At 41.0% G+C, this 144,179-nt stretch overlaps 1 protein-coding gene across 1 annotated transcript; it reads right to left on the bottom strand.

Annotated features, from left to right (window-relative positions):
• Positions 1-39,344: 39,344 nt before the first annotated feature.
• On the bottom strand, positions 39,345-126,954 carry LOC122796868 (receptor-type tyrosine-protein phosphatase N2-like). Its single transcript, XM_044065614.1, has 2 exons — positions 126,566-126,954; positions 39,345-40,122 (listed from the first exon to the last, which is right to left on the bottom strand). The coding sequence occupies exons 1-2, from the start codon at positions 126,952-126,954 to the stop codon at positions 39,477-39,479; spliced, it is 1,035 nt and encodes a 344-aa protein (XP_043921549.1). The 3' UTR covers positions 39,345-39,476.
• Positions 126,955-144,179: the final 17,225 nt, after the last annotated feature.

Genomic DNA, 144,179 nt, shown 5'->3' with positions numbered 1-144,179 from the left:
ACATCACAAGGCATACGAATACATTCTGTGTTTTACGACGTCTAGGTTATAATACCAGAGGGGGGACCTCATCAGGTATGCTGTAGAATGTGGATTTAGATGGATTATTAGGTGGAGGGTTGGCCACACACCAGGGCTGACCGATGGAACACTGATGAGGCCTCTTTTGAGAAGCAGGTGGATTAAACCCCCGTAACAGGAATGTAGTTTAGGTACAGATGTAGAGTTAACACACATTTGTCCACTCTTTCAGTTCTGTACCACTGTATTACAGTGATATGATATGCATATCTTCTATATATATTGTTATATCTTTGATTGATGTGTATTCGGCATAGTACAATATCATGTAATACATGTGTTAATAGAGATGTTAATATATGTGTGTGTAGTTGACATTGCGTCTGTGCTTTCTATGCTGTGGTTACATGTTCATTGTTTGCTGAGAAAGTAACAAATGGAAGTGTAAGGGGGGATATTTAAAGCCTGGATGCTTCTATGTTATGTGTAAGTCTCACGGAGCCTACGGGTGACAGCGCTTACATGTGTATGACGTAACCTTCGTATACCATATGTGACCTGTCGTGGACAATGTCTACGTTGACTGTTTCATCTACCTATGTGTGACTTGGTTTGTGTGCCATAAGGTGGCAGCGGGTCCTTGATGTTGATTAGGTGTATTCCATGGTCAGTTGACATTTATCCTATTAATTCACTGAAGGATGTTCTTCATAGGTGGGAATGCCATAGTTTGACCATCGTATGACTTTCCTAGCTGACGTTGATATTGTGCCATTGGTATGTGTTCCACAGGTCACCCATTTGTTCCACGGTATGGAAGCATATGATCCCCATTTTGGTGCTGGTAGATTGAGTGCTGTGTACGCCGGTATTCGCACAGTGGTCTGGCTTTGTATGGGGAGTATCTACTGTAGTCCCTATCTGTATTTCCTGTGTTATGCCTCACTGCAGCTGTGTGATTCCACCAGGTTTGCAGTTATGGGTGCCATCTTGGTCCTACGCTTGTCCATCCCTAGCGATTGCCTACTGGACACTGGTATGGAGCAGTACACATGTCACACCTGCATTTAGCATTAGCCGGTGGATGCTTTGCACAATTAGTGGGGAGTAAGGCACGTGCTACTCCCACATCACTCCCACGGTGCGGGACAACATATTATCTGCCAAACAACACCGAGCCCCGTTTCTGCATACCCAGGATCCCATGGCTGCAACCCTCGATGGTACCCATTACACATCCGTCATGAGTGCGGGAATGGGATGTGGACGCACCTCTATGGACTCTACAATCTGGGAATGTCTGTTCATATGTCCTGCATTCCGTGGACAGTTGTCATCAACCTTTAACACGCTGGGGGTGCATATGTCTGCTGTACCGTAGTCACGGCTGTCAGTTCTTCTGGGTCTCTCGATCGCAGCTGGTTGACATTGCGTACGGATGAATCTTTGGGGTCCTACTATGAACACCATTGTGCATATGTACAGTGTAGACCTTGTTGGAGTGTGTCCATCTGGCCAGTGGGTTTGACTGCTGCTGTATGTTCCCCAATCGCGGATGTCTGCTTGCTACCCATATTATGTAGTGCTACGTTAACCAGGTTATTCTAAACTGAAACCGGATGGTGTAAACCCAATGATGCAGGCTAGGAAATGCTTTAACTAATCCTCAGATGTCCCATTAGGAAATTTCTGCCACTGTATTGTCAAAATGACACAGCCAAAACATGTAGATCCTATTAATTCATTGAAGGATGTTCTTTATATGCGTGAACGCCATAGTTTAAGGATCCTATTACTTTCCTAGTTGACGTTGTTGGTGTGCCATTCGTATGTGTTCCGCAGGTCGCCCATGTGTTCCGCAGTATGGTAGCGAGTGATCCCCATTTTCTTGCTGGCAGACTGAGTGCTGTGTACGCCGGTATTCGCACGGCGGTCTGTCTTTGTATGTGGAGTCTCTACTGTAGTCCCTATCTGTATTCCCTGTGTTATGCCTTACTACAGCTGTGTAATTCCACCAGGTTTGCAGTTATGGGTGCTATCTTGGTCGTACGTTTGTCCATCCTTGGGAAATGCCTACTGGACACTGGTATAGGACTGTACCCATTTCACAGCTACATTTAGCAATTTGCGGTGGATGATTTTCATCATTGGTGGGGGGTAAGGCATGTGCTATACCCACATCCCTCCCACGGGGCGGGACAACGGATTATCTGCCAAACAACACCGAGCCCCATTTCTGCATACCCACAATCCCATGGCTGCAGCCCTCGACGGTACCCATTATACATTCTTAATGTGTGTGGGACTGAGATGTGGACGCACTTCCATGGATTCGGCCATATGGGTATTTCTGCTCATATGTCCTGCATTTCATGGACACCTGTCAACAACCTTAAACACACTGGTGGTGCATATGTCTAACTGTGCCATAGTCACGGCTGTTACGCCTTCAGCGTCGCTTCCTCCATCACGTTTATATTGCATAGGGTTAAATTTTTGGGTCCTACAATGGACACCGATGTGCATATGTAAAGTGTAGACCTTGTTGGACTGTGTCCATCTGGCCAGTGGGTTTAACTGCTGCTGTATGTTCCCCAATCGCGGATGTGTGTTTGACTACACATATTATGTAGTGCTACGACATCCAGGTCTTTCAAACCTGGAACCGAATGGTGTACATCCACAGATGCAGGTTAGCAACTGCTTTACATAATCCTCAGAAGTCACAATAGGAAATATCCGCCACTGTATTGTCATAATAACACCACCATAACATGTGGATCCTATTAATTCATTGAAGGATGTTCTTTATATGTGGGTACGCCATAGCTTAACCATCCCATAACCTTCCTAGTTGACGTTGTTGGTGTGCCATTACTATGTGTTGCGCAGATCGCCCATTTGTTCCGCAGTATGGAAGTGAGTGATCCCCATTTTCTTGCTGGCAGATTGAGTGCTGTCTACGCCGGTATTCGCACGCCGGTCTGGCTTTGTATGGGTGGTGTGTACTGTGGTCCCTATCTGTATTTTCTGTGTTATGCCTTACTGCAGCTGTGGAATTACAACGGGTTTGCAGTTATGGGTGACCATCTTGGACGTACGTTTGTCCGTCCATGGGAATTGCCTACTGGACACTGGTATAGGGCTGTACACATTTCACAGCTGCATTTAGCATTCTCCGGTGGATGATTAGCATTATTAGTGGGGAGTAACGCATGTGCTATACCCACATCCCTCCCACGGGGCGGGACGACGGATTATCTGCCAATCAACACCGAGCCCCATTTCTGCATACACACGATCCCATGTCTGCAACCCTCGACGGTACCCATTGCACATCCTTCATGTGTGCGGGAATGGGATGTGGACGCACGTCTATGGACTCGGCAATCTGGGGAGTCCTATTCATATGTCCTGCATTTCATGGACACGTGTCATCAACCTTGAACACGCTGGTGGTGCACATATCTAGCTGTGCCGTAGTCACGGCTGTCAGTTCTTCTGGGTCTCGATCGCAGCCGGTTCACATTGCATACGGATTAATTTTTAGGGTCCTACAATGGACACCAATGTGCATATGTAAAGTGTAGAACTTATTGGACTGTGTCCATCTGGCCAGTGGGCTTGACTGCTGCTGTCTGTTCGGCAATCACGGATGTCTGTTTGAGTACACATATTATGTAGTGCTACGTAAACCGGGTTTTTCTACACTGAACCCAAATGGTGTTATTCCAATGATGCAGGCTAACAATTGCTTCAACTAATCCACAGATATCCCATTAGGACATTCCCTCCTCTGTATTGTCAAATTAACATGACCAAAACATGTAGATCCTATTGATTCATTGAGGGATGTTCTTTATATGTGGGTACGCCATAGCTTAACCTTCCTATAACCTTCCTAGTTGACGTTGTTGGTGTGCCATTAGTATGTGTTCCGCAGGTCGCCCATTAGTTCCGCGTTATGGAAGCGAGTGATCCCCATTCTCTTGCTGGCAGAGTGAGTGCTGTGTACACTGGTATTCGCACGGCGGTCTGACTTTGTATGTGGAGTCTCTACTGTAGTCCCTATCTCTATTCCCTGTGTTATGCCTTACTACAGCTGTGTGATTCCACCAGGTTTGCAGTTATGGGTGCCATCTTGGCCGTACGTTTGTCCATCCATGGGAACTGCCTAATGGACACTGTTATAGGGCTGGACATATTTCACAGCTGCATTTTGCATTCTCCGGTGGATGATTTGCATTATTAGTGCGGAGTAACGCATATGCTATACCCACATCCCTCACACGGGGCGGGACAACGGATCATCTGCCAATCAACACCGAGACCCATTTCTGCATACCCACGATCCCATGGCTGCAACCCTCGACGGTCCCCATTGCACATCCTCCATGTGTGCAGGAATGGGATGTGGACGCACTTCTATGGACTCGACAATCTGGGGATTTCTGTTCATATGTCCTGCATTTCATGGACAGCTGTCATCAACCTTGGACACGCTGGTGGTGCATATATGTAGCTGTGCCGTAGTCACGGCTGTCACTTCATCTGGGTCTCCTGATCGCATCAGGTTGACAGTGCGTATGGATACATTTTTGGGTCCTAAAATGGACACCAATGTGCATATGTAAAGTGTAGAACTTGTTGGACTGTGTCCATCTGGCCAGTGGGTTTGACTGCTGCTGTATGTTCAGCAATCACGGATGTCTGTTTGAGTACCCATATTATGTAGTGCTACGTAAACCGGGTTTTTCTACACTGAACCCAAATGGTGTAATTCCAATGATGCAGGCTGACATTTGCTTTAACTACTCCGCAGATGTCCCATTAGGACATTCCCGCCTCTGTATTGTCAAATTAACACGACCAAAACATGCAGGTCCTATTAATTCATTGAAGGATGTTCTTTATATGTGGGTACGCCATAGCTTAACCATCCTATAACCTTCCTAGTTGGCATTGTTGGTGTGCCATTAGTATGTGTTCCGCAGGTCGCCCATTTGTTTCGCGGTATGGAAGCGAGTGATCCCCATTCTCTTTCTGGCAGATTGAGTGCTGTGTACGCCGGTATTCGCACGGCGGTCTGTCTTTGTATGTGGAGTCTCTACTGTAGTCCCTATCTGTATTCCCTGTGTTATGCCTTACTACAGCTGTGTGATTCCACCAGGTTTGCAGTTATGGGTGCCATCTTGGCCGTACGTTTGTCCATCCATGGGAACTGCCTAATGGACACTGGTATAGGGCTGTACATATTTCACAGCTGCATTTTGCATTCTCCGGTGGATGATTTGCATTATTAGTGCGGAGTAACGCCTATGCTATACCCACATCCCTCACACGGGGCGGGACAATGGATCATCTGCCAATCAACACCGAGAACCATTTCTGCATACCCACGATCCCATGGCTGCAACCCTCGACGGTACCCATTGCACATCCTCCATGTGTGTGGGAATGGGATGTGGACGCACTTCTATGGACTCGACAATCTGGGGATATCTGTTCATATGTCCTGCATTTCATGGACAGTTGACATCAACCATGAACACGCTGGTGGTGCATATATGTAGCTGTGCCGTAGTCACGGCTGTCACTTCATCTGGGTCTCCCGATCGCAGCCGGTTGACATTGCGTACGGATAAATTTTTGGGTCCTACAATGGACACAAATGTGCATATGTAAAGTGTAGAACATGTTGGACTGTGTCCATCTGGCCAGTGGTTTTGACTGCTGCTGTATGTTCCCCAATCGCGGATGTGTGTTTGACTACCCATATTATGTCGTGCTACGAACCCATGTTTTACTACGATTAACCCAAATGGTGTTAATCTAATGCTGCAGGTTGGCAACTGCTTTAAGTAATCCTCAGAAGTCCCAGTAGGACATATACGCCACTGTATTGTCAATATAACACAGCCAGAGCATGTAGAACCTATTAATTCATTGAAGGATGTTCTTTATAAGCAGGAACGCCAGTGTTTCAACATCCTATGACCTTCCTAGTTGACGTTGTTGGTGTGCCATTAGTGTGTGTTCCACAGGTCACCCATTTGTTCCGCAGTATGGCAGCGAGTAATCCCCATGTTGTTGCCGGCAGATTGAGTGCTGTGTACGCCGGTATTCGCACGGCGGTCTGGATTTCTCTGGGGAGTGTCTACTGTAGTTGCCATCTGCATCTCCTGTGTTATGCCTTACTGCAGCTGTGTAATTCCACCGGGCTCGCAGGTATGGGTGCCATCCTGGTCGTAGGCTTGTCCATCCATGGGAATTGCCTACTGGACACTGTTATGGCCTGTACACATTCGACACCTGCATTTAGCATTATCCGGTGGATGCTTTGCATTATTAGTGGGGAGTAGGTCATGTGCTACACCCACATCCCTCACTGGGTGGGACAACGGATTATCTGCCAAACAACACCGAGCCCCATTTCTGCATACCCAAGATCCCATGGCTGCAACCCTCGACAGTACCCATTACACATTCTTCATGTGCGGGACTGGGATGTGGATGCACATGTATGGACTTGTCGATCTGGGGATTTCTGTTAATATGTCCTGCATTTCATGGACACTTGTCATCAACCTTAAACATGCTGGTGGTGCATATGTCTAACTGTGCCGTAGCCACGGCTATCGCGTCATCTGGTGGTCGGTAACGGCTGGATGGAATTCTGTTAAGATGAATTTTTGGGTCCTACAATGGACACTAATGTGCATATGTAAAGTTAGATGTTGCTGGACTGTGTCCAACTGGCCAGTGGTTTGGACTGCTGCTGTATGTTCCCCAATCGCGGATGTCTGTTTGACTACCCATACTACGTGGTGCTACGTAAACCAGGTGTTTTAGAACTGGGAACAAATGGTGTACATCCAAAGATGCAGGTTAGCAACTGCTTTAAATTAACCTCAGGCGTCCCAATAGGAAATATCCGTCACTGTATTTTCAACATAACACCACCAGAACATGTTGATCCCCTATGTATTCATTGAAGCATGTTTTCTTTATAGGTGGGAACGCCATAGTTTACATATCCTAGTTGATGTTGTTGGTGTGCCATTAGTATGTGTTCCACAGGTCGCCCTTCTGTTCCGCAGTATGGTAGCGAGTGATCCCCATTTTGTTGCTGGCAGATTGAGTGCTGTGTACGCCGGTGTTGGCACGGCGGTCCAACTTTGTATGGGGAATGTCAACTGTAGTCCCTATGTGTATTTCCTGTGTTATGCCTTACTGCGGCTGTGTAATTCCACCTGGTTTGCAGTTATGGGTGCCATCTTAGTCGTACGCTTGTCCATCCATGGGAATTGCCTACTTGCCACTGGTATAGGGCTGTACACATTTCACACCTGCATTTAGCATTCTCCGGTGGATGCTTTGCATTATTAGTGGGGGGTAAGGCAGGTGCTACGCCCACATCCCTTTCACGGGGCGGGACGACGGATTACCTGCCAAACAACACCGAGCCCTGTTTCTACATACCCAGGATCCCTTGGCTGCAACACTCGACACTACCCATTACACATCCTTCATGTGTGCGGGACTGGGATGTGGACGCACTTCTATGGACTCAGAACTCTGGGGATTTCTGTGCATATGTCCTGCATTTCATGGACACCTGTCATCAACCGTAATAATGATGGTGGTGCATATGTCTAGCCGTGCCATAGTTATGGGTGTCGCTTCTTCTGGTTGAACGATAATGTCTACATGCTGTTCCATAGGTATCAATGTTTGGGTCCTACAATGGACACCAATGTGCATATGTAAAGTGTAGAACTTGTTGGACTGTGTCCATCTGGTGGGTGGTTTTGACTGAACTTCCTAGTTGACGTTGTTGGTGTGCCATTAGTATGTGTTCCACAGGTCGCCCATTTGTTCCGCAGCATGGCAGCGAGTAATCCCCATTTTGGTGCTGGCAGATTGAGTGTTGCGACGCCGGTATTCGGCGGTCCGACTTTGTATGGGTAGTGTCCACTGTGTTTCCCACCTGTATTTCCTGTGTTATGCATTCCTGCAGATGTGTAATTCCACCGGGTTTGCAGTTATGGGTGCCATCTTGGCCATACGTTTGTCCGTCCATGGGTAATGCCTACTGGACACTGGTATAGGGCTGTACACATTTCACAGCTGCATTTAGCAATCTCCGTGGATGTTTTGCATTATTAGTGGGGAATAACGATGCTATACCCACATCCCTCCCACGGGGCGGGACGACGGATTATCTGCCAAACAACACCGAGCCTCGTTTCTGCATACCCAGGATCCCATGGCTGCAACAGTCGTCAGTACCCATTACAAATCCTTCATGTGTGCATGACTGGGATGTGGACGAGCTTCTATGGACTCGGCAGTCTGGGATTTTCTGTTCATATGTCCTGCATTTCATGGACACTTCTCATCAACATTAAACACGCTGGTGGTGCATATGTCTAGCTGTGCCGTGGTCACGACTGTCGCTTCTCCTGGTTGGACGATGAAGGCTGGCAGGTATTCCGTACAGGACAATTTTTGGGTCCTACAATGGACACCAATGTGCATATGTAAAGTGTAGAGCTTGTCGGACTGTGTCCATGTGGCCGGTGGTTTTGACTGCTGCTGTAAGTTCCCCAATCGGATGTCTGCTTGACTAACCATAGTGTGTAGTGCTACGGAAACCAGGTTTTCCAAAGCCGGAACCAAATGGTGTACATCCAATGATGCAGGTTAACAACCGCTTTAAATAATCCCCAGAGGTCCCAGTAGGGAAGTATCGCCACTTTATTGTCGGAATGACACCACCATAACAGGTAAATCACGAGCACTTTGGCCCGGTCTTACCGGCCATTTGCAAGTGTAATTAGCAGACACATATCAATAAATGTATAATAATACATATTGTAATACTGATGGTAATCTATGTTATTTGGACAATGGATTCCGCTATTGACATACGATGCTGTGGGTGTTGCCGGTTACCATACACATGGCTTTCTCGGAGGCCGAATTCACAATTCTGAACACTACTGTGGTCTCCTTTGAGGACCCTGAGCCAGTGGTCAACATTACTCAAGCCACTGCATCACTTACATATGCCTTCTACCGGCACCTACAGGACTGCATGGATCAGGCATTCCCTTACCCAACTGTGGTTCATTGTGCCAATGCCAAGCATCCAGTGTGGTGTACCCCAGCCATACACAAGCTGTACAATGAGAGGAGGTGCCTACTACAAGGCAGAGCAGACACCTTGTGAGGTATGACACCCTTGCTCATTATATGTGAAGAGCTACAGGCTGACATGACAAAGTCCGGGGCAGGTTCCACAGATATATCTCCAGGGACTCGACAGACAATCATACGGCCTTCATTTGCTATGCTGGACACCTGGGAGGTAACTCCCAGATATGCTCTGACTGGGTTCACAATGATGTGGAGTTTACTGAACATACACACATTGCCAACATACGGGCTGACAGGTTCGGTGAAGACATCTCCACCCCCCCCCCCACATGGAGAGATGTCTGTGCCAGCGGTTTGTGGTCCCCGAATGTTCTGTAACGCACGGGTGGGACATGCTCTGTCCAAGGTAGTGAACACAGCATCCATGGGACCAGCTGGTGTCCCGACTATGTACTCCGCGATCTCATTGAGGAATTAGACCCACAGTTGGGACAGCTGTTTATTCTTCGCCTCACCTCGGTAACGCATCCAAGTTGTGGCGCACGACTGTTGTCCCACTTCACAGGGCCAGTGCCTCCACTGACCCTGGTTATTACCGTCCATTACCATGAGAAGACTTATCTGCAACGACATGGGGAAGGATCATACTGCCGCCCGTAAATGACGACATAGGGGACCTGCATACTTTGCATCCAACCCAGTTTTGCTTGGTCAGGGGCGGTTCATGCGTTTAAATCCTGGTTGAAGTTTTAGGGACAGTCACCGAGGCCATTGTTGAGGGTCATGCAGTCCATACAGCCTACCTCGACCTGGCAAAGGACTTCAACACAATACCCCCCTGAGGTATCATTGATAAACCCATCGGCTTGGGTGTGAACACGCACCTCGCAGGATGGGTTGCAAACTGGCTAGGTGACACAACCCACGCGGTCACAGTTGCTGGCAGCATGTCGGACTTACTGCCTGTCACAGGCGGTGTCCCACGGGGCTCTGCCCTGGGTCCACTCTTTTCTACATCTACATTTCCACAGTACAAGCACACACAGGGGTGTTATGGCTGACATTGTTTGTAGATGACTGCGAACAGGGTGCCATAGTGGGACGGACATCTGACACAGATATCCTTCGAAGGGGCCTCCCAGATATGGATATCTGCTGTCAGGGACATGGCCTACAGCTACATGCCAGGTGATGCATAGTCATACCCATCGGGAAGAACGAGGTCACCCTGTCCGGCATATGGGTGGCAGTCCACTGAGCATGGGGGAATTACCAGGAACTGTGGACCCAGGTTGTCAGTCACCATTCGCTCGACGCACGTTGCTACCGTGGTTCGTAGAACTTCTACATTGCCCGCCTGATCGTGCAGGGATTCACATCTAGATCGGGTAGGTCATCGCCTCCTTGTACTCATTACTGCTACACCTATGATTGTGTACATTGCCCCATTCGGAAGGTATCTGACCCGACACCTACAGCGGCTGGGAAGGCCCCATAGGATAATCATCAGACAGATGCAGGGTGTCAGGGATTTGTGTTATGCCGCCCCACTGTAAGGACTCCTGCTCCATTCAGTCACATACCTCTTGTTCAGTGTTGACCTGTGCCTGACATACGAGGCCATGTCGACCCATATTTGATGACTATGCTTCACCTACTGGATCTACATCCCTCAGAACCACACGGGCAGGTGACATGAACCTTGACACGGTCATTAATAGAATGTGTTGGTATGACACATACATCACCCAGACACTCACTATGCTGTGGATCTACATCACAGTACATGTGAGGCAGAGAACCTTGCTAGCCTTGTTCGAGGGGGATCTTGTCCGTTGGATGGGGGATTGCAGATATACCCTAGGGATTACATCATTGTCACTGATTGACAGTGGTACAGCAATATAATAGGCATTTATCTCCAGACCGGAGGGTTGGCAAAGGAAACCTAGCTATGGCATAGGGTTATGGCTGCCCTTGGGTAGATAGCCTACTCTGTACCTATGGACCTATGAACCTATGTTCATAGTTTGTCCCATTCACACTTGTCTATCCCCTATCCTCTTTCTCATGTGTATATTTCTGTGGCACGTGATTGAACTCTGTATTACCTGCAGGTATGCTGTCTACAGTGCACATACGTCACGGTTGATTACAGTGTATCTGTGTACCTACCTCTGTGATACTGAGGACTACCACACATCCTTCACAGCATTACATGCATATGTCCATTCTATTGTTCTTTGGCCTAAGGGGGGGTGTTAAGGCAACGGTTGCACGTGTCCCTGTTTGTCTGGCGCTGGTCATGGTGGTCTTTGACCAGCCTCCGTTGCTGTCGTGGGATGGACGGTGGTGTTGGGGTGTGTTTGGCATGTGTTTTCACTGCCGTACATCTGTGGGAGGTGGGGTTGGCACATGTTCCTCTTTGCAGGGGCCCCATCCTGGACTTTTGTGTCATGCATCTACACTTGGCACGTGCCATATGTCCTGTGCTATTCCCACAGTCGTATGCCTTCATGCATTACTACTGCGTGTTACTGGCTGTTTGTATGTGGTACACATGGCTATTATGGTGGATGGCTTGTCCTATTCCCATGCTATGACATACCCATCCATCCAGGCATATGCATGTTATTCCGTCCTTTGCGTTGGCCGTGGGTGTTTGGCGTCCGGCAATGCTACTCTCAACATGTGATGTCCCACATTCACCATCTGTGCCTGTGGCACCCTGTTAGGGCGTCCTGTTTGGTAGGCAGATGTTCCGCTATATGTGTTGTGTTTGACATGTCTGCATAGCTAATCATCGGTGAGGTGGCTGAACATACTGCCTTGTTCAGATGTGTGCAGTTATGGGCACCGTGGTGTGTACTGCGCCTATGGGGTTTCGACAGGTCCATACCACATTCGGGATGTACACATTCTGCCAACACATTCACATGCAGCCATTTGGATATCTGTACCTGAGGCGGGTTGTTAACATGTGGGGTACATATTTGCCCGCGTGGCACTGCCTAGGACAATACTTCTTACCACTTTTCAGGTATGCCCATCGTGTGTAGCTGTGTAGCTGCAAGGCTGCTAGCTGGGTTGGGTGCACGGTCGCGTGGGTGCGGGTTACATGCTATGACGGGCTGTTGTGTATTACATTTGCATGCATGAGTTCTGCTTCTGGATATTACGCTTAGACATCGCCGTCCTATGTGTATGCGACGGGCACGTTGCTGGGTGTGGTACATGTTGCTATGCACATGTTTGCCTGTGTTTAGGGTATCTTGTTTCCTTCTTGTTGTTATATCGACACGGCTACCCGGCTGTGTACTCTCACTACTGCTGGTGACCATGCCCATGTCACTACTTCTATGTCGGTGCTGCGCTGACATGCTGCGTACACCTTCACTGGGTATGCCCACTGACAGTGCATTGCGGGATGGACACGGTATTACGCGTATCCTTTGTTCCTTGGACGGGTACACTTAGGACTTCGTGGGTTAATGTTTGGTTCTCCATTTTGTTGGAACGGGTACTATGTTGCATAGTCTGCGTACGTTTCATTCTCCGCGGGCCCTGGCTGGTGCGGTTACTATTACAGGTGGACTGTGGAAGTCAGCACTTTAGGTTGCTCATCGCCTGCCGGCTTGGCCACGCCTCCGGACGCATCCTACTTGCGCTCGCTCACGTGCACTACGCACGTGTCTGTGGTTGTGACGCACTCATTACTATGCATATGGCATTGCTACGCCGACTATTCACTGCACCGCCGGCGCAAGCCTTACACCGGCCTTGCGCCGAGCTTCATGAATCCCGGGGTATGTGTTTTTGGTAAAATGAGTTTTTGTATGTCAGGTAGACTTAGTATCTTGGTTTTGTTGCAGTGATGCTTATTAGCGTGCATTGCCTCTTTAACTCATAAGTAACAGACCTCTGAGCTTCTCAGTAAGTTTCATAGGAAGAGCACTGAGCAAACTGATCTGTGATATTTAACATTAGGTATTCTGTTTTTTTTTTTTTTTGCTTATTTTTACGAGTTATTTATAGCACTTTTATTGCCTGCATATACTTTTCTAGCTAGTTTCACTGTGTGTGAGGTATTAACTAGAAATTTTTTGCAATTGTTTAGCATCTGGTTGCGTTTGTTCTGATTTCCTGTCAAGGAGTGTATCATATAACTTGTTTGCAGTTAAAAGCATTCTCTAGAGTCTCCTTGCTCCTTTATCTGTTTAAATTGCACATTTGTCACGCATGTTCAATTCTCCTTGAATTAGACCAAACCTTAATTCATAAGTAACATACCCCTGAACTTGTCAGTACCTTTGAGTGTTCAAGAGTGCCTGTATCACTGATTGTTTTTGTTGGTGTCTTCTGCTCCTTCCTCCTTCTCAGCTTAGATTATACATTTTACTTTTCTCATGAAGCAACTAGGTGGCGATATATTCCCACTGATTGTATTAGATAACATTCAATACTTTTTCCCTGCTCCCTGCAGCTGTATGGCTTGTTGTCCTTTCCAATTGTTTTTTGCACATTTGTCACACCTGGTCAATTCTCCTTGAATTAGGTCAAACCTTAACTCATAAGTAACATATCTCTGAGCTAGCCAGTAACTTTGAGTGCTCAAGCGTGCCTGTATCACTGATTGTTTTTGTTGGTCTCTTCTGCTCCTTCCTCCTTCTCAGCTTAGATTCTAGATATTACTTTTCTTAGGAATGTCACTAGGTGGTGATATATTCCCACTAATTGTATTAGGTAACTTTCAATACTTTTTCCCCTGCTCCCTGCAGCTGTAAGGCCTGTTGAGGTTTCCAATTGTTTTTTGCACATTTGTCACACCTGTTCAATTCTCCTTGAATTAGACCAAACCTTAACTCATAAGTAACATACCTCTGGGCTTGTCAGTACCATTGAGTGCTCAAGAGTTCCTGTATCACTGATGGTTTTTGTTGGTCTCTTCTGCTCCTTTCTCCTTCGCAGCTTAATTCTCCATTTTACTTTTCTCATGAATGCTACTAGGTGACGGTATATTCCCACTCATTGCATTAGGTAACTTTCAGTACTTTTTCCCTGCTCCCTGCAGGTTTAAGGCCGGTTGCCTTTTAGAATTGTTTTTTGCACATTTGCCACACCTCTTCAATTCTCCTTGAATTAGAGCAAACCTTAACTCATATGTAACACACCTCTGAGCTTGTCAGTACCTTTCAGTGCTCAAGAATGCCTGTATCACTGATTGTTTTTGTTGGTCTCTTCTGTTCCTTCCTCCTTCTCAGCTTAGATTCTACATTTTACTTTTCTCAGGAACTCTACTAGGTGTCAATATACTCCCACTCATTGTATTAGGTAACTTTCAATACTTTTTCCCTGCTCCCTGTAGATGCAAGGCCTGTTGTCCTTGCCCATTTTTTTATTTCTCAAACCTATTAAATTCTTATTGAATTAGACCAAACCTTAACTCATAAGTAACATACCTCTGAGCTTGTCAGTACCTTTGAGTGCTCAAGACTGCCTGCATCACTGATTGTTTTTATTGGTCTGGTCTGCTCTTTCCTCATTCTCAGCTTAGATTCTACATTTTACTTTTCTCAGGAACGCCACTCGGTGGTGATATATTCCACTCATTGTATTAGGCAACTTTTAATACTTTTCCCCTGCTCCCTGCAGCTGTAAAGTCTGTTGTCCTTTCCCATTGTTTTGCAGATTTGTCACACCTGTAAAATTCTCCTTGTATTAGACCAAACCTTAACTCATATCAAGGGGGAATGGGATGTGGACGCACCTCTATGGACTCTACAATCTGGGAATGTCTGTTCATATGTCCTGCATTCCGTGGACAGTTGTCATCAACCTTTAACACGCTGGGGGTGCATATGTCTGCTGTACCGTAGTCACGGCTGTCAGTTCTTCTGGGTCTCGATCGCAGCTGGTTGACATTGCACGGATGAATCTTTGGGGTCCTACTATGAACACCATTGTGCATATGTACAGTGTAGACCTTGTTGGAGTGTGTCCATCTGGCCAAGTGGGTTTGACTGCTGCTGTATGTTCCCCAATCGCGGATGTCTGCTTGCTACCCATATTATGTAGTGCTACGTTAACCAGGTTATTCTAAACTGAAACCGGATGGTGTAAACCCAATGATGCAGGCTAGGAAATGCTTTAACTAATCCTCAGATGTCCCATTAGGAAATTTCTGCCACTGTATTGTCAAAATGACACAGCCAAAACATGTAGATCCTATTAATTCATTGAAGGATGTTCTTTATATGCGTGAAACGCCATAGTTTAAGATCCTATTACTTTCCTAGTTGGCGTTGTTGGTGTGCCATTCGTATGTGTTCCAGGTCGCCCATGTGTTCCGCAGTATGGTAGCGAGTGATCCCCATTTTCTTGCTGGCAGACTGAGTGCTGTGTATGCCGGTATTCGCACGGCGGTCTGTCTTTGTATGTGGAGTCTCTACTGTAGTCCTATCTGTATTCCCTGTGTTATGCCTTACTACAGCTGTGTAATTCCACCAGGTTTGCAGTTATGGGTGCTATCTTGGTCGTCACGTTTGTCCATCCTTGGGAAATGCCTACTGGACACTGGTATAGGACTGTACCCATTTCACAGCTACATTTAGCAATTTGCGGTGGATGATTTTCATCATTGGTGGGGGGTAAGGCATGTGCTATACCCACATCCTCCCACGGGCGGGACAACGGATTATCTGCCAAACAACACCGAGCCCCATTTCTGCATACCCACAATCCCATGGCTGCAGCCCTCGACGGTACCCATTATACATTCTTAATGTGTGTGGGACTGAGATGTGGTCGCACTTCCATGGATTCGGCCATATGGGTATTTCTGCTCATATGTCCTGCATTTCATGGACACCTGTCAACAACCTTAAACACACTGGTGGTGCATATGTCTAACTGTGCCATAGTCACGGCTGTTACGCCTTCAGCGTCGCTTCCTCCATCACGTTTATATTGCATAGGGTTAAATTTTTGGGTCCTACAATGGACACCGATGTGCATATGTAAAGTGTAGACCTTGTTGGACTGTGTCCATCTGGCCAGTGGGTTTAACTGCTGCTGTATGTTCCCCAATCGCGGATGTGTGTTTGACTACACATATTATGTAGTGCTACGACATCCAGGTCTTTCAAACCTGGAACCGAATGGTGTACATCCACAGATGCAGGTTAGCAACTGCTTTACATAATCCTCAGAAGTCACAATAGGAAATATCCGCCACTGTATTGTCATAATAACACCACCATAACATGTGGATCCTATTAATTCATTGAAGGATGTTCTTTATATGTGGGCGCCATAGCTTAACCATCCCATAACCTTCCTAGTTGGCGTTGTTGGTGTGCCATTACTATGTGTTGCGCAGATCGCCCATTTGTTCCGCAGTATGGAAGTAGTGATCCCCATTTTCTTGCTGGCAGATTGAGTGCTGTCTACGGTATTCGCCCCGGTCTGGCTTTGTATGGGTGGTGTGTACTGTGGTCCCTATCTGTATTTTCTGTGTTATGCCTTACTGCAGCTGTGGAATTACAACGGGTTTGCAGTTATGGGTGACCATCTTGGGCGTCGTTTGTCCGTCCATGGGAATTACCTACTGGACACTGGTATAGGGCTGTACACATTTCACAGCTGCATTTAGCATTCTCCGGTGGATGATTAGCATTATTAGTGGGGAGTAGCGCATGTGCTATACCCACATCCCTCCCAGGCGGGACGATGGATTATCTGCCAATCAACACCGAGCCCCATTTCTGCATACACACGATCCCATGTCTGCAACCTCGACGGTACCCATTGCACCCTTCATGTGTGCGGGAATGGGATGGGGTTGCGCGTCTATGGACTCGGCAATCTGGGGAGTCCTATTCATATGTCCTGCATTTCATGGACACGTGTCATCAACCTTGAACACGCTGGTGGTGCACATATCTAGCTGTGCCGTAGTCACGGCTGTCAGTTCTTCTGGGTCTCGATCGCAGCTGGTTCACATTGCATACGGATTAATTTTTAGGGTCCTACAATGGACACCAATGTGCATATGTAAAGTGTAGAACTTATTGGACTGTGTCCATCTGGCCAGTGGGCTTGACTGCTGCTGTCTGTTCGGCAATCACGGATGTCTGTTTGAGTACACATATTATGTAGTGCTACGTAAACCGGGTTTTTCTACACTGAACCCAAATGGTGTTATTCCAATGATGCAGGCTAACAATTGCTTCAACTAATCCACAGATATCCCATTAGGACATTCCCTCCTCTGTATTGTCAAATTAACATGACCAAAACATGTAGATCCTATTGATTCATTGAGGATGTTCTTTATATGTGGGCACGCCATAGCTTAACCTTCCTATAACCTTCCTAGTTGGCGTTGTTGGTGTGCCATTAGTATGTGTTCCGTGGGTCGCCCATTAGTTCAGCGTTATGGGCAGTGATCCCCATTCTCTTGCTGGCAGAGTGAGTGCTGTGTACACTGGTATTATGCGGCGGTCTGACTTTGTATGGAGTCTCTACTGTAGTCCCTATCTCTATTCCCTGTGTTATGCCTTACTACAGCTGTGTGATTCCACCAGGTTTGCAGTTATGGGTGCCATCTTGTACGTCGTTTGTCCATCCATGGGAACTGCCTAATGGACACTGTTATAGGGCTGGACATATTTCACAGCTGCATTTTGCATTCTCCGATTGGATGATTTGCATTATTAGTGCGGAGTAACGATATGCTATACCCACATCCCTCACAGGCGGGACAACGGATCATCTGCCATTCAACACCGTGACCCATTTCTGCATACCCACGATCCCATGGCTGCAACCCTCGGCGGTACCCATTGCACATCCTCCATGTGTGCAGGAATGGGATGTGGACGCACTTCTATGGACTCGACAATCTGGGGATTTCTGTTCATATGTCCTGCATTTCATGGACAGCTGTCATCAACCTTGGACACGCTGGTGGTGCATATATGTAGCTGTGCCGTAGTCACGGCTGTCACTTCATCTGGGTCTCCTGATCGCATCAGGTTGACAGTGCGTATGGATACATTTTTGGGTCCTAAAATGGACACCAATGTGCATATGTAAAGTGTAGAACTTGTTGGACTGTGTCCATCTGGCCAGTGGGTTTGACTGCTGCTGTATGTTCAGCAATCACGGATGTCTGTTTGAGTACCCATATTATGTAGTGCTACGTAAACCGGGTTTTTCTACACTGAACCCAAATGGTGTAATTCCAATGATGCAGGCTGACATTTGCTTTAACTACTCCGCAGATGTCCCATTAGGACATTCCCGCCTCTGTATTGTCAAATTAACACGACCAAAACATGCAGGTCCTATTAATTCATTGAAGGATGTTCTTTATATGTGGAGTGCATAGCTTAACCATCCTATAACCTTCCTAGTTGGCATTGTTGGTGTGCCATTAGTATGTGTTCCGCAGGTCGCCCATTTGTTTCGCGGTATGGAAGCGAGTGATCCCCATTCTCTTTCTGGCAGATTGAGTGCTGTGTACGCCGGTATTCGCACGGCGGTCTGTCTTTGTATGTGGAGTCTCTACTGTAGTCCCTATCTGTATTCCCTGTGTTATGCCTTACTACAGCTGTGTGATTCCACCAGGTTTGCAGTTATGGGTGCCATCTTGGCGTCGTTTGTCCATCCATGGGAACTGCCTAATGGACACTGGAATAGGGCTGTACACATTTCACAGCTGCATTTTGCATTCTCCGGTGGATGATTTGCATTATTAGTGCGAGTAACGCCTATGCTATACCCACATCCCTCACACGGGGCGGGACAATGGATCATCTGCCAATCAACACCGAGAACCATTTCTGCATACCCACGATCCCATGGCTGCAACCCTCGACGGTACCCATTGCACATCCTCCATGTGTGTGGGAATGGGATGTGGACGCACTTCTATGGACTCGACAATCTGGGGATATCTGTTCATATGTCCTGCATTTCATGGACAGTTGACATCAACCATGAACACGCTGGTGGTGCATATATGTAGCTGTGCCGTAGTCACAGCTGTCACTTCATCTGGGTCTCCCGATCGCAGCCGGTTGACATTGCGTACGGATAAATTTTTGGGTCCTACAATGGACACAAATGTGCATATGTAAAGTGTAGAACATGTTGGACTGTGTCCATCTGGCCAGTAGTTTTGACTGCTGCTGTATGTTCCCCAATCGCGGATGTGTGTTTGACTACCCATATTATGTCGTGCTACGAACCCATGTTTTACTACGATTAACCCAAATGGTGTTAATCTAATGCTGCAGGTTGGCAACTGCTTTAAGTAATCCTCAGAAGTCCCAGTAGGACATATACGCCACTGTATTGTCAATATAACACAGCCAGAGCATGTAGAACCTATTAATTCATTGAAGGATGTTCTTTATAAGCAGGAACGCCAGTGTTTCAACATCCTATGACCTTCCTAGTTGACGTTGTTGGTGTGCCATTAGTGTGTGTTCCACAGGTCACCCATTTGTTCCGCAGTATGGCAGCGAGTAATCCCCATGTTGTTGCCGGCAGATTGAGTGCTGTGTACGCCGGTATTCGCACGGCGGTCTGGATTTCTCTGGGGAGTGTCTACTGTAGTTGCCATCTGCATCTCCTGTGTTATGCCTTACTGCAGCTGTGTAATTCCACCGGGCTCGCAGGTATGGGTGCCATCCTGGTCGTAGGCTTGTCCATCCATGGGAATTGCCTACTGGCCACTGTTATGGCCTGTACACATTCGACACCTGCATTTAGCATTATCCGGTGGATGCTTTGCATTATTAGTGGGGAGTAGGTCATGTGCTACACCCACATCCCTCCCACTGGGTGGGACAACGGATTATCTGCCAAACAACACCGAGCCCCATTTCTGCATACCCAAGATCCCATGGCTGCAACCCTCGACAGTACCCATTACACATTCTTCATGTGTGCGGGACTGGGATGTGGATGCACATGTATGGACTTGTCGATCTGGGGATTTCTGTTAATATGTCCTGCATTTCATGGACACTTGTCATCAACCTTAAACACGCAGGTGGTGCATATGTCTAACTGTGCCGTAGTCATGGCTATCGCGTCATCTGGTGGTCGGTAACGGCTGGATGGAATTCTGTTAAGATGAATTTCTGGGTCCTACAATGGACACTAATGTGCATATGTAAAGTTAGATGTTGCTGGACTGTGTCCAACTGGCCAGTGGTTTGGACTGCTGCTGTATGTTCCCCAATCGCGGATGTCTGTTTGACTACCCATACTACGTGGTGCTACGTAAACCAGGTGTTTTAGAACTGGGAACAAATGGTGTACATCCAAAGATGCAGGTTAGCAACTGCTTTAAATTAACCTCAGGCGTCCCAATAGGAAATATCCGTCACTGTATTTTCAACATAACACCACCAGAACATGTTGATCCCCTATGTATTCATTGAAGCATGTTTTCTTTATAGGTGGGAACGCCATAGTTTACATATCCTAGTTGATGTTGTTGGTGTGCCATTAGTATGTGTTCCACAGGTCGCCCTTCTGTTCCGCAGTATGGTAGCGAGTGATCCCCATTTTGTTGCTGGCAGATTGAGTGCTGTATGCGCCGGTGTTGGCACGGCAGTCCAACTTTGTATGGGAATGTCAACTGTAGTCCCTATGTGTATTTCCTGTGTTATGCCTTACTGCGGCTGTGTAATTCCACCTGGTTTGCAGTTATGGGTGCCATCTTAGTCGTACGCTTGTCCATCCATGGGAATTGCCTACTTGCCACTGGTATAGGGCTGTACACATTTCACACCTGCATTTAGCATTCTCCGGTGGATGCTTTGCATTATTAGTGGGGGGTAAGGCAGGTGCTACGCCCACATCCCTTTCACGGGGCGGGACGACGGATTACCTGCCAAACAACACCGAGCCCTGTTTCTACATACCCAGGATCCCTTGGCTGCAACACTCGACACTACCCATTACACATCCTTCATGTGTGCGGGACTGGGATGTGGACGCACTTCTATGGACTCGGAACTCTGGGGATTTCTGTGCATATGTCCTGCATTTCATGGACACCTGTCATCAACCGTAATAATGATGGTGGTGCATATGTCTAGCCGTGCCATAGTTATGGGTGTCGCTTCTTCTGGTTGAACGATAATGTCTACATGCTGTTCCATAGGTATCAATGTTTGGGTCCTACAATGGACACCAATGTGCATATGTAAAGTGTAGAACTTGTTGGACTGTGTCCATCTGGTGGGTGGTTTTGACTGAACTTCCTAGTTGACGTTGTTGGTGTGCCATTAGTATGTGTTCCACAGGTCGCCCATTTGTTCCGCAGCATGGCAGCGAGTAATCCCCATTTTGGTGCTGGCAGATTGAGTGTTGCGTACGCCGGTATTCGCACGGCGGTCCGACTTTGTATGGGTAGTGTCCACTGTGTTTCCCACCTGTATTTCCTGTGTTATGCATTCCTGCAGATGTGTAATTCCACCGGGTTTGCAGTTATGGGTGCCATCTTGGCCATACGTTTGTCCGTCCATGGGTAATGCCTACTGGACACTGGTATAGGGCTGTACACATTTCACAGCTGCATTTAGCAATCTCCGGTGGATGTTTTGCATTATTAGTGGGGAATAACGCATCTGCTATACCCACATCCCTCCCACGGGGCGGGACGACGGATTATCTGCCAAACAACACCGAGCCTCGTTTCTGCATACCCAGGATCCCATGGCTGCAACAGTCGTCAGTACCCATTACAAATCCTTCATGTGTGCATGACTGGGATGTGGACGAGCTTCTATGGACTCGGCAGTCTGGGATTTTCTGTTCATATGTCCTGCATTTCATGGACACTTCTCATCAACATTAAACACGCTGGTGGTGCATATGTCTAGCTGTGCCGTGGTCACGACTGTCGCTTCTCCTGGTTGGACGATGAAGGCTGGCAGGTATTCCGTACAGGACAATTTTTGGGTCCTACAATGGACACCAATGTGCATATGTAAAGTGTAGAGCTTGTCGGACTGTGTCCATGTGGCCGGTGGTTTTGACTGCTGCTGTAAGTTCCCCAATCGCGGATGTCTGCTTGACTAACCATAGTGTGTAGTGCTACGGAAACCAGGTTTTCCAAAGCCGGAACCAAATGGTGTACATCCAATGATGCAGGTTAACAACCGCTTTAAATAATCCCCAGAGGTCCCAGTAGGGAAGTATCGCCACTTTATTGTCGGAATGACACCACCATAACAGGTAAATCACGAGCACTTTGGCCCGGTCTTACCGGCCATTTGCAAGTGTAATTAGCAGACACACATCAATAAATGTATAATAATACATATTGTAATACTGACGGTAATCTATGTTATTTGGACAATGGATTCCGCTATTGACATACGATGCTGTGGTTGTTGCCGGTTACCATACACATGGCTTTCTCGGAGGCCGAATTCACAATTCTGAACACTACTGTGGTCTCCTTTGAGGACCCTGAGCCAGTGGTCAACATTACTCAAGCCACTGCATCACTTACATATGCCTTCTACCGGCACCTACAGGACTGCATGGATCAGGCATTCCCTTACCCAACTGTGGTTCATTGTGCCAATGCCAAGCATCCAGTGTGGTGTACCCCAGCCATACACAAGCTGTACAATGAGAGGAGGTGCCTACTACAAGGCAGAGCAGACACCTTGTGAGGTATGACACCCTTGCTCATTATATGTGAAGAGCTACAGGCTGACATGACAAAGTCCGGGGCAGGTTCCACAGATATATCTCCAGGGACTCGACAGACAATCATACGGCCTTCATTTGCTATGCTGGACACCTGGGAGGTAACTCCCAGATATGCTCTGACTGGGTTCACAATGATGTGGAGTTTACTGAACATACACACATTGCCAACATACGGGCTGACAGGTTCGGTGAAGACATCTCCACCCCCCCCCACATGGAGAGATGTCTGTGCCAGCGGTTTGTGGTCCCCGAATGTTCTGTAACGCACGGGTGGGACATGCTCTGTCCAAGGTAGTGAACACAGCATCCATGGGACCAGCTGGTGTCCCGACTATGTACTCCGCGATCTCATTGAGGAATTAGACCCACAGTTGGGACAGCTGTTTATTCTTCGCCTCACCTCGGGTAACGTACCCAAGTTGTGGCGCACGGCGACTGTTGTCCCACTTCACAGGGCCAGTGCCTCCACTGACCCTGGTTATTACCGTCCCATTACCATGAGAAGACTTATCTGCAAAGACATGGGGAAGGATCATACTGCGGCCCGTAAATGACGACATAGGGGACCTGCATACTTTGCATCCAACCCAGTTTTGCTTGGTCAGGGGCGGTTCATGCGTTTAAATCCTGGTTGAAGTTTTAGGGACAGTCACCGAGGCCATTGTTGAGGGTCATGCAGTCCATACAGCCTACCTCGACCTGGCAAAGGACTTCAACACAATACCCCCCTGAGGTATCATTGATAAACCCATCGGCTTGGATGTGAACACGTACATCACAGGATGGGTTGCAAACTGGCTAGGTGACACAACCCACGCGGTCACAGTTGCTGGCAGCATGTCGGACTTACTGCCTGTCACAGGCGGTGTCCCACGGGGCTCTGCCCTGGGTCCACTCTTTTTCTACATCTACATTTCCACAGTACAAGCACACACAGGGGTGTTATGGCTGACATTGTTTGTAGATGACTGCGAACAGGGTGCCATAGTGGGACGGACATCTGACACAGATATCCTTCGAAGGGGCCTCCCAGATATGGATATCTGCTGTCAGGGACATGGCCTACAGCTACATGCCAGGTGATGCATAGTCATACCCATCGGGAAGAACGAGGTCACCCCTGTCCGGCATATGGGTGGCAGTCCACTGAGCATGGGGGGAATTACCAGGGAACTGTGGACCCAGGTTGTCAGTCACCATTCGTTCGACGCACACGTTGCTACCGTGGTTCGGTAGAACTTCTACATTGCCCGCCTGATCGTGCAGGGATTCACATCTAGATCGGGGTAGGTCATCGTCTCCTTGTACTCATTACTCGTTACACCTATGATTGTGTACATTGCCCCATTCGGAAGGTATCTGACCCGACACCTACAGCGGCTGGGAAGGCCCCATAGGATAATCATCAGACAGATGCAGGGTGTCAGGGATTTGTGTTATGCCGCCCCACTGTAAGGACTCCTGCTCCATTCAGTCACATACCTCTTGTTCAGTGTTGACCTGTGCCTGACATACGAGGCCATGTCGACCCATATTTGATGACTATGCTTCACCTACTGGATCTACATCCCTCAGAACCACACGGGCAGGTGACATGAACCTTGACACGGTCATTAATAGAATGTGTTGGTATGACACATACATCACCCAGACACTCACTATGCTGTGGATCTACATCACAGTACATGTGAGGCAGAGAACCTTGCTAGCCTTGTTCGAGGGGATCTTGTCCGTTGGATGGGGATTGCAGATATACCCTAGGGATTACATCATTGTCACTGATTGACAGTGGTACAGCAATATAATAGGCATTTATCTCCAGACCGGAGGGTTGGCAAAGGAAACCTAGCTATGGCATAGGGTTATGGCTGCCCTTGGGTAGATAGCCTACTCTGTACCTATGGACCTATGAACCTATGTTCATAGTTTGTCCCATTCACACTTGTCTATCCCCTATCCTCTTTCTCATGTGTATATTTCTGTGGCACGTGATTGAACTCTGTATTACCTGCAGGTATGCTGTCTACAGTGCACATACGTCACGGTTGATTACAGTGTATCTGTGTACCTACCTCTGTGATACTGAGGACTACCACACATCCTTCACAGCATTACATGCATATGTCCATTCTATTGTTCTTTGGCCTAAGGGGGGGTGTTAAGGCAACGGTTGCACGTGTCCCTGTTTGTGCGCGTGTCATGGTGGTCTTTGACCAGCCTCCGTTGCTGTCGTGGGATGGACGGTGGTGTTGGGGTGTGTTTGGCATGTGTTTTCACTGCCGGTACATCTGTGGGAGGTGGGGTTGGCACATGTTCCTCTTTGCAGGGGGCCCCATCCTGGACTTTTGTGTCATGCATCTACACTTGGCACGTGCCATATGTCCTGTGCTATTCCCACAGTCGTGTATGCCTTCATGCATTACTACTGCGTGTTACTGGCTGTTTGTATGTGGTACACATGGCTATTATGGTGGATGGCTTGTCCTATTCCCATGCTATGACATACCCATCCATCCAGGCATATGCATGTTATTCCGTCCTTTGCGTTGGCCGTGGGTGTTTGGCCGTCCGGCAATGCTACTCTCAACATGTGATGTCCCACATTCACCATCTGTGCCTGTGGCACCCTGTTAGGGCGTCCTGTTTGGTAGGCAGATGTTCCGCTATATGTGTTGTGTTTGACATGTCTGCATAGCTAATCATCGGTACGGTGGCTGAACATACTGCCTTGTCCAGATGTGTGCAGTTATGGGCACCGTGGTGTGTGCACGCCTATGGGGTTTCGACAGGTCCATACCACATTCGGGATGTACACATTCTGCCAACACATTCACATGCAGCCATTTGGATATCTGTACCTGAGGCGGGTTGTTAACATGTGGGGTACATATTTGCCCGCGTGGCACTGCCTAGGACAATACTTCTTACCACTTTTCAGGTATGCCCATCGTGTGTAGCTGTGTAGCTGCGCAAGGCTGCTAGCTGGGTTGGGTGCACGGTCGTACGTGGGTGCGGGTTACATGCTATGACGGGGCTGTTGTGTATTACATTTGCATGCATGAGTTCTGCTTCTGGATATTACGCTTAGACATACGCCGTCCTATGTGTATGCGACGGGCACGTTGCTGGGTGTGGTACATGTTGCTATGCACATGTTTGCCTGTGTTTAGGGTATCTTGTTTCCTTCTTGTTGTTATATCGACACGGCTACCCGGCTGTGTACTCTCACTACTGCTGGTGACCATGCCCATGTCACTACTTCTATGTCGGTGCTGCGCGCTGACATGCTGCGGTACACCTTCACTGGGTATGCCCACTGACAGTGCATTGCGGGATGGACACGGTATTACGCGTATCCTTTGTTCCTTGGACGGGTACACTTAGGACTTCGTGGGTTAATGTTTGGTTCTCCATTTTGTTGGAACGGGTACTATGTTGCATAGTCTGCGTACGTTTCATTCTCCGCGGGCCCTGGCTGGTGCGGTTACTATTACAGGTGGACTGTGGAAGTCAGCACTTTAGGTTGCTCATCGCCTGCCGGCTTGGCCACGCCTCCGGACGCATCCTACTTGCGCTCGCTCACGTGCACTACGCACGTGTCTGTGGTTGTGACGCGCACTCATTACTATGCATATGGCATTGCTACGCCGACTATTCACTGCACCGCCGGCGCAAGCCTTACACCGGCCTTGCGCCGAGCTTCATGAATCCCGGGGTATGTGTTTTTGGTAAAATGAGTTTTTGTATGTCAGGTAGACTTAGTATCTTGGTTTTGTTGCAGTGATGCTTATTAGCGTGCATTGCCTCTTTAACTCATAAGTAACAGACCTCTGAGCTTCTCAGTAAGTTTCATAGGAAGAGCACTGAGCAAACTGATCTGTGATATTTAACATTAGGTATTCTGTTTTTTTTTTTTTTTGCTTATTTTTACGAGTTATTTATAGCACTTTTTATTGCCTGCATATACTTTTCTAGCTAGTTTCACTGTGTGTGAGGTATTAACTAGAAATTTTTTGCAATTGTTTAGCATCTGGTTGCGTTTGTTCTGATTTCCTGTCAAGGAGTGTATCATATAACTTGTTTGCAGTTAAAAGCATTCTCTAGAGTCTCCTTGCTCCTTTATCTGTTTAAATTGCACATTTGTCACGCATGTTCAATTCTCCTTGAATTAGACCAAACCTTAATTCATAAGTAACATACCCCTGAACTTGTCAGTACCTTTGAGTGTTCAAGAGTGCCTGTATCACTGATTGTTTTTGTTGGTCTCTTCTGCTCCTTCCTCCTTCTCAGCTTAGATTATACATTTTACTTTTCTCATGAAGCAACTAGGTGGCGATATATTCCCACTGATTGTATTAGATAACATTCAATACTTTTTCCCTGCTCCCTGCAGCTGTATGGCTTGTTGTCCTTTCCAATTGTTTTTTGCACATTTGTCACACCTGGTCAATTCTCCTTGAATTAGGTCAAACCTTAACTCATAAGTAACATATCTCTGAGCTAGCCAGTAACTTTGAGTGCTCAAGCGTGCCTGTATCACTGATTGTTTTTGTTGGTCTCTTCTGCTCCTTCCTCCTTCTCAGCTTAGATTCTAGATATTACTTTTCTTAGGAATGTCACTAGGTGGTGATATATTCCCACTAATTGTATTAGGTAACTTTCAATACTTTTTCCCCTGCTCCCTGCAGCTGTAAGGCCTGTTGAGGTTTCCAATTGTTTTTTGCACATTTGTCACACCTGTTCAATTCTCCTTGAATTAGACCAAACCTTAACTCATAAGTAACATACCTCTGGGCTTGTCAGTACCATTGAGTGCTCAAGAGTTCCTGTATCACTGATGGTTTTTGTTGGTCTCTTCTGCTCCTTTCTCCTTCGCAGCTTAATTCTCCATTTTACTTTTCTCATGAATGCTACTAGGTGACGGTATATTCCCACTCATTGCATTAGGTAACTTTCAGTACTTTTTCCCTGCTCCCTGCAGGTTTAAGGCCGGTTGCCTTTTAGAATTGTTTTTTGCACATTTGCCACACCTCTTCAATTCTCCTTGAATTAGAGCAAACCTTAACTCATATGTAACACACCTCTGAGCTTGTCAGTACCTTTCAGTGCTCAAGAATGCCTGTATCACTGATTGTTTTTGTTGGTCTCTTCTGTTCCTTCCTCCTTCTCAGCTTAGATTCTACATTTTACTTTTCTCAGGAACTCCACTAGGTGGCAATATATTCCCACTCATTGTATTAGGTAACTTTCAATACTTTTTCCCTGCTCCCTGCAGGTGTAAGGCCTGTTGTCCTTTCCCATTGTTTTTTGCACATTTGTGAAATTTGTTCAATTCTTCTTGAATTAGACCAAACCTTAACTCATAAGTAACAGACCTCTTAGCTTGTCAGTACCTTTGAGTGCTCAAGACTGCCTGCATCACTGATTGTTTTTATTGGTCTGGTCTGCTCTTTCCTCATTCTCAGCTTAGATTCTACATTTTACTTTTCTCAGGAACGCCACTCGGTGGCGATATATTCCCACTCATTGTATTAGGCAACTTTTAATACTTTTCCCCTGCTCCCTGCAGCTGTAAAGTCTGTTGTCCTTTCCCATTGTTTTTTGCAGATTTGTCACACCTGTAAAATTCTCCTTGTATTAGACCAAACCTTAACTCATATGTAACATATGGCTGAGCTTGTCAGTACCTTTGAGTGCTCAAGAGTGCCTGTATCACTGATCGTCTGCTCCTTCCTCCTTCTGAGCTTAGATTCTACATTTTTTTTTCAAGAATGCCACTAGGTGGTGATTTATTCCCTCTCAATGTATTAGGTAACTTTCAACACTTTTACTCTGCTCCCTGCAGCTGCAAGGCCTGTTGTCCTTTCCCATTTTTTTTACATTTGTCACACCTGTTCAATTCTCCTTGAATTAGACCAAACCTTAACTCATAAGTAACATACCTCTGAGCTTGTCAGTACCTTTGAGTGCTCAAGAGTGCCTGTATCACTGATTGTTTTTGTTGGTCTCTTCTGCTTTTTCCTCCTTCTCAGCTTTACCTGCTCCATCCACACTTCAGGCTCACTCCACTCAGCTACCCTGCCCCAATTCCCACCCACCTGCAGTGCCTCTACACCTATAGCCCCCCAAAACCACATCCCCTCTACCTTTCAACCTATCTGAACAATCTCCACCCACCTCCTTATCCACCAACCACTCCTGTTTCCACTACTCAGTATCCTCCCTTTACCTATTCTTGCCTTCCCCATTCTTACTACCAAAGACCACACAGCAATTTGTCTTCTGTTTATTCCTTCTCCTCTCTGCACATCCTCCCTGCATAATATAACCTTACACTACTATGCAAATCAAATGTGCACATGTCTACCTTTCCTCCTCTACTGCCTACTCTATCTTACCAGAATAATTTTTTACTCCCCTCTCTATCATGCAACTTCAATACATGCCTGAAAAGAATCTCACCTCTCAACTTATATCTCTCCTCACCTCTATTACTGTAATGACTCTCTCCTTTTTACTAGAAAGATTCTTCCTGATATCTGTAATGCTATCCAAATCCCTCACAATCCATACCTCTCCAGCTACCATGCTCTCAACTCTAACTCAAAAGAATCTAAAGATTTTGCCTCCCTCCTACTCTAACTAATCACTATCCTCATCTCTGGCGACATACATCCTAACCCTGGACCTGTAGTCAACCATGCTTCTAACCCAAGTTGTCTTCCTTACTCTCTCACCATAAATCTCTCCTTTTTGCTACTATTAACACCCAAGGTTTATGCAATAAACTTCCTACCCTTCATGCCTGGCTATCCCATTACCACTCTTACATTCTCTGCATCACCAAAACATGGCTAAAACCTCACATAAAAGATTCTGAAATTACCCCTCTCAACTACAAGATCATAAGAAATGACAAAACTCTAAAGAAAGGTGGTGGAGTAGCCCTACTTTTCTCCTCCTCCCCCTAACAGTGACACCCTTTACCAAGCCTATACCCCAGTTCGCAAAAGCTGAACTAACCCTGGCCCTCCTGAAAATTAATAACCAGAAAAACATATGTATAGCTGTTCTTTATATTCCACCAAAAATAACATTCCCATTCTTGAAAATATCCTCTCTTGGTTCTCATCCATCATAAGCAATGAAACTATACTCCTAGGTGATGTAAATATAAACTGGACTTCTATTCAATCACCTACAGCTCCTCAGAATATAAACCTATACAACTAGACCCAATTAGTTACCTCTCCTATGATATTTAATAAAGATAACTCCAATAGCATTCTGGACTGGATATTAGTTTCTCACCCCAACTCCATTTCTGACAATGGCACCCTACCCAACTCCCGCAGTGATCATCTCCCTGCCTTTGCTCATCACTCACCATCCTCCCACCATCTTCACCACAACCACATCACAACTCGTACCCTAAAAAACTTCAACCCTCTAGTATTCTCTAACTCACTAAAACATATGAACTGGAACCCTGTAAAAATCCTCCCTCTTGACGATGCTGTCACGTACTTCTATACTACATTCAGTAACCCACTAGATAGCTTTGCTCCACCCAGAACTAAAGAATTAAAACCAAATCCACCCCTTGGCTAACTAAAGCAACTATTACACTCATGCATCTTTGAGATAAGCCTTGGAAGCATTACCATAAATCTAAAACACCTAACACCCTTATTGAGTATAAGCAACTCCATAATAAATTGAAAAAAAAAAAACAAATTGCTTTAGACCAAAAGTCCTACTACTCCAAGCTTCAAAACAATCATAGAGCCAACCCCCCCAAAAGTTTTTAATACTATATCTGCTCTCCTCTCTCCTGGCAAAAAGGACAATCCCTGCCCTGACCCTAACTCTCCAGATCACACCTTAGCTACCCAATTCAACTCTTTCTTAATTGATTCAATAGCCGAGCACACTACATCATTCTCCAATAACACTTCTACTCCACCCTCATCCCACACCCTCAACTCTAGTTCCACTGACATCAACTCTATTCATCTCCCCTCTTTACCATACAACCCGTCTCTCTGCACACCAAAAAAAAAAAACTTCTACTTAAATTAAAACCTTGCTCTCATGCCCCAGACAACCTTCCATCTAACTGTCTCAAGCTAGCTGCCGATGGCATAGCCCATCCCATCACCATACTTATCAAACCTTCAGTCCAAGAATCCTATGTACCCCTCCTTGGAAGAAAGCATTCATCATTCCCCTCCACAAAGGAGGCAACAATACTGAAATTTCCATCTGTCCTATAGCCATCCTGTCCCCTATCTCAAAAGTCCTTGAAAAATGCATACACTTGCAAGTCCTTCTCGACCTCCTAGACAATCAACTTCTTTCTCCAGCTCAACATGGATTTAGACCTGGACATAGTACTACCACTGCCCTTCTCTCCTTCCTTGACATCATCAACCATGCCTGAGACTCTGGCAACATTGTATCTGCCCTTCTCCTAGACTTATCAAAGGCCTTTGATACTGTTTCCCACAACCTTCTCTTGTCCAAACTCTCTCTTCTCACTCTCTCCCCCTCCTCTATTAACTGGTTTTCCAGTTACCTTTCTAATAGAAAGAAAGCTGTCAAGTGGAACAATAGTACCTCTTCCTTCCTTCACACTCCAACAGGAGTTCCACAAGGCTCAGTACTGGGTCCCTTACTTTTTAACATCTTCATTAATAATTTTCATCAGTGCATTCCTAATACCAAACTTGTTCAATATGTGGACGATTCCAACATAATTTGCTATGCTCAATCTCACCCAAAATTCATGGAACTAACACAAGATGCCTTCTCTTGTCTTGGATGCTGAAATATCACCTTGCTCTCAATGCATCCAAAACCAAAATCATGATCTTTACCCCATCTAAAAACACCTCTAGTGATAAAAAATCCTTCTCCATAGTCAGTCAGAATGATTCCCATTGAAATAGTCTCCCATACAAAACTTCTAGGTGTTATCACTGATGAAGATTTAAAGTTTGATATTCATATACAAACCAGTATTAAGAAAACACACCAAAAGCTCGGAATGCTGTATCATCACAGTCGTTATCTCACTCCCTCTTCCAAACATATACTGTGTTCCATTCTCACAGCACTGTGCGGGGCATAGTACATCTAAATGGACAGCTTAACACTTTAAGAAAATCCAATCAGCGAAAGAATCAGGGTTTCTTGTAGCTTTACTGAGATTTCTTAACTTTAATACTTTTTTGTAAAACTGCAACACAATACAAATAGGAACATATCAGAATATATACAATATACAGCACTTCTAAATACAAAGAATTACAACATACAAATTACTTACAGGAGATGTGAATGCCAGGGCCTGGGAAAAGATGATCATGACTGCACTTCATGAGGGCTAGAAAGAAATCTGCTTCCTGACCGAGTTACATCACTTCCTGAGGCTTGCTATAATGCTGAAAACAAGTTAATCTAACTGTTATAAATAAAAGGCCACTAGATGTCAGCAACAGATCAAAAATGCTCAAAATGTACAACTATGATATAAACTTCCTGAATTGCTATGAGGGGCAGAATACTCCCTGCCTGGCATATTATGGGATGCCACTACACTTATTAATATTAACCCGCGGTGGTGGTGCTACGGTAGCATTGTCGCCTCACAGTAAGACGCTGTCCAGTTCGATTCTCAGAGCTTCTACTGTGTGGAGACATGCGTGAATGGGTGTACCTTAGTTGAAGGTTGTGCGTCAGGGCTGGTAATTCTGCACGTAAAAGTCAACTACCAATCATTAGCAGACTGGAGTTCCGCTGTGGCGACCCCTAACTGGGAAAAGCCGAAAGACACAACAACAACAACAACTACACTTATTAATATTACTACACACAATAACACATTTTAACTATTTTCAGAAACAAGAACTACAATGTCCGAGACTGGCCTCAAATAAACTTTAGCAGTTCCTTGTTTGACAACTCTTACTTCCACCTTTCTCACTTTACCATCTCTGCTTGGCAACGTGTCAGTGATAAGTCCCACAGGCCATTCATTCCTGCATTTTTGACTGTCCTTCATTAACACATCAATTACTTTAACATTTGGATAGTCTCAAGTCCACTTTCTGTGACTTTTGTAAGGCGGACAAGTATTCCCTTTTCCATCTTTTCCAGAAGGTGTCAGTGAGACTCTGAACTTGCTTCCATTGTTTTACATGAAGGCCTGCTGTTTTGAAGTTACCAGAAGGAGCCAACAAAGAGTTTGCCTTTTGAATCAAAAGCATGGCTGGTGTAAGAACCTCAGGATTATCTGGATCGTTTGACACTGGTACTAAAGGTCTTGCATTCATAATAGCCATAACTTCCACCATAAAAGTACTTAAACTCTCATGGGTCAGATGAGTAGGCTTGTCTTGCAGCAACATTGCATCCAAGATACGTCTAGCTACACCGATTAGTCTTTCCCAAGCACCACCCATATGATATGAGTGCGGAGGATTGAAGACCCATGTGCAACCTTTGTCTTCTAGATAATCTCGTACTGCTGTATCACCTGCACAAATATTCAGTTCCTTACAAGCTCCCACAAAGTTTGCCCCTCTATCAGAGCAAAGTAACTTTGCTGGGCCACAGATTGAAAAGAATCTTCTCAAGGCATTAATAAAACTGGAAGGTGACATAGATTCAATCAGTTCTATATGTACAGCTTGTGTAGACAGACATGTAAAAAGTACTGCCCAGCATTTGTTGTCAGCACTTCCTCCTCTAGCATGGTGGGTTACCACTGTCCATGGGCCAAAAACATCAATACCCACGTTAGTGAATGGTGGTTCAGGAGTCACTCTATCTTCTGGTAAATATGCCATCTTTTGACTTTCTAATCCTCTTCTCAGTTTACAACAGATAACACATTTGTGAATAACTGCAGATGTCAGGCTTTTACCACCAAGGATCCAGAAACCTGCAGCTCTGATTGCACCTTCTGTTATGTGATGTCCTTGATGAGCCACTTGGTTATGGTAATATCTCACAATCAGTGTGGCAATGTAATGATTGTGGGGGATGATAATTGGTTGCTTCTCTTGTTCAGTCAATGTTGCAAAGGACAGGCATCCGCCAACTCTCAGCAGTCCATCTTGATCTATAACAGCACTAAACTTCTTGAGACGACTTTGTTTCGGCAATGCCTTTTGCTCTTTTATGCAGTCATAGTCCTTTATGAAGTGTTTGTGCTGAACAGAAGAGATGATCACATTCTTTGCTTGTGAAAGTCCCTCTAAGCTAATTTGCTGATGAAAACTTTTCCAGCCTCTAAGTAGAGAGCTGATTTTCTCTGAAAACCTTTGGCAATATGAATAGGTCTGGCTATAGTTTCAACTATTGTCTTCCAGTTTGAAAATCTTTCAAAACAATGTGAATGAATAGTGGAATTAAAGGCTCTAGTGCTGAAGCTTGCAACTGCTGGTTTAATTTCAGGATCAGCTTCAGGCTCTATGAGAGGATAACCAGTAGCCGTGTTATTTGAATTATCTTTAACTGGCTGGTAAAGAAACAAAGGGCCTGAGAACCATATAGTGTTCTGAAGGCAGGATGTCTGTGTGGGCCTTGTAGCATAATCAGCAGGGTTTTGCTCTGTGGGCATGTAGAACCACTGATCAGGATGAGTTACTTTTATGATTCTATTTACTCGGTTAGAGACATACAGAAATAATCTTCTAGAGGTATTGCAGATGTACACCAGGAGTTTTACTGTCTGTAAAGAATTTCACAACATCCAGTTCCAGGTCTATTTCATCTTTGATTAGCTCATACAGTTCTACCGCTAATACAGCTACACATAGCTCCAAACGTGGGACTGTATGCGCTGGTCTAGGGCTTAACTTAGACTTTCCCATAATGAACCCAACATGACATACACTTACTGCATCAGTTGTTTTCAAGTAGGCTACTGCACCTATAGCTGTGATGGATGCATCTGAAGAAATATACAGTTCCTTTTTACAGGCTACTGTCAGCGAAACAGGCCCATAACATCTGGGTATCTTTAAGCCTTTCAAAGCCTGCAAAGACTCCTTCCACTGAATCCACTCATGCAGTTTGTCTTGTGGGAGTAATGCATCCCATTCCCATTTCCCAGATGACAGTTCATGGACTAAGGCCTTACCTTTTATAGTCGCTGGTGCAACAAACCCAAGGCAATCATAAAGGCTGTTCACGGAAGCTAAGATTCCTCTTCTGATGAAGGTTATTTCCTCTGAAGAGACCTGAAAAACAAAGCTGTCTGTTTCTAGATCCCAGCATAGTCCTAAACTTTTCTGAAGAGGAAGGGAGTCTGTACCCAAACAAAGATCTTTAAGGTCTTTAGCTCTAGCTTCTGCAGGAAAGGCTTCCATGACCTGTTTGCTGTTAGAATCAACCTTACGAAGCCGCAGATTAGATTCTGCCAGCATTTGCTTTGTTTTGTTGAGAATGTCAATTACTATCTCAGGAGTGCTAGCAGATGCGAGTCCATCATCTACATAGATCTGTCTCAACACAAAGTGTTTGGCATCTTGTCCATAATGTTCAGCTCCTTTTAGGGCAGCGTTACGCATACAGTATATAGCCACAGCAGGAGAGGGACTGTTGCCGAAGACATGTACTCTCATTCTGTACTCCACTACTTTTTTGTTTATGTCATGATCTTTATACCAGAGAAAACGTAAATAATCTTGGTGGTCCTCTCTCACCAGAAAACAATAAAACATCTGCTGCACATCAGCTGTGAAGGCTATGGGCTCTTTTCTAAAACACATGAGGACCCCTAGTAGAGTATTGTTTAGATCAGGACCACTTAACAGTACCTTATTTAAAGAAATACCTTCACATTCTGCACTGGAATCAAACACAACTCTTATTTGATCAGGTTTGTGTGGGTGGCAAACACCAAACATTGGCAGATACCAGTGTTCTTTACCTTGATCCAGTGGTCCTGCAGTTTCAGCATGATCATTATCCAGTAACATTTTGATGAATTCTGTGAAATCTCTCTTTACCTTTGGCTTTTTTTGTAAGGTTTTATGAAGGGAGTTCAGACGCTTCATGGCTTGTTCTCTATTACAAGGTAAATTATACCAGGGTGTGCAGAATGGCAGAGGGGCCACCCAGCTGTCATTATCATCCTGGGAAGTCTCTTTGTCCATGATCCGGAGAAAGGCTTGATCTTCTTTGGACAGGGCTTGTTTATTATTGTCCTTTGATTTCTGGAACACTGAAACCACTAGATTGTCAGTTTCTATGTTAAAGCTGGTATTTTCTTTGCTGTGTGAAGAAGAGTCCCAAAACCGTGTTAAATTATCAAAGCTTTCTTTAACAGTAAAATTGTTCTGGCATGGACTGTAAAAGGATGTGCAGCCATTTGTTAACACAGATGTCTTGAAACTTCTCCTACAATGACCCACCCCAAGTCAAATCTCTGAGCATAAAGGTCCATTAATTTGCTCATGCACTTTGTGTACTTCTAAAATGTCTCTTCCAAAAAGCAAAAGGATAGAAGCACCAGAATTAACAGCTGGAATGAGGTGAGCAATTGGGTGGAGGTGAGGGTGATGATAAGCCACCTCTGAAGAAGGAATTTCTGACTTGTCATCAGGTATTATGTAACACTCTGTCAGTGTAGGTAATATGAATCACTTTTCCTTATCAAAAGATTCAATAACAAAGTCTATGGCTCTTCTGCCTGCAGTTCCCATAATGCCTGTGCAGTAGAGTATAGGGAGCTGCAGTTGTTTTAATGTTAAAGATATCGAAAAAGTATGACCTTGCAAGGGATTTGTTGCTCTGCTCATCAAGAACTGCATACATCTTCACTGTTTTGTCTCTTTTTCCAGTGGGATACACAGTGACTAAACAGATTTTAGAACATGACCATGGATTTTTACCTTGGCCACAGATTTCAGTGCACGTAGACATCACTGAAGAAGGGAAATCATCTTTTTGCTCCCTGCCCTGATCTTTCCTGGCTTCTACCATCCCTGCTGGTTGTGGAGGTGGATCAGGGTGTAAGACCACTATGTGTTTCTCACTGCCACATTCTGTGCACTTGACTGATATTTTACAGTCTTTAGCTATATGCTTAGTAGATTCACAGCACTTGAAACAGATGCCATTTTGTTTAAGAAAGGACATTCTGTCCTCATTAGGCTTAACTCTAAACCCCTTGCACCTTTTCAGAGGATGAGGCTTCCGGTGAATTGGGCATTGCCTATCAGGACTTTCTGTAGGGCTCATCTTGCTGCTGTCTTGACAGTTTGTGGCCATTGAAGGTACAACTGTTTTGTGTGTGAACACAGAAGTGTCTGGAAGGCTTTTCTGGTCTGGATGGCGAATTACTGCTGCTAATGATGGCAAAGCTGGGGTCACTCCTAATCTTTGCTTGCTGCTAAATGAACCTAGAAAACACAAAGAAAGGGGGAAAAGCTACTCCATTTTCCTCTTTGTATTTAGCTTCAACAGATAGCCACTTTTGTTGCAAGGTATATGGTAGTTTCTCCACTATTAGATTAGTACCACAAGCAGTGTCTAAATATGAAAGGCCTGTCAAATAGCCCTCCTCTTTAGCACACTCTATTTCTAGAAGAAGATCACCCAGTTGTTGTAATTTTGTATTGTCTTTATTGCTCAACTTGGGGAAGGTTTCAAGCTTTTTCAGTAGAGCACCTTCAATTGCTTCAGGTGAGCCATACCTTTCTTCTAGCCTCTGCCATGCCATGTTAAGTCCCGCCAAAGGGTTAAATAAGTGTACTCTACACATACTTTTTGCGTGCTCTGCTGGCTCTTTGCCCAGCCATTTTATCATTAAGTCCAGCATTTCTGCAGCCGCCAAATTTAAGTCTCTAGTTGCACTCAGAAAGGAGGACTTCCATGCCCAATAGTTTTCTGGACAGTCGTTAAACTTGATAAAACCTGAGTTAACCATTTTTTTGCAGATAAGATACTTTGTGACATCCTGTATGTTGTGGTGTTCAGGCATGTAATCTTTAGGCTGTGGTAGTGGGAGTCCTGGATTTCCATTTCTAAGGAGCTCTGGAGGTTGTTCTTTTGTTGGTTTGACACTGCTGACATCACAAGACTGATGGGGCATACTCGGGACATCTGCTGGCTTTGGGCTGGATTCTCCTTGCATATTCTTAGGTGACTGCTGGCTTGCATGCATACTATTAAGTTTCTGGATGTACTCACTTGTACGTTCAGCAGAAGAGAGAGGTTTCTCTGAGATTTCTGGTTCTAAGTGAGTTATCTCGCTTAATGATGAATCTGCTTCCAGGTAAGCAGCAGCCTCTGCTGCTGTCACAGCAGCTGTGCTCTGGTACTGAAGAATATGTAGGTAAGCTTCCAATTCTGCCTTTTGTCACAACATAATGGCTTCTTTTTCAGCAAATGCCAGTTGGGCACATGCCGCATCTGCTTTGGCACAAGCTCTGATTGCTAAGGAACATGCTGAGGACATCTTACTGGATCTTGATGATTAGGAGACATATGACTGTGTATCATATTTTGGGACACTAGAGCTGTTCTCCCTGCCATGCTGCGTCTTGGGGGACATTTCCTCAGGTTTAGACTTCTTCCCTGATCTCAGACTCATATTTGCAGTGCAGTAGCCTCTTGTATTCAGGACTGCAAGGATCTCCTTTTTACTGTTCCATTCTCACAGCACTGTGCAAGGCGTAGTACAGCTAAACAGACAGCTTAACTCTTTAAGAAAATCCAATAAGTGAAAGAATCAGGGTTTCTTGTAGCTTTACTGAGATTTCTTAACTTTAATACTTTTTTGTAAAACTGCAACACAATACAAATAGCAACATATCAGAATATATACAATATACAGCACTTCTAAATACAAAGAATTAAAAATACAAATTACAGGAGATGTGAATACCAGGGTCTAGGAAAAGAAGATCCTGACTGCACTTCATGAGGGCTAGAAAGAAAGCTGCTTCCTGACTGAGTTACATCACTTCCTGAGGCTTGTAAAAAAATAAATAAATAAAAAACAGTCACCAGAGAAAAACTGATAGTCTTCCACTTTTAATACTCCAACAAACACAGAAATACCAAACGACATTTTTTTTTTTTTTTTTTTATTGAGAACATATTTAATACAATCCAATCACCATAATCTCTCAATTAACTCGAACTGAAGAATAATACAAATCTATATTTGACAAATGCAAAATCAGCACTTGGATAATTAAAATACTGTCATATGTCCTTATTTGACCATCAGTAGAATAAACACTTCTAAATGAGGTTCTTCAATGTTTTATTCATTGAAAATCAAATTTTAACAGTTGAACTGTACTCATGCTAGTGAAGTCTAGGAGGACACTAGTTGTAAACGATTAAAAGAAATGATACACATCTAAAGTCAGCTCACATTTTTCCTATGACATTCACAAAAACTGCAAGGATAAAACAAAAATGAAGGAAGGTCCCAGAGCAGTTATTGATAATTACTGCACTTAGTGTGGGAGGGCTTTAAGTATTGCATTCACCTCTTCTGCAACTGCTGTCAAGGCAAATTAAAAATGCTCCTTTGTCTGGACCATGCCAGGCCTCTGGTCCCTTAAGTGCTCTAGGGTAGCAGCAATATCAATCTCTTTAGCACCTTTGGCCATCTTATTGAGAACCATGTCAATCAGACTGCATGTTCCACTTCTTCCTGCACCGTCACTGCAGTGGACAATTATTGGACATGAACGGCCCCTGTAGCACTTGTTAACTTTCCTGAAGAAGGCTAGCAGTGACCTAGGAGAGGGAGGGACAGACTTGTCATGCCAGCTAAGGAAGTGGAATTGTGTCACTGTGCGTGTCTCATTGCTCTGCACATTTTTAAGGTAGAAACTCCTTACAAGGAAATCCTCACACCAGATGTGCTCAGAGACTAAGTTTACCTCATAGATGTGGTAGCGGTCTGAACCTTCTTCCAGCCTGTAGGGATGGCACTGCTTGACTCCATTTTCTGTAAGGGGTGTCAGCATGACAATAACAACACAGCCGTTCTCCCAGACCATCTGCCAGAAATCAGCAGCAGTTTCAGCCAGTGGACCTTGTGCAGCAATGTATGCAGGGTTCCTTGGGTCATGATCCATAATTGGGCTTGCATTTACGTAGTCTGAATTATTCTGGTTTGCTTCTGCCTTTAGTATGATTCTGTAGTGATCATTCCTGGACAAGGCAAAAGCAGGATGTAAATGTGTAAACCACCATACAAAGAATTACAACATACAAATTACTTACAGGAGATGTGAATGCCAGGGCCTGGGAAAAGAATATAAACAGCAGAGGCCTCCAAAGCAGACACCCAAACAACTGCTACCTCAAGACACCCCACAAGCAACACATAAACCACAAAAGCAGTGTGCAAAGCAGTCACAGCCCTTAAGGCCAAATACAACACCAAACATACTTGTCATAGGTGACTCCATAGTCAGACACACTGACGTCCCACTCACCAGGCTGAACAAGGAGAGGGTCACAGTAAGCTGCCTATCGGGCGCTAGAATCCGCCACATAACACAAGCACTTGGGTCACTCCACGGCAAGTACAAATATGACACAGTCATTGTCCATGCTGGTGTGAACGACCTGAGACGCACCTCCCTGGACTACATGAAAAGAGACATAGAGGAGCTCTCTGATTATGAAGCCCAGGCAGGTATGACCCTAACCCTGAGCAGTATCCTTCCTTCACCAAGAATGATGCCACAATATAGAGACAAGATGATCAGCTTTAACAATTGGCTTAATGTCTGGTGTCATTCAAAGGGGATCCAGTGTCTGTCTGCCTGGGATGACATGCTTGACAAGCCACGCTGCTTCGCAAGGGACGGCTTGCACCTGTCACCCCTGGGATTCCGGATATTGGCTAAGGCTCTTGCCACCCCCATATTGCCTTTTTTAGGCAAGGCTCAAATTCTAAACCTACCACCCTAGAAAACAAAACTGGGAAGAAACTGAGGGTAATGCTGCTCAATGCCAGAAGTCTAAATCTCAAAATGCACACACTCGAGGCCCTTCTCAGTATGGAGAACATCGATGTCTGTGCTGTAACTGAAACCTGGTTCAAGGCTCCTGAGAGCACCCCGGCACTATTAGGTTTTACCTCATATCCTGCGTTCCGGCCCCAAAACCCGGACCACACCACAAAAGGAGGGGGTGTATCCATATTCATAAAGGATACCCACACCTCCAGGTTGGTGGCAACACACGAAGCTTCGGAAACCATCCAGGTGCAACTAACCATAGGCAAAACTGCTCTACAAATTGTAGCATGCTACAGGCCACCCTCTCAAACTCAGGAACCCCACACAGCCTTCCTGAAGACACTGGAGGGTATAAATGTATCTCCAAACACCATCATATTGGGTGACTTCAACTACCCGAATATAGACTGGGAACATTACTCAAGCCCTAACTTTCTAGCCCAACGGTTCCTGGAGTTCATAAATTCAAATGCCATGGAACAGCTAGTCACTGTTCCCATGAGAGGAGAAAATATACTAGATCTCATTGTCACAAACATGGGGACAAAATGCTCCACACCAGAAGTATATCCCTCATTGGTGAGATCTGATCATAAACTAATCTCACTGGAAATCCACATCCCGCCCCCACCCCAAACAAAAAAGACCATAGTGAAGAACTTCTCTAAAGCAAACTTCACACTACTCAAGACTGGTGTGGTATCCTTCAAGGCCCCTGAGCCAGTGGAAACCACAACCCAAGCTGCGGAAGCCCTTACAAATGCCTTCTATGAACACCTCCAGGACTGCATGGATCAGGCAATCCCAAATAAAACCAAGACTCTTTCCACAAAGGGCAAACGTCCAGTCTGGTGGACCCCAGCCATTAACAAACTTTACAATAAGAGGAGAAAGCTATTACATGATAGAACAAAATCCATAAAAGGGAAGTCACCCCTGATCATTATTAGTAAAAATACGAGCACTCATAAAATCAACTAAGGCCAATTTTGAGAGAAAAATTGCCATGGATTCAAAGGACAATCATAAGGCCTTTTTCAGCTATGTTAGGAACCTGGGTGGAAACTCCCAGATATGCTCAGAATTAGTCCAAAATGATACAAAAATCACTGAACCCACAGACATTGCCAACATACTGGCAGACAGGTTCAGTGCAAACTTCACCCCTCTCCCCTAAAGGAGAGATAACTATCCCAGCCGAGTGTAGCCTCCCGGACATCTCAAATGCGCAGGTGAAAGCTGCTCTCTCTAAAGCTAAAAACACAGCATCAATGGGACCGGATGGTGTCCCCGGCTGTGTGCTACATGAGCTAAATGAGGAATTAAACCCGCACATAAGGCAGCTGTTTAATCTCAGCCTTACCACAGGATACGTGCCCAAGGAGTGGCGTACGGTAACTGTTGTCCCACTCCACAAAGGCGGCGCCTCTACGGACCCTGGTAATTACCGCCCCATAAGCTTAACAAGTCTAGTCTGCAAAGCTATGGAGAGGATCATAATGGAGCTCATAAACAAAGATATAGGGGACTTGCAGACATTGGACCCGACCCAGTATGGCTTTGTCAAGGGAAGATCATGCCTTTTGATCTTGGTCGACTTCTTCGAAACAGTCACCAAGGCCATTGATGAGTGAAAGGCAGTCCATACAGCCTACCTTGACCTTGCAAAGGCTTTCGACACAATACCCCACTCGGGTATTGTAGAAAAACTTACCAGCTTAAATGTAAACCCATATGTCACAAGATGGGTTGCAAACTGGCTTAAGGACAGAACCCACAGGGTTAGAGTTGCTGGCGCTGTGTCAGACTCCAAGCCGGTCACAAGTGGTGTCCCACAGGGCTCGGTCCTTGGCCTCTATTGTTTGGCATCTACTTCTCAGAAGTACAGGCCAACATAGGGGGACTTTGGCTGACAAAGTTTGCAGGCGACTGCAAACTGGGCGCCATAGTGGAAAGTGCATCAGACACGGATATCCTTCAGAAGGGACTCACGGAAATAGATAGCTGGTGCCAGAGCCATGGCCTGAAGTTAAATGCCAAAAAATGTATAGTCATACCCTTCGGGAAAACAAGGTAACCCCAAGCTACCATATAGGTGGCAATCCACTAAGCACAGAAGAGGTTATCAGGGACCTGGGGACCCAGGTTGACAGTGGCCTTTCTTTTGACACTCACATTGCTAAAGTGGTTAGAAAGACCTTCTACATTGCCCACCTGATCATGAAGGGATTCACATCCAGATCTAGTGAGGTTATTGTTCCCCTGTACTCCTCACTTATCAGACCAATGATCGAGTACAATGCCCCATTCGGGATGTATCTCACCCGACATCTGCAGCAATTGGAGAGACCCCAAAAGTTCCTCACCAAAAGGATAAAGGGACTCCAAAATCTGTCATATGCTGCCAGATTGAAGAAACTCCAGCTCTATTCAGTCGCATGCCGTCTGCTCAGAGGTGACATGTGCCTGACATACAAGGCCATGTCCAACCCGGAATTAATGGACATGCTCCACCTCAAAAAATCCAAATCCACCAAAACCACTAGAGCAAGCGACTTAAACCTTAGCACGGATATAAATAGGACATGCTGGAGGGATAGATTTATCACTCAGGGACTCCCTATGCTGTGGAATAAAATCCCGGTCCATGTGAGGCAGAGCACCTCGCTGACTGTGTTCAAGAGAAATCTAGACCTGTGGATGGGAGATCGTAGGTTTACCCCCGGAATCATCTCTGTGTCACTGCTGGACAGAGGCACAACAAACTAATGGGCCCAGTATTTTTTCATATAAGGGGTGGCGTAAGCCACAAAAATTTGGGCTAGGCTTATAAATGCCTTAGGGCAGATAGCCTAGTATAAACCTATGAACCTATGAACCTATGACTACACTTCATGAGGGCTAGAAAGAAAGCTGCTTCCTGACTGAGTTACATCACTTCCTGAGGCTTGCTATAATGCTGTAAAACAAGTTAATCTAACTGTTATAAATAAAAGGCCACTAGATGGCAGCAACAGATAAAAAATGCTCAAACTGTACAACTATGATACGAACTGCCTGAATTGCTATGAAGGACAGAATATACTGTCTATTTCATACCTCATCCCCTCTCTTGTATGGAGCCCCTCTCCTCACCAACCTTCAATCCTCCATAAAATCAAAACTCTCATCCTGTTACAATAAAATCTCTAAGTTTGCTACTGGGACCAAATCCTCCTCTCACCACTGTGATGCACTCCACTCCTTGAACTGGCTGGAACTCCTCCACTATCTCTTTTACATTCAACTGTTAACTGCTCACAAACTCATTTTCAAACCCTCTAACTGCCCTTCCCTCTCCTCCATACTCACCTTGCATCATCCTGACAGACTACTCAGGTCCAGTAACCAAAACCTCCTCGAAGTGTACAAACTCTTATATGCACCTGGGCAATTTCTCCTGTCTTTCTCCCTTGCTCACCTATGGAATTCACCCCTCCCCACATTCAAGTCACCCAAAACCACTCCACCTTCAAGACCATGTCCCAGTCCCATCTCTCTTCTTACTGGGAATGCTCATGTTCTCACCCAGCCTGACTCCCTTTATATCATTTCTGCTCCCCATCCTTTTTTCTCTTTTCTCAAAATTCAACCTAGTGACTCCCTTCATTTTATTTTCACTCCCTCTCCCTTTTTTTCCTTTCTCATAACTCAGCCTATTCAACTTTAACTGTTTTACTCTCTTGCTCTAATTCTTCCTACCTCTCACCTCATGAAACTCTGAGTGCACAAGTGCCTGCACTCCAAATTATACTTGTGTACTCCAAAATACTTATGTTTTAATTTCATTCAATGCATTGTTACAACACCTTGCTCAAATGTTATTATTCTGTTTTCTATATTACTGTGTTTTTAGTAGTTTTGAAAATTGTATTTTACTTAACTTTGTTGATATTAGCTTTTAATAATTGTATATGGAGCTTTCCTCCCCGGGCATCCATTGAAAACAGTCTCATTTTGGCCCAATGGACTTTCTCGGTTAACAAACTGAAAATAAATAAATAATGTCTCTTTCTGCAATTGGTACAGAGTTACATGGACTGGTAGCATATCTAAATATGATTGTAGACTCTTTTTTATAAGACCTGTTGCTCCTACTACTATTGGAACTATCTGGATATCTTTCTTCCACATTGCTCTCGTTTTTGTCTGCAAATCTTGATATTTTATGACTTTGTGTCTCGCTGTATGCAAGACACTGTAGTCACTGAGTGTGGCAATTTCAATGAGCAATGCTACTTTAGTCTTCTTATCTTGGACCACTATATCTGGTTTTCTAGCGTCTATCTTTTGAACTGTTGGTAATGGGTGATCCCAAAAAAATAAAACAATAAAAAAAAATTTCTAAGCTTGTTTCCTGCCTTTCCTGTAAGTCATCTAGTCCAGATACAAATTTGCTGTATCCAGGACTGTTTGTAAGCTTCTGAGCCCCCAAGTCTTTATGTCTTGGAGGGAAGCCTTCTAGCTTAATTTTGTTTCTGAGAACTAGCCAGTTTTCTAGTTTCAGCACTCAAATCTGTTTCTTTGAGCTCAGCACTTGTTCAAAACTCATTTTAAGCACTAAATAAGCTACAAATTACTACATCACTCAACTTTCCTCAATTGTCTAGAGGAAAACAGTTTTTAGTACTTAAATAAGCACCTATCCAGATATGTCTAAGGGCCAGCTCCCTGTGTTTTCTCCTGTCTACCTGATGAATCTGGACATCTTGGGGCAATGCAGCAATTGTCTTATGTACACAGACAACCGTCTCCTCCTACCACCCAACACTACAACCTGTGAGAGATGCACTTATATAGCCAAATTGGAAGCAAAGCTCTCTTCAACCAAGACTGGACTAGACAGTCAAGAGGAGAAGGTAAACACTTGCACCACACCACACTCATCACATAGTCCCTCAAAACCTACACCACCAAAACACACACATAGAAACACAAAACACACACCTACATTCATGGAGGCTCTCAATAAAAATCTACCCAAGCAACAGGGACCTCCAAAGCAAAATTTCAAGCAACCTCCACCCCCCCATCACAACTCAAATGACACATAGCCCACAAATTCAGTGTGCCACTAAACCACAGCCCATAAGGCATAACAACATCCCCAACACTCTAGTCATAGGTGACTCTATAGTCAGGCACACTGATGTTCCACTCACCTGGCTAAACGAGGAGAAAGTTACTGTCAGCTGCCTGTCAGGTGCCAGGATCTGCCACATAATGCACGCACTCAGGTCACTCCACAGCAAGTACAAATATGACTCTGTCATTGTCCATGTTGGTGTGAATGACCTGAGATGTACCTCCTTGGACTACAGGAAAAGAGACATGGAGGAGCTGTCCGATCTTGTAGCCCAGGCAGGTATGACCCTAGCCCTGAGTACCATCCTGCCATCACCCAGAATGATACCACAGTACAAGGACAAAATGATTGACTTCAACAACTGGCTAACCTTCTAGTGTCATTCTAAGGGGATCCAGTATCTGTCTGCCTGGGTGACACAATCGACAAACCATGATGCTTTGCCAGAGATGGCCTGCACCTGTCGCTCTTGGGATTCTGTATACTGGCTAAGGCTCTTGCCACCCCTATAGTGCCTTTTTTAGGCAAGGTTCAAATGACAAATTCACTACCATAACAGGTACAAACAAGCAAAATCTAAGGGTAATGCTGCTTAATGCTAGAAGTCTAAACTTCAAAATGCACTCACTCGAGGCACTCCTTAAAATGGAGAACATCAACATCTGTGCAGTGACAGAGACTGGTTCAAGGCTCCAGAGAGCACCCCTGCATTACCAGGCTACAATTCATACCACACCTTTCGGCCACCTAACTTGGACCGAAACACTAAAGGTGGAGGCGTGTCCATATTCATTAAGAATATCCACACCTCCAGGCTAGTTGCTCAGCATAATGCATCCGAGATTATCAAAGTGCAACTAACTCTGGGCAAGATCGCAATCCAAATTGTAGCTTGCTACAGATCCCCCACCATGCCCCAGGATTCCCACTTCTCATTTCTTGATACACTGGAAAATATTAGGGTACAACCTAACACCCTAATAATGGGAGATTTCAACTACCCCACCACTAACTGGGAAAACTACTCATGTACCAACTCTTGTGCTCAATGTTTTCTGGAATTCATAAATTCCAATGCCTTGGATCAACTTATCCACACCCCACCAGGGGCAGCAATATCCTAGATGTGATCATTACCAACATGGGCAACTGGTGTTCCACACCAGAGGTCAATTCCTCGTTGGTCAGATCTGACCACAAGCTAATCACCCTAGACATCTACATCCCACCCCCATTAGGGAAACCACCGTAAAAAAATTCTCCAAAGCCAACTTCATGCTTCTTAAGACAGAAGTGGCAAACTTCATGACACCCATGCTGACGGACAATAGAGGTACGACTGCTGAATCCTATACAAATGCACTTTATAAGCACTTACATGAGTGCATGGATCATGCAATCCCTAACAGAACCAAGATGCTATCCTCCAAAAAAGGAAGCCAATCTGGTGGTCATCTGCCATAAACAAACTCTACAACAGAAGAAAGAAATTGTTGCAAAAAAGAGTAAAATCCCATGATTGGAGGAACTCTGTGGTCAGCCTCAGTAAGAAGCTGAGATCCCTTATAAAATCCTCCAAAGCTAATTACGAAAACAAAATTTCCACTGATTCTAAAGACAACCACAAAGCATTCTATAGCTATGTCAAGAATCTCAATGGCAACACTCAGATCTGCTCTGAGTTACAGCACAATGGCACTAAATATGCAGAACAAACTGATATAGCCAACATCCTGGCAGATAGGTTCGGTGCTAACTTTACCACTCTCTCACCCCTAACGGCCCCATCTCTATACCGGAAGAATGCAAAGTTCCTGTAATCACAGCTGCACAGGTAAAAACAACACCCTCCAAAGCCAAGAACACATCATCCATGGGACCTGACAACATCCCAGGCTGCGTTCTACACGAACTACAGAATGAACTGGCACCCCACCTAAGTACCATGTTCAATCATAGCCTCACATCAGACTTTGTGTCCACTGAATGGTGCACAGCAATGGTTATCCCACTCCACAAAGGGGGAGCCACCACAGACCCTGGGAACTACCACCCCATTAGCCTGATGAGCCTGGTCTGCAAGGCTATGGAATGTATCATCATGGAACTTATAAACAATGACATTGGTAATCTCCAAACTCTGGACCCTACCCAGTTCAGGTTTGTAAAAGGCAGATCATGTCTCCTAAACCAGATAGACATCTTTGAAGTGGTCACCAAAGCAGTAGATAAGGGTAAGGTGGTTCACACAGCCTATCTAGATCTCGCCAAGGCTTTCAACACCATCCCCCACTCTGGAATTATAGATAAACTCACTAAACTAGGTATAAATCCCTATGTCACAAGATGGGTTGCCAACTGGCTCACTGACAGAACCCACACTGTGAAAGTAGCAGACTCTAAATCCAACTTCAGACCAGCAACAAGTGGAGTACGACAGGGTTCAGTCCTGGGTCCTTTTCTGTTTGGTATCTAATTCTCTGAAGTACAGGCTAACACAGAAGGTCTTTGGCTAACAAAGATCGCAGATGATTGCAAACTAGGAGCCATAATCAAAACTCCTAACGGTGCGGACATCGTAGAAATGGGCCTCACTGAGACAGATGCCTGGTGCCAAAGCCATGGCCTCAAGCTCAATGCCAAAAAGTGCATTGTCATCCCTTTTGGTAAAAACTATGTACCCATGAACTACCATATAGGCAGTAGTCTACTTAACACCAAAAGTGTGATAAGAGACCTTGGGACACAGGTGGACAGTAGTCTCTCCTTTGATAATCACATCACCACAGTAGTCAGGAAATCCTTCTACATGGCACACCTTATCACAAAAGGTTTCTCATCCAGGAAAAAAGAGGTCATTGTTCCCCTCTACTCATCACACATTAGACCCATTATAGAGTACAACTCCCCTTTTGGTATGTACCTCACAAGACATCTACAACAACTGGACAGGCTGCAGAAATACCTCACAAAGAGGATTACCAGCCTCAAACAGATGCCCTACGCAGACCGTCTCAAAAAACTCCAGCTTTACTCTGTCACATATCCCCTACTCAGAGGCTATCTCTGCCTAACATACAAAGCTATGTCAAACCCAGATCTGTTGGACATGCTCCACTTAAAGAAATCCCAATCCCTCCGAGCTACACGCTCTAGAAACCTAAACCTTGTCACCACAATAAACAGAACATGCTTGAGGGATAGATTCCTGTCCCAAAGACTTCCCATATTCTGGAACAAACTACCTATCTATATCAAACAAAGCTCCTCATTAGCACTCTTCAAGAAAAATCTTGATGATTGGATGGGAGATAGGAAATTCTCTCCGGGGATCACTTCTGTGGCTCTGCTCGACAGGGGCACAGGAAAATCATTTTCTTGGGTGGCAAAAGCCAGGGTACCATTTGGCTAGGCTTATATAGGCCCTAGTGCCAATAGCCTAGTACCCTCCTATGAACCTATATGTGAGTTTGTATATAGCAACCATTATCTAACCTATATCATAAAACATAAGGCAGGAAACCCTCACCAGCCCAAATATAAAACATTTAGAAACAGAAAAAACTTTGATGCTGCTATATTCCAAAATGAATTAAAAGCAGTTGATTGGTTAAAACTAAAAAAATCTAACATTAGAGGAGGCCATAGATCACTTTAACACTAAATTCCTAAGTTTCCTTGATTCCCATTCTCCAACATGTACAATAAAAACTAGATCAAATATAGCACCATGGCTCACAAATTATACCAAATCTAAAATCAAAAATAGAAACAGAGCCTGGGCCAGCTGGAGAACAACCAAAGCCCCACTTGACCATCTAAAATATTGTCAACTCAGGAATGATACAAAAAAATCTATTTTACTGGATAAAAAAAGCTTCTACCAAAATCTCCTACAAAAACACCACAACAACCCTCAAAAGTTCTGGGCAGGCTTAAATCAACTACTTTGTCCAAGTCACTCCACCACCCAACCCTGGCTAACTACACCCATAGTTCCCCAGAGACCATAGCTAGCGCCTTTAATAACATTTTCACTGAAACAATCCAATCCCTATCAAATCAACTAACCCCCTCTAACTTAAACCACATGCCTAATCTACCTAATAATCACCCGAAATTTAGCTTCCAACCAATATCCACTAGTCTTATCAAAACACTTCTAAAAAAACTAAAACCTACCACCCTCACTGCCGAACTCCTCCCTGCAGAGTACCTACAAATAGCTGCAGATGCCATTGCATATCCCATATCTAGCCTCATCAACATTACCTTATCCGCAAATGCTATCCTCTCCCTCTGGAAAATATCTCACATCATCCCACTCCATAAAGGTGGTACCTCCTCAGACATATCCAACTATAGACCCATTGCCATTCTTTCCCCACTAGCCAAAATAATGGAGAAATGTGTACACAAGCAACTTATGCAATACCTTTCACAGAATAACTTACTATCCAACTCCCAGCATGGTTTCAGGCCATAACACAGCACCACCTCAGCCCTCTTTTCCTTTACTACTGCCATAAACCAAAACAGGAATGACAATAGGCTAACCTCTGCCCTCTTTCTTGACCTATCAAAAGCCTTTGACATGGTCAACCATGAACTTCTCATTCTTTCACTAAAATCTATTTCTCTCAACAAGCCTGCTATCCAGTGGTTCCAGTCCTACCTGACTGGTAGACAGCAGGCGGTACTATGGCAGGGCAAACTCTCCAGCCAGTTACCTCTCACACTTGGTGTCCCTCAAGGGTCCATACTAGGTCCACTACTCTTCTCTATTTTTATCAACAACCTCCACATTGCTATCCCTAAAGCCACCTGCATTCAATACGCAGATGATTCCACTCTCATCTGTTCAGCCATCTCTCCATCCGACTTGCAAATCTTAACCCAAAATACATTTAACACTATCAAGAACTGGCTCACCAACCAACGCCTACTTTTGAACCCCAATAAAACTAAACTTCTACTCTTCTCTCCCACTAGTAGATCCACCACACTTTCATTCTCTGTCACATCTAATAATGGTACCACTATTTCCCCAGATAATCACACCAAACTGCTAGGGGTTATCATAGACAATAATCTCAAATTTGACCTACAGGTCAACAAAACCATACAGACCATCAATAAGAAGCTTGGGTCACTGTATAAAAACAAGACATTTTTAACCCCACTGGCTAGGACTGCAATCGCCCAATCACACCTACTCTCTACTCTTTTATATGCCTCGCCTGTACTCTCAAACCTTAACAAATCCGAACTAGGTAAGCTGTCCCATAGCTACAATCATATTGCCAGATTCACCACTGGCTCCACCTATAGAACCCATCACTGCCAGAACCTTAAACAACTAGAGTGGCTAGAACTGCCCAGCTTAATTCAATTCAATCAACTCTTAATAGCGCACAAAATTTTGTACCATCCTGAGGATTCCCCCTCACTTAAAAATATTATTAAGCCATATAGCAACCTAAGATCCCTACGGTCAGCTGATAAACTACTGGTCCAAACCCACAAAGCTAATAACTCTGCTGGTGAATCCCTGTTTTCCAACTTCATTGGCAAAACCTGTAAATCATTGCCAAACTATATAACCTTACAATCCTCCAAAAGTCTCTTCAAAAAAACCTCAAACAGTATCTCAAAGTGAATTGGCTATGCCCATGTACCAACCCTGATTAAGTTATAAACTAAAAGCATATTCTGCAATTATTATAACTTGTAACTACATCACCAAGCTCTCCTTCCAATCTGATGTCTCTTACTTTTAATTGTCTGTGCATGAGAATTGTGAGTCCCTACTAGGGAACACTACTAACCTATTGTATATAATCACTTTGTTTTTAGAACTGTTTGCTAACTTCTGTGTAATCTATGTAAGTTTGTCTATGTGGAGCTTTTCTTCCCAGGCCTCCACTGAAAATGGACATGAATCCAGTCGGACTATCCCATTAAACAAATGTAAAATAAATAATAAATAAATATATATATATATATATATATATATATATATATATGTCACCTCACAGTAAGACGTTGTCCTGCTCGATTCTCAGCTAGAGCATCTTCTATGTGGAGACATGCGTGAATGGGCGTACCTTCATTGAAGGTTGTGCATCAGGGCCAGCAACTCGGCACATAAAAATCTACTGCCAATCATTAGCGGATCGGAGTTCAGCTGTGGCGACCCCTAACCGGGAAAAGCCGAAAGACACAACACCAAATATATATATATATATATATATATATATATATATAGTTTTATAAATATATATATATATATATATTTATATATATGTTTGTGTGTGTGTGTGTGTGTGTATAAATATATATATATATATATATATATATATATATATATATATATATTAATGTGCGTGTGTGTATATATATATATATATATAGAGAGAGAGAGAGAGCTTTACAGATACAGATATAGGTATCTGCATGGGGTTATAGGCTAAAAGATAAAGTAACAGCTCAGTGGCACATAGGGATAAACCCAGACTATAGCTCAGGCAACCAGGGTTCATTTACAGGCTCTAGTGCTGAATGAGCCAGGTGGGGGGGGGTTGGACTGAAGCAGCTTCCATCATCTCATTCATCCCTGGGGAGAGGGACAGGGGAGGCACATGCATTTGGGTGCAACACCGCTGTTGATCCCTGTTGGAGAGAAGAAATGCACAGAGGTGTTATCTGCAAGAAGATATGGCATTGGTTTAGTTCCACAAAGAGGCTTGGATGATACATAGCAGTGTGCATTGCATGGAAACCACTTGGACAATGTATGCATGGATGGAGAGAGAGAGATTAGGCCTTAGGGGGAAACACTTCCAAGGCAACAGTGCGATGTCTCAGGATGTGTCATTCTCCTCATTCATCCGAAATATGGATGGAGGAAGTCTGGAGGAGAACAGGCAGGTCTTAGCAGAACCAGCAGATGAGGACAAACATTGAGGGCAGCTGATGGTGAGTTGAGAGAGAGAAAAAAATAAAAATAAAAATAGGGAGAAAAATGAATGCTCTAATCCCTGCCCTAATCCAACCTGATCAATCCATTTCCTTCTATGTACACAATGATAAGATCATGTCTGAGGTCCATTATTTCACATTTTAAGAGCCAGGTGATACTGTACCCCTCTACAATTGGTACTGTTAATGTAGACAAGACATCTGACAGACTCACTTGGAAATACCACTTCAGTGTCCCCTGGAAATATGAGTTTCTGCATTTCGGGAAACACTGCAAAGGATTATAGAGGTAACAAATCATATATTAAAATGGGTTCTTGTCTCTCCCAAGAGATTTTTCTAACTGGAGCTGTACAAGACAAAGCTGCCTGCTTTCCTCAAATGCATTTGCTTTTGCAAACAGAACCTATAGTTATAATGATATGGGGCCACAGGTAATCTCAAAATGTTAATTTAAGCACAGTGCCATCAGAATGGTGTGGCAAACAGGGCATCTGCCCATGGCACCAACATCTGGGGAGAGACATCTCTTTAAAAAAGTTTGAATGCTTACAAGCTGACATTAAGCAATGTTGATCAACTTTAAACTGCTTGTAAATTGTCTGTCAAACACTCTTGTTTCATGTTTTCCTCCAAAGTAAATTGTGTAACTGCCAGACTATTGTTTTTCATTTTTATTTCTTTATTTTTTGTAAATGTAGTCAATCTACCTTAAAAACACAAGTTTGAACTATTTCATTGTCACACTGTTTAAAAAACTACCTTTAAAAGAAGAGCATTGCAGTTTACATGCCATCTGTAAGAAATCATGATGTCTTAATGACAGATTGTCAACTGTGAACCTGTTCTGAAATACACACATACCACCAAGTGTAAGCTTAGTGTAGTGATGCGCAATCTTGGAGTTGATATATATATATATATATATCAAGTAGTAGGGGGTGTGGGGAGCTTGCCCCCCTGCTTACACTTGGTGGAAAGTGCTATGATTTTATGTTGTTTAAACTCAGTATATGTATGATATGTGTTTTCAGTGTTTTGAGTTTCAGTGTTTTGAGTTTTCAGTGTTATGAAGTGAATCCTCAGAAAATATTGTTACCTCATTCAATACAACCTACACCTTCAACTAGTAATTTCCCCACTGCCTTCTCTTTTTCTCCTGTACCTACCTCCAACATAAAAAAGACTCTTAAATAAACTTAAGCCCACCAAATTAGCAGCAGACAACCTCCCAAGTGAATACCTACAAATCGTAGCTGATGCTCTGGCCTATCCAGTATCCATCTTGATTAACCGATCTCTGTCAGAAAGTTACGTTCCCACACAATGGAAAGTATCACATATAATTCCCCTCCACAAAGGTGGACCCTCCACAAAACTAACCAATTACTGCCCCATAGTTATTCTCTCTCTCCACTCTCCAAAATACTAGAGAGATGCATACACTCTCAGGTCTCAGACTACCTCCTTACTAACAACCTCCTTTCCATTACTCAGCATGGTTTCCGACCAAACCATAGCACCACCACTGCCTTACTCTCCTTTACTAACACTATCCTTCAGCATAAAAACAATGGCTATCTCTCTTCTGATACTTTCCTAGACCTATCTAAAGCATTTGACATGGTCCCACACAAACAACTTATCTCTGTTCTCAATAACCTATCCTTCTCACAATCAGTCACCAACTGGTTTCAGAGTTACCTGTCTGACTGCCAACAATCCATTGTATGGCAGAATGACATATCTCCCCAACTACCTGTCTCCATAGGGGTTCCCCAAGGATCCATCCTTGGACCCCTACTCTTCTCTGTTTTCACCAATAATCTAGTCTCTGCCACCAAACATGGCACACTTATACAATATGCAGATGACTCAACCATCATCTGCTCAGCCCAGTCCCTACCCAAACTGCAAAAAGTCACACAGGAATCCTTTTCCTCTGTTGAAACTTGGTTATCCAATGCCCAATTAATACTCAACCCAAACAAAACTAAACTACTCATCTTCTAACCCACCAAACATACTCAAAAACAACTCTCACTTTAAAATCACAGCAAAAGGCAACACCACTATATACCCAACTGAACACACCAAATTGCTAGGAGTGGAAATTGACAATAAACTAAAATTTGACATTCACATATCCATGACCATAAAAAAAGTCCACAAAAAAACTAGGAGTGTTATACAGAAATAAGCAACTTCTCATCAATGCAGCAAAGATTTCAATAGCAAATTCCCACCTTATCTCCACCCTACTTTATGCCTCTCCAATATATACCAACCTAAGGCAATGCGATCTAAACAAGCTAGAGACCTGCTACAACAAAATCGCCAAATTCGCCACAGGGGCATCCTACCGTAGTCACCACTGTCTCTCACTTGCTGAACTCGGCTGGCTTGAACTCCCTCACCTCCTTCAATGGTATCAACTCACACTCACCCAAAAACTAGTAAACCATCCACTAAATGTCCCATCCCTCCAGAATCTACTCCAACCCTATCACACCACCAGACCACTAAGATCCAGCAACAAAAATCACTTGCAGATCACTAAAGCCAATAACTCTGCTGGTGAAGCACTATTCTCTTGCACCATAGCCAAATTATGGAACTCCTTCCCACCCACAATTACCTCCATACCATCATGCACCCACTCAAAACTTTACTAAAAAGAGCACCTAAAAACATACTGACTATGCCCTTGCAATTCCCACTCTAATATCACCCACCCCATCCAACCATTACCTTTCTTTCCACTCCACTAACTACCTTGATTATAGCAAGCTCAGATGCTCATAAGCCTAGTACTTATTATACAGCAGGAACTTCTTATTGTAACATTTGTTAATGTCTGTTATATACTTCACAGATAAAGATTCTAGTTGTCTACTGATGTACTATGTTCTTCATCTGCAAATATGTTATAAGTAATTGCTATGTAAATTGTTAATCACTATGTAATCCAATGTAACTACTGTCTGTTTATTTTAACTGTGGAGCTTTTCTCCCCGGGCCTCCGCTGAAAATGGACCTATGTCCAGTCGTACACTCCCGTTCAACAAATATAAATAAATAAATAAATAAAATGCATATACTCATATACGTATATACATATACTAATATATGCCACATGGAAAATATTGCTTATTTAGCAACCTGGTTTGGTTTAATTTTTCCAAGTTTTTTGAATTTTTAATACCATGATAGGATTGGACACCATTCCTAAGTCAAAGTATGATTAAAGTTCATGAAATTAGTATTGTTTCAGTCTTTGATATTTGCCAAAAGTATTCTATTCTTCACAGCACCTACAATGTGCCCAGAAATGACTCCTGCAATTCATATGGCGTTACATGTATTGGTAGCATATCTAAATATGACTGTAAATATTTTTGATGAAGCCCATTGCTCCTGCTGCTATTGGAAATGCCTAGATATCCTTCTTCCACATTGCCCTCATTTCTGCCTGCAAATTCTGGTATTTTATGACTTTGTGTCTCTCCATATATGACACTGTTATTACTGGGTGTAGCAATTTCAACGATCATTGCTACTTTTGTCTTCTTTTCATTGATTACTATAGCTCCTTTTCTCACATCTGTTTTTTGAACTGTTGGCAATAGGTAATCCCATGTGATGTAAATTTCACAATTCTCTATAATGCTTTGTGGCTCACATTTCCAATACTTCTCAGCTACTTCAGTATTGTAATGTTTGCACAATCCCCAAATCAACAGTCTTGCCACATTATTATGCCTTTCAGTATACAGGCCTTCTGCCATTAGTGTATCACACCCAGCCACAAGATGTGAGACTGTTTAAAGTTCAGTTTTACAGAACCTGAATTTGTCTGTTTCTCCCACAATTTCAATGGACTTTGTAAACCAATGTGTACATAGTCCACTATCCTGGGCTGCTAATATTAACTTTTCATCTTTGATTTAAATTCACCTCTCCTTAACCATTCCTGAGTCAGCTCCTGATAAACACGAGGTTATTCTAGACATTTTCTGTACTTGCAACTATATTTATACATTTATTTCTATCTTATCTAATCCTTCTCCTTATATTCTTTGTTTTGTTGTTTTGGCACATTCAATTCCTGTCTGATTTTTGTCTGCTTCTAGTTTGTTTTTCATTCTCACTGGGCACTGATATGCTTCTGCTAAACTAAGCAAAGTATTCATTGTAGAATCATAGGATCATGGGAGGTTACTAGGCTAATGGCCCTGGAGCCCTTACAAGCCTAGCCAAGAGTTTATTCCCAACAAAGAAACTTCAGTCAGCACCTATCTCCCTTGTCAATAAGGGGCACAGGTGGAACCCCTGGGACAAATTTGTGGTTTCCCATCCATTAATCAAGACTGAGCTTGAAGAGGGTCAGCAAGGTGCTCTGTTTAACGTGTATGGAAAGTCTATTCCAGAGACGGGGCTGCCTGTGAGAGACAAACTTGTCTCTCCAGCAGGTTTTGTTGATGTTGCATATTAGATTTAGCCCTTTTGAGTGGGTAATGCATGCGGGGTTAGATTTACAGCTATGGAGCATCTCTAGTAGGGCAAGATCCGAGATTGCCTTTTAGGCAAGACACAGCTCACCTCTAAGCAATCTGTATGATACCAAGTAGAGTGATAGTGATTTGAGCCTGTCCACACAGGACAGGTGTTGGAGGCCATGGAATCTCTTTGTGAGATATTTCTGTGGTGTTTCCAGTTGGTGAAGATGCTTGGAAAGGTACATACCAAACTGGGCTTTGTATTCAATTATTGGCCTAATGAGGGTGGAGTACATAGAGGTAATGACCTCCTTTTTTTCTGGATGCAGTCCCTTTCCTTATGAGATGAACCAAGTAAAAGGTTTTTCTGACCACTGCTGCTACATGATGGTTGAATGTGAGATTGTTGTCAACCTGTGTATCCAGGTCTCTCACCACAGGTAGTGTATTTAGGGGGTTGCCATTGATGTGGTAATCAGTCATGATTTTGCCAAATGGTATGATAATACATTTTTTTGCATTTAACTTAAGGCCATGACTTTGACACCAGTCATTTGTTGCTGTGAGACCCTCTTGCAGTATGTTAACATCATTTGGGGAGTCAATAATAGCCCCCAAATTACAGTCATTCACAAACTTGGTCAGCCACAGGCCTTCTGTCTTTGCCTGGACCTCTGAAAAGTAGATGCCAAACAATAAGGGTCCCAGTCAAGACAAGACAATAATGAATGCAATACCTTATATACACTCTCCCAGAATGCAGATCTAATGAGCTCTATCACATGGTCAATTAAACATTAATTACATTAAATAAATGACCTACCTTGGAATAATATAAGAAAAATCATTAGAAAATACATTGAAAAATACATTTCAAAATACCTCAGAACTGTACATTAGACATAATTGGAAAAGTAGCCACAAACACCTGGCAAAAATGTTAAATAACACTTATAACACTGAAAAATGAATAAATATTAATAAATTAGATAAGAAATTAGATAAAAATGGATAAAAATTGCAATAAAATTATTACGTTACAATTATTATGGTGACAAAATATAAAAAGTGTGGTAAAAAATGTGTGATCAAAACAAGGGACTGAATAGATATAAAGATACATGTGTATGTATTTACTAAGTCCTGTTTGAAACTGAATAAATATGTTGAAAACATTCTTATGCACCATAAGGATGTTAAAATTCATCTATTTGAATATAAATACCTTGTAAAAATGGTAACATAGATGAATGCACAAAATGGACAATTTAAACAATCTATCTGGAATTTTTTCAGAATTTTAGATTGTTTAAATTGTCCATTTTGTGCATTCATCTATGTTACCATTTTATGTTAACATTCTAATGTACAATTCTGAGGTATTTTGAAATGTATTTTCTAATGATTTTCTTATATTATTCCAAGCTAGGTATTTTATTTAATGTAATTAATGTTTAATTGACCATATGATAGAGTTAATTAGATTTGCATTCTGGGAGAGTGTATTCAGTATTGCCTTGTCTTGTCTGAAGAAGTACAGGTACTTTTGTTGTGTCTTTCGGCTTTTTCCCGGTTAGGGGTCACCACAACGGAACTCTGGTCTGCTAATGATTGGCAGTAGATTTTGACGTGCCGACTTGCCAGGTCTGACGCACAACCTTCAATGAAGGTATGCCCATTCATGCTTGTCTCCACACAGAAGACGCTCTAGCTTAGAATCGAACCGGACAGCGTATTACTATGAGGCGACAACGCTACCGCAGCACCACCACCGCAGTACTATCCTGTGTAAAAGCGCTTATTTTATTTGTGAATAAATAATTCTTTTTGGAGTGTATCCAGGTCGTGTTCATACTTTTTTGTTATTTTCCAAGTTTGTTTTGTGATTTTATTGTAATAGGAGTCCCAGGACAGACCCTTGGGGAACACCACTAGTGACAGGTCTGCTGTCAGAGGTTGTGGCACCCATTTTGACCTTGTGAGTCCTATCAGTGAGCCAGTTTGTTACCCACCTGATGAGATAGGGATTTACACAAAGTTGTGTTAGATTTTTGATGATGCCTGAGTGGGGGATTGTGTCAAAGGCTTTGGCCATGACAAGGTAAGCTGTATGCACACATTTTCCCTCATCCAGAGCCGTGGTGACACCTTAAAGAAGTCAACCAGGTTCAACAGGCAAGATCTGCCCTTGACAAATCTGAACTGAGTGAAGTCAAGTGCTTGGAGATTGCCTATGTCCTTGTTTATGAGATACATAATAATACACTCCATGGCTTTACAGCTCAAACTCATCAAGCTAATGGGGCAATAGTTTCCAGGGTCAGTAGTGGCACCAACTTTGTGCAAAGGGATGACAATGGCAGTTCACCACTCTGCTGGGATGAAGCCTGTACTCAGGCTGTGGTTGAATAGGGTGCTCAACAGTAAAACTAGTTCTTGCTGGAGGTTGTGCAGAATAAAGCCTGGGATACTAGCAGGTCCTATGGAAGCTGTGTTCTTTGTTTTGGATAGGGTCTTTAACACGATCTACAGAGATGTAAGATATGGGACAAGTATCGGGGATGTCGAATGGGTCTTTGGTGGGACGTGAACTTGGTGCTGTACCTATCTGCTAGCAGGTTGGCTAAGTCAACAAGATCAGTGTAAGTCTTACCATTAAGTACTAATTCGGAACAAACCTGGGCTTTGACATGGAGGTTCCTGATGTAACTGAAGAAGGCTTTGAGGTTTCCCTTTGTTTTGGAGGCTAGTTTTGATTCATAATTGGCTTTGGAGGTTTTCAATAGTGATCTCATTTGCTTGTTGAGGCTAAGGAGGGAGTTTTTCCAATTTGGAATTTGTTCCTTTTTACCCTTGGACAACAGTTTCTTCCTTTTGTTGTAAAACCTGTTGATGGAGAATGTGTTTCCTTGAATAGCACGTTTTAGTTCTGTTGGGTATGGATGAGTCCATGCAGTTGTACAGATGCTTGTATACCGCATTGGCCTACTGTTCAGCATAGTTGTCTGTATCCTATGAGGGGGTGGTGGTGTGAAGCTACTGATGCCCTCCCTTAGGAAATTGTAGTCAGCTTTTGAGAAGTTTTTTTAGCCTGGTTACTACTTGGGAGGGGGATTAGGCAGGATAGAAACTTTAAATGAGACAGACCGATGATCTGATCTCATGAGGAAAGCACTTACTATGGGAGTGGTGCAGCGGTCACCCATGTTGGTGAGAACCAAGTCCAGAATTTATCTCTACTTGTGGGGGATGAGACAAGCTGTTCTAGTGTGTTAGAACTGATGAAGTCAAGGAATCATTGGGTGAGTGCATTAGTGCAGGAATAGTTCACCCAGTCTATGGTGGGGTAGTTGAAGTCACCAAGGATCATCAGGGTGTTAGGGGGTACCTTGATGAAGTCAAGTAGGTCCAGGTAGGAGGAGTGGCTGTCCTGAGTCATGGAGGAGGGTCTATAGCTGGCTATAACTTGGATGGGACTCTTGCCAACTGTCAGTTGCACCTGGAGTAGTTCTAGTGTGTCATGCTGGAAAACTAGACTGGAGGTGTGCTTGTCTTTAATGAAGATAGAGACTCCACCACCCTTAGTCTTTCTGACCTTATTTTGGGGTTAGAATATGTGGAATGAGGTATAGCCTGGTAAAGCAGGGGTGCTCTCCACCAACCAACCAAGTTTCCATGACTGCACAGATGTTGGCATCTTCCAGGGAGAGCATAGCCTCCAGTGAATGCATTTTCAGGTTAAGCCTTTAAGCGTTAAGCAGCATGACCTTCAGTTTGTTTCTTGACAGATCTTTTATGTTGCAAGATTTGTCTTTGGGACATTGCCTAAAAAAGGCACAATGGGGGAGGCAAGAGCACTGGCCAGAATCTAGAATCCCAGGGGTGACAGGTGGAGACCATCTATGGCAAAGCATCAAGGCCTGTCAACCATGTCATCCCAAGCAGGCAGATACTGGATCCCCTTGGAATGACACCAGAAAATAAGCCAATTGTTGAAGTCAATTATTTTTTGTTGGTATTGTGTTATCACTTTTGGTGAAGATAAGATGCTGCTTAAAGCTAGGATCATACCTCCCTGGAACATGTAATCTAAGAGCTCAATCATGTCTCTCTTCATATAGTCCAGGGAGGTATGTCTGAAGTCATTCACACCAACATGGACAATGACAGAGTCATACTTGTACTTGTTGTGGAGAGACTTAAGTGCATGTGTGATGTGGCAGATACTGGTACCTGACAGACAACTGACTATGACCTTCTCTTTGTCAAGCCTGGTGAGGGGGACACCGGTGTGTCTCACAATTGAGTCACCAATGACTAGTATGTTTGGTTTATTGTTATGCCTTATGGGCTGTGTTGGTTTATTGTTATGCCTTATGGGCTATGTTTGTGAGACACTGGTGTGTCGTCTGCTGTGTGTGATGTGTTTGGTGTTGTGTGTGGAATGTTTGTGAGTGTATTGTGGAGGTCTCTGTTGTTTAGGTAAGTTTTTACTGAGGACCTCTGCATAGGTGTGTATGTGTTGTGCTTGGCTATGTAATGTGGGTGGTGTGGTGTTTGTCCTGGCAGTCTCCTCTTTGTCAGGAATACCGACTGTGGCATGAGATAGCATGGATTCCAGGTTATTATGTGTTAGGAGAAGAGGGCTGTCAGTAAACATGAGGCAGTTGCTCCACTGTCTCAGTATGCTCATGTCGACCAGGCTGGCAGGAGAAACTGATGGGAATTGTCCAGACATAGTATTCTGAATACTTGGGTGGACTTATGGAGAGAAGGTTTTGATAAGGATTTGTCCACAAGAGTGTAAACGACAAAAACCTTCTTAAACATAAAATAACTGGTCTGAAACCCAAGTGCTAAAACCAAAACTAAGAGGCTTAGAATAACAGATAAACTGAATCAGGCTACTAGCAAGCAGTAATAAATGCAGCAGAATAAAAGCACTTGAACACTTAAGAGCAAACAACAAAGCAAAGTAAGGTAATAAAGTAGGAAGAATACAATTACAATAAAAGCAGCTGAATAAAGTGTAATTTTTTTGTTAGGTGGAGAGGGAGGAAACAGAAAATAATTCAAGATTAAGAAAATAAGGGGTTGGCCTTCCCAAATGCTCTCTCTGTACACAGTAGAATGAGTTGATGAGATGGGACTGTGAGGAGTGTCCAAAATCAAAGAAGCAAGGGGGTAGACCTTCCCAAATTATCTCACTGTACTCAGTAGAGTGAGCAAGTGAGATGAGATTGGGAAGGATGTCCAAAATCAAATTTACAGCATGGGTGGACAATTCCAAAGCCACCAAGTTTTAGAGTGCAACAATACTTAGGCTGGAGGGTGGGGAAAAACAAAATGCAGACAGGACCAGCAATATTCAACTAAACAAATAAATAAATGCAGTAAAGTTTTGTTAATAAAATGCAGACAGAGACCAGCAATATTCAACCAACCAAATAAATAAATGCAGCACAGTTTTGTTAACTATCACTGAAACAGATGCAAAAAAGTATACTTATACAGCTTTGTGTAGCCAGATGGTTATAGAATCAATCACAGCGAGTTATAAGGAAGCAGTTCTGATACTCAGCACAGTCTCACAGAAATGTAACTCTTTATACCAGTAGTATAAAAGAAAAGTTAGAACCTCAGGCAAGCCAATAAATGCTCACACCTTGGATGGGCTGGACTCACAGAATGTAAAGCAACCTCCACTGTGAAACTAGCTAGATATGTTCTCTTCATGTTTCAAAACTTTCACTATGTTTGTATTTGTTGAGGTCAGCAGATATGTATGCAGTTCTATGATTTCAGATCCATTCATGTAATTAAGTTCAAGGAGGCCCATAACTGCTTCAGAACTGGGGATATATAATCTTGATATACACTGATTTTTATATATCATTTGATAAATGTGAAGCATTTTTCTTGTTTTCTTGTCCAACTGATCCTATACCTTTTGGGTCCAATCAATGACCTCAAAACTGTAAATTAGAACAGGAAAAGCAAATAATTTATAGCTTGGAGTATGTTCCTAGATGTCAGGACTATTAATTTCTGTCTTCTAAAATATTCCTTACTGAGAGGTTCAAATGGAGAGATGATTAAATCAGCAAGCACATGAGATTAGTATTGCTGGAACTGAATTTATCTCAAGTCTTGGTGAGTACCTTCATGGGGTGGACCCTGTTTTTACAAAATATCACCAAAACAACAAATATATATAGTGTATTTTATATAGCATATATCATGGACAGAAGTAGGTTAAAAATAAAAAAGGCAGGTGGGTGCACAAGTCCCAGGATAAAAAAGTTCCTAATCCTGGTAGGTGCACTGGTGTCAGGATTGGAAAAAAATGACAGTGTAGAATCCTCAAGACATGGAGACATTTCTACAATGGGGTTAGGCCAGAGGTGGGATGCCCTCGTTGTTGAAGTAGGTAGTAGTCTACAAAAAACACAAAAACTGACAGGCCAAACAAAGAGACATAAAGATGATAGAGTGGACTACTGAGGATAGGAAAGAAATAGTGTACTGTTACTATTATGCAAAAAGCCCAGAATTTCTGGATAGAAGATATTAAAAAAGATTAAGAGAGAAATTAGAGGAAAGATAAATACTTGCACAAGAAAAATTGTTAAGAGCTTCAAATGCAAATTTTTGTTCATTAATACAACAGATTCATGAAAAACAATATATAGACCAAGAAACCTTGAGCTGTGTGGAAAAAGAAGTGACCAAGGAAGTGCAAAAATATAAAGAACAAAATCTAGACATTTTTGTAAGGTATAAAAAAGAAATATGGACATGAGAAAGGAAGAGAGATCTGATATGGTACAATATTTATGCAAAGGAGAAAGCCAAACTAATCAATAAAAAAGCAGCTGCAGAAAATTTTGAAGGGAAATACAGGCAAAGATATACAGAACTGGAAAATTTCACATACAGAAAATAAGATCACAAAGAGAAAATGTAGAAGAGAAGATTAGTAAAGTAGAAGTTAAACAAATAGAAGCTGACGCTATGTCACAGCATGATGGAACAATGAGTTATCAAAATAAGGAGAAACAGGCGGAGTGGGAGACATATGAAGAAGAAATATGAACATGAAAAAAAATATTTAATATGGTGTAATATTTATACAAAGGAGAACGCAAAACTAATAAATACAAAAAAGCCGCACCAAAGATACTTGAAGAGAATTACAAGCAAAGGCATCCGAATATGGAAACTTTTACAATACAAAAAATAAGAAAATAATGGGAAGTAGAAAGGAGGATTAATAATAGAGAATTTAAAGAAATATAAATTAAAGTTATGGATTACTTGCAAAGTGAAGGATTTAGAGTAGAAAATCCAACTCTGGAAATGTCACAGCATGATAGAATAATGAATCCCCAAATTAAGAAAGAGGTGGAATGGGAAACATCTAATCAGTTGCCATATGAAGATACTTTGGAGCCTTCAGAAGGAAATTTGTACAAAAGTTAATTTGGAGTTGCACTGCAAGAGAAAGTGACAACTCTGACGTAGTCAATGTTGTGAAGTGATTGGCTAGTGACTTCCTATATGAAAGAGCAATGGATGACACATGATGCAGGTAAAGCTGCCACCCATCCAGTTGCCCGCTGTATCAAGTAGTGGGACCTGAAAAGTCCTGCTTTTGGTATTGCACTGAATTGCCATGGAAAAGTCACAATTACTTCTGGCTTTTTCACGGCAATTCAGTTATGTCACCCACCCGGACCTGCAGGCAAAGCTGCTGCCTGTTAGGTCCGGGTGCTTTAATTTGTGCAGCAATTGGCTGCAATTCATGAAAGGTGTGGGGATTGGGGCAGGAAGAGCCCTGCAAAGATTGCAGCTGTAGGAGCGCTTTGTTTTAAGCGCTTCTACAGCCGCTAAAAAAAGACCGAGATTTTTTTTTTTTATAACAAGCGATCCAGTCAGCCAGCCAGCCATCTTCCTCCAGCTAGCCAGCCATCCTCCTCCTCCTCCATCCAGCCAGCCAGCCAGCCAGCCATCCTCCATCCATCCAGCCAGCCAGCCAGCCATCCTCCATCCATCCAGCCAGCCAGCCAGCCAGCCATCCATCCATTCATGCAGCCAGTCATCCATCCAGCCAGGCATCCATCCATCAAGCCATCCATCCAGCAGCTATTTCCACCAACCAGCTCACCACTCCAGCCAGCCATCCATCCAGCCCCCAGCATTCATGCAGGCAGCCATCCATCCATTCATGCAGCCAGCCATCCATCTAGTCATGCATCCATTCATTTAGCCATCCATCCATCAAGCTATCCATCCAGTCATTCATCCATCCAGCTGCTACTCCCACCAACCAGCTAGCCATTCCAGCAGCCATCTGTCGTACCCATAACAGCATCTCCTTCATCACTCTGGTGGTGATGTCACGGTAGAGGGTGTGGCCAGTGTCATATTGGCCACACCCCCATGTCCCACTTTGGCCTGCTTAAAAGGTGGCAACCCTAGATGCAGGTGAAGAGAACATGTCACAAGAAGATGTTCTGGAACTTTCTGTAGAATGCCTGTAGAAAACAGAGAATAAAGAATACACCCTCAGTTTAGACAAAAAATATCTAAGGGAAGAGTTGCCTGACTTAATAGAGATGGTTAGACATATTGAGACTGATGAATGAAATAGATTACAGAAAGTCAATAAGACCCTAAATGATACAAGTCTTGTAAAACAAATGAAAACTGTAATAAAGACTATTAACAGAAATTCAAGTGCTATAATGGAAGTAAATAGGATTTATTACTGTCAGATAAATTAATAACAGATAAAGTCTAACCATAAAAATACATGGCAAAAAGGTAAACGAAGGGAAGAAATCAAATGCCATCATGGAGATATCGAATAGAGAAAACTATAAAGCAATTAAGACAAGTGGCACTATTAGAAGAGTATGTAAGAGGGAGCAGATCAACAAAAATACTAAGAAAAATAGAAGTGATAAAAGCAGCATGCAGCATTAGAACAGACCAGGATTTATCATATACTATTGCAAATAATAAACCTAAGATATCAACACATGCAGAAAAAAACGTAGAAGATATGTAGATAAATATGAAGGGAAAGTACAAAATAAGCAAGTCACTGATGACCCAGAACAGTTTTATAGAGATTTGGGGAAAAAAGCAAAAGTAAAAGAAACACCACCAGAGAAAAAAAAGATAAGACAGACACATTTTGGAGAAATGACTACAAAGACTCTGTAGAACATAAAGATGCTGAATGGACAGAAGAAGTAAAAGAAACAGTAAGAAGGTCAAATATCCAGGATACAAAATGTGATAGCAATGGTGAGATAAATCGAAACAAAATTAAGAAAAGCTCCTCACTGGAAAACCCCAGGCCCAAATGCAGTACCTAATTTTTGGCTAAAAGTCTGAACATCTTTACACAAAGATTTAGCCCTATGCAAAAACTACTCATATGCACACCCCAAACAGACACCAACTTAGTTAATAACAGAAAAAAATGATACTCCTCCTTATGAGTGAACCTACAAGCTATGTTAAAAACTATCAACCAATAACTTGCCTTCTGAAGATGTATAAACTATATACTAGAATTGATGCCAACAGAATTTATAGTCATTTAGAAGAAAACTCGATCACGGCAATAGAAGAAAAAGGTAAGAAAAGAAAGTCATGTGGAACAAAGGCTCTTTTGTTATTAAATAAAGTTATAATGGAGAATTGTGAAAAGGGTAAGAATCTAAGTATGGCATGGATAGACTGGGAAAAAAGCATTTGACAACATCTCACATTCATGGATAAAGGAATACATTAATCAGTTACATTGCAATGACCATGAAACAGTGGCAAACCACTTTGCAGCTAAGCCACAATAAATAGCAAATTATTATGCTAGGGATAAGAATTCAAAGGGGGATATTCCAAGGTGACTCTTTCTCACCTTTGCTCTTTTGTCTTGCCCTTAATTCATTAAGCTGTCTACTTAACAGATTAGTGCAAAATTAAAAAATGGATCCCAGTGCTAAAACCAATAAACTCTATTAATTTTATTAAAACACAAATACAAGCAGGAAAGCGCTTTCAGGAAAACCCTTCATCAGTACATAGAACCACAATTTATAAAGAAGTTTTATATACAACACGTGATCTCAATATCCAGTAAAAATTCATCCTATTATTTATACCAAATTTTAAAGACACAGAGTTTTATAACCACACGTACTTAAAGCATCACATCTAGTACATAAGAAACTTTTAATAAATATTTCTTTAAAACTTTAAAAAAAATCTAAACAATTTTCCACATCATCTCCAAAAATTCATTTCAATTTCATCTGTTGACATTTTAGTACAGGTTTTAAACTTACAGAAGCATTGAAACCAGGTGCACAATCAACTTGTAATCTTAAAATCTAGTGATAGTTAGCTAATTCCATGGCATTCAAAATATCACCCCCTCTTAAATTAAAAAAATTCGTTGTACCACTAAATTTAAATGCATGATGTGAACCAAATTCTTGAACATGTTTAGCCAGAGAATTCATATGCATATTTTTCTAATTTGTGATAAATGCTCTGAGATCATTTCTTTTAATATTTGATTACATTTACCTACATAAAAACTGCTATGGTCAGTAAAAACAGCTAAATGAACTAAGTTTTCAGTATTGCATGTGGCAAAACATTTAAATTCAAATACTGTCTTTGTTTGTGGATGTTCAAAAACAGTACTAGACCCCAAATACTTGCAAAATACACAAATGTAACATGGAAAACTACCTTTTCTTCTGACTTTCACAAAACCATATTTATTTCCATGCATTTCCTTGCAGCATATTCTTTGCTGTAAATTACAACACTTCTTAAAAACAAACCTAGGGGTGTTTCCAAAAAATGTATTTAACTCAGGCATGATAGTAAGTGTGATGTCCGGATAATATCTGACCGGACTGCTAACAATAATGTGATATCTCCTGCTATCCTGGGTCAGTAACTAAGGAGCTTCAATCCTCACTACTGACTCCAATGTAAGACTGTCACTTAAACTGGAGTAACATTTCACAATTTCCCCTAAGAGCACAACAGGAACATGTCTGTAACCTGGGACTTGACTGTATACTTCTGTCCACCCCAAAAGTAACTGCTTATTACACACTTCAGAGCAATGTGTCCCAGTTTAAGACCACTGATACACTCTTACTTAAATTAAATCTCATACATCCAAACACTTCTGGGAAAGCCTGACACATATTTCCAGCTATGTCCCTCCCCCAAAATAATGCAGTAACATGCTGCCACCAACCAGAGCATCTTCATGCTCTTTTAAAGGGGTGACCAATTATTAGAATTAGATATTAAAACAAATAGTAGCAAATTACCTTAAGCAGCCAGGCTTTCGGAGTGGCCCAGGAAGTTATCAAACCAGGTATACATACTCTCAAATCACTAAAGAAAACACTGATTGACCAGCCACAATGTAAGTTAATAAAAATATTTAATAATGATCAAAATGATTACAATTATAAAGCAGTAATTTCCAATAAACAAACAGAACTCAATCACCAGTAAAATGAAATCAACAATGAAGGACAGAAATCCAACATTCAGAAAAACTCTAACTGATTGCTTAAAATCAACCAACAGCTGTTTACTAATATTTCTTCCTATTGTTTCAGCCTCTGACAGTAACACATAGCGACTGTCAACATTTTGATGACATCTGCAGGTCAGCTGATTCTGAGACAGTCTGCATTTAGAATCTTCTTCACAAATATGTGCAGTTAGAAATGTAAAGGAACACTGTTCAAGTATTTAAACCAGTATGTACAAACAGATTATACATCAACATGTAAGACCTTATTTACAATATCATAGGTAGTCATGCTGGCATATATTACACAGGTTAATCTGAAATTATGCACAAATCTTCATCCAGACATGGTAGCACAGATGACAGTGTCTAATTTCTTCACAGTAAGTATATCCCAATTATTTCTAATAATATTAATAACTCCATTTGTATTAAAACTATAATGCATACTGCATCTAACTTTGTCATTATAATTCTTATCTAGGGTGGTCAACACATGGTTAGGGGCAAAATATGATTTAACTCTACCATTTCTATCTTTATTAACATAGGCAATTGTTTCATTTAACAAACCTTCACCATAACCCCTTGTTTGAAATTCCTGTTGTAATACATTTAATTGCTGGTTACATAGCCTGCATCAGTAGTAAACCTACTCACTCTCATGAATTGACTTTTCACTATTCCTTTAAAGACATATTTGGGGTGCATACTATGACTATGCAAGAACCTATTGGCTTGCACGTCCTTTCTAAAACCACTTGCTGATATCTGGTCATCACATCTTCTAAGCATTATGTCTAAAAAACAAATCTCCATTCTAGAAAATTTCAACTTAAACTTAAAAAAATCAGTTGTAGTTTTTAAAAACCGAACATAATCCAATAACTCAGTCTTATCCCCTTTCCAAATCATAACAATATAATCGACAAAACGCTTGTAAAATAGAACCTTCAGCTGTAATTACTTGATGAAGCAAATACATGTATACATTCCCACTGGTAAAGGGCTATATCCACATAAGTATTTGCAACTGATGTGCCCATAGCCACTCCTGATGGTATAATTGTTCTCCAAACAGAAAAATATTACTTGTTAATGCAACATCCAATAATCTACAGATCATTTCAGTCTTCCTAGTTGTAAAAGAAGTATGATTACATAAATATTTTCTAAGTGCATGCACAGCATAATCATTAGGAATGACCATAAATAGTAAATCTACATCCACTGTCACAAACAGATACTAACTGATATCATTTGAAAAATACCAATGAAACAAACACTTAAAAAAATCATTTGTATCACATATATAACTCTGGTGATCTCTCAATAATGTTTTAGCACTTCTTCTAGATATAATGAAATAGGTTTGGTTGCCCACCCTCTCCCAGAGACAAATGTTCTCATGGGCTGTAGTGATGTAGCCATATGAATTTTGGGTAAATCATACATTGGTACTGTAGGGTAAGCAACATACAAAAATGCATGTTACACACAAGTAATATAATTTTGTAATTGTAACTCATAAATAACATCAGCTACTCTGTGTATTATATTATCTAAAGTACTATTAACCATTTTAAATATGGTAGGATCTTTTAAAAATTCTAACATATATGTATTATATCTCTTAGTATCCATAATGACAATAGCATCCCCTTTGTCCTCCTGCTTAACAGTGATATCAGCATTATTTACCAGATTATGCCATGGTTACAATTTGGTTTCCAGACAACAACAAAGTATAAAGACTTCTCAATGATGATTTAAAACTGTACAGTTCATCAGATGAGGAGCTGAAAGCACAACTGGCAGTGGACTAAACTTTCTCAGATGATATAAGAATGTCTTTTTCCAATTTATTTTATATATTTTCAGTGTTTGTCTGGCAAAATGTCTAACTCCATGTTGTATTATTTAAATGACCTTCGTATAACACTGTATAAATTTGCTTCTCTTGTTTTCTTTTTGTAATGTTTTGGAGCTTTTCTCCCTAGGCCTTCGCTGTAAATGGATCTGGTCCAGTTGGAATTTCCCAGTTAACAAATGTAAAATAAAATAAATAAATAAGATGATATGTTGTTGTTTTTCTTGTCGGCTTTTCCCGGTTAGGGGTCACCACAGTGGAACTCTGGTCCGCTAATGATTGGCAGTAAACTTTTTATGGTGATGAGTTGCCAGCCCGATGCCCAATCTTCAGCGAAGGCACGCCCATTCACGCATGTCTTTTGGAGGCCACTGGACCACAGGGAGGACATGCAGACTCAACAAAAAAGGCACTCCAGCCGTGAATTGAACAGGAGAACCTCTTGCTGTGAGGCAACAATGCTACCGCTGTACCACCGTGGCTTCCAAATAAATAAAATTGCCATAGCTCGCTCTCACCTTCTTTCAACCCTTCTGTATGCATCCCTTCTACTCTCGAATTTGAACAAGACTGTCCTTAACAAACTCTCAATTTGCTACAACCACATTGCCAGGTTTGCCACTGGGCTGCCTTTTAGGGCACATCATTGCATCAATATAAATCAGCTTGGATGGCTTGAACTACCTAGCCTAATCCAGTATAACCAACTGATTATGGCCTAGAAAATCCTCTATAATCCGGACAATACTCCTGCACTTAAAAATATTATCACCCCCTATAACAATCCTAGACCGCTTCGATCCTCTAACAAACTACTAATTCAGACTAGCAAAATTAATAACACAGCCGGTGATTCTCTCTTTGCAAACTCTGTAAGTGGATCCTGGAACTCACTTCCAGCTGATATTACCTTACTTTCCACCTTAGGTCAATTTAAAACTAGACTCAAACAACATTTGTCACTTAACTGGCTATGTCAATGTATCAAGCCTTGCTAACTCGAATGTGTAAAAATCTGTTAACCAGTTTACTGTGTAATTTAATTTAATCCTGACTTGTGCTCAGGACTAACTTTAACCTGTGGAACTTGTTTAACTTGCTTACTTATGTAATCTCTGTAAATAATCTGTTTGTAATATGTAATGCAGGTATTATGTAATGCTGTATCTGCTTACCCTTGGATCTTTTCTCCCCAGGCCTCCGCTGAAAATGGACATGCATCCAGTCGGACTATCCCGGTCAACAAATGTAAAATAAATAAATAATAAAATAAGATGTCATTTGGTCTTAATAAATCTGCAAAATCAATATTTGAAGAAAGCTGTAGCACAAAGAAAATATCAGTCTGGGACAGGAATGTAATATAAAGCAACTTGAGCAAGAGGAAGACTATAAATATTTGGGAAATGATGAAGGATTGACAAAAAACAAGAACAAATGTAAAAAAAATTCAGTAAGGAATATTTTATAAGGCTAAAATTAATACTGAAAACAGTCTTGTCATCTTGGAACAAAGTCTAAGCTATAACCCAATCTTGCATGCCTGGGGAGTTTTATGTGGGGCAAATGACCTGATATAGACATAGTATCTTACTATATCTTATTGATCTGAGGTGTGCTAAGATACAAAGTGCATTATAAAAACACAATGTACTTTCATATGCAAAATTTGCTTTTATAAGCATTTTTATGTTATCAAATAGTCGATTCACTGCTAATTTTCCCAACAGATATCACTGCCTTGCACTCTCAAAACCAAACCGGATGGAATTCCCACACTATCTTACATTCTTAGAGCATTTAATTGCTCATTCCATACTTCAACACACAGATGAATTCCCTTCCCTGCATACCTTCCTGCAGCCATAAACCCTAACATATTTCTATGCTCTAAAATTAAATTCCTGACTCAACAATCTAAATCTCAGAAATCATCAATGGATGCCCATTGTTCTAATTAAATCTCCAAAATATGAAATTCCATACCCAGTCCACTTAGGGAAAAAGACAATAAGCATAACGCTATAGAAACCTCCATGCTTATCTCCTAAATGCTATATTATGTCAATATTATATCTTAACTGGCTGACTACTATCCTATATACACTTTCTACTTACAAATTCCTCTCTCTCCTTCTTATCATCACTTATGACTAGTCTACACTAATTATATCTTCCCTTCTTTATCTAACTCAGCTACATTCCTATTGATGAAATCACCACTACTTTAGAATCTATTATATTGTTACTACTCTGGAACCCACAAATATTAAACTGCTTTTGACATTTACTGATTGATATGCATTGCAATATTTGTAACTCCTACTAAGATGTGGTTATTATGTAACACATGCTTATGTTTGTATACATAGCTATATGTAGCTAAGTAATAGTTTACCTGATGACATATATTTTGCCTAATTCTGATGCTAGTTCAACTATGAATTACTTAGAAATGTTTTATGTTTGTTGTGGAGCTTTCCTCACATGACCCTGGATGAAAAGGAGTTTTGCATGGCCTAGCTGGTCATTCCTGGTAAACAAATGCAATTAACATACAAGAATTGATAGAAAAAGAGTTTTGGACAGAAAAGAAAATATGTGAATTATCAGTGAGGGGGCCTTGCACCTACCAGGTTTAAATGAAATTTTGTAAATGTTGTAATTCTGTTTTGGTCCACTAGATGGCATATAATATAGACAGACACTCTATTAGAAATAGTGAGTTATTTACTTGTCTTCACTTGTGACATACTAAAGGTTGTGGTTTGTTCGTTTAAGTATAACATGAAATTTTGTTATTTACAACAAAACAAAGCTGTGTGATACATTTGTATTTGCATTGTGAAAAAAGATTCCCTTTTTATTGAAATTGTTCTATTCATAATTGCTATTTAAATCTAAATGGAAGCAATACATGAGCTGATTTGACTTCAATAATATTTAAAAAGCATGCTTGGTATGATGCATTACATTAAAGTTGAGTGTTTTTTTTCTGAAACCTGTGCATTTATCTGAAGGTGCATTTTAACAATAAATGTATCATACAATCTACTTATAGAAGTGGTGTGCTGGTTTTCCTTTCTATTTATTGACTGCGCACCTTCCTGTTCTTTTTTTTATTCCTCCAAATTTTGGGTTTCTAATACCATGACAGGAATAGACCCCATTCCTGAGTCAAAGTACGATTAAAGTTAATGAAATTAGTAATGTTTCAATCTTTGATGTCAGCCAAAAGTGCTCTTCTAGAAGTTTTCTATACTTGCAAATTGTATTTAATTGTAATTATTACTGCTTGGTAGTAACCTGGTTAAAGTGTAGCTATCATTCTAAGCCATTTGGTTTAAGCACTTGGGTTTCAGGGCAGTTATTTTACATTAAGAAGGTTCGTGGTCTGCACTCTTGTGGGAAGAGAGGCTGGACTCTGCCCTTCTGAGCTGGGAATTTCTGGTTAAAGGCTTATAGTTCCTGCATATCTGAACTGTTTCTTACTATAATTGGTGCGCCTTGTTTGCTGTAGCATAGACTAGATCCAGGCCTGCTGAATCTAGCTTTGTTTGAATAACTTGAGCACTAATCCAGGCCTTCTTTTTTGGAGAAGGTTCCCCTGCACCCCAGTGGCAGGAGTGTGCAGTTAGAATTTGTCTGATTGAAGACTAGAGATTTTTTTACTGGTTAATTGGGTAATTTGTTTAAAAGCCTTTTCTGATTGCTTGTAGTCATCTAAAGCTGTTTTAAGTGTATTTTTTACTGTTTGTAATCATTTAAAGCTGTTTTAAGTGTATTTTTTACTGTTTTTGCCTTATCTTTTAAAAAAAATGTTTTCCCTGTTCCCACCTTTCTAAGCTAGTATAGTCCAGTTTTAAGGCTAGTGCTGAATTCAGGGCTGTTACAATTTTTTGAGTTGCCCATACCTTACTTGGATAGAGGGAGGTTTCTCTGTTCACCTGTGAGAGAGGGAGCTTTGAGCAGCCATCTGTCCCTGGAGGAGTGGTTCCAGCCCAGAAGTTAGTAGTTTGTGGGCCATTTTGGGCTAATTTCTATCTCTTTAATTTCCCTGCTGTAAAAACTGCATTTGCATGGTTTTACACATCCAGGCAGCGCCAGTTAGCTAGGGCTAAATTTATCCCAGCTCCACCAAGTCTCCTCTTCAGTTTTTTTTCTTTGAAAGTAGACTAACTCACAACCTAAGCACTTAAAAAGCATCCTACAGTCCAGCACTTGCTCAGACCTAATAGTAAGCACTAATATACCCCGACACTTGATTGCCCAGCAGGGCAAGGCTCATTATTCACCCCTCACCAACCAAGCGACTAAGCAGCTCACCCTGCTATTCAGACATGACCAAAGGGCAATTTCAGGTATACTCTCCAGTCTGGCTGGTGAACCTGAGTATTCTGAGGCAATGTTACAAGTGTCTCATGTACACAGACAACCCTCTCCTCCTACCACAAAACATTAACATATGCGAGAGATGCAATTATATAGCTAAATTGGAGGCTAAGCTCTCTCCACCCAAGACTGGAACAGGCAGTCATGAGGAGAAGGTTAACACTTGCACCACACCTTCAGCCTCACATAGACATACTAAACCAGCACTGGCAAAAAATACACATAAATACACAAAATCATACTCGGAGGCTCTAAATAAAAACTTGCAAAAGCATCACAGACCTCCAAAGCAGACACCCATAAAACCTGCACCTCCCGTCACAAACCAGACAACACATAAAACACAAAATCAGTGTGTTGCACAGTCACAGCCCTTAAGGTGAAATAACATACCTTACACACTAGTAATAGGCGACTCTGTAGTCAGGCACACTGATGTCCCACTCACTAGGCTGGACAAGGAGAAGGTTACTGTTAGCTGCCTGTCGGAGCCAGAATCCACCACATAACACAAGCACTCAGGTCACTGCAGAACAAGTACAAATATGACTCTGTCATTGTTCATGTTGGTGTGAATGACCTGAGATGTACCTCCCTGGACTACATGAAAAGAGACATGGAAGAGCTCTCTGATCATGTAGCCCAGACGGGTATGACACTGACCCTGTGTAGCATCCTGCCTTCACCAAGAATGATACCGCAGTATAAAGAAAAAATGATCAATTTCAACAATTGGCTAAGCTTCTGGTGTCATTCAAAGGGGATCCAGTGTCTGTCAGCCTGGGACGACATGCTCGATAAGCCTCGCTGCTTTGCAAGAGACGGCTTGCACCTGTCACCCCTAGGCTTTCAAATACTGGCCAAGGCTCTTGCTGCCCCCATAGTGCCTTTTTTTAGGCAAGGCTCAAAATTCAAACCCACCTCCGTAAACAGCACAAATAAATAAATGAGGGTTATGCTACTCAACGTCAGGAGTTTAAATCTCAAAATGCATGCACTCAAAGCACTCCTCAGTATGGAGAATGTCGACATCTGTTCAGTAACTGAAACCTGGCTCAAGGCTCCACAGCACACCCCAGCACTACTGGGCTAAAACTCATACCACACATTTTGGCCACAGAACATGGACCAAAACACAAAAGGAGGGGTGTATCCATATTCATCAAGGATACCTACACCTCCAGGTTAGTGGTGCAGCATGATACCTCCGAGATCATCCATGTGCAACTAACATCAAGCAAATTTGCAATGCAAATTGTGGCCTGCTACAGATCATCCTCCATGACCCAGGACCACCACTCCACCTTTCTGGAGACACTGGAAAACATGAAGGTCCTACCGAACACCCTGATATTGGGCGATTTCAATTACCCTACTGTTAACTGGGAAAACTACTCAAGTACAAACTCCCAGGTCCAGCGCTTCCTGAAATTTATCAACTCAAATGCCCTGGATCAGCTGGTAAACTCCCCTACCAGAGGTGAAAACATATTGGACCATGTCATCACCAACATGGGCGACAGGTGTTCCACACCAGAGGTCAACCCGTCACTGGTTAGATCAAACCATAAACTGATCACTCTGGATGTCCACACTACACCACCACCTCCAACCAAGGAAACCACAGTGAAAATCTTTTCTATAGCAAACTTCACCTTACTTAAGACAGAGGTGGTAAGTTTCACAGCCCCCACGCTAAAGGATAACAGTGTCCAAGATGCAGGAACCTTTACAAATGCACTCTATGAGCACCTACAAGGATGCATGGATCGTGCCATCCCTAGCAAAACCAAGACTCACTCCCCTAAGAGAAGGAAACCAGTCTGGTGGACCCCTGCCATAAACAGGCTATATAATAGAAGGAGGAAACCAGTTCAGAAAAAAAGCAAATCCCAAGAAGGAAAGACATCCCTGATCAGTATCAGTAAGAAACTAAGGTCCCTCATAAAATCCTCCAAGGCTAACTTCGAAAGAAAAATAGCCAAGGATTCGAAAGATAACCACAAAGTCTTCTTTAGCTATGTCAAGAATCTAAGTGGCAACTCACAGATATGCTCTGAGCTAGTGCAAAATAGCACAAAATATACTGAACCCACTGATATTGCCAATATCCTGGCAGATAGATTAAATGCAAACTTCAACCCCCTCTCACCCCCAAAAGGGCTCACAACAATACCGGAAAAGTGTAGTGTCCCGGAAATCACAGACGCACAGGTGAAAACAGCCCTTTCAAAAGCCAAAAGCACAGCGTCAATGGGGCCAGATTGTGTCCCAGGCTGTGTCTTGCACGAACTACAGAATGAACTAACCCTCCACCTAAACACACTGTTCAACCTCAGCCTCTGCACAGGCTATGTGCCCATAGAATGGGGCACAGCAACGGTTATTCTGCTCCACAAAGGAGGGGCCACAACTGACCCTAGTAACTATCGCCCCATAAGCCTGACTAGCCTAGGCTGCAAGGCTATGGAGAGCATCATCATGGAACTCATTAACAAAGATATTGGGAACCTCCAAACACTTGACCTGACCCAGTTCGGCTTTGTTAAGGGCAGATCATGCCTACTAAACCTGGTTGACTTCTTCGAGACACTCACCAAGGCCATAGATGAGGGGACGGTAGTTCACACAGCCTACCTTGACCTCGCCAAGGCTTTTGACACCATTCCCCACTCGGGAATTATAGAAAAACTCACCAGCCTGAACATAAACCCCTACATCACAAGATGGGTTGCCAACTGGCTTACTCACATGATAAGAATAGTGGGCTCCAGGTCCGACTCTAAACCATTCACAAGTGGTGTCCCACAAGGCTCAGTCCTGGCACCCCTACTGTTTGGCATATACTTCTCAGAAGTACAGGCAAACACAGGAGGAATATGGCTAACCAAGTTTGCCGATGACTGCAAACTGGGAGCCATTACTGACTCTCTGGCTGACACGGACATTTTCCAAAAGGGCCTTACTGAGACGGACATCTGGTGTCAAAGTCATGGTCTCAAGCTAAATGCCAAAAAATGCATAGTCATCCTGTTTGGGAAAAACAAAACACCCACGAATTACCACATAGGTTGCAGCCCCCTAAACACAGAAGAGATAATAAAAGATCTGGGGACCCAGGTAGATAGTAATCTCTCCTTTGACAATCATATTGTCAAAGTAGTTAGGAAATCCTTCTATGTAGCCCATCTAATTACTAAAGTGTTCGCATCTAGAAATAAAGAGGTTATAGTGCCACTCTATTCATCACTCATCAGACCCATCATAGAGTACAATGCCCCGTCTGGGATGTACCTTACAAGACATTTCCAACAGCTGGAAAGACCACAAAAGTACCTCACCAAGAGGATTACTGGTCTCAAAGATATGTCCTATGCAGCCTGACTGGAAAAACTCCAGCTGTACTCAGTGGCATATCGCTTACTCAGAGGTGATTTCTCCCTGACTTACAAAGCCATGTCCAACTCAGAATTGATAGACATGCTCCACCTAAAGAAATCCAAGTCACTGCAAGCCACTCTCTCTAGTGAACAAAACCTCACCACAACAATAAATAGAACATGCAGGAGGGATAGATTCCTGTCACAGAGACTCCCCATGCTTTGAAACAAAATTCCTAACTTCATTAGGCAGAGCCCCTCACTAACACTCTTCAAGAGAAACCTTGACGAGTGGATGGGTAACAGAAAATACACCCCTGTGATCACTTCATTGGCTCTTCTTGACAGAGGCAAAGTTAATTAATCAATGGGGTGGCGAAAGCTGACAGACTCTGGCTAGGCTTATAAATGCCCTCGGGCAGATAGCCTAGTACCTACCTATGAATCTATGAACCTATAAATATATTTATGCATTTTCCACATTTCTTGCCTTCTCATCTGATCCTTCAAATATTTATACACTCCCCCTTGCACAAGTTCTTTTATATTACATTCTTGTCCAAAACTGATGTTTTCTAGGTGCTGAAGTTTTTCTGCTTTAAAGGTTGCTTTTGCACACTTATCATGACCAAATGACATTTTTACATCATCTGAAAAAGTTCTGATGGCTTGCAGTTGTGTTTTCAGTTCCTCGTCTGATGAGCTATACAGTTTTAAATCACTGACAAAGGAACTATGAGAGGTGTTTACACTTTGTTGTTTTTAGGAGCCAAATTATAGCCATGGCCTAATCTGTTAAGTAGACAGCTTAAAGGGATAAGGGCAAGACAGAATAGCAGAGGTGACAGGGAGTCACCCTACATTATCCCCCTTTGGATTTTTATCCCTGGAATAATAATTTGTCCTTTATCATATCTTAATTGCAAAGAGGTCTGCCACTGTTTCATGGTCACTTTAATGTAGTTGATCAATGTAGGGTGTATCTTATACATTTTTAAGCTCTCTTTTATCCATGAATGTGGGATACTATCAAACGCTTTTTTGTAGTCAATCCATGCCATACTTAGATTCTTCCCCTTTTTATAGTTCTCCATTATGACTTTATTTAGCAACAGATGATTCTTTGTTCCATATAACTTTCGTTTATTGCCCTTTTGTTCTATTGCCATGATTGAGTTTTCTTCTAAATGACTAAACTCTGTCGGCATCAATTCTGGTGTATAGTTTATACGTATTTGGAAGGCAAGTTATTGGTCTATAATTTTTAGGGTAGCTTGTAGGTTCACTCTTAAGTAGGAGCATTGTTTTTCCTGTTGTTAGCCAGGTTGGTGTCTGTTCAAAGTATCCAATTAAATAGTACTTACTTATGGCTAATCTTTGTGCAAAGATGTTAATACTTTTAACGAGAAGTTAAGTAATGCATTTGGGCCTGTTATTTTCCACTTAGCGGCTTTTCTTAACTTTGTCTCAATCTTTCTGGCTGTTACTTCATCCCATTTCATAACTTGTAACTTTGAACTTCTTATACTTTCTTTTACTACTTCTATCCATTAAGCATCTTTGTTATGTTCCACAGGGTTTTCATAAATACTTCTCTAAAATATATCTAGTTCTTTTTTGGGTGATCCTTCAATTCTTTTTGCCTTGTTTCCCAATTCTCTATAATTCTCTATAAAACTTTTTAGATCATCAATAAATTGCTTATTTTGTACTTTTCCTTTATATTTATCTATGTATCCTCTAGGTTTTTCTGTCTGTGCTGATATTTTTAGTTTATTTCTTGCAATAGTGCATGATAGACCCTGATTTATTATAATACTGCATGTTGCTTTTATCGTGTCTACTCTTCTGAGTATTTTTGTGGATCTGTTCCCTCTTCTATACTCCTCTAACAGTGACACTTCTTATCATAACCGCTTTATACTTTTCTCTATTCGATATTTCCAAGATGGTATTCAATTTCTCCCCTTTCTTTCCCTTACTACCCTGTGTTTTTGATTTAGAATTTTATCTGTTATTAATTTAGCTGCACAGTAATATATCCTGTTTACTTCTATTATATTGCATGGATTGCTATGGCAAGTCTTAATTAATATGTTCATTTGTTTTATCAAACTTCTGTGTTTTTGGGTTTTACTGACCTTCCTCTGTCTATTTCTTTCATTGATTTTAATATATCTGTCTATCTATCTCTATTAAATAAGCAACTCTTCTCTTAGCTCATTTTCTTCTAAACTGAGAGCACATTTTTTGTTCTCCATTTCCTGTGGGCATTCTGTAGAAAGTTCTATAGCATCTTCCTGTGACACATTCTCTTCAGTTTCATTCTGTCATCCATTCATCTGTCATATGGGGACTCACTGGCCTATCACTCCTCAACATTGATTGCTTCAGAGTTGCCAGAGTTTCCTGTTCCTTCACTTGCTGTCCAGCTTCAAGTGAATGTTTATATTGGTTTCCTGTGGAAGGCTCCAAAATATCTTCATATGGCAACTGACTGATGGCTTCCTGTTCCACTGGTTTCTCCTTAATTTGTATGTCAATTGCTCTATCCTGCTGTGGTGCTTTCTGAGTTAGATTTTCTACACTGAATCCTTCACTTCACAGGTACTCCATAACCTCACGTTCTATTTCTTTAACTTCTCCACTACTAATTTCCTTTTCTACTTTTCCTCTGTCTTCTTATTTTTTGTATTGTAAAGTTTTCCATGTCCAGATTCCTTTGCCTGGATTTCTCTTTAAATATCTTTGGTGTTGTTCTTTTTGTATTGATTAGTTTTGCTTTCTCCTTTGCATAAATATTACACTATATCAAATATATTTTCTTTCCCATGTTCATATTTCTTCTTCAGATGTCTCCTGAGCTTCCTGTATCTCCTTACTTTGGGGACTAATTCCACCATGCTTTGATATAACCTGTGTTAGACCTTCTACACCAAATCCTTCACTTTGCAGGTATTCCATAAATTCAGTTTCTAGTTTTTAATTTCTACTTTACTTATCTTCTTTTCTACATTCCCTTTTTGTGATATTACTTTCTTTATTGTGAAATTTTCCATATTTTTCTTCAAATATCTTTGGTGTTGTTCTTTTTGTATTGATTAATTTGGCTTTCAACTTTGCATAAATATCGCACCATATCAAATCTCTCTTTCTTTCCCGTGTCCATATTCCTTTTTTATACTTTTCAAAAATCTCTAGGTTTTGCTGTTTCTATTTTCACACTTCCTCAGATGCTTCTTTTTTCAAACAGATCAAAGTTTCTTGGGCTATATAATGTTTTTCACAAATCTGTTGTATTAATGAACACAAATTTTTATTTGAGACTTCTGATAGTTTTTCTTGTGGAAGTATTTTTTCTGTCTTCTAATTTCTCTCTTAATCTTTTTGTATATCTTGTAGCTGGAAATTCTAGGATTTTTTCACAATAGTAACAATACATCTTTTTTTCTTATTCTCAATAGTCTACTCTATTGTCTTTATGGCTCTTCGTTGGCCTATCACATTTTGTGGTTTATGTGGACTGTTCTGGTGTGTGCGTGTGTGTGTGTGTGTGATGACAGTAAACATATGGATGTACAAACATACATTAAAGTATATAACAACATATAGATATGTATAGATACGGCTCCCTATCACATTGCTGAAAGTTCAAATCACCGAAGACGATATGACCGAGACCATATCGCCGAAGATACGAATTGCTGACAATTGTGTATTGGGATCACTGTACAGTGTGGAACCTGGGATTTGCCATTTTCCTCACTGTAGTGTGATCAAGGAGTTGATATGTTTAAGTTGTAGGGGGTGTGGGGGTGCAGGGGGCTTGCCCCCCTGCAAAAATGTGCAGGCAAGTTGTTCTGTGTTTTTATCACTTTTTCTGCAATTCAAATCTTCAGCGATATGGTCTCAGCCATATTGTTTTCGGAAATTTGAGCTGTTAGCGAAGTGATAGTGATCGATGGATACACATATGTAGATGTGTATAACTAAATGAAAGGTGTGGGTGCTCAACACAGCAATGGATCTGTGCAAAGTTGTTAGAAAATGGTCTCCTCTTCAGTACTCTGTAGGATTCATTGTCTGAAAATTTCAAAACAGGGGCAGGTCATTTTCCCCACCATGCTCAAACCTAGAAAAGAATTCCACACAGGCATGAACCTGGCAAAAGGAGATTGTAACAAAATGCATTATGCTCATTCTGGTTCCTCGAGACAGACGGACAACCTGTGATTGACTAGTGACTGGTGTAAGTTCTTTTCATCTGTATAAAAGTTCATGGTAGAAAACAATATGGTTACTTTCATTAGCATTCAGACGTGTAACAAATGACTTGACTAGCCAACACTGGATAGATTTACAGCAAACAGTTTGTAAGTGCATTGTTACAAAGTAGGCCCATCAGTTCTAATGCCTGTTGGGAGCATAGTCAATGCAATTCTTACTTCTTACTCTCTCTGTCCATAATAGTTAGAGGAACTAGACCAAGAGTGAATTTACACATCACCACCCCACTCATCCAGGTTGGTGTTTTTAAAGAGCATTAGGCAGTTACTTTGTTTAATATGGAGTGGCAGGCTATTCCATAAGTAGATCCAATGGGACAGATACTTACCAACGTTCAGTTAATACTACTATAGATGTAGTTCCATAGAGCGGCTATTGGTGGTGTTACCTGTTTTTTGAACATGTAAAGAGTTAAGTAGGACAAGGTCATTTGCAACCTTTTAAGCCTAGCAGAGGTATAGATGTCTGTTAAAATGGATTACAGTCATAGGGTTTTTAGATACTCCATCTGACTTAACAAGCTCACATATGAGGTATCCTTTGTGAGGCAGTGTTGTGGTTTTTCCAAAAGGGCAAAATGCTGGGCAGACACATTATATACTACTACTGGCCTGAAAAGAAAGGAATAACTTGATTAAGTCTAGAGAACAGGCCTTTGATAATTAACCTGGCTAGGTAGAAGGATTTTCTAATGATAGTTGGTGTTCAAACTAGAGCTTGTTATCCATCAATGTACCCAAATCTCTAATGACAGCATCAGTTTTGAGGAGTATAATTCATGCAGTAGATGTAAAGGTGTTATTGCTTCCCAAAGAAAATACTGAATTTCATTCCATTGAGTTTAAGACTGTTGTCCTTGGACCAGGAGTTTGTGTGAGTTAGGTCCTTTTGAAGGATATGGTTCTCATCTATTAAGTTAAAGACAGTGCTGACTTGGCAGTCATCAGTAAACTTAATCACCCAAAGTCCCTTAATGTCAGCCTAGATCTAAGTGCAACCCAAATGTGAGTAGCCCCAAAGCACAGCCCTGCTGGACATGCAGGTGACCTGCCTTTTTGAGGAAAGTGCACTACCATCCATCACTGGGTGGTTCTTGCATGTGAGAAAGACTGCTGTGCAACAAGTTACATAGGGTTTGTATTTCATTGAGTGAGTTCCTCAGTAATACCAGAGTGTGGGATATTATCGGTAGGCATTATGCACTGATTAGTTTCATTCAATGCTTCAGAGACTTTTCAAAGAAACATGCCAGTTTAGTAGGAAGGAACTGTTTTTCACAAAGCCAATTTGTTTAAAATCAAGGTCTTGTAGGCTTAGTATTAACAAAGCACCATCACCATCTCAGTACTGTAACACTGAGTTAACCAGCTCAGCTGTCAGTCTATCTAAAGCCCACACAGTTTATGTCTTACACACTAGCTATAACTCTCATATATTGTACAATGTCATGATCTAAATCACAGTCATCAGCTGTTTACATCCTGTAAAAGTTTATTAATGTAAATCATGCTTATATTATTAGTTGATGTTGCCCAAGAATCTGGTACTGTATTGTCCTGTTGTTCACAAACAGGTGTGAAATTAAAGAACTAATAACAGCAGACATTTCCAAAATGAGTCATCCACACTTCAGAATGAAACTGGTTCCTGGTGCTGCCTGGAGAATATACAATGCAGTATGAAATAGCATATATAGTTTTAGAAACAAAACTCACTATAACTGACTTTCCAACAAATGTACACTGGGATTTATTTTAACAGCAGGATGAAAGACTCCCAGAGCCTTTACAAACCTATCCATGCACTCCAACCCATTTGGGTCCCTATGTACCATGAGCATTAATTAGGAGGGAGTATGTTAGTTAGGAAGTTTCTAGAGGTTATGTATGGGGGGATTGTTAGTTTGGGCATAACTGTCTGCCTCTGTCTATCAGAGACATGGGGACCAGACCTGGGGCGAATTTCCAATTTCCCATCCATCCATCCATCCATCCATCCATCCATCCATCCATCCATCAATATTACTCTTAAATAAGGTTAGGGATGGAGTCTGCTTCAAATGAATGGGAAGCCTATTACAGATAATGGGATCCTCTGAGACATATATCTGTCTCACCAACATGTCTTGTTAATGTCACAAAAAAAAAATTAAATGCTTGGCTGTAGTCGTTCTGATGCTGTTCATTTTGCATATGTGGAAAATGTCTATCAGAGCTGGATCCGAGGATGCCTTGCATGCTAGGCATAGACTGCCTCTCAGTAACCAGCAATAAACAGAGTATAGAGATAGGGCCTTAAGGCAATCCATATGGGACAATGTGTTTATACCATGGATTCTCCTGGTAAGGAACCTTTGTGGGCATTCCAACTGTTACATATGTCTGGTCAAGTACATGTTGAAGGGGGTATTATACTCAATGATGGGTCTGATAAGGACTGAATAAAATGGCATTATAACTTCCTTGGACCTGGATGCCATGCCCTTACTTATACGTTGGGCAACATATAATACTTTTTTGTACTACCTTGGCCACATGTAAGTCAAAGTACAGAATACTGTCTAGGAAAATAAAAAGAAGTATATGCCCAGACAAAGACTTGAAACCTGGGCCTAAATATTAATAGGGAGATGCTCTACTAACTGAGCTATTCAGAATTGTGAAACCAGCTTGACCCTCAACATTTCAAAGGAATAGGTGGAAATCAACCTTCAGGAGACATAAATCCCTGAGACCAACTTTTATAAACAACACTGACATTACTGATGAATATAAAGGTAGGGATTCTTATATTAAGTTAATTATGGAATTTACATGCTGTAGTTGTTATTAGGATTTTACAGTTGTAATACTTAGTCAAAAATAAGAACTGTCTGATATTATCAATCTTAGCTTTAGATGCATTGCTGCTTCTTTGGTGTTGGTTCTGTAGCTACTTAAACAAATATGTCTTGAGCTCATTATGGTAATTACCTAACTCTGTCCTTCTAAACTGTTCCTTCCTGTTTTTTTTTTATTCCTTATTTCTGCTACCCCCCCAGCTCTAAACTACAAGGTGCCCCCCTGGATGATTTTAAACACTCGGGGATTCAGAAACAATTACCTGAAAGCACACTGCAAATCTGCCAAAAAATAAGTGTGTATACAAATTTTTCCTTCTAATTGGCTATTCAATATGCAATGTTTTTGGCTTGAATAATTGTTTTAATATTACATGTTGATTTACATTGTAATCTATATAGTGTGCACACCCCCAAGTGCAGCTAGTGCAGCTATCTGCCTCCCAGCTTCATTTAATTAAGAATTGTACTTGCTACAGTTTCTGGAGGAGCAGAGAAGGACCTTAAGCTTATATTCTTTAATGCTGTGTATGTAACTTTTTATACCCTGCTACTGTCCTCCCAATACTTAACTGGCCCCATAATATGCATTTTAAATAGATTAGCTGCTGCCTCACTGATATTTGTTTTCTGAGAACTTACCTGAAGATTCTCGGTCTCTGGGGTGTCGTCTCACTCCGTTCACCCTCTGGGCTTACTTCGCTCCCCTACTCTGCCCCCAAATCTCACCTGTACCCACTACCTCTAAATTTAAACCTATCCACACCACACCCCTTCCTCTGTTAGCTCCACCCTCCTCATCCATACACTCCAGCTCTCAACACATTTCTATTAATATCACACTAGCATCCCATCTACATACTACTCCCCTTCCTTCATTTCTACAAACTTTACTACTCTCCTCCATTTATACATGTAGGTAGTTTTTTTTTATTACCTCTCTAGTAATTCTTAAATTAAAATGATTCTCCTTACTCTCCTATCACTAATGCTGTTCTCCCTCTCTTCACTTTCATCATATCTAGTCCTAGTCCCTATCTGACCTATGCTAAGCTCTCCTACAGGCACTACTTCTTACACCAGCAACACAAATCACTGCTCCCTACCCATCACTGCTCATCTCTTTCACAAAGAGAATATATTGTTCCTTAAACCTAAACTGTTTCAGACACAGTTATACCTTTTTAACATTAAAACTACTGACAATGTTATCAAAATTAAATCTTACCTTTACTATACAATCTTGAAATTTCTCCAGCTCTGTGGTGACATCCACTCTAAGACTGGTCCCAACATCAACCCATATTCCAGGTTCACAAAATATGCTTAAATTTATCTCAGTAAACATGCATAGCATGTGCAATAAAATCTGAGTTGCAACCTTGGATAACTTCACAATCTTCTGATATACTAGTAATCACTGAAACATGGCTTAAACTGAACATAAAAGATACTGAAGTACTTCTTCCTGGCTTTAATATTATCAGAGCTGATTGACTTAAAAGAAAAGGAGGTGGTGTTGCAGTAATTTATTTTATTTATTTATTTTACATTTGTTAACCGGGTTAGTCTGGCTGAGCTTTTGGCTCATTTTCAGCAGAGACCCGGGAAGAAAAGATCCTCAGGACTAGAAAACAATTTATTAAATTTTAGTAACATAGTAGTAACAATCAGCTATAGGATTTTACAAGCAGAGACCTAGAGAGAAAAAAAGCTCCTCAGGCAATTCAATTATACAGAGTACTAACAATTGGCAGACAAGTATGTGAGTTGTTACAAACAAGGTTTTAAACAATTGGCAGAAGAAAATGTGACTAGTTATGATATTATTTAAGCTGCTTGGAGCAAAATGAGTTAATAGTTAGACAGATGCTTATTTAAATTGGGTAGGATCTAGTTGTATAGGAGTTTGGAAACAAGAAAGAAAAGTAAGACTGGCTAGTAGGAGATGTAGGGGAGGTAGAGTATAGGAGACAGACTAGACACGTAGGTTGTTTTGAGACTGTAAGAATTAAGAGTGGTTGGAGACAGAGGAAGGGAAGAGGTAGAAGAGGCAGGGGAATAGTGTTAGAAATACATTAAGAGTAAGGTGGTGAAATAGGTGAAAGGATGGTGGTTTCAGGGTGGTTGGCTACAGTGGCAAGACCACTTTGTTTTTAGACATTTCCTTGTGGCTAATTTGAAACTTTTGCTATGCTGGAGGGATTTTATTTCCAAGGGAGGTTGGTTCCAGGATGTAGCTGGGTTATAGTTATACAGAAGGCAGCCTATTTTGGTTTTGGGTTTGTAGATGTCTAATAATTCTTAATTTGAGCTGCGTAGTGTCCTAGCAGGGGAATATTTGGATATGATAGTGGAGAGGCTGGGGCAGAAGGAGGGTAGATAGAGGATAGAGTGGATGATTTGTAGTTGGTATAGTTGGAGCAGCTGAGGGAATTTTAGCCAGTCTAGTTGCTGTAGTGCTAAGCAGTGGTGTGACTTGTAGGTCTGGTTAGCTGCAAATCTGGTGATCTTATTATATAGGTAGTTTCAACCTTGGAAATAAGTGTAGAATTTAGGTTTGTGAATATGTGGCAGCTGTACAGGAGTGTTGGGAGTAATAAAGCTTGGGAGAGAGTTATTCGGGCAGTGTTAACTAAGTATTTCTTGCTACGGAAAAGGTGTCCAAGTTTCTGATGAGTTCTTTTTACCGAGTTAGTAATATGGAGATCAAACTTAAGCTGATCATCTATTGTAACACCTAGCAATTTAGTACTAGATTCAGCTGAGATGATAGTGTTGTTGCAAGATAAAATGGTAAATGTACTTTTGAGTGTGGTGATGTTTTTAGGGAGGAAGAGTAGGAGCTTAGTTTTTTTTGGATTAAATATTAGTTTGTTATCACTAAGCCAAGTCTCAATGGTGTGGAAGGATGCCTGTGTAATTGAGTGGAGGTCAGTTTGGTTGGTCAGCAATGGTTATAACAGTTGAGTCATCAGCATATTGCACAATAGATGTCTGAGGACAAGAGGAGTAGAGCAAGTTGGTGAAAATATTAAAGAGTAGTGGTCCAAGTATGGACCCTTGTGGGACTCCCATTTGTACAGTGAGAGGGGAGGATAGTGCAGAGAGCCATTTAACTGATTGCTGGCGGGTAGAAATATAGCTGGAGAACCAGGAGATAGTAGTGGGAAAGAAATGTAAGTTAGTGATTTTATCTAGAAGGAGTGGGTGAGAGGCAGTGCCAAAGGCTTTAGAAAGGTCAAGGAATAGGCATGAGACAAGTTTTTGTTATTACGAGTTAGGGAGACTATGTTGATGAATAATATAAGTGCAGTAGTTGTACTATGCTTGGGACAGAAACCATGCTGTTTGGGTGTGAGAAGGTTTTACTGGTAAAGGTAATGCATTACCTGCTTGTGAATGCATTTCTCTAGGATTTTTGAGAGTGGAAAGAGTATGGCAATTGGTCTGAAGTTGGATATGTCTGAGGAGTTGCCCCCTTTGTGAATGGGTAGAGTAAAGAAATTCTTCTATACAATGGAGACATAGGATTCAGAGATGGATTGGTTGATTAAGATGGATACAGGATAGGCAAGAGGTTCAGAGGCAATCTGCAGGAAGTAAGAGGGTAGCTTGTCAACAGATGGGGAGCAAGGTTTAAGTTTAGAGAGTAATGGCTTTACATAGTTAGTTGATACTGCTTTTAGAGAGAAGGAGTTGGGAGGGTTTGGAAGAGGTATAGAGTTTGTGGGGGTGCTAGTGTTGTTTCTGGTGATGAGAGAATTTATTATGGAGGTTATTGAGTTTATAAAATGATTGTTAAATTTGTTGGCTGTGTCTTCAGGTGCATTGGGACATGTGTTAGGAGCGGAAGGGTTTCTTGGATGAAGAGTCTGTTTAATAGAGCTCCAGAATTTCTTTGCGTTTGATTTAAGAGTAGAGGGAGGATTGGCATAGAAGTTTATTTTGTCATAATGGATGATTTTTTTTATTTTATTTCTGAGTTCTTTATATTTCTGAAGAAGAGAAGCGGTCCTGGTTTTAGTGCACATTTTCCAAATCCTAATCTGGTCTTTCATGAGGGCTCTAGTAGATTTATTGAGCTAGGGAGCAGTATTAGATTTGATTCTAACTGTGCGAAGAGGAGCAAGGGAGTTAAAAATGTTTAGGAATGTAGTGTTGAGGGAGTGGAGAGGTTCATCTAAAGGAAGAGTGGTGAGATAAGACCAGTTAACTTTGGACAGTTGGTGAATAAAGGAGTTAGGACAGAGATGAGAAAGTGAGCGGGTGGTAATAAATTTATTAGGTTTGGTAAGGTGTGGAGTATGTCTGCTAACTGTTATAGGGCAGTGGTCGCTGAGGGCATTTGGGAGGGTTTGGGAGTTATGATAGTTTTGAGGGTGGGAGACCAATATCCAGTCAAGAAGAGAGCTAGGTAGGTGAGATTTATTAATGTAGGTTGGAGTTGTGATTAGCTGCTCAAACTCATGTAGGTTTATACAGGAAGTAGTGTTGGGAGATTGTGTTGTAAGCCAATCAATATGTACATCTCCCAGTATAATTATTTCATTGTGGATGGTATGTGGGAGGTGAGTTAGGATGTTCTCAAGTATGTTAATATTATCACCAGGGGGAATATAGATTGCTGCAACAGTTATGGTGTTGAAACTGTTAAGTTTGAAGTTGGTCAGTAGGAGTTCAGTTGATGAGAAGGAGGGTCTTTTCTAGTGTGGGACTGATTTGGGAGAGACAATTGGAGTAGAGTATGGAGACTCCTCCTCCTTTTTTTTTAGGTCGATCTAATCCAAGGATATTATAGCCAGGAGGGGTGATTTCACTGTCCAGATGGTGTGGTTTTAACCATGTTTCAGTTAGGGTAACTATGTCAGGAGTATAGTTAGCTATCCAAGCATGGAGTTCTTGAACTTTACTTACAAGCCTCCTGACGTTGATAGAGCAGAATTGTACTTGCTTTTGTGGGTTGGAAGGGTTGGCAGGTTTAGATACAGGGGTGTTATTGTTCAAGGTAGTGTCTTTAGGGCCTGGGTTAGGATGAATGTCACCAGATAGAAGTAGAGGTTTGTAATGGGGTTTTAATTTGAGTAAGTAGACTTTTTTTTGTTTTAAAGGGGGAGGGGGGATATTTTTATTTTAGGAATGGGAGTGGTGAGGGGAAGGATGGAGGGACAAATTAGTAGATAGGGTTGTGGTGTAGTACTTGAATTGAGTGGTGTTTGAGGGATGGAAATAGGGAGTAGGTAATTGTGAGTGACAGGAGGTGAGGTGATAGAGTATAAGGAGTAGAGAAGGTAAGAGTGTAGTTTGAGTTGTAAGAGGTATGTCACTTTATGTGATGTAGAACAGAGGATGAGAAGAAGGGGTGGGAGTAAGGTATAGTAGTCTTTGATAGTGGATAGTAGGTAAGTGTGGGGTGGAGCAAAGAAGCAGGTAGTATGAGAACAGGAAGTAGAGGGGTGAGGAATTTTCAAGGAAGTGAGGGGATGTGGTTGTATGGATAGGTATAAATGTAATGATATGGGGGGAGGGTGGGAGGTGAGAGAATTGAGCGGAGTGGGGCTACACCTTCCAGATAGAACTTAGCTAAAAAGAACTATCAGCTAGTCCAGAGACACTTACTAGAGATGCTACACCTGGAGGGCTTTCAGCTGCAATTAGAGCAAATATGGCATCCAGGGTTTTTAAAACCTTTGGTGTGTTGTACCTGAGCAATCACTTGGGGTGTGAGGGAAGGGAGGGGAAACCATCGACTGGAATTTAAAGTAGCAGGGAAGAATCCAAGGCACTGTGCTAAACGTAGCTAATTATGAAAGGACAACCAAGGAAATAAGGTAAACATACAGGCACCCTTGTTCAAGGACTGGAAGATTTCTCCAAGACAAACTATGTGTAGGAGTACACCACAGGTAGAAGTTGTATGCTGCTTACTAGTCTGCAATAGCAGATTTTATTCTCTTTTACATTTGTATTCCCCTTAGCTCATTGTTTGCTGCACACAATGTAGCTAAAGATAAAAGCAGCTGGAGACTTTGCACCTCTGTTTGGTGTTTAGCAAAGAACAAGTATTGAGGAGGAGAGACTGAAGGCTATGACTATTGAGAGGGGCTAAATACTTAACATACAACAAATTATCAACAGTGAAATGGATGAAAGGGGTGGGGGTGGGCTAAGAGGAAGAAGGCTTGCAGCTGTTGCCCCAGGGGTATGCACTTTAGCTGACTGTAACAGATTTTAACAAGGCATAACAATAGTCACAAAAGTTGGCACCTACACTACACAAGCAGCAACAACAACGTTCCTGGAGTTAAATCTGGGGCTGCAGTCAATTTTTGGATGATTGCTGGTTAGAGTTGTCTTTGCTTTTATCTGGAGTGAGAGGATTTCTTGCTCTCACAAGTGGGGGGGGGGGGGGCAAAGTGATCTGATCCTCAGTGGCTACTACACAAGCAGCAACAACAAGGTCCCTGGAGTTAAACCTGGGGCTGCAGTCTATTTTTGGATGATTGCTGGTTAGAGTTTTCTTTGCTTTTAGCTGGAGTGAGAGGATTCCTTGCTCACACAAGTGGGGGGGGGGACCCAAAGCAATAAGGTCCTCAGTGGCTACTACACAAGCGGCAACAACAAGGTCCCTGGAGTTAAACCTGGGGCTGCAGTCTATTTTTGGATGATTGTTGGTTAGAGTTTTCTTTGCTTTTAGTTAAAGTGAGAGGATTCCTAGCTCACACAAGTGGGGGGGGGGGCCCAAAGCGATCAGGTTTTCAGTGGCTACTACACAAGCAGCAACAACAAGGTTCCTGGAGTTAAACCTGTGGCTGCAGTCTATTTTTGGATGATTGCTGGTTAGAGTTTTCTTTGCTTTTAGCTGGTGAGAGAGGATTCCTTGCTCACACAAGTGGAGGGAGGACCCAAAGCGATCAGGTCCTCAGTGGCTACTACACAAGTGGCAACAACAAGGTTCCTGTTGTTAAACCTGGGGCTGCAGTCTATTTTTAGATGATTGCTGGTTAGAGTTTTCTTTGTTTTTAGCTGGAGTGAGAGGATTCTTTGCTCACATAAGTAGGGGGTCCCCAAAGCTATCAGGTCCTCAGTGGCTACTACACAAGCGGCAAAAACAAGGTTCCTGGAGTTAAACCTGGGTCTGCAGTCTATTTTTGGATGATTACTGGTTAGAGTTTTTTTTGCTTTTAGCTGGAGTGAGAGGATTCCTTGCTCACATAAATGGGGGGGGGGGTCCCAAAGTGATCAGGTCCTCAGTGGCTACCACAAAAGCGGAAACAACAAGGTTCCTGGAGTTAAACCTGGGGCTGCAGTCTATTTTTGGATGATTGCTGGTTAGAGTTTTCTTTGCTTTTAACTGGAGTGAGAGGATTCCTTGCTCACACAAGTGGAGGGGGGGGGGGGCAAAGTGATCAGGTCCTCAGTGGCTGCTACACAAGCGGCAACAACAAGGCTCCTGGAGTTAAACCTGGGGCTGCAGTCTATTTTTGGATGATTGCTGGTTAGAGTTTTCTTTGCTTTTAGCTGGAGTGAGAGGATTCCTTGCTCACACAAGTGGGGGGATAGCAATCAGGACCTCAGTGGCTACTACACAAGCGGCAGAAACAAGGTTCCTGGAGTTAAACCTGGGTCTGCAGTCTATTTTTGAATGACTGCTGGTCAGAGTTTTCTTTGCCTTTAGCTGGAGTGAGAGGATTCCTTGCTCACACAAGTGGGGGGGGGGGGGCAAAGCGATCAGGTCCTCAGTGGTTTACAGATGCTACACCTGGAGGGCTTTCAGCTGCAATTCCTGATATATCCTGATTCTAGCTCCTTAACTCCACACAACCAATCCATACCCTTCTTTGACAAAGCTGAACTATTGATCACCTACCTTAAATTAAACAACAATAAAGTCTCTGCATTATAGCTTTAAACATACCCCCTGGCAATAACTTAGCAACTCTGGAAAATATCCGATCATGGGTGTCAAAAAATATCTGTCTGGAAACAGTAATATTAGGTGATCAACGCTGACTGGCCGAAACTTAACTTACAATTCCTCACAGATAGCATAAACCTACTTGGATTTTCTGAACTAATTACTCACCCAATCTTTACCAGTTCTGTAAACCAAAATGGCTCAATTATTGATTGGATTTTGAGCTCCCATCCTAGCAATTTCTCTCAATCTAAAACACTTCCATCCTCTATCAATGATCACAATCCCAACTGCACAACTAGACTTATCTCTCCTTCATGCAGACAACATACCTACAAGACAGTACAAAACATATCCAACTTTGACCAGCAGGTCTTTACAAATATATTAAACTCCATTAATTGGTCTTGTTTTAAATACTTACTGCTAGATGATGGAGTTGAACAATTTAATTCTACATTCCTAAATACTTTAGACAGTTTAGCTCCCTCCAGAAGGAAAAGAGTCAAAACCAACCATACTTTTTTATATATTTCCTTAATCTTCCAATGTTCCTTCTCTTTATTCTTACACTAACCTTTGTCTAGCCCAGAAATTATGACTGAAATTTACTACCCAAGTCTCTTGCCAGAAAGTGTATATAGTTTTTACAACTTATTATTTATTCTGTAATATATTTTCATGCATTTTATGTAACATCCATGTTAGGACCTCTCGTCTATCTATCTTCTATATAATGTATGTTCAACTTTATTGCTTGCTTTGTATTTGATTCTTCTTTTATTGTATCCACAAATTGTACTTGTGTGATTGTCTTAGCCTTTGTAACCAATGTTGATTTGTAATTCTGTTTAAATTGTACTGTGGAGCTTTTCTCCTTGGACTTCCACTGAAAATGGTCCCGTACCTAGTCGGACATTCCCCATAAACAAATTTCAAATAAATAAAAGAATAACTTTCAAAAAAGTTACTACAATCTATACATGTCTCTTTAAAGAGAACTCACACATAAAGAACAACACTATAAATAATATGATGAAGAAATACATTTGATATTAATACCAACATTAAGATCCATGTACTTCCCACAGCAAAATCCTGTAAACAGCACCTTACAACATGAGATATATAATAAGAAGTGTAGCTAGGTATTTTCTCACCCAATTCCACCCCCAGACCTGGTGCCCCCCCACTGAAAAAGTGCCCCCTCCATACTTATTTTAAACTGTAGCTTTTCCTTACCATGCATTTTCAGATGACTGCTTCCCACTACACAAGGAGTGCTATTCTCACTTTGATTGCACATGCAATGCTGGCATTTATTTCTAAATACCTGTATGCAATGAAGAGTGATTGGTACTGACTGATCGCTTCCCCTATTACTTTGTGACTGGGACAGCTGTTCCCCACACTACTGTATAAAACAGACTCACTACTTATAAAATCTGTAAAAGATTACATGAGTATGAAACTTTTTAACAATAAATTATCATACCAAATACAAGGGCAACATAAACTAACAGATAAATTCCCAGGTAAGGTTTTTGCTGCTTCTCAGGAACAAAGTACTTAACCCTTAGGCCTTTACTTACTTTCTTAAGTCCATGTTCATTTGACTTATCTTCTCCCATTTTAGCTTAGTTCTACTTAATCTTCCTAATTCCATCTCATCCCTCCATCTCATCCTGATACTTTCCTTACTTAGCTTCTTTTACCAGTGACCAAAAATAAGCTGAAAGGCACTTCATTCCCATATAACTGTTAAATAGTCTGTGTGAAAAATGGAAAATGTGTCTATGTATATGAAATACACAACTGATCTATTCAATGCCACATTCAAAAGAATCCAGGTTTAATATACATACAGCGATACCTTCAATTTAAAGACAGCAGCACAAATCAGTGATGAGAGATATACATTAACCTTGGTAAAACTTTACAAGCAACATCAAATAAATGTTTACCTGCCTTTCTGACCATTTTCAGCCTTCTTCTTTTTGCCAGAACTCATTTCCAAACCCATTAACTATCTAGAAGATTCAATACTAATGACACAAACACAAAACCTTCTGTGACATCTTCACATGCTGACATCAGTCTTGCTGGATGCCCCACTCACAATTTATACATGGCATCCAACTCAGAGCATTTTTAACAAAGTTTCAGGTGCTCTAATGTCTGGGCTGAAAATAACGCATCTCAGTCATGCAGTTTCTGCCTATCCTTATATATTTTCAATATGCTGCTGCTGTCTCTCATTTTAGAGTAAAAATAATGTCAAGATTTCTTTCTTCTTTTTGTACCACAAAGTTCTTATGGCAATATGTTTTTTCACTATAGGCTAATCTCTAGGACAAAATGTTCTGCTTGCTTGATGCATATACAGAGAGAGACCGAGAAAAAGAGACAGGGACAGTTCTTTTAGAATAAAAGTACTTACTGCACAACATAAAAGAAAGGTGTGTATGTGTGTGTATGTGTATATATATATATATATATATATATATATATATATATATATATATATATTTCCCCTTTATAATCTAGAAATACTGAAATCTCGAATTTCAGTATCCCGAGACCATAAAGGCAAAACTTCAAAATAGCAAAAGTGCATAAGCGCGAATCTGAATATCTCGAATCCGCACTTCTGCATTTACACTACGTTAAGTGAAGTGTTTGGCTGGGATAGTGTCTGGAATTTAAGGTGAGTGAGTGTATGTGAGTGTTTTTGTAAGTTGTACATGTGGGTTAGGGTAGGGAGGTGGAAGTATGAGTGTGAGTGTTGGATGTGTTGGTGTTTGTGTGTATGTGTGTGTGTGTGTGTGTGTGTGTGTGGACAAGGGACTGTAGAATGTCTGGGTGTGAGGTTTTTTTTTCTGTTTGTGCAATCTCAGAGTTGGTATATATAAGTAGGGGGGTGCGGGGGGTGCAGGGGGGCTTTCTCCCCTGCTTACACGTAGTGTAGGATTGTATAGTTTTGTGTGGTGTGGGTAGAATGGTGTGTGTGTGTGTGTGTGTTGTCTAGTGTGTGGTGTATGTATGTTTGTGATTGTGTGTTTCTTGCTTTTGGGTTTCGGGATTGTGAGTCATTCACCTTCAAGATTTCAGTATTTTGAGATTATAAAGGGGAACCATATATATATATATATATATATATATATATATATATATATATATATATATATATAAAACTGTAGATTGTACTGTTACTTTTAGTTTTGTTTATTTTTTATTTATCTATTTACTTACTCCATTATTTACTTGTTAAGCAGGTGAGTGGGCTGTCCCAAGGACCCCATTCAGCCATAATTATATTTGTGGATGTTCATAAGAATTATTAACAGAACTGTAATGGCTTTAGAATGTCTCTTAAAACTAATCTCTTTGAAATGGCATTTGATGGAGTAAGATGAGCTCAGATAATTCATTACCTCTCTATATTTATTTTATCTGATGATTAGTTAAATTGATGTATTTATTAATCAGCATCAACCCACTTTTTCTCATATTGTGTAAGAGATCGAGGTTTATTTATTTATTTATTTGACATTTGTTTACTGGGAAAGTCTGACTGGGCCAGAAAGTGCATGTTTTCAGTGATGGCCTCGGGAGAAAAGCTCCACAGTCACAATCTTTCAGAAATCAAGTACAGACATTTGAAATCACAAGTATAATGTTACTTTACAAAAAATCAAGTACAGATATTTTAAAATCACAAAATATCACGTTACACTACAAATCATGACTGAAAAAATGTAATAAGAATAAAACATCAAACATATGTTTCACAGTAAAGTGCAATGAAAAACAACATGAGTTGGAGAAAATATGTGAAGAAAAATTCAATGGGCATATTTGTTACAGGAGTAGTGTGTGATAAATGAGACCTGAGACAATTCTAATAAGACATTCTAAAGAGATATAAGAGATTATATGATAAGAGACAGTGAGGGGAAATTGAGAGATGTCTTAGTATGAGAGATGGTGTTCATATTACAGTTATAGAAAGAAGAATGATGGACAGAAGAAGATTACAAGAAGTGTGTAGCTTAGGTGAGTAGGGAATAAAGAGAAAGAGGTATAGGAGAGGTCTGTAGAGATGAAGTGGCTAAGCTAAGTTAGTTGGAAACAAAAGGAGTGGAGTAGGAGATTGTAGAGGGTTGTGAAGTGTGATTTAGGTTGATGGGGGTGAGAGAAGTATAGTGAGTAAGTTCAGCCAGGATTTACAGGAGCAGGTCCAAGATTTTGTAAAGTATTCTTCTAGGGAGCATTTAAAGGTGGATAGATTAGACATAGTTCTGATGGGTAGAAGTAAGGAGTTCCATTCTTTTGCTACTGAGTATGGGTATAGGCTTTGTGTGGGGATTTATTTGGTTTATTAATGGTCAGAAGTTGTTTGTCTTCTGATCTAAGAGTTATTTTAGGAAAATACATGTCAATGAAAGGAGTAAGAGCTGGGCAGGCTAATGACTGTGTATGGTTTTATGAATTGTTATAAACTGAATGCAGGAAAGGTGGCAGGAAGCTCCAGTCATCTAAGGATATGGAGAGCTTTACAGTGATGGGTAAAGGAGGATGCATTAGAAAACGTGACAATTTTGTTGTAAGAGCTTTCAAGTCTGTTTTTTTATGGAGTATTGTAAATTGGTTAGAACTGGTGCTCAACAGAGTAGGGAGGGCAGAAGACAAGTTTTGGCTAGAGTGATTTTTGTGAGTATGCTCACAAAATGTTTGTTTCTGTAAACATGCCTAGTTTGTGATGTTTTTTCTTGATATTGCTTTGGATGTGGAGATCCAGTTTAAGATTATCATCTTGTTATGACTCCTAACAGTTTGGTATTGTGGACTATTTCAATTTCAGTGCCATTTGCTGAGAGGCTTACGAAAGATGTTCTGTTAGGAGTGTGAGTTTTTTGGGGAAAGAAAAGGAGTTTGTTTTTTGGGGGGTTAAGCAAGAGTTGTGCTCTTGTAAGGCAGGTTTTAATAGAGATGACAGCTTGTTGAGTGATTTCTTGTAGGTGAGTTAAAGTGTTTGAGTATTAGATGATGGTAGAGTCATCTGCATATTGAATCAAGATAACTTTACAAGAAGATCAATGTAGGTTAGTGATAAAAATATTAATCAGTAGAGTGCCAAGGATGGATCCTTGCAGGACTCCTGTGGAAGTGAGAAGGTATGCAGAGATGGATCCCTGCCATTTTACAGCTTGTTGCCTGTTGGCAAGGTAGCTAGAGAATCAGTGAAAAGATAGATATGATAGATCCAGGGTGGATAGCTGATTGAGGAGTTTCCTGTGAGAGACCATGGCAAAGGCTTTTGATAGTTCTAGAAATACTGCAGATACAAGTTTATTAGAGTTGTGAGCTTTACTGACCATGTCTGTAAATTATAATAATGAAGTGAAGGTGTTGTGGTCTTGCCGAAATCCATGTTGGTATTAGTGATTAGCTTACTCCATAAGAGAGAGTGGAGAAATTGTTGATATATACATCTTTCAAGAATTTTAAAAAAGTGAAGAAGGGACAGAAATCTGTAATATCAGTAGAATTACCTCCTTTATGTAAGGAGATAATATAGGCCATTTTCCACAGGTTAGGGACACATGATTCTGTAATTGATCTATTAATAAGAATGCAGATTGGATATGCTATTGCATCTGCAGCTAGATTTAGGTATTCCAGGGGGAAGGTTGCCAGCTGAGGAGGAACAAGGTTTTAGTTTACATGAGCATTATAGAACTGGTTGAAAGGTAAAGTGGGTGAAGCTGTGTGTATTGTGCATTGGAGAGGTTGCAGTTAGGTGAGTTTTTAAAGGAAATCTGCTAGGGTATAAGGTATGGAAAATTAGATGTGTGGAAGGGGTGTGTTAGGTGAGCTTGAGGTTAAGGTGGCTATGAATTCTATGAAGTATGTATTAAAATGGGTAGCTGTTTGAAGAGAGGGAATGGCTGGATATGGGCTGGGATTATTTTTCATATCTGGGTTGATGGCAGAGGATATGTAGGACCAGAACATTTTACAATTGTTTTTGTGGCTATCTTGTAGTTGGGTATAATAAGACATTTTATCTCTATTAACTTGTTTCTTGACTTGGTTTTGTAGCTGTCTGAATAGTTGCCAATTTTTGTCATTTCTATTCTTTTGCCAGATAATCCAGGTATGTCTCTGCCTTTCATAATGAGTTTGCATTGGCTGGTTAGCCACAGGGTATGGCTGTTTTTAATTATTTTTGTACGCTGTAGGACTAAAGTGTTAAGAATATTTAGAAATGCTGCATTTAAGTATTCAACTGCATCATTTAAGGGAAGTCTTTTTAGGATGGACCACTTAACTGCTTTCAGCACTTCAGTGAAAGTCTCCTTGGAGCAACTGGAGAGATTACAGGAAGTTTTGAGCTTATGTTCCTTTGTTCGTTATGTAATACTATTGTGGTATAAGCTGGCAGGTGGTCACTTAGTGTATCAGGGACTGTACCCGAGGAGGTAAAATTTGATGGGTTGGTAACCAGGATCAATCCAGGATAGAATGTTGGGAGTTATTTTTGCCATATCTTGTTGGTATTTTATTGACTATCCAGGACAGTATGTTTTCAAGTATTGGAATATTCTGTAGTAGGGAGATATATAGCACAGCAATGCATGTGCTCTTGGCTCTATTAACTTTTAGGAATGAGATTAGGATTTCTGCTTTGCCAAAATTTGGGCTTGTGTCTGTATAGGGAGTTACAGTAGGCATACTTGTGAGGATGATAGCAATTCCACCTGCTTTTTATATATTCTATTGAGACTTATAATATTATAACCAGGAGGAAGTGACCATCACCTAGATCCAATGTTCACACAAACCAGGTGTATGTATTAATGTCATCTATTGATTGCTTATTACTTGTTTTTTGTCTTCTAATTTTCAAATTTGTAACTTATTACTATCATAGATTGTAATAGCGTTTTGTCATAAAATATCTTAATAACATTAAAAATTGAACCGGATGTAACCAGAAATGGAAAGTGCTATACTTACATGTGAGTTAAGGATCTGAAGGAAAGTGCTCTTCACTAAAGTAAGTTTATATTTGGTTCTGTGTTTGTGGTTTGGGTCAGGGTCAGGGTCTTTGAAAACTCACCTGGACTTAAATATCTTTGTGAAAGTGGTGCAACAGGTAGCACACTAGTATATGGTACAGAAGACTGTGTGTTCAATTTCCACCAAAGGCAGATGAATTGCTGACAATGCAGTGCAACATAAGGGGGTGCTTCACTCTTGTGAGTGCTGTGCTTCAGAGCATGTTAAATCAAGGCCCTATCTGTTTGAGTTTGATGGATGTAAAAGATCCCATGGAAAGAGTTTTCCCTAGTCGTAATAAATACCCCCTCAGGTGTCCCCTGAAAACAGGCTACTAGCCCAGTGGGACTAACCCAGTTAAGAAGGGATAAATAATAGATACATTTACTGGATGTGTTCATGTATTTAATAGCTTATCAAGATAGTTTATATTAAGATATTTAACTAACTGCAGAGCAAACTGTGCAAGTTTTGAGGAATGGATCTCAGACAGATAAAATGTTTGTGTATGTCTCTCTTTGTCTCACACACACACTCTCACATACACTCCATTCCACGTATACACAGCCATTAACACACCAGAGCACACACACCAATAAACTCACTTACAGTTTTTATTTTCCAGGGGGATGGTTCCAAGTTCATAGGTGTGTATTAGGCTAACGGCCCTGGAGCCTTTACAAACCTAGCCCATAGGATTACCCTGTCATTGTTCCACCCAACCTCAGTTCCCAATGTCTCTGTCAAGTAAAGCCACTGGAGTGATCCCTGGGGTGAATTTTTTATTTACCATCCGCTCATCAACATTTTTCTTGAAGAGGGCCACTGAGGTGCTCTGCTTGACATGTATGGAAGTCTATTTCATAGCATGGGCAGTCTCTGGGTTATGAACCTGTCTCTCCAGCATGTTCTGTTGACTGTAGTAATGAGGTTGAGGTCTCTGGAGCATGTGGTGTGGAGGGATTGGGATTTCTTTAGAAGCAGCACTTCTAGCAGAGCTGGGTCAGACATGGCTTTGTAAGTCAAACAGAGATTGTCTCTAAGTTGGCGATATGAGAAAAAGAATAGCTGGAGTTTTTTTAGTCTGTCCATATAGGACAAATGTTTAAGGTCTAGGATCCTCTTTGTGAGGTACTATTGCAGCCTCTCCAGTTGTTACAGGTATTTAGTGAGGTACATGCCAAATAGGGCATTGTATTCAATGACTGGTCTAATGAGGGAAGAGTAGAGGGAAACAATGACCTCTTTCTTCCTGGATGCAAAACCCTTAGTAATGAGATGTGCCACATAGAAGGACTTTCTGACCACAGTGGCAATGTGGTGGTCAAACGAGAGGTTGCTGTCAACCTGTGTTCCCAGATCTCTTATAACTCCTGTGTTCATTGGACTACCATCGATGTGGTAATTCATGGGAACCGGGTTTTTCCCAAAGGGGATGATGACACATTTTTTGGCACTGAGCTTAAGGCCATGGTTCTGACACCAGCCGTTGGTCTCAGTGATCTCCAAACTGCCAGAATTTAATATGCATTAGCTCGAAGACTGTACAACAGCAGAGACTGGGCATATTCCAAAACAACACTATTCCATAATCTCACACAACAGAGAAATGGCACCTTTCAATTGTTGCATCATAACACAGTTAAACATATTCAACCAGCTGTACATTTGATCCACTGAACGGAACCCATATCTTTTACACTCTCTCTTGTTGTCTTTTAAGTCTGTGATCATTTTTGTCAGAAACCCCTGTGGTCTCTCCAACTGATTGACATGTCTAGTAAGATATGAACTAAAGGGGGCACTGTATTCGATGATGGACCTGATCGATGCAGAATATATAGGGGTAATGACTTGTTTGGATTAAGATAGGATACCTTTTGTGATCAGTTCTGTTAAACATAAATATTTCCTAACCACTGTTGCAACTTGATGAAAGTGGAGGTTATTATCTAACCACATTTCAAGATATCATACATGTTCATTTTAGAGTAGGGTGTTTTCTATAGTATAATCCAGTTGGAAGGTTTGTTTCCAAATGAAACAATACTAGACATTATAGCATTTAGTATAGCCCATTTTCTGAGCACATTCTACCAACATGTGTAAGTTCACATTGTACTTTCTGCAAATCAGAATGAGATTTGAGTATAACCTCCAGTTCATAATCATCTTCAAACCTGGTTAACTAGATATCCCAGTTTTTGATTTGGAGATCAGAGAATGATATGTTGAAAAGGAGAGCTTCTAGCATAGATTGTTGAGGAACCCCCCTGATTGCATTCATGCTGTCTGAGGGAGTGCCTGCCACTCTCACTGTGTAGGTTCTGTCTTTCAAACAATTTGCTAAGCTATCCAACTAACTACACATAGATCAAATTGAAGTGCATTTAGCCTGTCAATTATTTTAGCATGTGGTATGGTATCAAATGTCTTGGCAAGGTAAAGTTATACTGTATGGACAATATGGCCACTGTCCATGGCTGATGTTACCCTCTCAAAATAATTTACCAGATTTGTTAGACAGGGTCTGCCCTTAAAAAAAGCCAAACTGCTGGGGATCAAGTTTTCTAAGATTTTTAATATTGTATTTTATCAGGTCTGTTATGACCTGTTCCATGGTCTTGCAGATGAGGTGTTCAGGCTGATTGGTCTCTAATTTTCTGGGTCCAAGATAGAACCTCCCTTATGAGGTCACAATACAAATGCTGTGCAACATACCAAAGGGACAAATTAGTGGCTAAGCTTAGACTGAATATCTGTAGGAGCAGGCCTACAAGTGCATCTTTAGTGCTGTTAAGCAGGCAGCTTGGACTATTTTCAGATCCCTCAAAGGATGTATTTTTTTGTTTTATAGAGTACTTAACAAGTGTTCCTTGGTGATCATAGAGGGATTGAGATCCTTGGGGATACATGAGTTTTGCATAGGTATATCTGTAGTGAAATTTGCACTGAATTTGTTTGCTAATATATTTGTGATATCCACTAAAGACTGGTCTGGATGTTGTTATATAGACTGTGTTATACCAGCTATATGACATACAGCAGTTTTACTTGAAGGAAAAATTGTTAATGTTCATCGCAAGAGAGACATTAAATATATTCCAAACTCAGTTGCAAAAACAGATGCCTCCTGGATTTATCATAATACTATTTAAAAAACTCCTTTTAAAGGACTTGCTCACATGGATCTTGATGATGGGACCATTTCTGGAGCAGGACATATACCTGCTTGTGGGGTGGTCAAGTCCATATGGGAGCTGAGGAAGCTATCCTTTTAGAAATTTTAAGTAACTTCACATTTGAGTCTATCAATTGAATTACTCAGAGATGATTGTCAGCCACAGTAAGGTACTACAGAACTGAACAATGCTTTATTTCATCCTTGCTTCTAAAGGAGGCACATGTGTGCTCATTGAAATAGAGTGCTGCTCATTCATTCCTGATAATACTGATGCCATTTGTAGTCACCTAAAAATAACTCAAAAAGGGCCAAGCTTTCACATGCCAAAGAAGTTGATAGTTCCCACTGGGCATGGTTAACTAATTTTTTTCTCTGGATGGGGAGGAAGCAGTTTGAAGTTTTTCATGCCTTTGGCTATTATTATTATTAGGCCTTATTTTATTCATGATAATATTAGAATGCAGAAGAAATGTCAATTTGCACATGTGTCAGTTTACATCAATGCCACTGACCACATTCTACAAAAATCATAGTGCATTAGAAGATGAAAATCAAGTTTTGCAGGATTTTTAGTAGGATGTATGATAATATATATAAGGGAAATGTGAAAACAAATAAAAGACGGAAAATGAGCAATAGAAAATTATTTGCACTACTCGGATTGTGTTTTTATTCCATCAAAGCAAAAGCATCTTTTTATTGCTAATAGAACTATATTTCTGAAACAACTGCATCAAAATAGATTGTATCAGGAACAGAAGGAAATCATATGTGAAGAATGTCTGATAGCAAGTGAAAAAATATCTGCTCATCTAAGAATGTGAATCATTAACTAGTCATTAAAGAGTTATGTGATTTGAGTGATGCTTTACAGCTTCATATGGGGGATATGAAGGGAGAGGCATACAGAGAAAAAAATTAGAATATGTATTTCATTAAAATATATGCTTTCATTTCAAGATGGATTCCTTAGTGTTTTTCAGTATGTATCTGATGATTTACTTACTGCCAAAATGAAAAATTGCTAGCATGGCAAACATGTAGAAAGGTTGTTTCTTTCTAGAAAGTTATTTTATGGACTTCAGAGCTCATGCCTAATATTATGGAAAGTCATAAGCATAGAGTCAGGAGATCTTAGTTAGCAAAAATAATGCTGCATTGTTAATTTTTAATTGTTCAGTGGTTGTTCAAGGATTGATACAATAATGTTACATTTTACCAGAAAAGGTTAAAAAGAATTATGATTCTATTGTTTGAGGAGACAGGATCTTGATTTCTTAGTGTTCCATGTATGTGGCTTTCTTTGCAATAAAAGAGATTATTATTCTCTGCTGAACTGTGCCATATGAGCATCTATATCATATGAGCAAATCGCACAAATTGCAAATGCTCATAATATCGAACATACCGGACCTCAAAGTGCTTTTTCTGAGATCGCGGTACAGTGAAGAATGGGATATTTGCCTTTTCCTCACTGTAGTGCAATCTTGGAGTTGGAATATATATTTAGTGGGGGGTACAGCCCCCACAATAGGAAGTTCAAGGTCCAGTCCATTTGATATTATGAGCATTTGCAATTTGTGCGATTTTCTCATATGATATAGACCCGCCATATGAAAGTTATCCGGTACCTTAACACTGGGAATGGACTGAGCTGCTGTGCTGTATACTCCAAACTAACAGTCACAACCAGGATGTCTCCAGGCTTAGTAGACTATATCTTAGCTGCACCGATGATGGTTAATGTATCATCCTTGTTTATACCAGCAGGTTTATTTTTCTTCATTTGCATTCTTTTGCTGTGGCACTCACCACATCATAGGAGCATTTCATAGTGTAAAACAATTAAAACACAAACCAGCAGGTCATGTATCCCTAGAAATTGGAAGTGGACATATAATGAATAAATAAAACTTAGGGTTCATATCGGACAGTTTCTAAACAAAAACTGCCCAACAACTCAATGTCACGAAAAGGTAGCAGACTCTATAACATTAACAAAATAAATAATTTCTAGAAAGGGATAGTCCATAACATGCAAAGCACAGAAAATAAGTCTAACATTCCTGTAAGATATGTAAAATAATCCTGTGCCCAGCAATGGGATGCACAGAAGAAATTAAGTGCACACAATTATTAAATCCATATCAGATATACAAAACAGACCATAATCCACTAATGGAAAGTCCAGAGCTGAATTTAAGTCCATTTTTGTCTCTACAGGGTATGTTTATCCCAAAACCTGACTGACATAAAGGGGAAATCTGTCAAATGAATCCTTCAGTCTCATTGTTCATGAAGAATGATAAACTGAAGCATATGAAAAAAAACAGTAACAAAAATCAGGGCAAGGTAATGCAAGTAAAGAGGAAAACAGGATCCAGTCCCTTTTCTAAGGCCCCTAGCAAAAAAATGTGTACACTTGCTTTTGAATGGTTTCTTGTATTGGACCTTTGGGCAGAAATAAAGATCTGGAAGACACTAACATGGAAATCTGTGCACCTGGCAAGCACTAGATCTTCAGAAAGCAGGCAGTTAATTTGACAGCATACAGGCCTGGGCAAGACCTGTCAGATGGGTGTGTTGGAAGGGATTTGAATGTCACAGTTTAAAAGATTCTTAAGAAATGAGGTTCAGACAAGGGGAAGTAAAGTTTTATAAGTTCATAGGTTTGTAGGTGTTTACTAGGCCAATGACCACAAGGGCCTTTTTAAGCCTAGCCATGCATCCCAAATCTCTGACAAGTTCTGGAAATCCTTGATAAGTGTAAGCAGGGATTTGGGAGATGAAACATGTGCAAGCAGGGACCTGGGAGATAAACCATTTACAAGCTACCTTGTGTCCATTAGAGACATAGGTGGCAAACCAGGGATGAATTTCTTGTTTCCCATCCAATTGTCCAGATTATACTTGAATTGAGTTAGGGGGGAACTCTGCTTCACATGGATTGGGAGCCTGTTCCAGAGACAGGATAGTCTCTTGGATACATACCTGTCTCTCCAGCAGGTCCTATTTATATCACAGACAAGGTTCAAATCTCTAGAATGGGTAATTCTGGCGCTGTTTGTTTTGTGGATTTGCAGGAGGTCCATCAGAGTGGGGTCTGACAATGCCCTATATGTTAGGCATAGATGTTCCCCTCAACAGCCTGTAGCAGACAGAATGCAGGGATAAGGCCTTGAGGCAGTCTGCATAGGACTTGCTACTTATACCATGTATTCTTTTAGTGAGGAACTTCTGTGGACATTCCAGTTGTTGGATATGCCTGGTTAGGTAGATACCAAAAGGGGTATTGTAATCAAAGGTAAGTCTGATGAATGCTGAATACAGTGGAACAATGACTTTCTTGGACTTAGATATCATACCCTTGTTTATATATTGTGCAGCATAGAATGATTTCCTCACTACTGTAGACATGTGATAGTCAAAGGCTAGATTACTGTCTATGTGTGTCTCTTAAGTCCCTACTGTTTAAACTCTAAAGTGTGTGTTGTCAATATGATAGTTAACAAGGGTCAATGACATCCTGAGGGATACTATTATGCATTTCTTGGCATTTTGTTTTAGTCCATGGCTCTGACACTATTTATCTGTGTCAGACCTTCCTGGAAAACCATGATTAAATGGCATCTTCTAATTTGCAATCTGCAAATTTAGTCAGCCAGACATCATTGACATTGGCCTTAACTTCAGAGAAGTAAATACCAAAAAGGAGTGGTCCCAGGACCAATCCCTGAGGGACTCCACTTGTGACTGGCCTCTTTGTAGAATAAGACTCCCCAGTTCTAACTTCCTAGGTCCTGTCTGTGAGCCAGTTGGCTATCTATCAGGTGCCCTAAGGGTTTGTACCTAATCTCTTGAATTTGTCAACAATGTCTGAATGGGGGTACTGTGTCAAATGCCTTGGTCAGGTAATGGTAGGCAGTGTGAACCATTTTGCCCTCATCTATTGCTTTGGTGACCTTCTCAAAGAAGTCTACCAGGCTGAGTAGGCATGAACTGCCCTTGATGAAACCAAATTGGATTGTTCCTGTGTCTAGAGGTTTACTATATCATTATTGATCATTTCCATGATAATTCTTTCCATGACTTTGCATATGAAATTAGTGAGACCTATGGGTCTGTAGTTTCCAGGGCCTATAGATGGCCTGTTTATGCAGAGGGATTACTGTTGCTGTTCTCCATTCATGAGGCACAAAGTTTGTTTGGAGGTTACGGTTAAACAGCAATCCCATAGGGCCTGATAGGTCCTGTGTCATGCTATTTAGAAGGCTTCCTGGGATATTGTCTGGGCCCATTGATGCAGTGTTCTTGGCCTTAGAGAGAGCATTAAGGACCTGTTGAAGCTGAATTTGTCGGCCAGCAGGTTTGCTATATCTTCTGGCTCAGTATAGATGGCTCCATTTAAAATGAGTTCCGCACACAATTGTGTATTGCCTTTGAGGTTGTGGACATAACTAAAGAATGCCTTGTGGTTGTCCTTGAGTCTGGGAAACCAGATTGACTTAAACTATGGCTTTGGTTAGACTTTATTTGTCTTCCGAGTTGTTTCTTTAGATTGATGAGAGTGCTTTTATCCTGCTGAGTGCTGTACCTCCTAATTTTTGACATGATTTTCTTCCTTCTGTTATACAGCCTGTTGATTATGTTATTCCACCAGGCTGGCTTGTTTTGTGATTTAGTTTTGTACTTCTTCCTGGTGGGTACAGCTGCCTTTGTGCAGCTATTAACATGCTTGTGTAGGGTTTCTGTGAACAGTTCTGCATAGGCAGCAGTGTTCTTGGAGTTTATGGGGGATTGACACTTTGCCAGGCTATCACTTAATAACAGGAAGTTAGCATTCGAGTAGTTCCTGAACATTCCAGGGTTAGCTGGGGATTCAGGTTTTATTTTTACTTCAAAGGAGACCATTTTGTGGTCTGACCTTACCAGGGAAGACATTACACTAGACGGTGTGCAGCACTCTCCCATATTAGTGAGGACCAGATCTAGTATGATTTCACCTCTGGTTGGTTTATTGACAATCTGGTCCAAGGAGTTTGTGTTTACAAAATACTGGAATCTCTGTGCCTATACATTTGGTGTTCATAGGATCATAGGAGGTTACTAGGCTAATGACTCCAGGGCCCTTTCAAGCCTAGCCAAGTCTTATCCTTATTTCCATGATCAGCACCTATCACCCCTGTCCAAGAGGGACCAAAGTGGAACCCCCCGGGTGACTTTACAGTTACCCATCCAATTGTCCAGATTGTGTTTGAAGAGGGCCAGTGAGGTGCTCTGCTTGACATGAAGTGAGAGTCTGTTCCACAGGTGAAGTAACCTCTGGGAGACAAATATGTCTCTCCAGCAAGTTCTATTAATGTTACATACCAGGTTAAGGCCTTTAGAGTGAGTAACCCATGTACCATTCAACTTATGTAACTGCAGCATTTCCAATAAAGCAGAGTCAACGATTGCCTGATATGCAAAGTAGAGATCACCTCTGAGTGCTCCGTATGAAAGAGAATAAAGTGACAGTGATTTCAGATGATCCTCATAGGACATATGCTGAAGACCTTGAATTTTCCCTGTGAGGAATCTTTGTGGTCTCTCTAATTGCTGCACCTGCTTGGAAAGGTACATACCAAAAGGGGCATTGTACTCAATTATTGGCCTGATGAGGGAAGAGCACATGGAGGTTATAATTTATTTTTTTTCTGGATGCAATGCCCTTACTTATGAGATTAGCAATGTAGAATGCTCTTCTTACCACTGTGGGGGCATGGTGATCAAAGGTAAGGTTGCTGTCAACCTGTCTGCCAAGGTCTCTCACCACTGAGTGTGTACTTTGGGTGTTGTTATTGATGTGATCGCAGGAACATCATTCTTACTGAAAGGGATGATTAACACATTTTTTGCATTGAGTTTAAGGCCATGACTTTAGCACCAAATCATTTGTTTGTGTAAGACCCTCTTGTAGAATGTTGACATCATTTGGAGATTCTATGACCACTCCCAATTTGCAGTTATCAGCAAACTTTGTCAGCCACAGACCTTTAGTTTTAGCTTGTACTTTGGAGAAATAGAGTCCAAACAGTAAAGGTCCCAGGTCTGATCCCTGTGGAACACCACTGGTTACAGGTCAGCTGTTAGAGGTGAATTCCCTTATTTTGACTATATGGGTTTTATCAGAGAGCCAATTAGCTACCCATCTAATGATATAAGGGTTGATACCTAGCTGGGTGAGTTTGTAAATGATGCCTGTGTGGATGATAGCATCAAAAGCCTTGACTAAGACTAGGTAGGCTGTATGCACAGATTTCCCCTTATCAAGGGCCTTGGTGACTGTCTCAAAGAAGCCCACTAGGTTTAACAGGCATGATCTCCCTTTGACAAATCCAAGTTGAGTTAGATCAAGTGTTTGGAAATTACTTATATCTTTGTTGATAAGGTCCATGATGATACGCTCCATGGCCTTGCAGATAAGGCTAGTCAGGCTAATAGGTCTATAGTTCTTGGGGTCAGTGGAAGCACCACTTTTGTGCAAGGGGATAACACTGTCCTTTTTCCATTCAGCTGGGATGAAATCGGTGCTTAGACTATGACTGAAAAGAGTACCCGACGATGTTGCTAATTCTTGTTTGAGCCCACGCAGGATGCAGCCTGTGATGTTATCAGGTTCTATAGATGTTGTGTTTTTGACCTTAGAGAAGGCATTCATGAACTGCTCTTTAGAGATACAAGGTAGAGGACAGATGGTAGGGATGTCATGGGGTATGTGTGGCCAGTTAGGGGAGTGAGGTTTTCACAGAACCAGTTGGCTAACAGGTTAGCAATGTCCACAGGCACAGTACATGTGGTATCATTAACTACCAGTACACCACAAATCTAGGCCTTTCCTTTTAGGATACAGATGTAACTAAAGAATGCCTTATGGTTGTCCTTAGTTGAGAAAGCTAAGTCTAATTTGCTTGTTTAAGCTAAGGAGCAAGTGTTTCCAGTTTAGGGCTTTCTCCCTCTTACTCTTAGACCACAATTTCTTCCTCTTATTGTATAGCCTGTTAATGGCAGTTGTCCACCAGGCAGGTTTGCTCTTCCTTGAGGAGCTTGTTAGGGTCCTATCAGGTATGGACAAGTCAATGCAATAATACAGGTGTTGTATAGGATTCCCAGTTAATAGTAGGGTGATTAAAGTTACCCATGAATATGATATTGGGTTGGATGGTGAGTGTTTCCAAAGAGTTTAAATACAAGGTATGGACTTCCTGGGTCATAGTGGGGGACATTAAATTTTGATTTGAACATGGAGAAGCTCAACTGCATTGTCCTATTTGATCAGCATTGAGGTATATTTATTTTTCAAGACACCTCCACCGTTAGTCCTTGTCTGTGTAGTACCTGGTCAAAATGTGTGGAAGGCATTATAACCTTGCACTATTGGTGTGTTCTCTGTGGCTTTAAGCCATGTCTCAGTGACTGCACAGACATCAGCATTCTCTAGGGTGAAGAGAGCTTCTATGGAGTGGAGATTTTTGTTTAGACTCCTAGCGTTATGCAGTAATACCTTTAGATTTTCTTGTTTTTGATTTGCTTTGACAGAAGTACTTTCAATCTGGCATTGCCTAAAAAAGGCACTTTGAGGGAAGACAAGAGGTACAGAGTATCCCTGGCAAAGCTGCAAAGTCTGTTGACCATCTCCTTCCATCCTGACAAATATTGCATCCCCTTAAAATGACACCAGAAACTAAATCAACTATTAAAGTCAGTCATCTTTTATTTGTATTGTGGCATCATCCTTGGTGAAGGTAAAATGCTGCTCAATGCAAGGCTCATACCAGCCTGGGACACACATTTTGAGAGCTTCATGATGTCTCTCTTCATGTAGTCTAGGGAGGTACATCTCAGGTCATGCACACCCACATGGACTATAACTGAGTCCTACTGGTACTTGTGGTCCAAAGACCTGAGTGCATGCATAATGTGGTGGATTCCAGCCCTCTGATAAGCAACTGACCGTGACTTTTTCTTTTCTCAGACTGGTGAGAGGGACATCAGTGTGTCTCACAATGGAGTATCCAATGACCAGAATGTTAGACTGTGTGGTGGCTTGCCTTATGAGTTTAGAAGTAGAGGCTCCTTGACATGTGGCTGTATGTGTCGATGTGTGTGTTGTTTCGAAAGACTGCATTCGGGGCTGCTGAGAGTATTTATGTGTACTTCTTCTAGAATGCCTTTGGGGTTTAGGAAGGTTACATTTAAGTGCCTCAGTATATGTGGGTCTATATGTTTGGTTTGAATTGTACATGATGGGTGCAGCGTGTATACTACTGACAACATTATTGACATTAGGAGTACTTTTATGTGAGTGCTTTGCCTCCAGTGGCATTGTGTAAATACATCTTTCACATATCATATCAGTTTGTTTGAGAATTTGTCAGTAAGCATGAGGCAATTTCTACATTGCTAATGATGCCCATACCCACCAAGTTAGTAATGGAGATAGTGGGAAGTTCATATCCATGGCAACAGACCCTTTTTATTGATTAGACAGTTGGAGTGAGAATATAAAGCAATATCAGGAGTTTCTGGTTTGCAACTCTGGGGACAGTGTTTGTCACTGCAAACTAGTTACCCCATGTGCAACTAAGTATTTTTTTTAACATTTTATTGAATTAACGTTTGTAACATAGGCACATTTACATTTATATAAAGGTAATCAAACTGTATTAACAAGTTACAGTTAACAAACATTATGTTTCACATATATTTCTATATATCAAAACCTAAGCAACATTACATAAATTATTCAATTCCTGCCCCCCCCCCCCGCCTTTTTAAGCAAGAGGCATCTTTACTAAACCATCACTTATGACATAAGCAATCATACATTTTTAGTGTGCAACTAGGTATTGGTGAAATTTCAGTTGTGCTTTTATAGGAAAAAATGTCACTCAAGGTGTTTGCGTCTATACAAGGTACTGCCAAACACTTGAGGGGAAACTAATAAGTAGCCCCTGATGATTTATGAATTAAGTATTTAGGTAGCTATTCTGAAGTTAGAAACAAACCAAGTAGTACTTACTGAAAAGAAAGAATTAGCTTGTCAAGAATGATGAAAAGAGGGGAGGCACATGAATGACTACTGCCTGGGTACTTTTAGTGCTGGTGTTGGCACAGGTTTCACTCTGCTGGGATACAATGCTCCTTTACTTCTTCTCTCACCAGAAGCAAAACATTAGCACCAATCCCAAGATGAGAAGCGTGCCACAGCCTATTTGGTGACCCATAGTCTTGCCCCAGATGATGCAAGTGTCTGTAGGCCTGTAGCCTTTTCCTGGTAGATGCCTTGAATAGCAACCAGACCAATCAGGAATGTCAAGCACAGACACTAACTGCCCAACCAGAAACAGTCAAGAGTCAATGCAGTCTGCTCTTTCTTTCACAATGAGCAAAATATAAGCACAAATTCCATATTGGCACCTATGAACCAGTTATTAGGCTTCCCTGAAGCTAAAACAGGACTATAAGAAGATTTATTTTGCTCAACTTTTCTTTAAAATAGAACCTAGGAATGAGAGGCAATGGAAAATGAATGAAGTAAATAAAGCAGACCTGGAGGCCATTCCTGTACTATAGCATTCCTTGGTGCTATGCCAGAAGAGGAATCAGGGAAAAGGAAACACTCCGGTTGGCAGTGGTCAAGGAAGCAGACAGTTTTCAATGAAGCTTTCCACTCAAGTAAAAAAGCATTAGTCTGTCCATCAGACAGTTGGGTTTTCCAGGTATATCAGCAGGAACCAGAAAGCAGCCCAAAGACTAGGTTATTTCCCACAGCCTCAATGTTTTACAACACAGGGTATAGGAGTAAGTTCCCCCTTGCTTGTTGAGATACCATACCATTACCATGTTGTTGCAATGTGTGATTGTAACACCTTGAAGGAGAGAATTCTGCAATGCTTGTACAGTGGGTAGAATCACATTAGCTGAGAGACAATGATCTGTAAACCGACTTTATCATTTGACCATTCACCGTGGCCTGTCCACTTTTGCCAATTTTCCCCAACTTAGGCATTAATATTCACAATAATGATCAGCAGAAGGTTAGGATGTTGAAAGTGGTGCCCCAGGGAAAGGTTGAAGTCAAGAAGCCATAATGCCAGATGCTGCTGACACACTTCATGAATCCTGATTTTATCTGTCATCAAATTTGAGCATTGGCATCAACTGTATACTTAAAGTCCATTAGACAACCCTTATGTGAGAAGAGTGAACAGATCAATAAAAACACTAAGAAAGATAGACGTGATAAAAGCAATGCACAGTATTAGAACAGATCAGACCTATCATGCATTATCGCAAATAACAAACTAAAAATCTCAGTACAGGTGGAAAAACCTTAGAAGATACACAGAAAAATATAAATGAAAAGAACAAAATAAGCAGTTTATTGATGACCCAAAACAGTTTTATAGAGAATTGGGAAACAAGGTAAAAGGAATTGAAAGACCACCAAAAAATGAAGAAAAACATACATTTTGGAGAAGTATCTATTAAGATCCTGTGGAACATAACAAGGATGCTAAATGGATAGAAAATTAAAAGAAAGAATAAGATGTTTAAAGGTACAGGATATGAAATGGGATGAAGTAACAGCCAGAGAGATTGAAATAAAGTTAAGAAAAGCCTCTAACTGGAAAACCCCAAGCCCAGATGCAGTACCTAACTTTTGGCTAAAAAGTATTAACTTCTTTGCACAAAGATTTAGCCATGAGTAAGAATTATTTATATGCACACCCCAAACAGACACCAACCTGGCTAATGAGGAAAAACAATGATCCTTCTTAAGAGTGAACCTGCAAGCTACCCTAAAAATTATAGACTAATAACTTGCCTTCCGACAACGTATAAACTATGCATGGGAATTGATGTCAACAGAGTTTATAGTCATTTAGAAGAAAACTCAATTATGGCAGCAGAACAAAAGGGCAATAAAAGAAAGTCATATGGAACAAAGAATAATTTTTTGTTAAATAAAGTCATAGTGGAGAACTGTAAAAAGGGGAAGAATCTAAGTATGGCATGGATTGACTATAAAAAGGCATTTGATAGCATTCCACATTCATGGATAAAAGAGTGTTTAAAATGTATAAGATACATCCTACACTGATCAACTACATTACAGTGACCATGAAACAGTGGCAGACCACTTTGCAATTAAGCCATGAGAAAGGACAAATTATTATCGTAGGGGTAAAAATTCAAAGGGGGATATTCCAGGGTGATTCTCTGTCATCACTGCTATTCTGCCTTGCCCTTAACCTGTTAGGCTGTCTACTTAACATTATATGTCATGGCTGTAATTTGGCTCCTAGAAAACAACGAAGTTGTCAATCTAGTCATCTTCTCTTTGTCAATGATTAAAACTATATAGCTCATCAGATGAGGAACTGAAAGCACAACTGCAAGTTGTCAAAACTTTTTCATGTGATATAAAAATGTCATTTGGTCTTGATAAATGTGCAAAAGCAACCTTTAAAGCAGGAAAACTGCAGCACCAGGAAAACATCAGTCTGGTTCAAGAATGTGATATAAAAGAATTGAGCATGAAGAAGTGTATAAATATTTGAGAATTGATAAAGGATCAACAATAAAACATGAAGAAATGCAAATAAAACTTAGTAAAGAACACTTTAGAAGATCTAAATTAATCCTGAAAACAGCATTGACATCTAAGAATAAAATTCAAGCTATAAACCAATTTGCTTTTCCTGTCCTAACTTACAGTTTTGGCATGATTGAATGGCCCCAAAACGTGTTGGACAGATTAGATTGGAAAACAAGAAGGATGCTTCATGCTTACCAAATGATTTATAAAAATCAGTGCATACCAAGATTATATAATCCCCATTCTGAAAGAAGGTTGCACCTCCTTGAAACTGATTACATGTATAGATCTGCAATCGTGGGACTCCACACATATCTACTGATCACACAAGACCCAAACATAGTGAAAGTTTTGAAACATGAGGAGAATAAATCTAAGATGATTTCTCTACTTAATCTAGCAGAAGCTTATTAATGTCAAGCAGGAATGGAAATCAAAACAGTAGTAGATAAAAATCAGGCAGCAACTGAATGTGCCAAAAAACAAAAGAAAGAATATAAGGTGAAGGATCAGATGAGAAGGCAAGAAATGTGGAAAATTGATAAATATAGTTGCAAGTATACAGAACTCCTGGAAGAACCTCATGTTGATCAGGACTGAACACAGGAATGGTTAAGGAGAGGCAAATTCAAACCAAAGATGAAAGGTTAATATTGTTGGCCTAAGACAGTGGGCTACGTAAACGGTGGTTTACAAAGTCCATTCAGCATGTGAGAGAAACAGACAGATGTAGGTTTTGTAAAACAGAGTTGGGAAAAGTCACACACCTTGTTGCTTTTGTGATATACTAATTTCAAAAGGAGTGTATACTGAAAGGCATAATAATGGGGCAAGACTGTTGCACTTGGGATTGTGCAAACATTATAAAACTGAAGTAGCTGAAAAATACTGGAAACATGAGCCACAAAGCATCATAGAAAATGATAAAGTTATTACATGGGATCACCCATTACCAGCAGTTGGGAAGATAGATGTGAGAAAGCAGATATAGTGGTCCAAGAAAAGAAGGCAAAAGTAGCATTGATCACTGAAATCGCTACACCCGGTGACTAAAGTGTCTTGTGTGCAGACAGACACAAAGTCATAAAATATTAGGATTTGCAGGCAGAAACAAGAGCAATGTGGAAGAAAGATACCCAGACAATTCCAATAGTAGTAGGAGCAACGGATTTTATAAAAAAGAATGTACAATCGTATTTAGATATGTTACCAATACATGTAACTCTACACAAATTGCAGGAGTCATTGCTGGGCACATTGTGGGTGCAGTGAAGAAGCACTTTTGGCTGACATTAAAGATTGAAACAATAGTAATTTCATGAACTTTAAACATACTTTGACTTAGGAATGGGGTCCATCCCCATCATGGTATTAGAAACCCAAAAGATTTGGAGAAATTAAAATAGGGAGATCCCATCAAGGAAATGAGGTAAATACTGGCTACCATGACCTACCAATTCTTGAGGCACATGGCCACTAACATAGTGCTGGCTTAGAAAACTTTGGAAACTATGTGTTGAATGGCATGCATCCTGCCAGGGAGACTGGCTTTGCAAAAAGGATGTCCACTGAGGTACCTATAAAGATTAGGAACTATGAAAGCTGAATTTGAGACTTTGTGGTATTTACCATCATCCCTAAAGTGTGGGATAGCTGAAGTAGGACGTCTCAAGCAGAACCAGTTTCTCTAGTGTCTGAGTAGCAAGGAGCCAGCTGAACAAGCATGGGAAGACTCTAATACCCTGTTGTGTCTGTTTCAATGTGTGAATGCACTCGGGCATGGGCTCGTCTGAATGGAAGGGCCTGGAGGTAATTTATGACTGCTTCCTACCCAGAAATGTAGGAACCTACTCAAATCCAAGGGGATCTTCATATGCTAGTATGTATCCAGGAAGTCAAAACAGCACATCCATTCTCCTCCTCACAAGCAAGGAAGAAGTGACTGCTCTGTGACTCTCTGGAATTTTGTTTTGTTATATACTGGTTAGGCCACTTAAATCCAGAAATAGTCTCAGGTTCTTGATATTTATGGGTACTATAAAGGACATGTAGTATTAGTCCAGTCCTTTCTGATGTGATGGGACCTCCTGGATGGTCGTTTTCAGGAGAAAATTCAAAACATCTGCTGAAGCCTCCCTCTTCAGATGGATACCGGGAAGGGAAGGGAGTGTGTCTGTGGATATGAAAGGGAGTCATGTAACCTCTAGAAAGTATGTCCAATATTCACATGTCAGCTGTAATGCCCTTTTACCCAACAGGTGGTGGAGTAAACAACCTCTAACTGCTTCCAAACTGGAACTGCCAGGCAAAGCCTCAGGAAGTGTGCTGCAGACCCCTGGACTGTACCACCCTGGTTGGTACATGCACATATCTGTATAATTAATTAAAAAAAAAAAAAAAATATATATATATATATATATATATATATATATATATATATATACATATATATATATATATATATATATATATATATATAGTCAAACCCATCAGCAATGTATGACCTTAAGGACTTTTGCATGCACCAAGAGGATTAAAGGGCTCAAACAGATGCCATATGCTGCCTGGTTAAAGAAACTCCAGCTCTACTCAGTGGAATACCGCCTGCTCATAGGCAATCTGTGCCTGACGTATAAAGCCATGTCCAACCCGGAATTAATGGACATGCTGCACCTCAGAAAATCCAAATCCTATCGAGCTACCCGCTCAAGAGACTTGAACCTCAGCACTGAAATAAATAGGACATGCTGGACGGACAGATTCATACCCCAGAGGCTCCCTTCACTCTGGAATAAAATCCCAGTCCAAGTTAGGCAGAGTCCCTCATTGACTCTCTTCAAGAGGAATCTTGATGAGTGGATGGGAGATAGTAGGTTTACCCCGGGTATCACTTCTGTGTCACTGTTAGACAGAGGCACAGTATACTAACCTCGAAAAAGGGCATAGCAAAATTCATTTAAAATGGGTGGCGAAAGCCAAACACACTCTGGCTAGGCTTATAAATGCCCTAGGGCAGATAGCCTAGTATGAACCTATGAACCTAAGTTTGTCTGTCAAAAACTTTTTCTTTTATTTCTTGCAAATTCATATTCATTGCTTCAGTATTACTGTCTATACAGCTTAGCTTCTACCTTCCATTTCTTCTTCTTCTGCCTTCAGTCTTTCCCGGCATTAGTATTTTCTCTAGTGAACCCTGTCTTCACATTGTGTGACCAAAGTATGTGAGTTTTAGTTTTACTATCAGGCTTTCCAGTGAACAGTCTGGATTTATTTCCTTAAATATTAACTGATTTGATGATATTGCAATCCATGGAATTCTAAAAGATTTTCTCAAGCACAGCAGTTCAAAAGTATCAATTTTCTGGTGCATACTCTTACTTATAATCCATTTCTCACAGGCATATGCTGTTACTGGACAAAAACATAGCATTGACTATATGGATCTTGGCTGACAATATGACATTTTTGCCCTTTAAAATCTTATCCAGGTTTGCCAAGGCTTTCCTTCCAAGAAGCAAGCACCTTTTAATTTCATAGCTCCAGTCACCATCTGCAGAGATCTTTCAGACCAGGAAAATAAAGTTTGTCAATGCCTCCACTTCTTCCTCAACAATTTTAAAATAATCAACAGGACTAGATGACATAATTTTAGTTTTTTTGGCACTGTGCAACAAGCCAACTTTTGTACTTTTGACTTTCACTTTCATCAACAAGCTCTTCAACTTCTGTGCACTTTTAGTTATCAGAGTGGTATAATCTGCATACATAAATTTCTCCCAGCACTTTTGATTCCAGCATCAGATTTGTATAATCCAGCATTTTGCATGGTATATTCAGCATATGAACTGAATAAATAGGGTGGCAATACATAGCTTTGTAATACTCCTTTTCCAATCCTGAAAGAGTCAGTTGTTCCATATTAAGTTTTAATGGCTGCTTCTTGCTCTGCATACAGATTCCTCATGACTAAATAATGTGACCCATTATCCCTATTTCTCTAAGAACTTACATTGTTTGTTATGGTTGACACAGTCAAAGGCTTTATAGTATTCAATAAAGCATAACAGAACATTTTTTCTAGAACGCCGTTGCTTTCTTCATTATCCAGCAGATGTTAGAAATTTGATCTCTAATGCCATTATCCCTTTAAAAACTAACTTCTGCATCTTGCAATTGTCTACCCATACACTGCTATCTAGACCGTAGGACCTTCAGCAGTATACTTTACTAGCAAGTGAAACAATTGCAATTCTTCAATATTTTGAGCACTTTATAGCATTCTCTTGTCTACCAATCTATTTCTTGCTTCATTTTTGTAATCCAGTGCCAAATCCGACCATTATTCCAGCTGTACTTTGAGTACCAGCTTTAGCATTCAAATCACATGTGATGAATGTAAGATCCTTTTTTGGTGTATTTCCAGAAGGTGCAGCAGCTCCTCATAAAACTGATCAACCTCATCTTCCTCCTCCTCTTCAGCATCAGTAGTTGCAGCATAAACTTGTATCGCTGTAGTGTTGAGAGGGTTGCCTTGCAGTTTTATTGAGATCATTCTATCATTTTTGGTTTGTAGCTAGGCACTGATGTTTATACCCTTTTATTAACGTTGATAACTACTCCATTTTGTCTGCAAGATTCTTCTCCACAGTAGAAAATCTGAAAGAGGCTATAAAGAAGGTGAAGTCTTGGATACGCTAACTGATATTACAGTATTGCATGGTAATATAGTACAACCTTATTTTTCATTCAATGCATATGATAGAACTCCTTCAACTAGGTTAGTGAATAATGAAACTTGTATACCCATTTCTTTATTTTATTCCAATGATATTGGCAAAATGCATCAAGTTGTGGAAAGGAATGGCATATATTAACCACTGACAATAAGTTGTACCACCTAGTTGAAGAGAAATCTAAATATAGGCATAGGAATAATAAAAATGTCAACAGATTTTTATGTTATGCTAGGAATAGACAGGTATCTAGTTTAGATGAGACAGGTAGTCTCCCATGTGGCACTTGTAATTTCTGTGGCTACATTAAGTCTGAAGGTAGTTTTACCCACCCATTGCTAGGTACCAGATTCATATTCAATTTGATAGCCAACTGCAACACTAAAGATAGTGTACTAAGCTCACTGTACACTGTGTACATCCTTCTGTTTTGGAAAGACCAACCAAAGTCTTAAAGAACAGATAAGGGAACATGTTAGGCAAATAAGGCAATTGGATGAAGCTAATGCTCTTAATAGACATATTATTCAGATGGGCGACACACATTTATTTACTTTTATGGTAATAAAGAAGATGGCTTTTACTCTTAGGATGGGTGATTATTTTAATAAAACTAAAGGAAGTGAATTACAATGGATAATTAAGTTACAAGCAGATAATGGTAAGGGATTGAATGGTAGTTTGTCTAAAACTTGTCTTGAAATCAAGACAACAGTGGAGATAACCATGCCATTCTATCCTTTTTATGTGGTTATATGCCTTTAAGGTCATGAAATGTTAGGCTTGTTACATTGTATTCTTTCTTAATTAATGGTGAACATGTGATTTGTTTCTGTGATTTGATATGTGCTATTAAATTTATTGTTTCTTTTATATATTGTGTAATTTAATCATATTTTAATGGCCTGATGAAGCACCATTGGGCTGTGAAAGCGCTTACTGATGTTAAAGTTACCAGCTGTGTTATGGGACTCATGGTTTTATTCTGTGCTGTTTTTGATACTTTTTTAAAAGTGAAGTTACTATTTTCTTTGTCCTCTTAACCAAGGATAGAAAACAAATAAAATAGAAAAACATGAAGAAGCAGCCAAGGGTTAACGACAACCACTTTATTCATTACAAGTTAGTTAAGCAATTTTGTCCCAACAATTGTGCTCAGGGACTTCTTCAGAACTAACAATCATTGAAAAACTCCACATTAAAATACCACAAGTTCAATAGAATAATTGACCAGTAATTAAAACAATTAAGCTGATAGTTAAAAAGGCAATTAAAATTAACCTTCTAGATGCCTAAGCTTAAGCATACAAATAATACTGACATAGTCATTCAGCCCTGGGTACACAGAGGCATTCAGACGTAATTGCCACTTTAGTTCACATAATTCTAAATGCTCAGGTAAAATCCTTCCTTGTGCATCAGGAACAATCTGTTGTATAACAGAAAACCCAAAACTATGATCCGTAAACTCTCCCACATTTGTTCAAGGCATTAGTCAATTTTCCTTTTTTGATGTCGGACATCAGAAAATGACTGACTTCAACAATTGGCTAAATTGTTTGTGTCATTCTAAGGGGATCCAGTATCTGTCTGCCTGGGATGACATGATTGACAGACCACAATGCTTCACCAGAGATCGCCTGCACCTGTCACACCAGGGATTCCGGATACTGGTCAAGGCTCATGCCACCCCTATAGTGCCTTTTTTAGGCGATGTCCTGAAGACAAAATTACCACCATAACAGCTACAAGCAAATGAAATCTGAGGGTTATGCCACTCAATGCTAGAAGTTTAAATCTGAAAATGCACTTGCTTGAAGCACTCCTTAAAATGGAGAACATCAACATCTGTGCAGTGACCGAGACCTGGTTCAAGGCTCCGGAGAGCACCTCAGCACTACCAGGCTATAACTCATACCACACCTTTTGGCCCCTAAACCTGGACCGAAGCACTAAAGGTGGTGGTGTCTCCATATTCATAAAGGATATGCACACCCCCAGACTAGTAGCCAAACATAACACATCAGAGATACTTCATGTACAACTAACACTGAGTAAAATTGCAATCCAGGTTGTAGCCTGCTATAGATCCCCCACCATGTCCCAAGATTCCCACTCAACATTCCTAAACACACTGGAAAATATTAGGGTACACTGGGAGACGTTAACTACCCCTCCATTAACTGGGAAAATTACTCATGTACCAACACACTTGCTCAGCGTTTTCTGGAATTCATTAATTCCAATGCCCTGGACTAACTCATTCTTACCCCCACCAGGGGTAGAAACATCCTTGACCTGGTCATTACTAACATGGGTGACCGTTGCTCTACACCAGTAATCAACTCCTCCCTGGTCAGATATGGCCACAAGCTAATCACCATGGATATCCACATCCCACCCTCACCCCCCCCCCCCCAAAGGAAACCACCGTAAAAAAAAAACTTCTCCAAAGCCAATTTTGGGCTTCTAAAAACACAGGTGGCTAACTTCATGATACCCATGCAAATGGAAAATATGTGCATGACTGCTGAATCATACACCAATGCACTGTATGAGTGCATACACAAGTGCATGGAATGGGCCATACCAAACAGAACCAAGATGTTCTCCTCCAAAAAAAGAAAGCCAATCTGATGGTCCCCCACCATAAACAAACTCTACAACAGAAGGAAAAAACTGTTGCAGAAAAAGGTGAATTCCCAAGACTGGAAAAACTCCCTTCTTAGCCTCAGCAAAAAACTGAGATCCATCAACAAATCCTCTAAAGCTAGCTACAAAAACAAAATTTCTGCAGATTCTAAAGACAACCACAAGGCATTCTATAGTTATGTCATGAATCTACATGGCAATACTCAGATCTGCTCTGAGTTTCAGCACAATGCCAATACATATACAAAACCAACTGCTATTGCAAACATATTGGCCGACAGATTCAGTGCGAACTTTATACCCCTTTTACCCCCTAAAGGGCCTATCACAATACCTGAGGAATGCCAAGTCCCTATTATCACAGCTACACAAGTAAAAAACACACTGTCCAAAGCCAAAATGACAGCTTCCATGGAACCTGATAATATCCCTGTCTGTGTTCTACATGAATTACAAAGTGAACTGGCACCACACCTGAGTACCCTGTTCAATCACAGCTTCTTTTCAGGCTTTATTCCTACCGAATGGTGCACTGTTTCAGTCATACCACTCCACAAAGGGGGAGCGACTACAGACCTTGGGAACTATTGCCCCATTAGTCTGACAAGTCTGATATGTAATGCTATAGAGAGCATCATCATGGACCTTATAAATAAGAACATAGGGAATCTCCAGACTCTGGCCCCTATGCAGTTTGGGTTTGTGAAAGGTAGATCATGCCTGCTCAACCTGATAAGACTTCTTCTAGTCTATCACCAGAGCTGTGGATTAGGGCAAGGTAGTTCACACAGCCAACCTAGATCTTGCCAAGACCTTCAACACCATCCCTCACTCAGGAATCATAGATAGACTCACTAAACTAGGCGTAAACCCCTGAATCATAAGATGGGTTGCCAACTGGCTCACTGATAGAACCACACTGTGAAAGTAGCAGACTCCAGATCTGACAACCAACCAGTTACAAGTGCTGTCCCACAGGGATCAGTACTGGATCCTCTCCTGTTTGGCATCTACTTCTCTGAAGTTCAAGCCAACACAAAGGGACTCTGGCTGACCAAGTTCACAGATGATTGCAAACTGGGAGCCATTACTGATTCTCCAGCTGAGGTAGACATTCTACAAAAAGGCCTCACTGATACCAATGACTGGTGCCAGAACCATGGCCTTAAGCTCAATGCCAAAAAGTGCATTGTCATTCCCTTTGGGAAAAATTTGGTGCCCATGAACTACCACATAGGCAGAAGTCCTCTAAACACCAAAGATGTGATAAGAGACCTGGGGACACAGGTTGATAGCAACCTCTCCTTTGATAACCACATTGCCACTATAGTCAGAAAGTCCTTCTATGTGGCACATCTCATTACAAAAGGTTTCTCATCCAGGAAGAAAGAGGTCATAATCCCTCCCTACTTGTCCATCATTAGACCTATTATAGAATACAATGCCCCATTTGGTATGTACCTCTCTAGACACCTACAACAACTGGAAAGACCACAACAATACCTCACTAAGAGGATCTTAGGCCTTAGACACATGCCCTATATGGACAGACTCAAAAAAACTCCAGCTATACTCTGTCTCTTATCGCCTACTTGGAGGCGATCTCTGCTTGACCTACAAAGCCATGTCTGACCCAGAGCTGCTAGATATGCTACACCTGAAGAAATCCCAATCCCTCCATGCCACACACTCCAGGGACCTAAACCTCATTACCACAATAAACGGAACATGCTGGAAGGACAGGTTCCTAACCCAAAGATTTCCCATACTCTGGAACAAACTTGCCATTCACGTCAAGCAGAGCACTTCACTGGCCCTCTTTAAGAGAAATCTTGACGAGTGGATGGGCAATAGGAAATTCACCCCAGGGATCACTTCAGTGGCCTTGCTTGACAGGGGCACTGGGAACTAACTCTGGGCTGCACGCTGCCAGAGAATCGTCTTGGGCTAGGCTTATATAGGCTCCAGGGCCATTAGCCTAGTACACACCTATGAACTTATGAACCTATGAACAAGTGTTCATACATCCTTTCACACAAATGCCTAGATGTCTTGCCAATATAAAAGGCAGGGCATTGTAAGCACTTGGCCAAATACACCACATTCCTGGACTGACAATTAAAGTGCCCTTGTGTACAAAAATGAAAATCACCTAATTTAAACTTGTCCCTTCGGAATAATATAGGAGCATTGTTTGCACATCCCACATTTAAAATTACCTAATGGTTTATTGCTGTTATTATAAACTGTATTATTTGCCCTACTGTTTTCTAACATGTTCTTGAAGGACTGATCCTTTTTAAATACTATAACAGGCTTACCACTTAAAGTCTCTCTAACTGACTGATCAAGGACAAATAAATTCCAATTTTTGTTTAGCATTTTAACAATAGATAAACTGTCCTTGTTAAATACTGTGCTAAATGAACAACACCCTTTCTCATTCTTTTTCTCATTCTCTTTATTGTTAACATAATGAGAGGTTTCACCAGTAATACTACTGTTGTTTATTTCAATCTATTGGTTTAAAATAGGCTTAAACAACCCATTTTTCCTTTTACATATAACCTCTTTCTGGACATTATCTAAAAGGGTGTTAGGATAGCCTCTTTTCCTAAACATATCAAGTATAAAATCAATTTCAGTTAATAATCATCTTCATAGGAGACCATCCTGGCCACTCTCACTAGCTGTCCTTTGACTATAGATCTCTTTTGGAAAGATGTATGACAGCTAGTATATTCCAGATATGAATTTGAAAAGGTAGGCTTTCTATAAATCCTAGAGCCTAATTTTTGTATCCTTAGGGTCAATAAAATTTTCTACATCAAGATAATAAATCCTTTCATTACTTAATGTATGAGTGAATTTGAGAAATTTAGTAGTACTCAAAAATTCTTCTGACATTTTCTCATAGCCAGTCCACACCAAAAACAAGTCATCCAGGTACCTAGTATAATATCTAATATGTTTTGTAAATCTACTTGTAAAAATAAATTCAGTTTCCCAGTATGACATAACATAACTGGCATAGGTGGGTGCGCAGGCTGCTCCCATGGCAACAACCACCTGTCTAAAATAGTGACCCTCAAAGAAGATAAATTTATTGTACAAAAAAAACTTTAATTAGGATAATCATGAGATTAATATGATCTTAACTTTAAATAACTGTGTTTCCAACCATTGTAATCCCACATCATGTGGTATAAATGAAAACAGATTTTTCACATCTATAGTTACAAAAAAACATATTGTCGGTAACTTCTATATTATTCAAATGGGATAAAAAATCTCAGGAGTCCTTACGAATATGTTTAAATTCTTTAAGACCTTCCTTAAGATGAAAATCAACTAGTGTGGCCATAAAGAAACTTTTGGATCTCTTCCCATCCACAATAGGCCTAAAAGGGGGTTGACGTAAGTCTTTGTGTGGATTTTAGGAATCCCAAAAATGCTTGCAATAACTGGATACTCATTTTTCATATAGTCATGTTCTTCCATGTTGACCTCACCCTGATACAACATATCATCAAGCATATTATCAATTTTCATATATGAAATATTAATTTTGCTTTTGGAAACCTCAGTGTATGTTCCATCCATGAGGACCGTATTCATAGTGCTACAATAATCTACCTTCTCCATAATGACCATACCATGACCTTTATCAGGTTTCATTAACCAAATATTCTTATCATTTGTAATATCCCCTAATAGGGCCTTTTCTTCCACAATTAAATTGTCAGGTCCACACCTTACATTATCTTTGACTAACTGCCTAAAGTTCAATTCACATGTCTTTTCAAAGATATGAACTAGATTGTGCATGAGAGAGTTAAAAAAACTTGTTTTTTTAGGCATCATGAATGTAAGTGATCAAACTTATTACAAGAGTTGAACCACAACTGTAAGTTTAGTTTTCTAGTATATAACTTTAGGTCAAGCAATAATTCAGCAATACAGCCTCCCCGTGCAGGCACAAAATTAAACCCTTTGGAATGAATCTCAACATGAGCATTATAAATACATTTGTTAGAATAATTAAACACTTTGAAATCACTTGCCATATTTAAAATTACATCAGCATAAGTGAGTTCATCAGGAGAGCCAAAGTCACCATTAAAATCATTATATTGCTCACACAATTTCAAAAATATATTGTTTCCCGTCAAATTAAGTCCAGGCGTAAACACCATATAGTCATTAGACAGTTCAGAATTGTCTCTTACCAAAGTACCTTCTGTTTTTAATGTTTCTTTTGCTGCCATGTCTTGTTTTTCCACTTTGGGTGAGCACCTTGGGCTGCATATTCCTGAAATACTCCATTTTCTTCCTGGTTCCTGTAAAAAAACACATTCATACCCTCGTCGCTTCTATTGTTGCGCCTGTTTTTAATTTGATCTGAACGCCTTAAATCCTCACTTATAGGTGGGTTTGGGTGTTCATTACCTCCATTCTGTTGTATTTGAGCCCTCGGAGGTGATGTTGTTTGCGTTTGCCTGTTTGCAGCGTTTTGATTGGATCGGGAAGCCTGGTTGTCATAGTTACCAGTTTTTACAGGATAGGCACGGTTGTGAGAGTAGTCTTCAGAATCTCTTTTGAGTTTCTTAAGTTTATGAAAATAAATATCATCACATATTTTCTCCACCTTCATAAAGATGTTGTCATAGTTAGCTTTATAGTGATTGAACAACATATTACAGATAATGTTATTGAACCACTCCAAGGTCTTGTTTAATCCCTTCATCTGGACCTCATTGTTTATAATCATTAATTTCATAATTTCCAAACCAGCCTTATCAAAAATGGCAGGTTGTTCATTAATAAAATCCTTCCCAAAGGAAATACCATTGGGTTAATGCCATAATCTCAGCCATTTAGGCACTTGTTTGAGATCAATGTTACGCTGCAGATAGCTGTGTTCTATTTGTAATTTTTTTAATTTTAGCAATGTGTTGTCAAAATTTTTTAAGTTATCAGCCAATTAAATGCCAATTGCATGCACATTTTAATTACCTTGCTTGGAGCCAGCCATGCTATTTTGTTCAAAACAAAAGGGATTTTGTTTCCAGCTGCTACGTCTTTCAGTCACATTTCTAGCTGACATATCCTTTTATTGTTCTCGTGTAACCGAGGCAAAAGTCTGTGGAGTAGCTTGCATTAAAGGTAACCCAAAGCTGATGTTTAGTACATTAGTTCCATTTGAGGGTACCCCAAATGTTTTGATTTGATTAGAGTGGTCAATTAACTGTTGACTGACCTGTTGTAATAGTAAGGTCAAATTACCATTAGGTCCAGAGTTGCCCAAATGAAACCCTTCAAGGCTGTTTCCTCCATTTACTCCACTTGACATCTTAACCAAGGCTAGAAAACAAAAAATATAAAAACTATTCTATACTATACTATTTTCTTTGTCACCTATCTTACTTTGTCTGTTTGCTGTTTTTTGGAACTGGTGGTGGAACATGACCGAGGGGATTGACATTGAGTTAGATTTCAATCCACTGCTACCCAAAGAGGCTGAAGCATGTCAATCCAGTGCTACCCAAAGAGACTGAAGCATGTCCAAGAATAACTTTTATAGATACAAACCCGCTCTTGAAATATAAAGTGGGCAAGAGACAGATTTGTGCTGAAACAACAGGTATGGATCTTGAATTGTTTAATGATATAAGGAAATTTGGTAATGAACTGTTTAAGCTTAAATGCTTGCAATGGCAGCATTTATATATGGAGGCATGTCTCCATTTCAAGGCCATACTGAGAGGCCTGAGACCTGTTAAAATGCCCACTTACGGGGAGACCATCCCAGTTTTATTGAAAAAAATGTCAAAGGTTTAATCTGGAGGTGAGCCTGGATTATAGGGGAGACTTTCCCAGATTTGTTGAAAAAATGGCAAAGGATTAATCTGGAGGTGCAGCTAGATTATATCAGGCTCTTAAATAACAAAAACTAAACAAAGAAGCTGAGGGGTGACCACGAAAACACAAACTTCAGTTCTTCTTACCACTGAAAGCAATAGTGGTCAGCTAGTCCATAAATAATAACTGCTACAAGCCGTGAGAACTCCGTATAAAATAAAGAATTTATTATAGCATGCTACAAGTAAGCACTTTCACAAATGCTTCATCAGACCATTAAAATTCAAAAACACATTCAATTGGAGCTTTTTATACAAAACAGTCACATGTTGAGTTGACTAATTCAATCCAATTACAAATTTAAAGTTGCATCCTAGTTAAAGTCATCACTATATATTCACTAAGGTTAAAATTGACTATATCCTAGAAAAACATATCCATAACATAAAAATACTATAATATTAAAGTGTCCGTGATGCATAATACACACCTTCATAAATAAATCATATAAAAATATAATAGAATGTATGTCCTAGTAATATTGACATATAAAGCTCATCAGATATCTAACTTTATCTTAATTACCTCAAAATTTATAAGTTTTAGTTGATGTGTGGACGTGGAAAACCGGACCCATTTGCAAAATAACTGGCCACGATCACCTCATATCGATCTGCATCAGACATCCGCTGAACGCGTGATGTCTGATGCTACATACAAACGGCTCCTGTGACCAACGACTGTGTAAACCACATTAACATCTATAATATATAGCTATATACTTGTATACAAAGGTATATACATCAATAAAGTTACTAAATAGAAAACACATTTTAAAATACTATAGCTATTCCAAAATATGGAATACAAAATAAAAATGCATGCAGATAATAAACATTCAATACAAGACCCATCAAAAATAGAAAAATAAAACAAAGTAGCCTCAAGAATAATGATGTAAAGTCTAGAAACACCAATGAAATGGCTCTACATAACCCCCATGCTTCAACATATTGATGAAAGCATAAATTTCTGGGCAAAAAGTATATTAATTTCTCGGCAAAGAATATATAGTTCTAAGCACTCAATAAGAATATATTAAAGCTTTTATATTGAAATAAAACAAATAATGTTATGTGTATGAAGATTGATAAAGCGGATGTCTGATGCAGATCGATATGAGTTGATCGTGGCCAGTTATTTTGCAAACGGGTCCGGTTTTCCACGTCCACACATCAACTAAAACATATAAATTTTGAGGTAATTAAGATAAAGTTAGATATCTGATGAGCTTTATATGTCAGTATTACTAGGACATACATTCTACTATATTTTTATATGATTTATTTACGAAGGTGTGTATTATGTATCACGGACACTTTAATATTATAGTATTTTTATGTTATGGATATGTTTTTCTAGGATATAGTTCATTTTAACCTTAGTGAATATATAGTGATGGCTTTAACTAGGATGCAACTTTAAATTTGTAATTGGATTGGTCAACTCAACATGTGACTGTTTTGTATAAAAAGCTCTAACTGAATGTGTTTTTGAATTTTAACGGTCTGATGAAACATTTGTGAAAGCGTTTACTTGTAGCATGCTATAATAAATTCTTTATTTTATACAGAGTTCTCATGGCTTGTAGCAGTTATTATTTATGGACTAGCTGAACACTATTGCATTCAGTGGTAAGAATAATTGAAGTCTGTGTTTTCGTGGTCACCCTTCAGCTTCTTTATTTAGTTTTTGTTATTTATTTCCATGTGTTAGCTGAGAGGTGTTTGTTCCGCTGGGAGCTTCTACACAATTTTTTTATATCAGGCTCTTAACTGACTTTTTTAAACCTATGGAGTTAACCCTAATAGATGACTTTAACCAGCATTGTCAGTGCCTATTAGATAAGTATCCAAGTATCCAACGTCTCTAGTTAATCCAGCACTATCAGAGGTCAATGGACATTTGTTAACTTATGAAGTGAGATTGCAGAATCAGAAACAAAGAAAATTTGAAAGAGACTTGTTTGACTTCAAGAATGGACAGGTCTTCTCTTGGAGTAAGACTGATGATAAAAAGAATCGGGATTCTGTAACTACAACTCTTTCCACTATGAGTGACACCACAGTAAACTCCATTAACACCAGTCTCCATCCAGCTGCCACTCCTTCTACAGAAGTCCCCAATAGGATAATGAACAACAGCCAACCAGATGTTCATAAGTAGGTTTCAATTTCATTTTCTCAAGTACAAGTTTTTCCAACCCTACCGCTACAAATTTGGATGAAAGGGTCCAACGACAGAAATTGTTCTTTAAGTTGAGGGAGAAAGCGAAGGAAACATTCTTCAGAACATCGCAACAACCACAACTTAAAAAAGATGTGGGAACAGACTCCAGATCCTTAATATGAAATACTTCTGATAGAATATTAACAGACAGTGAATGTAATGCCCTTGAGAAAGGTTTGACATTTATTCCTGCCTTTGGGGCAAATTTTAGCCAGGTTATTCTAGATATAAAAGCTATTTGTTTGTAATGTGATGTTAAAAATAATGTGGTTCACTGAATGTTCTGTTAATAATGTTAGAAGACCGAGCACTTTTAACCCTGTTTTGCTTCCTGCCCTTGAAGTTTTTTGTAATGCCTGCGATAAGGATTTAGCAGCTATGTTTATGAGAAATAACAGAGATAAGATAAACAATAGGTTTCATAATTTCTCCAAGACTGAATATGAGGCTTTATGGTCCCTGTGGGATGACAATACTATCTCAATTCACTCTGCTGATAAAGGTGGCACTATAGTCATAATGAACATATTATTCTATGATGAGAGTATTCAAATGCATTTAAATGATATCAATGTGCATGAGAAGATATCATCTGACAGAGTAGAGGCATTGATTAGATCTGCTCATTTAACACTATATGATTATTTAATAGGAAGGGACATTACTTACAACCTCTATAAGTATTTACTGGTGGAACATCCGTTAGTTCCAACTTTCAATGGATTACCTAAAATACATAAGGACCCCATCAAACCTCCACTTAGACCTATTATGTCAGGGTGAGGGTGTGGCTAGGAGAAGGTGCCATTTCGATATATGTTGAGACTAAATTGAAACCTATTTTGCACAGCACTTCAACTGTATTAAGGAATACTAAACAGTTTCTATCTGTTTTATATATTTTTCTTGATAACTGCCGTTATTAATCAGAGGTTGTATTAGTTATGTTAGATATTTGTTCTCTTTTTACTGTTATTCCCAATTCTATGGGGATTGAGTTTATGATAAATTTTTGAGCAATAATGAAGAAAGGGCCAAATTTATTTACAGTGATGGTCTTAGATAACAATGTGTTTTTATCAGCAGGTGATTATTACTGGCAGGAATCTGGTACAGCTATGGGCATATCTTGTGCCATTAGCTATGCCAATATTGTGTTAGCTCAGTGGAAACACCAATATATTCTACAAGGCAATGAATTTATTTCACATATTTGCTTTTATAAACATTTTGTTGATGATGTGTTCTTGTTGTAGAGGGGGGCTATAGAATGATTAAATGATTCTGTGAGTTTTATCCACTCTATTACCTCTTTTTTAAAATTTAATATGAAGAGTTCACAGAAACAGATCAAGTTCCTACATGAAAAAGTAACAAAAGGTGTGAATGGGTTTATCAGCACCAGTTTATTTAGAAAGGAATGCCGTGGGAATTGTTTGATACACAGACATAGTATGCACCCCAAATTTATCTATAAAAACATGGAAGTCAAAGTATGAGGATGTTCAGGTTAAATAGCAAGTAGGGTGGTTTGATAATGACATCAAAACTTTAAGGGAGGAGTTCTTAGAAAAAGGCTATAAAGAAAGTGAAGTCTTGGATATGCTAACTGATACTACCGTATTGCATGGTAATTTAGCACAACCTTATTTTTCAGTAAATGCATATGATAGAACTCCTTCAACTAGGTTAGTGAATAATGAAACTTGTATACTCATTTCTTTATTTTATTCCAATGATATTGGCAAAATGCCCCAAGTCGTGGAAAGGAATTGGCATATATTAACCACTAACGGTAAGTTGCAGCACCTAGTTGGAGAGAAAGCCAAATATAGGTATATGAATAATAAAAATTTCAAGAGATTTTTATGTTATGATAGGAATAGACAGGTATCTAGTTTAGATGACAGAGGTACTCTCCCGTGTGGCATTTTTAGTTTCAGTGGCTTCATTAATTTGGAAGGTAGTTTAACCCAACCATCGCTAGGTACAAGATTCACATTCAATTTAATATCTGACTGCAACACTAAAGATGCAGTGTACTTAGCTCAATGTACACTATGTATGTCCTTCTATGTTGGAAAGACCAACAGAACTCTTAAAGAAAGGATAAGGGAACATGTTAGGCAAATAAGGCAATTGGATGAAGCTAATGTGCTTGCTAGACATATTATTCAGATGGGCGACACACATTCGTTTACTTTTATGGTACTAGAGAAGATGGATTTTACTCTTAAGATGGGTGATTATTTTTATTTTTTATTTGCAATTTGTTGACTGGGAGAGTTCATTTAGCCAGCTGGGCCCTTTTTCAATGGATGCCCGGGGAGAAAAGCTCCACAATAAAAATTATATACAAATTCACAAGTACAGTAAAAGCTCCAATACAAAAATAGATTGTACAAAGAGTTAATACATCAAAAAACAGTCAGTAATAATTAATACATAATGTTATAGAATAATGGTTAAGATATGTAAGCAGTATAAAATCCTCCTAAAGACAGAATGTACATTGTGTCTAAGTGGCAGGCAGGATGCCTGCCTAAACTGGGGAATGGTAGTTGGATGGGCAGTAAGAGTAAAAGTAGAAGGAAGGAAGATTATGAGGGGTGGGAGCAGGAGCATTCCCAATTAGAGGAGAGATACGAATGGAGCAAAGACTTGAAGGAAAAAAAGATTTTGTGTAGTATGGATATGGCGAGGAAGTAAGTTCCATTTTTGTGCAAGGGAGTAAGATAGAAGAAGTTATCCGGGGTCACGCGATAGTTTGTGTACTTCATGGAGGTTTTAGTTATTAGATCTAAGGGTTCAATCCGGAAGGTGCAAAGTGTGGGTGGAGGAAAGGGAGGGGCATAGAGAAGCACTGAAAATGAGTTTATGAGCAGTGGAGAGTTGGATATAAGAGATATAGTTTGAGAGTTCTAGCCTGTTCAGGGAGTGTAAGGAGTCACAGTGATGGGATGAGGATTTTGAGCTGGTAGCGAACTTGGAAATTTTGTTGTAACAGGATGCCAATTTAGATTTAAGAGTGGCTTGCAGATTGGTAAGGAGGGGAGCTCCGTACATGAAAGAGGGTAGGAGGTATGTGGTAGAGAGGGTAAGCTTAGTTGTGGAAGAGAGGAAGTGATTGTGCTGGTAAAGCATTCCTAGTTTCTGATAGGGTTTTTTAATATTGGTTTGGAAGTAGATGTAAAATTTTAACTGATCATCAGTAAGGACACCTAAAAGCTTAATATGGGGGACTAATTTGATGGGGGTATTATTTTGGCTTAATATAGAGAAGGAATTTGAGTTGATTTTGGTATTTTTAGAAGGGGTGAAGATCATGATTTTGGTTTTGGATGTGTTAAGAGCCAAGAGATTATTTTGCATCCATGTTTCAGTACTGTTGAAGGCAGTTTGTGTTATATGTATTAGTTTGGGAAGGGATTCGGTGGAACAGATGATGGCTGAGTCATCCGCATACTGGACAATTTTGGCATTAGAGATGCAGTGATGGAAGTCATTTATGAAGATGTTAAATAGGAGTGGGCTCAGGAGTGATCATTGGGAGATGCCAGTTGGTACATTAAGATAGGGGTGAAGTGTGGTTATTCCATTTGATGGCTTGCTGTCTATCAGGCAGATAACTGGAAAACCAATTTAAAGAGGAGGGAGATAGATTAAGAGAGAGAGCTTAGATAAAAGGAGGCTATGGGAGATCATATCAAAGGCCTTAGAAAGGTCTAAGAAAAGAGCAGATACAATAATGCGGTTAATATTTTTGAGAAAGGATAGCAGGGCTGTGGTAGTGCTATGTCCAGGTCTAAAACCTTGGTGTGTAGGAGTGAGTAGGCAATTGTCTAGAAAGTGGGGTAGGAGTTGAAGGTGAATACATTTTTTCAAAAAGGTTTGAGATGGGAAAGGATGGCTATGGGATGGAAGTTATGGATGTCTGTGTTGTTGCCTCCTTTGTGTAAGAGAATGATGAAGGTTTTTTTCCAGAGGAGGGGTACATAGGATTCTTGGATAGGATGGTTTATTAGGATACAGATGGGGAGAGCTATGCCATCTGCCGCCAACTTGAGGAAGTTAGCAGGAAGGTTGTCAGAAGCATTGGAACATGGTTTTAGTTTTTGGAGTTTTTTATATAGTGGAGACTGGGATAGGTTTACAGGAGAAGAGAGAGGGAAGAGAAGTATATGTGGAAGAGAGGGAGGGGTTGTGGGTAATAGCAGTGGATGGAGTGTTGGGGTTCTGAGGGAATGAAGTGGTAAGCATGGCTATAGAGTCTATGAAGAAGGAGTTAAATTTGGAGGGTATGATATGGATAGCTGGGGTCATGGCAAGTATTGTCTTTTTTGCCAGGACTGAGGAGGCTAGAGATACTTTTCCAAAACTTTTTGAGGTTAGATTTGTGGTTATTTTCAAGCTTGGAGTAGTAGGATTTGCGGTCAGAAGTAATTAGTTTTTTAACGTTATTACGGAGTTGTTTATATTCGGTGAGGGTACTAGGTGTTCTATATTGTTGGTGGAGTTTCCATGATTTGTCACAGGTATGCAGGAGGGTTAGTGTTTCTTGGAGAGCCATGGGGCAGTAATGTTTTTTGCTGTTTTTGTTCTGGGATGGGCAAGGCAGTTTAGTAGGTTAATGAAAGTAAAGTATGCAACAGCATTGTCAAGAGGAAGAGCTTTTAAATGGGTTCCAATTAATCTGTTTTAGGCTATCGGAAAAGGATTGAATTTTTTTTAGTTTTTGAGGTTGTGGGTTAAGATTTAGTTGTGCTGTTAGTGAAGAGAGGAAGACGTGCAGCCAATGAAGGTGGGAAGGTGATCGCTAAGGGAGTCAGCCAAAGTGCCACTGTCAGGTATGTTGTTAGGTTGAGAGACTAGTATCCAGTCCAGGATGCTGCCTGGGGAATTGTCTTTTTTAGGTCTAGTAGGAGAGTTACTTAATTGAGAGAAGTTATATAAGTTGATATTTTGTGAGGTGGTATTAGACTGAACAGAAGTCCAGTTTATATTAATGTCACCTAAAATGATTGTTTTGTTGGCAATATTAGTTGAAAACCAAGAAAGAATGTCTTCTAGGAGGGGGATATTATTTCCAGGAGGGATACTGAGCGACTACAGCTATGTTTTTATGGTTGTTGATCTTTAGGAGGACTATGGTTATTTCTGCTGCACCAAATTTTGGTATGTGGAAGGTATAAGGATTGACTGTTAGAGAAGAGGAAAAAAGTAGAGCTAGTCCACCTCCTTTCTTTTGCGTTCTGCCATTTCTTAAGATTCTGAAGTTGGTGAGGATGATTTTGGAGTCTTTCAGATGTGGTTTAAGCCATTTTTGGTGACTGCTACTATGTCAGGGTGATTGTCCAAGTGTGGAAGTAAGGCAATTTAGTACATAGGCTTTGGACAATAATGGTAGTGAAAAGTAGAGATTTATGGGGGGGGGGAGTGGGGGGTTAGAATTTGGTTTGAAGTCTGGTTGATAGGAGGTCCTGGGTTGGGGTGGATGTCACCTGAGAGAAGGGCAGAGATAAGTCTGAGGATATGGCTTAGAAGTTTTGTAGTTCTAGAAGTGTTGGGGTTAAATGATAGGAGGAATAAGGGGTAGGGATTGTGAGGGGTGGGGTGATGATCAGGATAGCTGAAGAGTTTCATGGTAAAGAAGAAAGAAATGTTGGTTTGGTAGAGGGGAGGATAAATGTCAGAGGTGTAGGAAGTTTCTTTGTGAAAGTGAATAGAGGTTGCATGTTGGGGTGAGGAGTAAAGGGAGTTAGGGAAACAGGTTAGGTCGAGTAGAAGGCAGAAGGACAGGGGGAAAAGTAAGTGGATTAGGAAAACTGTAGGTGAGATGGACATGGTTTCAGCACTATGGTATTGAGATAAGTAGTAAATATGGGTAGGTAGAGTGGTATAACTTGTGTGATGGTAGGGTTTGATTAGTGGAAGAGCTAGCTTAATGGCAGGTTAGGGGGAGGATGACAATAGTAAGTTAGGGGAGGTAGCAACAGTGGTTGTGGGAGGAGTGAGGTATTGATAGGCTGAGAAAGTTGAGAGAGTGGAACACAAGTAGAGTTGGTGGGTCTTAGTAGTTGAGGGGGTCAGGAAGTAATTAATATGATTGTGAGTGGAGCCAGAAAGAAGGAAAGTACGTGGTAGGAATGTCTGCAAAAAAACTATCAGTGGATAACAGCCATTTTAATATAACTGAAAAAAGAGAATTACAATGGATAATTAAGTTACAAGCAGATAAAGGTAATGGATTGAATGGTAAAGTTTGTCTAAATCAAGACAACTATGGAGATAACCATGCTGTTCTAGCATTGTTTTATAGCTGGTTATATGCCTTTAAGGCCATGAAATGCTAGGCTTGTTACTTTGTATTCTTGCTTAATTAATGTTGAACATATGATTTGCTTCTGTGATTTGAATCGTGCTATTGAATTTGTTTCTTTTATATATTGTGTCATTTAATCATATTTTAATGGTCTGATGAAGCAGCAGTGTGCAGTGAAAGTGCTTACCTATAATAAAGTTACCAGCTGTGTTACGGCACTTGTGGTTTTATTCTGTGCTGTTTTTGATACTTTTATTAACTTTGATGATTACTCCATTTCTTCTGCAAGATTTTTGTCCACAGTAGAAAAGCTGATGATAATCCAATGTAAAATGGTCCATTTTAGCTCAGTAATTCCCAGGAAGTTAGTTTATTCTTGTCATCTCAGCTTTACCTTAGTTCAGAGTTCTTATATTCCAGGTTTCAGTGGTATATAATTATTCGCAGCACTGGACACTCTTTCATCTTTGAGCACTTCAGCATATGACTGCCTTTCAGCTTTAATCCATTTGCATCATTAGCTCTAATATTTGTCCTCCATTCTTCCCAAGTAGTATACTGGACACCTTCAGACCTGAGGGTCTCATCTTCTCGTGTCATGTCAACATGCCTCTTGTTGCTTTTGTCCATTGGAGTGGCTTACCATTTCCTTCTCCAGTGGGCATACTTTATCTCTCTGCCATGATCTGCCTATCTTGGGTGACCCTACATGGTGTAATTTATGGCTCCACTAAGATACTTAACCATGACAAGATAATGGTCCAAAAGATATATACTTGCATATACAGGAAGACACATTTGCGTACACACAAAAATATATTACATATGTAGAAAGATACAGATATGTACAGATGAGTATAATGAGCAAAATGGGCACTTACTGTAAAAACATCTGTGCAAAACTGTTAGAAGGCAGTCTATATTACATAATCTGGAAGACTCATTGGTTGACTCCCTGACTCAAAATAATATTAACTACTGCACAAGCCCATCTTTTCCCACATGCTAGTGGCACTTGGTAGCATAAAAGTTTTGAATAAATACTGATAGACAATCATTAGGATTCAGAAATATTTATGACATTGCAGTTGGTAATTCTGCACAACAAGCAGCCGTGTACAGTGTGTGTGAGATTCAGTGATGCACTGGGAACAAGTGGTGGAATGCAAGTAACACAGCTGTTTATACTGTATGCTAATAGGTTCATAGGTAGGTACTAGGCTTTTGGCCCTGGGGCCTATACAAGCCCAGCCAAAAGGGTACCCTGGCTTTTGCCACCCAAGAAAATTATTTTCCTGTGCCAGTGTCAAGCAGAGCCACAGAGGTGATCCCCAGGGTGAATTTCCTATTTCCCATCCAATTATCAAGATTTTTCTTGAAGAGTGCTAATGAGGAATTCTGTTTGATATAGATAGGTAGTTTATTCCAGAGTATGGGAAGTCTGTGGGACAGGAATCTATCCCTCCGGCATGTTCTGTTTATTGTGGTGACAAGGTTTAGGTCCCTAGAGCATGTAGCTTGGAGAGATTGGGATTTCTTTAAGTGGAGCATGTCCAACAGCTCTGGGTTGGACATAGCTTTGTATGTTAGGCAGAGATCACCTCTGAGTAGGCGATATGCGACAGAGTAAAGCTGGAGTTTTTTGAGACGGTCTGCGTAGGGCATCTGTTTGAGGCCGGTAATCCTCTTTGTGAGGTATTTGTGCGGCCTTTCCAGTTGTTGTAGATGTCTTGTGAAACACATACCAAAAGGGGCATTGTACTCTATAATGGGTCTAATGAGTGATGAGTAGAGGGGAACAATGACCTCTTTTTTTCTGGATGAGAAACCTTTTCTGATGGGGTGTGCCACGTAGAAGGATTTCCTGACTACTGTGGCGATGTGATTATCAAAGAAGCGACTACTGTCCACCTGTGTCCCAAGGTCTCTTATCACACTTTCGGTATTAAGTATACTACTGCCTATTTTTGTAGTTCATGGGTACAGAGTTTTTACCAAAAGGGATGACAATGCACTTTTTGGCATTGAGCTTGAGGCCATGGCTTTGACACCAGGCATTTGTCTCAGTGAGGCCCTTTTGTAGGATGTCCACATCTTTAGGAGTTTCAATTATGGCTCCTAGTTTGCAGTCATCTGTGAACTTCGTTAGCCAAAGACCTTCTGTGTTAGCCTGTACTTCAGAGAAGTAGATACCAAACAGGGGAGGACCCAGGACTGAACCCTGTGGTACTCCACTTGTCACTGGTCTGAAGTCGGATTTAGAGTCTGGTACTCTCACAGTGTGGGTTCTGTCAGTGAGCCAGTTGGCAACCCATCTTGTGACATAGGGATTTATTCCTAGTTTAGTGAGTTTATCTATAATTCCAGAGTGGGGGATGGTGTCAAAAGCCTTGGCAAGATCTAGATAGGCTGTGTGAACCACCTTACCCTTGTCTAAGCCTTTGGTTACTGCTTTAAAGAAGTCTGTCAGGTTTAGGAGACATGATCTGGCTTTTACAAACCCAAACTGGGTGGGATCCAGAGTTTGGAGATTAGCAATGTCTTTGTTTATAAGTTCCATGATGATACTTTCCATGGCCTTGCAGACTAGGCTCATCGGGCTAATGGGGCGGTAGTTCCCGGGGTTCATGGTGGCTCCCCCCTTGAGGAGTGGGGTAACCATTGCTATGCGCCATTCAGCATGCACAAAGCCTGAGGTGAGGCTATGATTGAACATGGTACTTAGGTGGGGCGCCAGTTCATTCTGTAGTTCGTGTAGAACACAGCCTGGGATGTTGTCTGGTCCCATGGATGCTGTGTTCTTGGCTTTGGAGAGTGTGGTTTTTACCTGTGCAGCCGTGATTACAGGAACTTTGCATTCTTCCGGTATAGAGATGGGATCTTTATGGGGTGAGAGGGGGGGTAAAGTTAGTACTGAACCTATCTGCCAGGATGTTGGCAATATCAGTTGGGTCTGTATATTTAGTGCCATTGTGCTGTAACTCAGAGCAGATCTAAGTGTTGCCATTGAGATTCTTGACATAGCTATAGAATGCTTTGTGGTTGTCTTGGGAATCAGTGACAATTTTGTTATCGTAACTAGCTCTGGAGGGTTTTATCAAGGATCACAGCTTCTTACTGAGGCTGACCAGGGAGCTCTTCCACTCGTGGGATTTTACTCTCTTTTGCAAGAGTTTCTTCCTTCTGTTGTACAGTTTGTTTATGGCAGGGGACCACCAGATTGGCTTCCTTTTTTGGAGGATAGCGTCTTGGTTCTGTTTGGGATAGCACGATCCATGCACTCATGTAAGTGCTTATAAAGTGCAATTGTGTAGGATTCAGTAGTCGTAACTGTATTGTCCATCTGCATGGGTGTCATGAAGTTCACCACTTCTGTCTTAAGAACCATGAAGTTGGCTTTGGAGAAATTTTTTACCATGGTTTCCTTAATAGGGGGTGGAGGCAGGATGTGGATATCTAGGGTAATTAGCTTATGGCCGGATCGGACCAATGAGGCTTTTACTTCAGGTGTGGAACACCGGTAACTCATATTGATAATGACTAGATCTAGGATATTGTTGCCCCTGGTGGGAGTGTGGATAAATTGATACAGGGCATTGGAGTTTATGAATTTCAGAAAGCGTTGAGCGAAGGAGTTGGTACATGAGTAGTTTTCCCAGTTAATGGTGGGGTAGTTGAAATCGCCCATTATTAGGGTGTTTGGTTGAACTCCAATATTTTCCAGTACATCAAGAAAAGAGGAGTGGGAATACTTAGGCATGGTGGGTGATCTGTAGCAAGCTACAATTTGGATTGCAGTTTTGCCCAGAGTTAGTTGCACTTGGATAACCTCGGGTGCATTATGCTGAGCAACTAGCCTGGAGCTGTGGATATACTTAATGAATATGGACACACCTCCGCCTTTGGTTTTCCGGTCCAGGTTACATGGCCAAAAAGTGTGGTATGAGTTAATAGCCTGGTAGTGCAGGGGTGCTCTCTGGAGCCTTGAACCAGGTCTCAGTCACTGCACAGATATCGATGTTCACCATTTTAAGGAGTGCCTCGAGTGAGTGCATTTTGAGATTTAGACTTCTAGCATTGAGTAGCATCACCCTCAGTTTTTGCTTGATTGTTCCTGTTACAGTGGTGAATTTGTCATTTGAACCTTGCCTAAAAAAGGCACTATAGGGGCAGCAAGAACCTTAGCCAGTATCCGGAATCCCAAGGGTGACAGGTGCAGGCCATCTCTGGCAAAGCATCATGATCTGTCGACCATGTTATCCCAGGTAGACAGACACTGGATCCCTTCAGAATGGCACCAGAAGCTTAGCCAATTGTTGAAATCAATCATTTTGTCCTTGTACTGCGGCATCATTCTGGGTGATGGCAGAATGCTATTCAGGGCTAGGGTCATACCTGCCTGGGCTACAAGATTGGAGAGATCTTCCATGTCTCATTTCATGTAGTCCAGGGAGGTATGTCTCAGGTTGTTCACACCAACATGGACAATGACAGAGTCATATTTGTACTTGTTGTGGAGTGACCTGAGTGCATGGGTTATGTGGCGGATCCTGGCACCCGACTGGCAGCTGACAGTAATGATGGTATAATGACATGGCAATGAGCAGCATTTTTAAAATGAGTCTCAGTACATGCAAATGAGGGAAACAATATGATGGAGGGATTCAGAACTGTATAAACGTTGCAGTGTGAAGCATCACCACCATTGATTTTGACCACTGTTAAATACTATTGTTGATGCAAGGGAGTACTAGAATTATATTAAGGATAGATGCAGCTATAGCAAATGTGTATATGCAACAGGCTGTTATTGCTGCTAGAAGCCAGTCTGCTGCATGTCCTTGCTCTCAGAGAGGCCGTGTCATCCATTTGTGTGTGACACTTCTCCACCATCATGACACCATTACAGACTGGTAAATTGTGGATAGAGAAACCATACAGGAGCTGGTTGAAATTTGTAGCCCTTATCTCTAGGCCAGTGGGAGTACTGGACTACCTATGCCAGTGAATACTGATGTATGTGTGGCTTTAAGAACACAAGTACAGGAACCTTTCAGCAACCAACTGTGGATGCACTGGGGGTGTCCCAAACAAATTAGTTGTCAGTATATGTGATTTTTTTCATATCACAAAAAAGACAGCCAACATCATGCAGAACATTTATGATATAGCCCATTTCCTGAGGTTCTGGGAGGCCATGGACTGCACCCGCATTGAAATAAAGGCCCCCACCTGGTAAACTGGGAAGAAGGTATGTGAATCATAAAGATTATTATGGAATCACCTGCCAGGTAATCTGTAATGCATTTACAATGTGTCAACAGCCACTCAGGCAGCCACCATGTTTTCTATATGCAGCACATGTACAATTTGTGCAACAGTTTGTGAGGGATGTGTCACCCCAGAGACATTATATTGGCAATGCAAGGTATTCCCTGGAGCTCTAGTTGGTAATACCTATCACAAAGCCATATATCATGACAGACAATAGATACAACTATGCTCTGTCACAAATCTGGGTCATCACTGTACATGTATTTGGAATGCTAAAGACATGCTTTCACTCCCTGGATTTATCTGGCGGCACACTGCAATATGACCCTGGCACATGTGCAAAGATATTTTCAGGATGTGAAATGTTACGCAACATAATATTGAGGAAACTGCTGCAAACGGGAGGCTGTATGTAGGAAGGACACTATTACTGCACAAGGTCGTGGAGGGTAAGTCAAATGAGAAGTCAGTAAAGGACCATAAACAGGGGATGACCATGCTAGATGGAGGGCAGGTGCAGTATGCTGTGGCACTGGCCAAGAAGCCATAACTGGCACATAGCTTTGGGCCATAGTAAAGTATATGCACTACAGTAAATGTGATACATGCAAACTCACAAGCAGACTGTGCTTACCCATGCACAGACTGGCCATAATGTGCATCAGACAAGTAACAAGGTACAAAAGGCAGGATGTTGTTATCATCATTTGTACAGTTAGGAGTGAGAGCATAAGCATACTGTGTCATCCATAGGGAAATGTGGGAGTGCTGTACAAACCGAAAATAACTTTGTCTAGTGTAGGTCTGAGGTGGGAGTGGAGGGGACTATATTTGAATGTTCTAAAAAGAGTCAGTGTCACTTTATGTGCATGTGAGTTTGTGTGTTGTGTGTTGTATTTGTGAGTGTATTTATGTGGAACAGGAGAATGAGGTGGATTATGTTTGGGTATGCTGGGATACAACTTCAGCAGATGTTGTGATACTGTGGCTGGGTCTTACAGACAGACCCAAGGCATCCATGGAAGATGTGCTGGCATCCTGTATGTGACCCCTTCCACAGGAGCTGCCTGGAATTTTACAGGTAGTAACAAGGCCTTGAATGTGGTTATGTTTACTGGATAACCATAAGTGATGCACTCTACCAGACATGGCACTAGCAAAAAGCCTTCAACACAATACCACACTCGGACATCATAAATAAGCTCACCAGCTTAAATATCAACCCCTATGTCACAAGATGGGTTGCAAACTGGCTCAGAGATAGAACCCACATGGTCAGAATAGCAGGTGCCATGTCAGACTCTAAACCAGTTACAAGTGGCATCCCACAAGGCTCAGT

Source organism: Protopterus annectens, chromosome 3.part0 (genome assembly GCF_019279795.1).
Source record: "Protopterus annectens isolate FY-2018-M chromosome 3.part0, PAN1.0, whole genome shotgun sequence".
Lineage (NCBI taxonomy): Eukaryota > Metazoa > Chordata > Ceratodontiformes > Protopteridae > Protopterus > Protopterus annectens.
The sequence above is the reverse complement of the archived record's forward strand: the minus strand, read 5'-3'. Positions and strand labels throughout refer to the sequence as shown.

What these genes read in the sequence shown, in the direction of transcription:
- LOC122796868 (XM_044065614.1), bottom strand. Translation starts at nt 126,954, where the DNA reads ATGCCTAAAAAAACAAGTTTTTTTAACTCTCTCATGCACAATCTAGTT. An exon ending in CATGACTATATGAAAAATGA is followed by an intron (nt 40,123 to 126,565) that starts GTATCCAGTTAT and finishes TGCCTTGTCCAG; the next exon opens with GAATGATCACTACAGAATCA.